The sequence below is a fragment of the Hylobates moloch genome, unplaced genomic scaffold (genome assembly GCF_009828535.3).
Source record: "Hylobates moloch isolate HMO894 unplaced genomic scaffold, HMol_V3 SCAFFOLD_2, whole genome shotgun sequence".
Taxonomy (NCBI): Eukaryota; Metazoa; Chordata; class Mammalia; order Primates; family Hylobatidae; genus Hylobates; species Hylobates moloch.
Genome location: NW_026652277.1, coordinates 47,896,546 through 48,040,724, shown reverse-complemented (window position 1 = coordinate 48,040,724; position 144,179 = coordinate 47,896,546). Strand labels below are relative to the sequence as shown.

The following is a 144,179-nucleotide window of genomic DNA, read 5'->3' as shown; positions in this document are numbered from 1 at the left end:
AACTCAAAACCACACAACTACATGGAAATCGAACAACTTGCTCCTGAACAACACCTAGGTAAATAATTAAATTAAGGCAGAAATTAAGAAGTTATTTGAAACTAATGAGAACAAAGACAATGTGCCAGAGTCTCTGGAATGCAGCTAAATCAGTGTTAAGAGGAAAATTTATAGCACTAAATGCCCACATCAAAAAGCTAGAAAGATCTCAAGTTAACAACCTAATATCATAATGAAAAGAACAAAAGAACCAAGAGAAAACAAACCCCAAAGCTAGCAGAAGACAAGAAATAACCAAGATCAGAGCTGAACTGAAGGAGACAGAGACACAAAAACCCCTACAAAAAAATCAGCGAATCCAGGAACTGGGTTTTTTTGTTTGTTTTTTTTTTCAAAAATTAATAAAATAGAGCAGTAGGCTACATAATGAGAAAAGAGAGAAGAATCAAATAAACACAATCAGAAATGATAAGGAGGATATTATTACCACTGACCCCACAGAAATACAAACAACCATCAGAGAATACTGTAAACATCTCTATGCACATGAACTAGGAAATCTAGAAGAAATGGATAAATTCCTGGACACATACGTCCTCCTGAGACTGAACCAGGAAGAAACAGAATCCTTGAATAGGCCAATAATGAGTTCTGGAAATGAGGTAGCCTACCAGTCAAAAAAAAACCCAGGACCAGAGGTATTCACAGCTGACTTCTACCAGCGTTACAGAGAAGAACTGGTACCGTTTCTACTGAAACTATGCCAAACAATATTGAAAAGAAGAGACTCTTGCCTAACTGATTATGTGAAGCCAGCATCATCCTGATACCAAAACTTGGCAGAGATACAACAAAAAAAGAAAACTTCAAGCCAATATTCTTGATGAACATCAATGTAAAAATCCTCAGTAAATACTGGATAGTTAAGTCCAGCAGTATATCAAAAAGCTTATCCACCATTATCAAATTGGCTTCACCCCTCAGATTCAAGTTTGGTTCAACATACACAAATCAATAAATATAATTCATATTCATAACATAAACAGAACTAAACACAAAAACCCCATGATTATCTCAACAGATGCAGAAAAGGTCTTCAATAAAATTCAACATCCCTTCATGTTAAAAAATCTCAATAAACTAAGTGTTGAAGGAACATACCTCAAAATAGTAAGAGCATGACAAACCCACAGCCAATATCTTACTGAATGGATAATAGCTAGAAGACTTCCCCTTGAAAAACACCACAAGACAGGGATGCCCTCTCTCACCACTCCTATTCAGCATAGTATTGGATGTTCTGGCCAGAGCAATCAGGCAAGAGAAAGAAAGAAATAAACGGCGTTCAAATAGGAAAAGAGGAAGCCGAATTATCTTTGTTTTCAGGTGGATGTGGTGACTCATGCCTGTAATCCCAGCACTTTGGGAGGCCGAGGTGGGTGGATCACCTGAGATCAGGAGTTTAAGACCAGCCTGCCCAACATGGCAAAACTCCATCTCTACTAAAATATAAAAATTAGCCAGGCATGGTGGTGCATGCCTATAGTCCCAGCTACTTGGGATGCTGAGGCAAGAGAATCACTTGAGCCTGGAGGCAAATGTTGCAGTGAGCCAAGCTCATGCCACTGCACTCCAGCCTGGACAACAGAGTGAGACTCTATCTGAAAAAAATATATGTATCATTGTTTGCAGATGACCTGATCCTATATCTAGAAAACCCCATCATCTCAGCCCAAAAAGCTTCTTAAACTGATAACCTGAGCAAAGTCTCAGGATATAAAATCAACGTGCAAAAATCACTAGCATTTCCATACAACAACAACCAGCAAGCAGAGAACCAAATCAGGAATGAATTCTCATTCACAGTTGTTATTAAGAGAATAAAATATGTAGGAATACAGCTAACAAGGGACGTGAGGGACCTCTTCAAGGATAACTACAAACCTCTGCTCAAAGAAATCAGGGAGAACACAAACAAATGGAAAAACATTCCATCCTCATGGATAGGAAGAATAAATATTGTGAAAATGGCCACATTGCCTGAGGTAATTTATAGATTTTATGCTATTCACATTAAACTACCATTGATATTCTTCACAGTATTAGAAAAAACTATTCTAAATTCATATGAACCAAAAAAAGAGCCCATATAGCCAAGGAAATCCTAAGCAAAAAGAACAAAGCTGGAGGCACCACACTACCTGGCTTTAAACTATACAAGGCTATAGTAACCAAAACAGCGTAATAGTGGTACAAGAGCAGACACATAGACCAATGGAACAGAATAGAAATCGCAGAAATAAGACTACACACCTACAACCATCTGATCTTCTACAAACCTGACAAAAACAAGCAACAGGAAAAGGATTCCCTAATTAATAAATGGTACTGGGAGAGCTGGCTAGCCATATGCACAAAACTGAAACTAAACCCCTACCTTACACCTTATATAAAAATTAACTCAAGATGGATTAAAGACTGAAAGTTAAAACCCAAAACCATAAAAACCCTAGAAGAAAATCTAGGCAATACCATTCAAGACATAGGCACAGGCAAAGATTTCATAAAGAAAACACCAAAAGCAATTGCAACAATAGCAAAAATTGACAAAGGGGATCTAATTAAGCTAAAAAGCTTCTGCACAGCAAAAGAAACTATCATCAGAGTGGACAGACAACCTATGGAATGGGAGAAACATTTTCCAATCTATCCATCTGACAAAGGTCTAATATCCAGAATCTATAAGAAACTCAAAGAAATTTACAAGAAAAAAAACAACTCCATCAAAAAGTGGGCAAAGGACATGAACAGACACTTCTCAAAAGAAGACATACATGCGGCCAACAAATATATGAAAAAAAGCTCAACTTCACTGATCATTAGAGAAATGAAAATCAAAACTGCAATAAGATGCCATCTCGGCTGGGCGCGGCGGCTCACGCTTGTAATCCCCCACTTTGGGAGGCCGAGGCGGGCGGATCATGAGGTCAGGAGATCGAGACCACGGTGAAACCCCGTCTCTACTAAAAAATACAAAAAAAAAATTAGCCGGGCGTGGTGGCGGGCACCTGTAGTCCCAGCTACTCGGAGAGGCTGAGGCAGGAGAATGGCGTGAACCCGGGAGGCGGAGCTTGCAGTGAGCCGAGATTACGCCACTGCACTCCAACCTGGGCGACAGAGCAAGACTCCGTCTCAAAAAAAAAAGATGCCATCTCACAGGCTGGGTGCAGTGGCTCAATCCTGTAATCCTAGCACTTTGGGAGGCCAAGGCAGGTGGATCACCTGTGGTCAGGAGTTCAAGACTAGCTTGGCCAACATAGTGAAACCCCATCTCTACTAAAAATACAAAAACTAGCTGGGCGTGGTGGTGCATGCCTGTAATCCAACTACCTGGGAGGCTGAGGCAGGAGAGTCGCTGAAACCCAGGAGGCAAAGGCTGCAGTGAGCCAAGGTCATGCCACTACACTCCAGCCTGCATGACAGAGAGAGACTGTCTAAAAAAAAAAAGGTAACATCTCACAGCAGTCAGAATGGCTATAAAAAGGCAAAAAAGAACAGATACTGGTGAGGTTACAGAGAAAAAGGAACACTTTTACACTGTTGGTGGTAGTGTAAATCAGTTCAATCATTGTGAAAGACAGTGTGGTGATTCCTCAAAGACCTAAAAACAGAACTGCCATTCCACCCAGCAATCCCATTACTGGGTATATATCCAAAGAAATATAAATCTTTCTATTATAAAGAAACATTCACACATATGTTCATTGCAGCACTATTCACAATAGCAAAGACATGGAATCAACCTAAATGCCCATCAATGATTGACTGGATAAAGAAAATATGGTGCAGTCATAAAAAGGAATGAGAACATGTCCTTTGCAGGGACATGGATGGAATTGGAAGCCATTATCCTCAGCAAAACCAAGTATCACATGTTCTCACTTATAAGTGGGAGCTAAATGATGGAACACATGGACACAGGGAGGAGAACAACACACACTGGGGCCTGTTGGAGGGGGGTGTGGGGAAAGGGAGAGAATCAGGAAGAACAGCTAATGGATGCTGGGCTTAATACCTACATGATGGGATGATCTGTGCAGCAAACCATGATGGCTCACATTTACCTATGTAACAAACCTGCATATCCTGCACATGTACCACTGAACCTAAAATAAAAGTTGAAGAAAAAAATTAAAAATTTCTGTCTCCTCTCTCTCCCTCCCTCTCTCTCTCTCTCACAGACACACACACACACACACACACATGCACACACACACACACACACACATACCCAATTTGTTCTGTTTCTCTGGATAACTCTGACTAATACAAACAGTAAGGGGTTTGCAGGTTATAACCTGGAAATAGCAGTGTGGTAAAGGGTAAGGGTAAAGAAAGAGCCTTCAAATGGGGAAATGTCTGGCTAAGCAGCTGATGCATCTGCCATGGATTAGACACCCGCACAGACATCACATCAGTTCAGGCACCCTCCAGCTGAGACACAGGTTCTTACATCCAGGCTAAACCACTCATCTGCCATACAGCCAGAACACAGTAATAAGGGGAACACTGGGTGACTCAGCCCTGCTCACATCTAAAGCTTGATCTCTCCCAACTTGTTCCTGCTTTGTTTCTTGAATTTGTGTGTGTCAGCCTCTGATTTTATACCCATCCCTAGAAGCTCCTCAACATCACCATCATCTCTACAACCTGATGAAGATTTAGTTTCTTCAGTTTAACACTTGGTGGTCCTCCATGTATGTGTTTTGCCATGTGTCCTCCAGCTTTACCAACTCTTGGCATTTGTTCAAACAGGTCTGGATCTCTAGCCCCTTCCCTAGAATGCCAACGATTCATTAAGGAGAGACCAATCTCACCTCATCTTGGCAACAGGGTCTTCACTACAGGCTTGTGAGGTCCTCTCAGTTCAGGGTTCTCATCTTCTCTTTAATAATACCTGTAGAGGCTTCATAAAGGAAACAAAAGTATTATTTGTAAAGAGCAGAACCTACGAAAGGGTGTTAATAAAATAAAATTTCCTAGACAGCTAACTAAAGTATAAATACATATAAAACTAACAGCATAAAACATTAAAATATGGCTACACCCATTTTACTGATGAGAAAAACAAGGCTTGGAATGTTCTCCAAGAGATGCCCAAAGCACCACAGCTGGGTTCTATATCCATATTGGTTATCAGATTCCAGAGCACACAGTATTTTAAAATTTTTTTCTTTTTCTTTTCTTTTATTGTAAGCTGTGGGACACATGTGCAGGATGTGCAGGTTTGTTACATAGGTAAACATGTGCCATGGTGGTTTGCTGCACCTATCAACCCATCGCCTAGGTATTATCCTGATGCTCTCCCTCCCCCGCCCCCACAGCAATAGGCCCCAGTGTGTGTCGTTCCCCTCCCTGTGTCCATGTGTTCTCATTATTCAGCTCCCACTTATAAGTGAGAACATGCAGTGTTTTGTTTTCTGTTCCTGCATTAGTTTGCTGAGGATAATGGCTTTGAGCTCCATCCATCCCTGCAAAAGACATTATCTCATGTGCACGTTCTGCATATGTATCCCAGAACTTAAATTATAATTTAAAAAAAAGGGCTAAAGACCTTAACAGACACCTCCCAAAGAAGAGCTATAGATGGCAAATAAGCATATGAAAAGATGTTCCACATCATATGTAATCATTAAATTAAATGAAATTAAACAACAATGAGATAGCCCTATACACTTATTAGAATGGTCAAAATCCAGAACACTAACGCTGGGGATGACTGATTGAAAATAAGGGCAGTGAGAGAGAAGGAGATGTCAAGGTAAAGAGACAAAGAGCTGGTCATCTCAGTTGGAGAACAGAATCTAGCAGTCTACATAAACATAATGAAAATTGAGTGCCAATTACATGTGAAACATTTTCTGAAATCTCTTACAACCTTGGAAAGTAGGTATTATTATCTCTATTTTTAAGAGAGTATGCTGAGGCTCAAAAAGATTCTGCACTGTCTACTATGGTAGCCACTGGCCATATGTGACAATTTATTTTTAAATTTTATTTAAATTAAATAAGACCAAGAATGAAGTTCATCGTTAACACTAGCCCCACTGCAAGGGCTCAGTAGCCACATAGGGTTAGTGGCTGCCATATTGGACAGTGCTGTTCTAGAACATTTCCATTACAGCAAAAGTGCTATTGGACAGCCTGGTGTAAATAACTTAGCCTAATCCTGTGGCTGGTAAGTCAGGGAGCTGTGGTTTGAGAGAAGGTTTGACTGCAAAGCCCACTCTTTCCACCAGCAGGAGAATGAGCCCAAAGGTGTAGCTTCATTCTGAGCTAAAGATGTTCTACACGAGGACTCACTAAGATGGCCTGATCTGGCCAGAACCAATCTGAGAATGCACATGAATGAGTTTAAGCCTTTAGGGGTCAAGCAGGTAGCTCTGGTTGAAATGGGAGCTGATGTTGTAGGAAATAAACAATTACTAACTTGTTGACTTGGTCTACCCACAGTGAGCATATGAGTTATAGCCCACTTTTGAGTGTAAAAGGGAGTACCATTCATAATTACACCACAAAACAGGCATAAACCAGGACTGCACTAAGAACATGTGTTCACTCCCCAATTAGGTACCACGCACGTCGCAAATATACGAAAGTCATTTTAAATTTACCTTCATTTTTTCCAATTCTTATGTAACTATTCTTTCGGAATAAAGACTAAAAAATTAAAAACCCAAATTTTTCATTGCTCAATGAATAATTTTACTAATTAAAAGTATAACAAGGACGGGAGCCATGGCTCACACCTGTAATCCCAGAGCTTTGGGAGGCCAAGGTGGGCAGATTACAAGGTCAGGAGTTCAAGACCAGCCTGGCCAATATGGTGAAACCCTGTCTCTACTAAAAATACAAAAATTAGCCAGGCATGGTGGCAGGTGCCTATAGTCCCAGCTACTTGGGAGGCTGAGGCAGGAGAATCTCTAGAACCCAGGAGGCGGAGGTTGCAATGAGCCGAGATTGTGCCACTGTACTCCAGCCTGAGGGACACAGTGAGACTCGGTCTCAAAAAAAAAAAAAAAAAAAAAAGTAGTGTAAAAAGCATCTTTTTTATATCATTAACCCCACCCCCATGAAAAAGTCTTCAAAAAGTGACCAAGAAAATGTGCCACTGATAAATGATGTTAAAATGAAAAGAAAATACATTATGATCTTTGCCCAGCAATACCACTTGTTAGCTGAATGATCTTGGACAACTCACTCAACTTTTTCATAGCTCAGTTTTCTCACTTGTAAAATTAATTTCCTATTGATGCATAACAAATGTGCATGGTGGCTCATGCTTATAATCACAGCACTTTGGGAAGCTGAGGCAGGAGGATTGCTACAGCTATGAGTTTGAGACCAGCCAGGGCAATGTAGGACGATTTTGTCTCTACAAAATATAAAAATAAATAGGCTTACTTAGGAGGTGGGAGGATGGCTTGAGCCTGGGAGGCAGAGGTTACAGTGAGCCAAGATCACACACTGCACTCCAGCCTGGGCGACAAAGCCAGACGCTGTGTCAGTAAATAAATAAATAAATAAATAAATAAATAAATAAATAAGCCAGAAGTGGTGGCTTGTGCCTGTGCCCCCACTTACTTGGAAGGCTAAGGTGGAAGGATCGCTTGAGCCCAGGAGGGAGGTATCATCATGCTACTGCACTCCAGCCTGGCCAACAGAGTGAGACACTCTCAAAAACACAAAAAAAAAAACCTCACAAATTATCCCAGGATTTAGGTGCAGTTTAACTGGGCAGATCTGGCTCAGGGTCTCTAATCAGGAGGTGTTTGAGTGATGGTGTGAATCCCTCATGAATGTCTTGGTGCATGGCTCAGTAGCAAGTTAGCTCTTGCTGTCTCGAGAATGGGTTAGTTCCCAAGAAGGTGGTTAATAAAAAGAGTCTGGCTTCTTTGGTTTTGTTCTCTTGCCTCCTTTCTCTCATATCACTTCTTTGTACACACCTACTTCTTCCACTTTCTGCCAGGAGTGGAAGCAGTCTGGGGCTCTCACAAGATGCAGCTGCCTAATCCTGGATTTCCAGTCACCAGAACTATAAGCCAAATAAACAATTTTTCTTTATAAATTACCCCATCTTAGGTATTCTGTTACAGCAACACAAAATGGACTAAGTCAGGGATATAAGAATGAAAGAAAAAAGGTAAAGAGATATACTTTACACTATTTGAACACATTTCATTTAGTTGAAAAGTTAACTGAAAACAATGCCCCAAAAAGAGATTCAATGAAGCCTAGGCATGTCTCCTTTTGAAGTGCTCCCTTTTGAATGAGCATACCTGCTTTGCGGCAGAAGCAAAAGGAGAGCATGGCCTTCTAATTCCCATTCCAGGGTTCATATACCTCGTACCAGCAGGGCAAATGTGACCCACTTACTTAATCCCTGGCTGCCTCAGTGTCCTTATCTACAAAATACAAACAATATTAATGCTTACCTTGTTAAGGCTGTTGTGAGGATTAAATCAGACAAGGAGTTTAAGTTAACATTCAAAAAAATTTTCTTCTTATTATATTATCCATCACTGCAAACATGAAAAGAACTAATGGGGTCTTTTCTTAGCTAGGAAATGTGTGGTCTGTCTTATTTCTAAGCCTGATATCAGTTCCACTGTAGGGACAGATGAGCAAAGATCTTACCTGGGTCACTCACATGGAGTGGGACTTTAAGAAGAGGGTTAAGGCCAAGACAAGAAAACAAGTCCAATTCAAGTCTTCAATCTAAAGGAATCTAAGAAAACCAGGAGGCATCTTGGAAGACAAAGAGAGGATAAGCAGATTCAAGTAGACAAAAAGGAGGTTGATTTGTATTCATTCCTGAGATGAAGGCACCACTCTCTGAGATGGTTTTTTTACATATTTCCCATGTATCCTTTTGTGGAAATGTTTTAAATTTTTAAATTTCATTATATTTGCATTCTTTTTGTTTGGACATAAATAATGGATGTAATGTACAATATACTGATTTTAACTTTGAGTCGAAATTTTAAAAAGTGATTTGCAGTTCTAACTATACAACATCCTGGAAGAGACAAAACTATAGAAACAGTGAAAGATCAGTGACTATCAGGAGTTGTGGGGAGGGAGGCATGAATAGGCAGAAGGATTTTAAGGACAGTTAAACTGTTGCATATGATACTAAATGGTGAATACTTGTCATTATACATTTGCCATAATCCATACAACAAAGAACTCCAAGAGTGAGCCCCAATTTAAATTACTGAGTTTCATCGATAATTATGTACCCAATGCCGGTTCATCAGTTGTGACAAATGTACCAATCGGGTGCAGGATGTTAACAGTGGAGGAGGGTGTGCATGTGTGGGGGCAGTGGGTGTGTGGGAATTCTGTACCTCCTGCTCAGTTTTGCAGTGTACCTAAAATTGCTCTAAATAGTAAAATCCATTTTTAAAAGTGACTTCTCTTTTCAAACTTTTATTATGAAATGTTTCAAAATTACAAAAGAAGAAAGAATAAAATGAACCCATTAAGCCCATTTCAATAATTATCAACATGTGGTCAATCTTGTTTAATCTATACACCCACTCATTTCCCTCCACTGGGTTATTTAGAAGCAAATCTGTCTTATCAAACCATTTCATCAAATCAGGTTCATTTCAAGGAACTGAGAAAGACTAGAACTAAGTGTCAGCCAGGGACTCACTGTAACAGCTCTCCAAAGCCCTCTCCATTTTCCTTATTATGCAATAATAGCCAAAAATGAAATGTTGTAATAATTTCAGTCCATAATTAGTCACCTAAACTAATCATGTGAATTAGTTCAACATGAATTGTTTTATTATATTTTGCCTTTAGATTTCTTCCTCTTCTGAGTAAATATTTTTGGATCATTTTTCCCTAAATCCATAATATCTCCATCTTTCCCAACCACCAAATTTAATTTCATACATGCCCTCTAAGCAAAATGTCTTTGTAAAAAATGAGAAATATCATGACCTCTGTACTGAGAAAGTCAATAACTTACAAAAGCTCTAGAAGAGACAAACTGAAACACCACAAAAGTAATATCTATGATGTTTACAAGCTTTAAGAAGTAAGTAAAGCCCTTGCCTTCATGTTTTCTTCAGAACCAGGACATCCTTTATGGGCAGGGTTCTTACTGACTACTCAAGTGAGTTATTATGAGACACAGTTGGCCAACAGTCCTGGAATGCTGAATTTCTGGATCTACTGAGATAATCATGTGGTTTTTGTCATTGCTTCTGTTTATGTGATGGATTACATTTATTGATTTGCATACGTTGAACCAGCCTTATATCCCAGGGATGAAGTTGACTTGATCATGGTAGATAAGCTTTTGTATGTGCTGCTGGATTCAGTTTGCCAGTATTTTATTGAGGATTTTTGCATCGATGTTCATCTGGGATATTGGCCTGAAATTTTCTTTTTTTGTTGTGTCTCTGCCAGGTTTTGGTATCAGGATGATACTGGCCTCATAAAATGAGTTAAGGAAGAGTCCCTCTTTTTCTGTTGTTTTGGATCATTTCAGAGGAATGGTACCAGGTCCTCTTTGTACCTCTGGTAGAATTCGGCTATGAATCCGTCTGGTCCTGGGCTTTTTTTGGTTGGTAGGCTATTAATTACAGTCTCAATTTCAAAACTTGTTATTGGTCTATTCAAGGTTTCCACTTCTTCCTGGTTTAGTCTTGGGAGGGTGTATGTGTCCAGGCATTTATCCATTTCTTCTAGATTTTCTAGTTTATTCGCATAGAGGTGTTTATAGTATTCTCGGATTGTAGTTTGTATTTCTGTGGGATCAGTGGTGATATTTCCTTTATCATTTTTTATTGTGTCTATTTGATTCTTCTCTCTTTTCTTCTTTATTAGTCTGGCTAATGGTCTATGTATTTTGTTGATTTTTTCCAAAAACCAGCTTCTGGATTCATTGATTTTTTTGAAGGGTTTTTCTGTCTCTATCTCCTTCAGTTCTGCTCTGATCTTAGTTATTTCTTGTCTTCTGCTAGCTTTTGAATGTGTTTGCTCTTGCTTCTGTAGTTCTTTTCAATGTGATATTAGGATATTGATTTTAGATCTTTCCCACTTTCCCATGTGGGCATTTAGTGCTATAAATTTCCCTCTAAACACTGCTTTAGCTGTGTCACAGAGATTCTAGTATGTTGTGTCTTTGTTCTCATTGGTTTCAAGGAACTTATTTATTTCTGCCTTAATTTTGTTACTTATCCAGTACTTATTCAGGAGCAGGTTGTTCAGTTTCCATGTAGTTGTGTGGTTTTCAGTGAGTTTCTTAATCCTGAGTTCTAATTTGAATGCACTGTGGTCCGAGAAACTATTTGTTATGATTTCCATTCTTTTGCATTTGCTGAGGAGTGTTTTACTTCCAATTATATGGCCAATTTTAGAATAAGTGCCATGTGGTGCTGAGAAGAATGTATATTCTGTTGATTTGGGGCAGAGAGTTCTGTAGATGTCTATTAGGTCTGCTTGGTCCAGAGCTGAGCTCAAGTCCTGATTATCCTTGTTAATTTTCAGTATCATTGATCTGTCTAATATTGACAATGGGTTAATAAGTCTCCCACTATTATTGTGTGGGAGTCTAAGTCTCTGTAGGTCTCTAAGAACTTGCTTTATGAATCTGGGTGCGCCTGTTTTGGGTGCCTATATATTTAGGGTAGTTAGCTCTTCTTGTTGCAATGATCCCTTTACCATTAGGTGTTGCCCTTCTTTGTCTTTTTTGATCTTTGTTAATTTAAATTCTATTTTATCAGAGACTAGGATTGCAACTCCTGATTCTTTTTGCTTTCCATTTGCTTGGTAAATATTCCTCCATCCCTTTATTTTGAGCATATGTGTGTCTTTGCACATGAGATGGGTCTCCTGAATACAGCACACTGATGGGTCTTGATTCTATTCAATTTCCCAGTCTGTGTCTTTTAACTGGGGCATTTAGCCCATTTACATTAAAGGGTAATATTGTTATGTGTGAATTTGATCCTGTCATCATGATGTTAGCTAGTTATTTTGCACATTAGTCAATACAGTTTCTTCATAGTGTCGTTGGTTTTTATATCTTTGTATGTTTTTGCAGTGGCTGGTACTGGTTTTTCCTTCCATATTTAGTGCTTCCTTCAGGAGCTCTTATAAGGTAGCCCTGGTGGTGACAAATCCCTCAGCATTTGCCTGACTATAAAGGATTCTCCTTCACTTATGAAGCTTAGTTTGGCTGGATATAAAATTCTGGCTTGAAATTCTTTTCTTTTCTTTTTTTTTTTTGAGACGGAGTCTCGCTCTGTCGCCCAGGTTGGAGTGCAGTGGCACAATCTCGGCTCACTGCAAGCTCCGCCTCCTGGGTTCATGCCATTCTCCTGCCTCAGCCTCTCCGAGTAGCTGGGACTACAGGCGCCCGCCACCATGCCCAGCTAATTTTTTTTTGTATTTTTAGTAGAGACGGGGTTTCACTGTGGTCTTGATCTCCTGACCTCATGATCCGCCTGCCTTAGCCTTCCAAAGTGCTGGGATTACAAGCGTGAGCCACTGTGCCCGGCCGAAAATTCTTTTCTTTAAAAATGTTGAATATTAACTCCCACTCTCTTCTGTCTTGTAGGGGTTCTGCAGAGAGATCTGCTGTTAGTCTGATGGGCTTCCCTTTGTAGCTAAGCTGACCTTTCTCTTTGGCTGCCCTTAACATTTTTTTCCTTCATCTCAACCTTGGTGAATCTGATGATTATGTGTCTTGGGGTTACTCTTCTCAAGGCATATCTTTATGGTGTTCTCTGTATTTCCTGAATTTGAATGTTGGCCTTTCTTGCTAGGTTGGGGCAGTTCTCCTGGATAATATCCTGAAGAGTGTTTTCTAAATTGGTTCCATTCTCCCCGTCACTTTCAGGTACACCAATCAATTGTGGGTTTGGTCTTTTCACATAGTCCCATATTTCTTGGAGGCTTTGTTCATTCCTTTTCATTCTTTTTTCTCTTATCTTGTCTTCACACTTCATTAAGTTGATCTTCATTCTGATATCCTTTCTTCTGCTTGATCGATTCAGCTATTGATACTTGAGTATGCTTCATGAAGTTCTTGTGCTGTGTTTTTCAGCTCCATCAGGTCATTTATGTTCTTCTTTAAACTGGTTATTTTAGTTATCAGTTTTTGTAACGTTTTATCAAGGTTCTTAGCCTCCTTGTGTTGGGTTACAACATACTCCTTTAGCTCAGGGGAGTTTGTTATTACCTACCTTCTGAAGCGTACTTCTGTCAATTCATCAAACTCATTCCCCATCCAGTTTTATTCCCTTGCTGGCAAGGGGTTGTGATTCTTTGGAGAAGAAAAGGCATTCTGGTTTTTTGAAATTTCAGCCTTTTTGCACTGGTTTTTCCTCATCTTCATGGATTTATCTACCTTTGATCTTTGATGCTGATGACCTTTGGGTAGGGTTTTTGTGTGGACATCTTACTTGTTGATGATGATGACTACTGCTTTCTGTTTGTTAGTCTTCCTTGTAACAGTCAGGCCTCTCTGCTGCAGGTCTGCTGGAGTTTGCTGGAGGTCCACTCCAGACGCTGTTTGCCTGAGTATCACCAGTGGAGGCTGCAGAACAGCAAATACTGCTCCTGTTCCTTCCTCTGGAAGCTTTGTCCCAGAGGGACATCCGCCAGATGCCAACAAGAGCTCTCCTGTAAGAGGTGTCTGTTGACCCCTGCTGGGAGGTGTCCCCCAGTCAGGAATCATGGAAGTCAAGGATCCACTTGAGGAGGCAGTCTGTCCCTTAGCAGAGCTTGAGCGCTATCCTGGGAGATCTGCTGCTCTCTTCAGGGCCAGCAGGCAGGAACGTTTCAGTCTGCTGAAGCTGCACCCACAGCCACCCCTTCCCCCAGGTGCTCCGTCTCAAGGAGATGGCAGTTTTATCTATAAGCCCCTGACTGGGTCTGCTGCCTTTCTTTTAGACATGCCCTGCCCAGAGAGGAGGAATCTAGAGAGGCAGTCTGGTTACAGTGGTTTTGCTGAGCTGCAGTGGGTTCCACCCAGTTCGAACTCCTCAGCGGCTTTTTTTACACAAGGGGAAAACCACCTACTCAAGCCTCAGTAATGGTGAACACCTCTCCCCCTACCAAACTTGAGCATCCCAGGTCAACTTCAGGCTGCTGAGCTGGCAGCGAGAATTTCAAGCCAGTGGATCTTAGCTTCCTGGGCTCCATGGGGGTGAAAGCCACTGAACAAGACCATTTGGTTTCCTGGCTTCAGCCCCCTTTCTAGGGGAGTGAACGGTTCTGTCTCGCTGACATTCCAGGTGCCACTGGGATACGAAAAAACTCCTGCAGCTAGCTCAGTGTCTGCCCAAATAGCTGCCCAGTTTTGTGCTTGAAACCCAGGGCCCTGGTGGTGTAGGCACCCGAGGGAACCTGCTGGTCTGCGGGTTGCAAAGACCATGGGCAAAGTGTAGTATCTGGGTCGTATAGCACAGTTCCTCAGGGCACAGTCCCTCATAGCTTCCCTTGGCTAGTGGAGGGAAGTCCCCAGCCCCTTGCACTTCCTGGGTGAGGCAGTGCCCTACCCTGCTTTTGCTCGCCCTCTGTGGGCTCCATCCATTGTCTAACCAGTCCCAATGAGATGAACAGGATACCTCAGTTGGAAATGCAGAAATTACCTGCCTTCTACATTGGTCTTGCTGGGAGCTGCAGACTGCAGCTGTTCCTATTCAGCCATCTTGAAACTCCCGTTTTTAAAACCATCAGATCTCATAAGACTTATTCACTATCATGAGAACAGTATGAGAAAGACTTGCCCCCATGATTCAATTATCTCCTACTGGATCCCTCCCAGAACATGTAGAAATTCAAAATGAGATTTTGGTGGGAATACAGCCAAACCGTATCAGCAATACCATTCTGGTCATAGGAATGGGCAAAGATTTCATGACAAAGTTGCCAAAAGCAATTGCAACAAAGCAAAAATTGGCAAATGGGATCTAATTAAACTAAAGAGCTTCTGCATAGCAAAATAAACTATCAACAGAGTAAACAGACAACCTACAAATGGAAGAAAAATTTTGCAATCTATTTTTCTGACAAAAGTTTAATACACAGCATCTATAAAGAACTTCAACAAATTTATAAGAAAAAAGAATGAATCCCATTAAAAAGTGGGCAAAGGACATGAACAGAAAGTTTTCAAAAGATGACATACATGCAGCAGCCAACAAGCATATGAAAAAAAGCTCAACATCATTATTATTACGGAAATAAAAATGAAAACCACAATGAGATACCATCTCACACCAGTCAGAATGGCTGTTATTAAAAAGTCAAAAAATAACAAGTGCTAGCAAGGTTGCAGAAAAAAAGGAATGCTTTCACTGTTGGTGGGAGTGCAAATTAGTTTAACCATTGTGGAAGACAGTACGGTGATTCCTCAAAGACCTAAAAACAGAACTATCATTGGACCCAGCAATCCCATTGCTGGGTATATACTCAAAGGGATAGAAATCATTGTTATTATAAAGACACATGCACATCTATGTTCACTGCAGCACTATTCACAATAGCAAAGACATGGAATCAACCTAAATGCCCATCAATGACAGACTGGATAAAGAAAATGTGGTACATATACACCATGTAATACTATGCAGCCATAAAAAAGAAGAAGACCATGTCTTCTGCAGGAATATGGATGGAACTGGAATTCATTATCCTTAGCAAACTAATAGAGGAACAGAAGACCAAATATTGCATGTTCTCCTGTATAAGTGTGAGCTAAATGATGAGAACACATGGACACATAGAGGGGAAACAACAGACACTGGGGCCTACTGTAGGGTGGAGGGTGGGAGGAGGGAGAGGATCAGGGAAAATAACTAATAAGTACTAGGCTTAATACCTGGGTGATAAAATAATCTACAACAAACCCTCATGACACAAGTTTACCTATGTAACAAACCTGCGCTTGTACCCCTGAACTTAAAATAAAAGTTAGAAAAAAAGAGAAAAGAAAAACAGCACTGCTAAAGAGAAGGAAACTATTCTTATATACTTTGTGTGTGGCGGGGGGGTTGCTTGTTTTTTGTTTCTTTAAATATTTTTAGTTCATAAAATAAAGAAAAAATATATCTATATATTGGGACTCAGATTGTCATAGTGGAAAGAACAAAGCGTAAGACAGACCTTGTTCAAACCCTGATTTTGTTGGTTACTAGTTAAGTCTTTGGTGATTCTCTTATCTTTACCTTCTCAGAAACTCAGCTTAGCCACAAATAAAATAATGACAATATATGTTGCTATTGTAAAGCTTAAAAGAAAATGTAAGTAAATCTCTGAGTATAGTGTCTGTGCCTATAATAGCCTCTCAATAAGTGCTACTCCGTGTAGTATCTAATATGCCCCTCCTCTGACCATGCAGATGAAAAACCCCAAACTCTCCTTTGGTTTGCATTGTCTGGTGTTTGAGGGAAATGGAGGAAGACTGGAACAGGTGATGGGACTGTCTACTTTGCATTAAGGCAGAATTAAGATAATTGGCAATTACCCTCTGGGCTGTGGGACCTTAGCATGATGAAAAAAATGAACTTGGCTGGCATTCCTTTCCTCCTTCTCTCATCTCCAAGAAGGTTTCACAAATGTACTGTACACCCTAACCAGCGGTGGGGCAGGAGCCATTTGGTAAACAAGGACTGAATGGCTAAACTATCCAGGCTTCAGATTGTGTGAGGCTGTGTCCATTTAGGATGGGCCATGTGGATGAGCTGGGAAACCAGCAACAAGCAGGTGGATCACACTGACACCATGAGACTCCACACAGCACAGTCACAGATGTGACATTGTCACATCAAGCCAGATGCTTGAGGGAATGGTTCACACCAGTATAACTGGAAGGAAAACAAATCATGCATGTAATCCAGTTCTTAAAAAGTTGTACTTGGGACTGTTGTGCTTGTAATCCCAGCACTCGGGGAGACTAAGGTGGGAGGATTGCTTGAGCCAGGAGTTTGAGATCAGCACAGGTAAAATAGGGAGACCCGGTCTCTACAAAAAATTTTTTAAAAATTAGCGGGGCATGGTGGTACTTGCCTGTAGTCCCATCTATAGAAGGCTGAGGTGGGAGAATCACTTGAGCTGGGAAGGTCAAGGCTGCAGTGAGCCGTGATCACACAACTGCACTCTGGCCTGGGCTACAGAAAGCGAACCTGCCAAAAAAAATTAAAAAGGAAGGAAGAAAGAAAGAGAACCCGTCTTGAAAAAAAAAAATGTTGTGCTTGGGAAAATGCTTATGATATACTATTAAGTAAAAGGGGGAAAAAGCTTAAAATGCAGTGTATGCATACAGTGTATTCACGCATATATTTTTTAAATTGTATGTAACCCATAAATATTTATATTTAGGATATAATATATACACATTTGATATATATTAATATTATATATTATATAACATGTTATACATTATATAGTACATAATGTATATATTCATATGAAATAATATGTAATATACATTTGTGATATAATACAACATGTATTATAAAAGACAAGAAGGAAGTATGCCAGAAGATCAGCAATGGTAAACTTGAGGTTGTGAGATCTTGGAGTGATCTAATTTTTTTATGCTTTTCTATATTTTCCAAAACTTTCCCAATCATTATGTATCATTTTTATGTCAATATTTCATATCTTTCACTTTTCTATGTAAGAGTTTCCCAAGATCTCATGGAAATCCAAATGCTGGAAAAAGAATATAACCATCCCAAAGGCTAACAACTAATAAACAAACCAACCAAAACCCCATGAAATTCAGTTTTGGCCAGGAAAAAAAAATTAAAGTAATTATTCTGATAACCATTAAATAAATAACCCCTAGGCTGCCATTGTTCCTTTCATCTCCCTACTCACAAGACACATTGATTTATGGGCTTTGGGTTTGGGTTTAGATACAGATCTTTAAGATTGTTTCTGGATGAGTCTGAAGATCAAGTCGACAGAGTAATGATAGACGGAACTCCAACTTATTTTTGTTATGCAGGTAGCTGATACTTTAAGTTTAGTCTTTTATTTTGAATGCAAGTCTCAAGAAGAAGAAAGCAAAGAAAACTTTCCTAATAAACATTTTGAAATGAGTTTAGAGAAGGTAGGCTCTTATTATCTGCTTTTAACTTCCTCCTTGAAAGAAATCCTGTTTGTACTTAAGGATTTTGGGAGGGGCACCAAATTATTTATGGCTTTGTCGGCAGCCTGTGAAAACAGGAATAATGTGTTTAAGTGATACCATCCTACTAGATACAATTAAAATAACATATTTGCTTCTCTCGCCAGGCATCCTCGTGGAAGTGACATCATCTTTAAACCCTGCATGGCAATCCCTGACGCACTGCCGTGATGCCCAGGGAAGACAGGGTGACCTGGAAGTCCAACTACTTCCTTAAGATCATCCAACTATTGGATGATTATCCGAAATGTTTCATCGTGGGAGCAGACAATGTGGGCTCCAAGCAGATGCAGCAGATCCGCATGTCCCTTCGCGGGAAGGCCGTGGTGCTGATGGGCAAGAACACCATGAAGCGCAAGGCCATCCGAGGGCACCTGGAAAACAACCCAGCTCTGGAGAAACTGCTGCCTCATATCTGGGGGAATGTGGGCTTTGCGTCCACCAAGGAGGACCTCACTGAGATCAGGGACATGCTGCTGGCCAATAAAGTGCCAGCTGCTGCCCGTGCTGGTGCCATTGCCCCATGTGAAGTCACTGTGCCAGCCCAGAACACTGGTCTCGGGCCCTAGAAGACCTCCTTTTTCCAGGCTTTAGGTGTCACCACTAAAATCTCCAGGGACACCACTGAAATCCTGAGTGATGTGCAGCTGATCAAGACTGGAGACAGAGTGGGAGCCAGCGAAGCCACGCTGCTGAACATTCTCAACATCTCCCCCTTCTCCTTTGGGCTGGTCATCCAGCAGGTGTTCGACAATGGCAGCATCTACATCCCCGAAGTGCTTGACATCACAGAGGAAATTCTGCATTCTTGCTTTCTGGAGGGTGTCCGCAACGTTGCCAGTGTCTGTCTGCAGATTGGCTACCCAACCGTTGCATCAGTACCCCATTCTATCATCAGTGGGTACAAACGAGTCCTGGCCTTGTCTGTGGAGATGGATTACACCTTCCCACTTGCTGAAAAGGTCAAGGCCTTCTTGGCTGATCCATCTGCCTTTGTGGCTGCTGCACCTGTGGCCGCTGCCACCACAGCTGCTCCTGCTGCTGCTGCAGCCCCAGCTAAGGTTGAAGCCAAGGAAGAGTCGGAGGAGTCGGACAAGGATATGGGATTTGGTCTCTTTGACTAATCACCAAAAAGCAACCAAGTTAGCCAGCTTTATTTGCAACACAAGGAAATAAAAGCTTACTTCTTTAAAAATAAAATAAAATAAAATAAAATAACATATTTTCTTTCCTGCTCAATTGAGCCAGCCAGTGGTATTCAATAACTATAATACCTGAATGAAATTGTTAATTGGAATGATAACAAGTCTTAAATACTGGTGTAAATAGAAATTATTTGTTATATTACAAACTTCAGACCAACTCTATGAAGACTACAGTACTATTCCTTCAACTTTACAGACAAAAAACCAAGTTTATAGAGATTAAATCGCTTGCTTAAAACCCATAGCAAGGAAGTAAAACAGCTGGAAGTAAAACAGCCAGAAGTAAAACAGACGGCCAGGGCTGTCTGCCTGGGAAGCCCATGCCCCTAACCACTGGATTACATAGCTTTACCATTGTCAGCTGCTAGAAGCCAATTATCCAAAATGGCTTAAGTTGTCAGGTCAACCTTCCCACCTCTGGGTTTTTCCTCCCTTCCTCTACCATCTTCACTACTGCCCTCCTACGCATGGCGATGATGACCAGGGAAAGTCTAGAATTATTGGAAAGTTTGACTCTCCTTAGGTCAGATGGATTGAGGTCAAAAAATAAACATCTTCTTTCAAGTATGTGTGTTCAGGACAAGATTTTAAATAAGCCAGGGGAAACTTGCTCTTTAAGATAATACTATAAATAAATCATTCATTTATAGGGCAATGGGTGTGGGTGTGTATGTGTGTGTATGTGTGTGTGTGTTTTAATCTGGGCAAACTTGGATTTCTTGATATTTATTTTGGATAGGTACATAGAATACACTTCTACAAAGAGCATGCCAGAATTGAGGAGTCAGAAAGTAGAGAATTAAGATTTTAAAAACATATTGGGTTTATTATAAAATTCAGAATATTTTAAAAGAAGAAGTGGAGGGAGAGAAAACTCAAATACTACCTACGAATAAAAAATTAGGAAAGATCCTTTAAAAGTCTTTATACAAAATGTGCAAGGAAATTTGAAAAATATGATTATTCTGAAAGGCATGAAGTGAATTATTCTATGTAGACAAATAAACAAGATAGTTATGGTGCACGGCACATCAAGACAGATATCTAGCCCACTAGTTCAATGACTTCGGGGTAAGAAAGATCGATGGGTTTCTGAGAAGTGGAGATCTGAATTCTAAGAATTCTTAGCATGGAAAACAGGCTGAATGGGTGATACTCAGTCATGGTTTACTAAATTATGTTAATCTTTTAATTCATAAGTATTTATGAAATGTTTCCTCATAGATGTCACATTAATAAGAATAGTTTCATATAAGGCTCAGATTGATTTGTATTTTAATGTCTTTCTGGATTTTTGTCCATATTTAACAAATATGCATAATCAAACATAAGCACTTTAGACTAGACCATAATTACTGAATATTTTACTAATATCTGTGATTTTTAAAATATTACTCCCCCATAATAAGATGAAAAACTAACGGGTGCAAATACATATTCGCATGCTTTGAAAGTCAGTAGGTATATTTACCTTGAATTAATCAGTCTTGGGTTTTGCACATCGCATGTTTTATTAAAGGAAATAGCACCTGAGAGTACTGTAAGCTACCTAAGGGCAAGGACCATGCCTGTTTTGTTCACCTAGAAGCTGTGAATTTTAAGAGAATGGGCTTTAACACTAAACTGCCTGTGTCCTGCTGACGTTTTCTGAGAAAGTGCCCTTGGGCAAGTTATTCAGCCTCTCCTTGCTTTGATTCCTCATCTGTAAAATAGATGATGATTACTGAAGTACCCATGCATAAAAGTGTTGTGAGGGTTCAATGACTGACATGGAAAGCTCTGGGAAAAGGATGGCACAAGTAAAGACTAGCTGTTCTTCTTCATGGCTGTATCCACCAGGCTCAGAGTAAATATTTGTTGTCTAAATAAATAAATGACAAAGAATCAATTCCTTTTATTTCTCTTTTGGATTTGTTAATGGGTATGAACTATAAGGCAATTCCATTGCCTATTCCATATTATACCTGATATAATAGGTACTCTTAACTGTCAAAAAGTATAAAAACATTACATCTATCAGAGCAAAAGAAGCCACATTAGGAAAGTCACATACCAGTATACATATTCTATCCATCACAATTGCAATCGTGTTTGTTTCTAATCAGATATCTTTAATAGCTTTTATACATAAGAAAAGGGGTCTGAGCTGGGTGTAGTGGCTCACACCTCTAATCCCAGCACTTTGGGAGGCCAAGGTGGGGCAGATTAGTTGAGCTCAGGAGTTCGAGACCAGCCTAGTCAACATTGTGAAACCCTGTCTCTACTAAAAATAGAAAAATTAGCCAGGTATGGGGGCACATGCCTGTAATCTCAGCTACTCAGGAGGCTGAAGCAGTAGAATCGCTTGAATCCAGGAGGCAGAGGTTGCAGTGAGCCAAGATCACACCACTGCACTCCAGCCTGGGCTACAGAGCCAGATCCTGTCTCAAAAAGAAAAGGGGGAGGGGGTCTGAAATTAGTAGAGTACTACAGAAAATGAAAAAGTGAGTAACAATAGAAAATTATGTCAAGACTAAACCAGATATTTAAAACTAAAAAGGAGAGGACTTGCGGGGGGACTTTGAATAGCTATTTGCCTGATTTAAATAAATACAAAAATCACAGAATTGACCCTCATTTTTAATTAGATAGATATAGTCAGTGAATACTCAAATTCACTGTGAAACCAGATAGTCATGAGCCACCCAGACTCAAATTATAACACTGTCTTAGTCTACTTGATCTGTTATAAGAAAATACCATAAACTAAGTAGCTTATAATAGAAATTCATTGCCTTAGTTCTGGAGACTGGGAAGTTCAAGATCAAAGCAGATTCTACATCTGGTGAGGAACTGTGTTCTGGCTCTAGGTGGCACCTTCTTGCTCTGTCCTCACATACTGGAAGGGACAAAGGGTATCCCTTGAGCCTCTTTTATATGAGCACAAATCTCATTATTAAGGGCTCCATCCCCAAAACTTAGTCACCTCCCAACGGTCCCATCTCCTAATATCATCACCTTGGGGGTAAGGATTTCAATATATGAGTTTGGGGGGACATAAACATTCGGACCACAGCAAACGTGAATATAATTTTGTTGAGTGTTAGATACATCTGTGTGTCCCATTCTCTGGAAAATGTGGGCATCCTGTCTCCTGCTGCTCATAGTATCAGAATATTCAGAAAGTACAGTTTATAAATATCTCCAGGAGAGTTCAAATGGACCAAAATTCCAGAGACAACATTTTGTACCATTTCTCATTTTGTGCCATGAATTGCTAGCTTGAATTAATTAAAATACCAAATAGAGAAAAGCTGATGTGAATTCACAGTCTGGTAGAGTTGCCAGATAAAATACAAGACATCCAGTGAAATTTTGAAATGGCTCCGTTGTCTGGGTTAAATACCCGTAGTTCGTTGTCTCGCGCCAGGAAAATTTAGGACATGGACACACACGAGGAGTGGGTTTAGGAGTGGAAAGTTTAATAGACAAAGAAGAGGAGAAAGAGAGAAAGTTTCCTCATGTTGAGAAAGCGGTCACCCAAAACAGTTTCCAGGTTGGGGTGAGATTTGACCGATTTTATACAGAGGCTTGAGGAGGCGCTGATTGATTTACATAAGGCCCAGGGGATTGGTTTGACCAGGTGTGCCATTTACATAGCCTGCAGAAGACTGGCCCTCCCATTGTGATCTTTTATTAAGCAAATGTGGCTTCTACCTGGCTGTCACCATGACATCTGCATATGTGGCTTTATCTGGCCAGTGCCATGATACCCACACACGTGGTGACAAAGAAAAGGGAGCAGCGATCGCCATATTGAATACACCTGGCTTCCAGGTACACCTGCCGACAGGCTAGAAGCTTGCATATCTATGCTTTCAACTTGACTTTTCAGGCTGCTTTCTGTTAGAAAAGAAATGGTTTGGGGCTGCTTTTTATTAAAGGGAAATTTCACCGAGAACTCTTTTACCCTCTGTGACTGCCTAAGATAATTTCTTAATAACTCCTGTATTAATTTCAGCTTCAAATAAACAGTGAATATTTATTTTTAATATAAGTATGTTCCAAATACTACATGGGACATACTTATGCTAAACAAATTATTTGTGGTTTTACTGAAATTCAATTTCAACTGGGCATCCTGTATTTTTATCTGCTACACCTGGCAAGCCTACATTCTGGTTATAATAAACACATAAACTTTCATTTTAACCATTGCTCCCCTAACCATTCATAGGTGGCATTTCTCACCTAAGAAGCAGTGAGAAATATTTAATATTTGTCCTGGCTTTCATCAGAGAGAAAAGAAATGAGAAAGGACAAAAGAAAATTTTACCCACATGATTAACATTTTTGCCACATTAGGGCAGTCAGCGATTTTCCACTTATAATTAAAATCTGCTCAACTGAGACTACTGGGCCCTTCAGAAACTCCAAGTTCTTTTCTATGGTTGAGAAGAAAAAGTTGGGGATGGCAGGCGATCATGAAATGGATATGATTTTCTCAGAGACTAAGACTGCAAGGTGTACACAGAGCAGAGAGATAAAGTATAAGAGACATCTAACAGAGGTTAAGATAGTGGCTTTCAGATCCAGCAATTCCACTACTAGGTGTATATAAAAAGGAAATGAAATCAGTTTGTTGAAGAGACATCTGCACTATGTTTATTGCAGTACTATTCACAATAGCCAAAATATGGAATCAGTGGATGAATGGATAAAGGAAATGTGATATATGTACATAATGGAATACTGTTTAGCCTTAATACAGAGGGAAAGTCTAGCATTTGCAACAACATGGATGAAACAGGGACATTATGTTAAATGACTGAACCGCACACAGGAAGACAAATACTGCATGATCTCACTTATATGTGAATCTAAAAAAAAACAAGGTCAGGTGCAGTGGCTCATGCCTGTAATCCCAACACTTTGAGAGGTTGAGGCGGGCAGATCACTTGAGGCCAGGAGTTTCAGACTAGCCTGAGCAACATAGCAAAACCCCATCTCTAGTAAAAATACAAAAAAAAAAAAAAAAAAAAATTAGCTGGACGTGGTGGTGAATGCCTGTAATCCCAGCTACTGGGGAGACTGAGGCACAACAATGGCTTGAACCCAAGAGACAGAGGTTGCAGTGAGTCAAGATCGTACCACTGCACTCAAGCCTGGGCAACATAGAGAGACTGTCACAAAACCAACAACAACAAAAACAATGAACTCATAAAAGCAGAGAGTAGAATGATGGTTACCAGCAGCTGAGGTCATGGAGAATAGTGGTTGGGGAGATGCTGATCAAAAGATAGAAAATTTCAGTTAGATACAAGGAATAAGTTAAAGAGATCTACTGTAGGAAACAAAAAGACTGGATGTTTTTTAACTGCTAAAATGGAAAGATGGCTTTTTCCCCCTCTTAAACATTTTTTTTGTATAAATTCTGGAACAAACTGACAGGGTTCTAATTCCAATTCCATTATTTCACAACTGTGTGGTCTTGGGTAAGTCATGTAACACCTCCTTACACCTTGGTTTGGGGACAGTAGATCTGAAAATTGTGTCAGAATTCAGTAAGTATAAAAAGGCACTTAACAGAGCCTGGGACACAATAAAGATTATATAACTATCAGCCATTGTATCTAAACTTCGGCTTCTCAAATGCATCCTATAGAGTACTTACAGGCCGTGGTCCTACGGTCCACCTGATCTTGATATGATTACTTGCTGTATGACTCTAGACAAATTAACTAACCTCGATAAACTATGTCCATCAGTGAGGACAGGTGAAATAACAGTATTTTGATCATATGGTTTTTGAGAATTTTAACTGAAATAATGCATGCAACTATTAAAGGCTTATAAATGTTAGCCACTGTTGTTGAACATTGAACATTTTTCGTCTTTGGCTTCCATAATGCTATAACATTCAGATTCTCTTCTTACCTCTCCATCTTTTTTTTTTTTTTGCTTATTACCATTCCTGGATTCCCACACTTCTCCCTGCCCCACTCAGTCAGCCGTTTGCACCCTCATTCTTTGAAGAATACTTTCCAGTTGCTGCTTCAGCCACCACCTCTATGCTGGCAATTCCTAAGTCTTCTATCTGCAGTCTTCATTTCTCCACTTGTACCATAGTCTCACACAACTCCCACGACCTGAATGTGTTTACTTCAGTGTTGCACGTCCAAAAAACGTTCTCAGCTCCCACAGCTGCTAATTCCTTTGGGGGTTGGGAGGAATGAGCAACTCTTTTCAATTTCCCTGCTGTTGGCAAACACAGTCATTCTCTAGTAGTCCCCGAGACCAAAGCCTTGGAGTCATCTTTGCCACATCTATTTCTATCATCCTTCATGTCCCATCAATCACCAAAATACTAGACCACCTACCACACACCAGGGAAAGAGAAGTAAAAAGAAAATCGTTGAAAACAAAAACAAAACAAACATCTTTTCAAAGACACATCTGACAGGAAAACACAATTTGTATTATTTAAAATTATTCCCTTTCCCATACAAACACCCTATCTGCCCTTCTCAAGAGGGTGGATGTTGGTTGGTAATTGAGGTATCTTTGCTTGCTGAGAATAGTCAACTTCAGGATAAAGGCTTTTGCATATTTGAAATAGTAAGAGTAGGAAGCACAATTGAGACAGCTGGGATGCGCTAAATTGTACCACGGAAAAAGGAAGAGAAATGGGGTCAAGTGGGTGGAGGATGGGAGGTGGAGATACTGCAAGGCAAGGCTGAGGAGAACATGGCAGCAACAGGTAGCTGAAGATAAACTGTGGGAGAAAACAAAAGTACTCCCCACAAACTGTTGCAGTAACAACGGGACCTGGCTAAATCCTGGCTGTACCATTTAGCCCCCGCAAGACAGCAAGCAAATCTTTCAACTTAATGCCTCAGTTTCCTTGTTTGTAAAATGGGGAAAATAATAGTGTCTACGTCAAAGAGTTCTTCTGATGATTATATGAGCTCAAGTAAAGAACCTGGCACGGTGCCTGGTCTATAATAAGTGCATATATTAATACTAAATCATTTATTATTAAAAATTCTTTGAGGAGTAGATTTGTCTGTAGGATATGTGACAAAGTGCTGAATTACAGAGTTTCGTTCTGGTTGATAGGGGACTTTTTTAAAAAAATAGAGGTTTCATTTGAATAAGAATGATGTCAAGTTACAAACATTTTAAAAGAGAATGACTCGGTTGGGTGCGGTGGCTCATGCCTGTAATCCCAGCACTTTGGGATGCCGAGGTGGACGGATCACCCGAGGTCCAGAGTTTGAGACCAGCCTGACCAACATGGCGAAACCCTATCTCTGTTAAAAATGCAAAATTAGCCGAGCGTGGTGGCACATACCTGTAATCCTAGCTACTCGGGAGGCTGAGGCAGGAGAATCGCTTGAACCTGGGAGGTGGAAATTGCGGTGAGCAGATATCATGCCATTGTACTCTAGCCTGGGCAACAAAAGTGAGACTCCATCTCAAAAAAAAAAAAAAGAGAGAGAATGACTCAGCAAATTTCACTCCCAGGTATATGTGTAAGAAAACTGAGTGCAAGTCCACCAGAAGACACTTCTATGAATGCTTACAGTAGCTTTATGAATAATATCCCCAAACTGGAAACAATGCCAATGTTCATTTACACGAGGATGAATAAGTAAGTAAACTTTGGTTTATTTATACAATTTATACCATAAATCATTGAAAAATATAAAATATATAAAAGGAACTATTGCTACACACATCACATGGATGAAACTCATAGATAAGACGATTAAATCAGATGTAAATGAGCACATACTGTATGATTCTGTTTATATAAAGTCCAAGAAGTAAAGAAATCTTTGGTGACAGAAGTTAGGATAGTAGCTACATCTGCAGAAAGAGGGGAACCAGTATAGACCGGCAAGGGCACTGAGGGAGCTTTCCTGGGCAATGGAAATATTTTAGACCTTGATCTGGGATGCTGGTTTCATGGATGTATGCATATGTAAAAATTCAAGTTTTGCCCTTAAGATATGTGACCTTTACTATATGTATATAATGCCACAGTTGAAATTAAAAAGGGGGAGGCTCAGAATCCACACATCCCTTGGAAGTTTTCAACAAGTATATGAGCACATTATTCTTTGTAGGGCCCACTGCAGCTGCAGCTGTGTAGATACAGGTGTCCCCTGCCTCTCCTAAGCCCATGTGAGGAGCACAGAGATTTCACAGCCAGACCCTACTTTCTAGATACAAAGACTTAATTTCATAGTCTATACTTCTTAACAACCACATGCTCACAGGTAGACTCACAGTTAAGACCGCACAAACTTAGGTCCCACTGCCCCTATAGTCTTCTCCATCTCTCTAAGAGGCATCCCATCCTTCCAGTTGTTCAAACCAAAAACCTTGGTGTCTTTCTGTCACATCCTGCCTCCAAGCCAAAAGAAAATCCTGTTGACTCTACCTTCAAATCATAAAGAATTTGATGCTTTCTCACGATCTCCTTAATTAACAAGCTGGCACAAGCCACCATCATCTCAGAAGCCTCCCAACTGGTTTTCTGATTCTATCTTAACTCCTACAGTCCATGCTCCACATGGCACCAGGACAATCCTTTCACAACTTAGGTGATCATGTCATCCCTCTTCTTAAAATCTTCCATTAGGCCAGACGCAGTGGCTCACACCTGTAATCATAGCACTTTGGGAGGCCAAGGTGGATCACTTGAGGCCAGGAATTTGAGACCCGGATGGGCAACAGAGTGAGACCCTGTCTCTACAAAAAATAAAACAAACCAAAATCTTCTGATGGCTTCCTATCTCTGGGTGATTATCTCATTCAGAGTGTAAGTCCTTAATCAGTTCTACAAGGGCTTACATGATCCAGCGACACACATTCCAAGTCAGGCTGGCCCCGATCATCTTCTTTTCACTCATTCAGCTCTGGCTACACTGACCTCCTTGTAGATTCCAGAAGATGTTTAGCAAACTCATGCCTCAGAGCCTTTGCACTTGTTCTCTCTACCTTGATTGTTATTTACCTGGATTATTCATGTGATTCACTACTTCACTTCCTTCAGTGTGGGGCTCAAATTGCACCTGAGAATTGAGGTCTCCTCTAACCACTCTAAATAAAATCGAATACCCCTGCCCTCCCAGATTTTACCCTGCCACCCCATCATAATCCCCTACCCTCCCATCTAGCAGTTTTATATTTCTCCATAGAACTTACCAGCTCACATTTTATATATTCATTTGCTTCTTGTCTGTCTTTCCTCTCTCCACCTTTCCAAGAATATAAGCTCCAAGGGGTAAGTGATTTTTGTCTGTCAGATTAACTGTCATAGATCAACACCTAGAATAGTATGTGGCACAGAACAGAAATTCAATGAATAGTTGTGAAATAAATAAATACCCCAGGTTCCACGTTACGATACTTGGTTATTCAAATATGATGCATTTAAATAATATGCATGAAATAGTTCCTAAAATGTGAAAGAGATGAAACTATTAAAATTATGAATAAAAACAATATTTAATAATAATTATGAGAGTTGCAAAAATAAATATTGAAATACCTATCTTTACATCTCTGAATAAGTGAAGCTACTGTGTTCAGAAAACAGTTGGGAATTCACAGGTAATCCCACATTTCTAGCTACTTTTTATAAAACACTCAGTGCAGCCATCCGGTAGGAAATTATCTATTAGCTCATTGCTCAAATTCGAATTGCTACTTATAACTGATCAAAGTGCTTCATAGAATGGGGAAAACATCCTGATGCTTCTGATATGAGATAGGATATGATTGAGGCCCCTACATTTTGGCTTATTATGAAGAAATTATCTTACTTTCTTATTCTAACCCCTTCTTCTGTAACTGTCTTTATGCTAATGGTTTGCAAGTAAATATCTACAGCTCTTAAAACTAGCAAGTCTGGCTTTCTGCTGCCACCTGCCTGAGATGTGTCACAGGCTCCTCGAACCATCTATGTGTGAGATGGACATAGAGCTAGCCAGTGGGTGGAGCAGAGAGGGTAGGGTCTGGGCGGCAGATGTAACTTCTCTACTGATTCTTGTTTGAACTTGGGCAAGTGATTCTCTCCTTGTCCTCATCTAAATGATCAGTAGATTAACCTTACATGTTTGTGGTAGGGATTAAGCATATCATATGTAAAATGACCAACAGTGCCTAATACTTACTAGGCACCTCATTTTTTCTCTTCCGTCTTCCTTCAACTCTATTTCTCCTCCTGTAGTCCCAGTCTCCAGGAATGACACCACCAGACACCTGGCCACCCAAGTCAAAAACGTGCCTATGGTTCTTAATTCCTCACCCCCACTTTCCCACATGCAGCTGCTCAGCAATATATGTTGATTCCATTTCGTGTTGCCTCTTAAATATTCTGTTCTGTAATGAGAAGTAATTGTAGTTACATGTGGTCATAAGGGTAAGGCCATGATCTGATAGGATTAATGTCCTTATAAGAAAAGTCACTGGATAGCTCTCCTTTTCTCTCCACCATGTGAGGACATAGCAAGAAGGCAACCGTCTGCAAGCCAGGAAGAGGGCCCTCAACAGAAACCAGTCAGGCTGGTACTGTGATCTTGACTTTCAGCCTTCAGAACTGTGAGAAAATAAGTTTCTGTTGTTTATGCCATCAGTCTATGGTATTTCGTGATGGCAGCCCAAGCTAATTAATACAGATTTTGGTATACAGAATAGGGTGTGTTGCAAACTATACTTGAAAATGTGGAAGAGGCTTTAAAACTGGGTACCAGGTAGAGGTCAGAAGAGTTTTGAGGTGCATGTTAGAAAAAAACCTAGACAGTCATGAAGGGACTGTTAGCAGAAATATAGGTGTTAAAGCCCATTGTGAGGAGATCTCAGATGGAAAGAGGAACATAAATTATTGGAAACTGGAGGAAAGGTGATTCTTGTCATAAAATAACAAAGAAATTGTCTTGAGTTGTGTCCTAGTGTTTTGTGAAAGGCAGAACTTGCAAGCGATGAAACTAGATATTTAGCTATGCAGATTTCTAAGCCAAGTGCTACAGGAGTGTCTTGGTTCCTCTTGCTTAGTAAAATGCAAGAAGTGAGAAATGAATTGAAGAGGAAATTGTTATGCAAAAAGGAACCAGAGCTTAAAGATTTGGAAAATTTTCAGCCTGTCCATATTGCAAAATATGTGAAGGCATGTTTGGAAGAGGACACCAAGAGTGTGGCTAGACTATCACTTGATAAAAAAGCTTATAGAATTACATTAGCAGAAATACTGCCAGTTTGAACTGAAGAAGATGGAGACAGGACAAAATGAAGAAAGGCTGTTGGATTTAAATTCTATGGGACAGTTACAATAGAGTGATTTGACTGCAGACAGGAACTATTCTTCAAGAAAAGGAAAGAATGACTTCAAAGGTGATTCATCAGGGCTGCATCCTTGGTTTCAAAGTTTGGGGCCACAACTGTCTATCACTCTTCCTCCACATCAACAGGGGTATGTGCTGTCAGACTCATGTCTGGAGAAAAAATTCTAAAACAAAGTACTATGGACTCAATGTGTCACCTCCAAATTCACATCTTGAAACCCTAAAATTCCCAGTGTGATGATATTTGGAGATGGGGCCTTTGGGAGGAAACTAGTTTATTAGAGTGGAGTCCTCATGATAGGATGAGTGCCCTTAGAAGAACAGACATGAGAGTGCTCTCTTTCTCGTTCTCGCTCTCTCTCTTTCTGCCTCTCTATTTCTCTGTTCTCTACCCTGTAAGGGTACAGCGAGAAGGCAGCTATCTGCAAACCAGGAAGAGGGCCCTCACCAGACACTAGATCTGCCAGAATATTGATCTCAGATTTCCCAGCCTCCAGAACTGTGAGAAATAAAAACACGTTGTTTAAGCCACCCAGTTTATGGTACTTTGTTACCGCACCCTGAATGGACGAAGACACAAAGTAAAACCCAGCCTGCCTGAGATGGCTCCTGGTAAGTAATGGAGCTGGGAGAGGAGAAGGATCTGATGTAACTTGGATCTTCATGTGATAGCAGAGTAGGCGGGTGAGGGGAAATGAAAGAAAACTGCGAAAACTGCAATTTCCTGCATTTGGCCTCAGCTTTCTCAAATTGAAGTTCTAAAATAAGCAATTCTCGCAGTTGGTGTTAGAATTAAAGAAAGGATAAGTCCACACACCAGTTAGACAAGTTAGTGGCACAACCTATTCTATATATTCTAACATATTTCTATCTCCACCCCAACATCATCCTCAGAGGTATTACAATAGGAATCTGAGTTAATCAACATATAACAATTGGTACAGCCATCTGGGAGGGAAATCTTGTAGAATTTATCAAAGTATTGAATGCACGTATTCTTTGATCTATTGCTCCATGTCTAGGTATCTATAGAATTGCACGTTTCATAAATATATGTTCAAGGATGTTTATTGCAGTGTTATTTTAATAACTACAAAATCGGGGAAATCCCTAAATGTCTGTTGTACAAATGGCTAAGTAAAATATGGTACAGTCACACCATGCATATATATAATGATTTTAAAGAATTAGAATGTACTTATAAACACAAAAAGTGCTTTAAGGCATAATATTAAATAAAAAATTATGTCACAGAACATTATGTAGAATATATACATGTGCATATATACTTACATAAGAAACAGATCTGCAAGAAACTCTGGCAAACAGTTAACAACAGTGGTTATTTCTAGGAAAGAAGTGTTTCCAGAAAGATGGAAAATCACCTTTATGTTGTTATATGCTCTAGATAATACTGTATTGTTTAACTTTTTAAATCTAGTGTGTATTTATGTATCATTTGTGTATATATACATATATATATCTGCTATATAGTGCCTAGCACTGTGTTCTGACATTGTAGGTACTCAATAAATATTTGTTACATATGTAGATGAATATTTATCGAAAACAAACATGCATTATTACTATAGATGAAGTATCATTTCCAAAAGTGCAAAAATCACAAATGTTATACAAATATAAAATGAACACATATCAAAGATTTAATGCATTTACAAATGAGAGAACTAGAGATACATTAAAATTAGTTCAAATGGGTTTGTGACTTAAAATGATTTATATTCTCTATCAGACAAAATTCACTTACATTGCCATGAACAAGAACATGGTTATCAGTTTTCCACAAAGCACTTTTTTTATTCCGACAGAGTTGCAAAATAGCCTATTTGATCAAAGACAATCAAAGGTGCATCCCCAGCTGGGCATGGTGGTGCACACCTGTGGTCCAGCTATTCCAGAAGCTGAGGTGGGAAGATCACTTGAGTCCAAGAGGAGTTCAAGGTTGTAGTGCACTATGATTGAACCTGTGAATAGCTACTGCACCACAGCTTGAACAACATAGTGAGACCCCATCTTAAAAAAAAAAATGGCGCACCCCCCTATGAAATCAAACAGTGTCTAGCAAGCCCCCTAGGCATGCTTAAGGTCCACTGTAAGAATAGCCAGAAATTTCTTTTGCTCATTTCCAAATCAATTTTTCCCAACAGTGGTATGTTAACAATCAGGAGGATCACTTGAGATCAGGAGTTCAAGACCAGCCTGAGCAACATAGCAAGACTCTGTCTATAAATAAATAAATAAATAAATAAATAAATAAATAGGTTAGCCTGGCCTGGTGGTACCTGCCTGTAGTACTAGCTACTAGGGAGGCTTAGGCAGAAGGATCCCTTGATCTCAGGAGTTTGAGGTTGCAGTGAGCTATGATTGCACCACTGCACTCCAGCCTGGGTGACAGAGTGAGACTGTCTCTAAAAAAAAAGAAAAAAACAATAAAAATAAATAAATATTTGTCAAGGATTCCACAGTTCTGAAAAATTTGTTTAATCTACATATATACAGATTAATACTGTTCACTTATTCTCTTAACAAGATCACCAAATTTGTCTAAATTTGCTTTGCAAGTAAGGTAATGCAAAGCTTTGCCTTATGAAATCTCAAAGTGTCCTTGAATAAGATGTTCTGGAAATAACTTGGCAAAACCTAATCGAAGTAAATCGTGGCATTTGTTCTCTAAAAGCAATAGTACAGAACTTACACTCTGCATGGTATATTGCTGAAGCCCAGTTTGTTAACAGAAACACAAAACAAAAGAACACCACTGCTGTATTAGGTCTTTCTTAAGTATCTTAGGTTAACAACCAGTCCTGGTCCAACCAAAGACACTCTAATAGATTTCCTGTTTTAGGATTTTCCCAACTGTCTGGAGGCCACAGTCTTTACCACTCCCATTCACCAACTCCTCCCAGTTAAATGCATAAAAATGCATCAAATGCTAAATGGTAAAATGCATAAATTACTGTTGTTAAGGGGAAATTAATCTCCATAACAATTTGGGATATTAGTATAATTTGGGGGGCAAATCAATGACATTTCTGAAAATATGATAAAAATATTTTTTAGTAAATCAAACTATGAGAAAAGAGACAATTGCAATAAACAATAGGTATTACCAAAAATATGTAAACTTTAAGTCTTTTGTAATTTTTAGGAATAAAATATATTCACTAGTGAAATAATTTTTAAAATATATTATTGATTGTATTCTTCAAACAAAAAATGAGGCCTCATATAGTCTAGGGAATTTTTTTTTGCTATGAGAATATATAGATGTGAAAAAGTTTTCAAAATAAAAAAATGTATATAGTTACATATTTAATAAATACTCTTCACGGAAAGAAAAAAGTACATATAATTGGGACTATCTGGAAAAATCCAAGATGTGTGATCTTCCTAACAATAATCTTTAGAGTGTTGTACTTCATAGACTCAATTAAATCATTTTTTAAATGCACCATATTTTATGTACTGTGAAGAAAAATAAAATGGCCAATAAAACTATTTCTTATTGCATCAATTGTAAGACACACTGTGATTTTAGAGGAGTTAAAACGTAAATAAGTAGGATGTCTTAGAAGAGAAGTATGGTGTTTACATCTTGTAAAAGATATAAACTGAAGCTTTTATTTATCTGATTAGCAAGGCTCTTTTCACAGAAATCTTAGGCTATTATTGCATTTTACAAGAATATGATTCCTCCTATTAAACTATTATTAATAATAAAAAAAGAGTTTGTGAAGGAAAAAAACTAAGTAAGAAAGGATTAGCAATTGCAACTGTGGCACCCAGTGACTGGTGCCTACCTCAGTGACAGGGCAAGCTGTCATGTCCTGTTCCAGTGGATCTAGCAATGGTGGCCTCAATTGAGGTTTTAGGAATAATTTTGACTGTAATCCTAACTGTTGCTTGAAATTCTTTGTTTCTTCCAGTTTTCTATGCTGGGTTCTTCAGTTCTTCCAAGAGTTCTGTGAACTTCTTAACATCCTTTCAATAAGTTCCTTGTCTGCCCAACTCAACCAGAATTAGTGTTTTTTGCCGCATACTTTAACTGATACCTCCGGATTTCTGCAATTTGTTGAAGAGGGATAACTGACATAATTTGAAGCAAATCAGTGATGCGGCCCTTCTAAAGACAGTTACCAATCTCTTCCACTTCTCCAAATGATATCCTCTAAATACATATATATATACCCATATTCAACAATAACAAAATACTTGAACCATGCAGTATAAAAAGCTCACATATACCCATTTTTAAAAGCACAATTTATAAAATTATAGAAATATGTTGCCTACTTTACAAAGAAATTAAATCAACAAAATTTAATTTGCTTAGAGCTACTAGGAATCAGTGAAGAACCTAGAAATTGAAGGAATTCCACAGTCGTCATATTATAAACAAGGTAGAAGAGTAGTAACTGATTTCAGTTAATAATGGGGAATGCCAAATTCATTAATTGTACTACCTCAGAAGGATAAGGCACAAATTAACTAATTGGGTAGGCTGAATTCTTTGTACTTGTTTGCAAAGTCTCTCTACCCCATTTCATAATTTCTACCTACCTCACCAAAGCAATATCAGCATATCCTTATTTCTTCACAGTCCTCTGGGGTGCTGCAGTTTAGTGAATTTAGAAGTCAAATATTGTTCTCCTGAAGAAATGTAGCTTTCAATAATATGAATGATAATAATAAGTAACACTTGTGTGGTGCTTCACAACGGCCAGACACTATTCTAAGTATTTTACATATATTAACCAATTTAGTCTTCATAAGAATCCTAGGAGGAAAATATTACCTTATCCTCATTTCGCACATGAGGACACTGAAGCTAATTGCCTAATGCCAGTAGGTGGCAGAGCTGGGAGTTGAACTCAGGCTAGCTTCAGAATTTATGTGCCTGGTATAACAAACTATCCCCCACCCCCAACTTTACAAGTTGCTTGTTTCTGCTGCTATATATTTGTACTACATCATGGACCAGGCAGGTTTTGAAGCATAAAAACTTAGCTTTCAATCCCAAATTTCCTTTCTAACCCTTTACATCTGAGCCTCAGGTTTTTTTCCTTATAAAACAGGAGTGATATTTGTTATGCCTAGCTTGTAGTTTGTTGAGTAGAACAAATGAAATAATGTATGCGAAAGTGCTTTGTAAAGTGTTTTGTAAAGAATTATTACTTAAGTTTTGAATGAACATGTCATTTAGGATATAGCTTCAGCTGTGTTTGATGAAAATATTGCTGAAAGCAAATTAGGTCACAGCTAGATTCAAACTATGATTCAAGCTAGGTTCAAGCTATGATTCAAACCCAGGGTTCTTGGTATAGAAACTCCATACTTCTAACTACACCATAGCACTCTCTCCTCTGATATTCTCTCACTACAATACTTGATAGTACACCATTGTTTTCCTGTGCAATTCCATTAAAAATAAAAATGTAAATACAAGTTGTTTTTCAAGATTTTCCCATAAAATGTTTCTCTGGTGGCCTAAATCAGAAATTCCTACCTCCAACTTATAAACAAAGCTGACAGAGGGCAACAGAGAAAGATAGGTCAAGCGACAAAAGCTGTAACTTGGGTATCTAAGCAACTGGAAACGCTTGGCTGAGGAAGATTTCTTCTGCCGCTGGCAAGCTGGGGACATTCCAGCAGGGCACCTTTGAGCCTCTGATGTGAAAAGCAGCTCAGATTCACATTCCCACCCCAGAGGGGAATGTTTATCAGTCTGGGAACATTCTGAGGGTATTCAGGGAAGAGTGGTAACAAACTGCTTCATCTACTCTCACTACTTCAGGCAACATCTCTGCATCTTATGCTCTTATTACTTCCAGCAAAAGAGAAGGTAAACAGTAATCTAAAATAAAAACCATATAAGCAATAATGTTAGCACTTTCTCTCTTATCTCTCTAGCAAATTCCTCATTAGGAGTTAGAAGGTGAAAAATTTTTATTTTTATTTTTTTTGAGACAGGGTCTCACTCTGTCACCCAGGCTAGAGTAAGGTAGAGTGAACAGGGGTCACAGCAGCCTTGAACTCCCAGGCCCAAGCAATCCACCCGCCTCAGCTTCCCAAGTAGCTGGGACTACAGGCACACACCACCATGCCCAGCTAATTTTTAAATTTTTGTGTAGAGATGGGGTCTCCATTTGCCCAGGCTGGTCTTGAACTTCTGGGCTCAAGAGATATTCATGCATCGGCCTCCCAAAGTGCTGGGATTGCAGATGTGAGCCACCACGCCCGGCTGGAAAATCTTAAAATCAATCCAAGAAGTGCTGGCTGGGTTGTACTACATGATTAGGCCCATGCATATGCTTAGGGTTTCCATGAAGCCCTTCAGCAGGATAAATTCAAGAAAAATTAACAGGTAAAGCCTTAGAAACCATTGCACGCCAGATTTTGTGTCACCAAACACAAATACAATAAATTTAGAGAACATAAGTTCCCTGAATGAAAATGAAAGATAAAAATAAAAAAGAAAGAAAAAGGAAAAATAAGAAAAAAGATATTGAAAAAGTCTGAGAACACAGAGTTCTGTAAGCAGTTGTGGTTGAGCATATTGTACTATATCTTAAATAAAATAAAGTCATTACTACAACCCCTTTTAATAAGTATTAACATCAACTTCTCTCTGATATAAAGTGAAAATGAAGAAAAGTGAGTATCTATGTAAGTCTAAAATAGACTTTAAATGAAGAAACCATAAATACTATACATTCATGGGTTGCATAACAATGTTTCGGTCAACAATGGACCACATATACCACTGTAGCCTATAAGATTATAATATCACATTTTTATAGTACCTTTTCTATGTTTGGATACACAAATACTTACCGTTCTGTTAGAGTTGTCTAAGTAATAGGCTATACCATGTAGCCTGGATGTGCAGTAGGCTATGCCATCTAGGTTTAGTATACCCTGTGATGTTGCACAATGATGCATTTCTAAGAATGTATCCCCACTGTTAAACAACATATGACTGTATATATTTCCCTTGTTATGCCGTACCTTTGCCATCCCATCATTTCTTCATTCACTTCTTCAGCAAACATTGTTACCTATAGAAGGGTGGTTTTTGGCACTGTGGAAAGAGCTAGACCTGTAAAGATGAATAAGCCGGTTCCTGCTGTCTGGGCTCAGTCTATTCACTCAACTAGTGGTAATAACTATAATGACGAAGATTGAAAGAAATTGCTCTCTTAGCTAAAACACAAGAAGGAGCAGAGCTTAAGAGAGGTGAGGTAAGTAGAACCTCACATTCTATTTTGGCAGTCTTTGCATTGGTCCCACTTTTCCTGGGTTGGGGAATACTGTTTCTTCTGTCACGCACTACTGTCCTCTGTTGCTCCCCTCTGTCACTCCTCTCACTCTCTTTTTTCCTCCTGCAGCAAAGGGAAAAAGTCAAAGAGGCCATGAGTGGACTAGGGAAAGGGGAAACAGGAAGTTGTTCAGGTACCTTGTGTAGTAGGTCTCCTTTTCTTGGGCCATGGGGAAAAGCAAAGGCTGGATTCTGATTGTCTGAGAGCGAAAAGGGACCACAGAGGCCATCCTTACTATCTGTTTATAGCTGAGGACACTGAGGCTTAATAACTTACCAAGGCCATGCAATTAGTGGCATTGGCAGCACTAGAACTCAGGCTTCTTGACTTCCAGAGAGTTAGAATGGAGCACTTCTAATTCTTTATGCAGGGTAGGGTGGTAGCCAGAGATGGAAACCCTACTACTGGCTTCACTAGCTTCTTCAGCCATTATTCTGATTATCTTCTTCACTATCAAGCAGTCCTTCATTTCTGATCCTCCAAACAACTGGACAATTTATTAATGTAGTCACCCCATAGTTCTCTGTTCAGTAGGGACTTACTTTCAAATCTTCTCTGTCATTTCCGTTATCCTCCCCATAAAGAACAAATTATGGTTTCTCGACATTCTTTTGAAAACGTGCAACCCAAACCGCAAAGCTTCAAAGATCTGTTTGGTGAGGTAAAATGATGTCTTTGTGTTCTGCTTTTCAACGCATCCTACTTTGACTTTTGGTTTTGCTCATTTGTTAGTAAATTTTCAACACTTTACTTACTTTTACGGTGTCAGTAAAGACCTTGAGGAACTTATATAGTTGATCTATTTCTATAAGGGTGCTCTCCTGAACCTTGTCCTGTGTGAAGGCCTGCCTTTTTTCTTTTTTCTCTTTCTTTCTTTTTTTTTTTTTTCCATTTGTTAGCTTGTCAGTAATGACCGGGTAGCGGATACATGTCAAGAAAACTAATCACCTTCTAACAGGATTAGGACTAGAATTAATGCAGATCTTGTGCCCTTCCTGTTCCCGCTTTGGTAACCCAAGCTCCACCACTGCTCAGAGACTAGCTGGAGGGCAACGGCGCCCCACAGCATCTCACACTGTGTTGGGATCCTAGGTGGTGACCTTTGTGAGATTCAGTACTGAGTTTCTGGGAGACGGCGCTGCGGTTGTGATTGGAACTGTTGGCCGACGCACCTCTGGACGCCCAGTGAGGCAAAAGCATCTCCTGTTTTCAAGGTGATGACACTGGGCTGGAATGCCGCGGGGCCAACCAGTCCGTCCTGCCAGACAAGTTTCTGGTCCAGTGAGCCTCCGACCCGCCGCGCGTCTCAAGCTGACAAGGCCGGGGAGGCGTTTAAAGGAGCAGTGTTGAGCGCTGTCAACATTTAGCGGGCGTCTTTGAGTAGTTCCTCCAGCCCTAGCAGCGGCCCAGGGACTAGCCTCAAGTTCTCAACGCTCACTTCCAGCCCGCGCTGGCCCCGCCTCCGCCTCCCAGGTCCTCAGCCTCCTCCCGCCCAGCCGCTCCCACCTTTTCTCAGGGCCCCACCTGCCAGCAGGCAGAGGCGGGGGCGGGGTCGCGGGCCGGGCTCCTGACGTCACCTCGCGGGGAGGCGGGACTGTGGGAACCGCAGTGCAGCGCAGAGGGGCGGGGCCTGCGGCGCGAGACCCGGTGCGGGAGGCCCGGGAAGGGAGAAGTGTGCGGGGCCGGGACCAGCCTGTTTCAAGTCCGGCTCCGGGGGGCGGGGCGGGGCGGGAGGGGCCGGCGTGGCGGCGGGAGCCCAGCGCCGCGCTAAAGCGGGTCAAGAGTCCTCCTTTTCTACCCGCCCCTTCTCCTCCTCCCACCTGGGCCTCTGCGTGGAGACGCGCACCTGGCAACCGGAGGCCGCGTCTCCGCCTTCTCTGCTAGCGCCAGGCGCCCCGAGCCTGCCCGGGACCTCCGCCGGAGCCGCGCTCGCTGCAGGCGGCCTCGAGCGCTCTCTCGTTGATGCCGTTTTGGAGGTGACCGGCGCGGCGGCCGCTCTATGGTGGGGCCGCTTTAGTGGCTGCGGCTCCGCGGGACTCCAGGGCGCGGCTGCGAGGTGGCGGGGCGCCCCGCCTGCAGAACCCTGCTTGCAGCTCAGGTTTCGGGGTGCTTGAGGAGGCCGCCACGGCAGCGCGGGAGCGGAAGATGTTGGAGCTGAGGCACCGGGGAAGCTGCCCCGGCCCCGGGGAAGCGGTGTCGCCGCCACCCCGCGAGGGAGAGGCGGCCGGCGGCGACCACGAAACCGAGAGCACTAGCGACAAAGTAAGTGGAGCTGAGAGAGGCGGACGCCGCGCCCTGGCTGGGTCCTGGTTGGAAGCGGGACATCTGAGAGCAAGGGTGGGGCTCGTCCAGCGTCAGGTGAGGCTGCAGGCTGCCGGTGCACCTTCCTCCCTGCCTGGCACTGCTTCCTCCTTCCCCAGAGGGGGTCGGGACCCGGGATCCCAGTGGCGGTGCGGTTCCCAGGGTGACCGCGGCCGCTGCCCGGGAGAAATGGGCTACTCAACCCGGCTTACAGTTTAGGTTCGTCTTCCGGTCCCTTTTTCAGGATCTGGGGCCGACGCTGGAATCAGGAGGGAACCTGCCCTCCTAGGGGCTGCAGTGCAGTTAGTAGCTGCCACCTCACCTCTCTTCTCAGTAGAGAGAACAAAGTTAGTAAGGACTAGAGACGTGCCACCGTCGGCTCTTATCATTTCATTGGATCCTGACGCGGGAGGCTTGGCTTCTCGCGCTGCCCCATCTGCACTTTCATTTTCTCCATCATTTTTCAGTATGATAGATTTTGGAGGTTTGAGAGTATCATGCACGTGACATAATAGTAATCTTCCAGCTTCTTTTGAGTACACGGCAGACAGTGCAATTCTTCTGTCTACCAGTAGATTTCATATAACCCGACGTTAATTCATGAAGACTTTTCACTTCCTTTTCTATAGATTACTCTTCTTTCACATTTAAGAATAAGTAGATGTGATATTACTTAAAGCTAGAAAAGGAATTCGGGCGTGTGTTTGGTAATACAGTGGTGCAAGTAAGAACTTGTGAAGAAATGCAGTTTTATGACCTTATGGACTGGATGGTTTGGGAAATTGGGCCAGAGAATAGATTGTTGTATCAAACCGTCTGTTTAGAAAATTCCATTTTATTTGAGAAACCCAAAACACGTAAACTGTTTCTAGAAGCATACTTTGGAAGCAGGCATTGCAGTTTGAGTTACAGAAGTGAGGTAGATTGCCCAAGGTCAAATTCGTGGCTCTTGAAACTAGAATCTAAGTTTCCTGATTCCTTTTCTTCTGATTTATGTGGTTGCTGAGATTAGCTGGCAGTTCTGATTTGGGGAGGATTCCACCCGAAAGTTGATGTTGATGAATTTGATGTAACCCAAATTACAAAGCCCTAATAGGAACGTATCACATGATACCACGACATAAACATAAACGTGATTCTTAGTACTAAAACCTTAGAATCAATGCAGTGACACTTTTTTCCCCTTACCCTTGATAGTAAGTAGAATAAAATGAGTCTGTAATAGAACAAATGTGTCAAGGAATTACCCAAAATATAACAATTTCCAGCTACTGAAGGTTGAAGTTACAAAACTAGAAACAGTGGGCTGAGAATAGTCTGTGAAAACTGCCTTGGAAACTAGACCCAAAATAGAATTAATTAGGTTGGGATTTGTTTTGTTTTGTTTTTAGCACTGGTATAGTTTCGCATCAAGGAAATACCAGCTTCTCTATGTTGACTTCCTTAACTCGACAAAGCTAACAAGCTTTTGTAAGAGAAAAGATGTTCAGGAAGCCATGCATAAAATACCTTTGGAATTAAGTTTTTTCTTTTTTTAACACCATAATATATTTAAAATGGAAACTACTTCTGTCATGTGATTTGACTCATTAGAACTGTTGTCTCTAGCTATCTGTGACTGGGTTACCTTGCTGCATATTTATTTATTTATCAGTGCAGTACTGTTGGTTTTTATTGACACATGTCCAGCTGGATTTTGTTTTCTGAAAGTAGACTTTGCTATATGTAACCTGTTTTGTCAAGATTTCTTAGACAAGGATGAACATATTCAAACCATATCTAAAATACTGCTCTACTTTTAGAGTTTATCATGAGGAACTTTTGACTTGGCAAGCTTATAGATGTTGAACTCTATCCCTGTCTGTCCTTTCTTATCAGGGTGTGTATTTGAATACACCTATATTTCCAGGTCAAGGGCTATTTTAAAATCAGTTTGCACACTGGAGGCTGGTTAATATTTGGTCAATTCAAACTCATTAAAGGCCTTCTCTGTTCCATTGCAGTAAAGGCAAAACTCTTGGGGAATTAGTGAAAGAAATGAAGGAGGTACATTATATTCTGCTATTATAATACACTCCCATGCATTGCCATTTTGTAGTCTTTTAATAATGGTGTTATTAACATGACACTCCCTTTGTTCCGGACTGGTGACTTATGCTGAGAGAAGGCTCTGTACTCCAGATAATTAGCAAGTGAAAAAAATACTTCTTACCTGCAGGGCAATGTTCCCAAGTGTTAAATGATGGAGTGGTACTTGAAAAATGACAAGGGACCTCTTCAGTAAACCCTGCAGGAGACATATATGAGTTAGATTTATTAGAAGTCTGTACAAGGCTCCTTGTTAGCATAGAGGGCATCCTTGGCCTCTACCTGGAGACTGTAGGAAAAGCTCTAAACAGTGGATGAGGATTGAGCTGGGAATGAAGGGATTCCTGGGACTCACCAGGTTTACAAGGGTTTGGGTAGGGTGTTCTAAGCAAAGGACGTGTTGGGTTTTTTCTTGAATCAGCATTCTAGACACAGGGTTGGACATACAGAGGAAGAGATAATGAAGGTCCTGAGAGCAAAAGGAGGAGGCATTGCTTAGAGCAGTGGTCCCCAAACTTTTTGGCACCAGGGATCAGTTTTGTGGAAGACACTTTTTTCCACAGATGGGTTGGGGGAATGGTTTCAGGATGATTCAGGTACATTACATTTATTGTGCACTTTATTTCTATTATTATTACATTGTAATATATAATGAAATAATTATACAACTCGCCATAATATAAAATCCATGGGAGCCCTGAGCTTGTTGTCCTGCAACTATACAGTCCCACCTGGGGGGTGATGGGAGACAGTGACAGATCATCAGGCATTAGATTCTCATAAGGAGCATGCAGCCTAGATCCCTCGCATGTGCAGTTCACAACAGGGTTCAAGCTCCTGTGAGGATCTAATGCTGCTGTTGATCTGACAGGAGGCAGTGCTCGGCGGTAATGCGAGCGATGGGGTGTGGCTGTAAATACAGAGGCAGCTTCGCTCGCAGGCCACTCACCTCCTGCTCTGCAGCTGGTTCCCAACAGGCCCAGTTCTTAACAGGCCGGTACTGGTCTGTGGCCTCGGGGTTGGGGACCCCTGGCTTAGAGGACATCATCAGACATCATCAGTAGTACTTAGGATTAAGGGCTGAGACAGAACATGGAGTTTAGCAAAAGATCTAAGTAGAAGCAGGTTTAGGTTGAGGAAATTGAGAGGTGAAATGTTGGTAGTTACTGTTACAAAGTGGCAGTGAAAGGAATACAGGATGGCAACTAGAGAGACAGGAGGATTAATGAAGATTTTTCTTTTCAGAGGAGGGGAAATATATATTTGTATGAAAGTCAAATGAGTAAAGATGTTGAAGACAATGGGTAGGCCCTAGGAAAAAGAAAGCAAACATGGGGTAGAGACTATGGATTATTGGGATATCCAAGGAAAGAAAAGAGGGATGCATGTCCCTTCCTTAAGAAAAGAAAGACAGAATGAAGGGCGGATACAGGAACATTTTGAAAAGCAGAAAGGAGAAGATCAAGTGTTGGATGCCTTCAGTTAGTAAAGTAGGAACTCAGAACCAGTGAGCTTCAAGGGATCTTAGAAACAACTTGGTTTAACTCAATTCATAAATATTTATATTTGTATATATTTATATATAATTTGGTATATATACAATTAAATTATAAACAATAAAGTTGTGTTCAGTTGAATCTTCACTGAGTTTGATAATTCTGTATAGTTTTATAATCGTTACCTTTTGGTCATTTCATATCACACTTCCCAAAAATAACAGTTCAAATGTGTTCCAGTCACATTCAGTGTTGTGTGACTGTGTGTTAGGAATATCCCCATTTAATAGCTGAGAAGAAGAAAAGCAATGTGAGTGATTTAGGCCTGGGGAGTGCCAGAGGTCCAGGATGTAGGGAATTAGAGAGTCAGCGAAGCCAAGATTGAAGTGGATGACCACAGATTCAGGTCGGCAGGGAAGTGGGCTGGTGAAGATCTAATGGGTTGAGTGGGAAAGAGCATTGAAACAGAAAGAGCTAAGACATGACATGTAGAGACCAAGGGAGAACTTCCCCTCTGCCCTCTGAAGACTTGCCAGAAAAAACTGACGACAGGTAAATTAATCGGAGAAATGGCATACAAATTAACATGTGGGATGGAAGGAGGGAGACAGAGTGATTACCTGAACCCCAAGAGGCGCAGAAGCTTATATACCATCTTGAGACAAAGGTGGTCCTGTCATGTAGATGAAACCTCATAGGGAGCAGCCCTCAGAGAGAATAGACGGTGAATATTTCTTTCAGAATTTTAAAAGTGTCAGACTCTCAGTTAATCTTTCCTAGATCCAGACAAGAGAGAACCTTCAGAGAAGGCCAAGTTGCATCAATGCAGATTTTCTCTACAGATGCAAATCTCCCTCACAAAAGACAGCTTTGCAGGGCTGTTTGTTTGCAGGCCCTCTGAACAGCCATCTCAAAATATGTCAAAGAAGTATAATTTGGGGTGAAATATTTTGATTTCCTTCACTTGCTAGACCCTGAAGTGGGAGAAAGGAGGGTGCACATTGAGGCTGTGGCCAGTCAAGGGGAGCACACGTGGAATAGTGTGCTTTCAGGTAAGGTCCCTGTGTGTTTGTGCATGGGGCTGCTACTTAGAGATTTTGGTTTGTGAAGTTGAGGGGAAAACAATCCAGAGATCAGTTAACGTCTCTCCTCCATTTGAGATGTGTGCAGGTTCTTTCATAAATACATTTTTTTTTTTTTTTTTGAGACGGAGTCTCGCTCTGTCACCCAGGCTGGAGTGCAGTGTTGCGATCTCAGCTCACTGCAAGCTCCGCCTCCCGGACTCACGCCATTCTCTTGCCTCAGCCTCCCGAGTAGCTGGGACTACAGGCGCCCGCCACCATGCCCAGAGAATTTTTTGTATTTTTAGTAGAAGACGGGGTTTCACCATGTTAGCCAGGATGGTCTCGATCTCCTGACTTTGTGATCCACCCGCCTCGGCCTTCCAAAGTGCTGGGATTACAGGCGTGAGCCACTGTGCCCAGCCAATACATTATTATTTTCAAATAAACTTTTAATTTTGGAACAACTTTGATTTATGTAACCACCCCACAGGTTCTTCTTGCTTGCTGCCCAGATAGAACTGGTTTATCAACACGGGAGAATTGCAATAGAGAAAAAGAGTTTAATGCACACAGAGCCGGCTAAACAGGAGGCCAGGGTTTTATTATTACTCAAATTAACCTCCCTAAAAATTTGGAGGCTAGACTTTTTAAAAGATAGTTTGGTGTGCAGGGGGGTTAGAGAATAGGTGCTGCTGATTGGTTGGGGAGGCAATTACGGGGATATGGAAAATGGTCCTTGTATGCTGAGTCCACTTCTGGATGGTAGGCCATAGGGGTTGCTGGTTTGGGAGGAGTTATCCAGTCATCAGAAATATAAAAATCTGAAAGTAGTCTATCTTTTAAAAGGCCAATCTTAGCTTCTTTAATAGTGATACTATGTATAGAAGTAATTGGAGAAGTTACAAATCTTGTGATCTCCAGAGCAGTGGCTGGTAGTTGTTTACATGTAATCACAGCAAAATTCACTTCCCTCTCATAATCCTAAACTTGTGACCTTTTATTAGTTTCATAAAGGCAGTTTAGTTTAGGGAAGAGCTATTATCATTTAACCTATAAACTAAATTTCTTCCAAAGTTAGCTTGGTCCTCACTTGGGAATGACCATGGGCAGCTTGAAGCTTAAAGGCAAGATAGAGTTGGTTAGGTCAGATTTTTTTTCACTGTTATGATTTTCTCACTGTTACAGTTTTTGTAAAGGTGGTTGGTTTCATTTACAGAAGCATTACAAAGATTTCTGTGTACTTTTCACTGACTTTCCCATAAGGTTTGTATCTTGCATAACCATGGTACGCCGGTCAAAACTTAAGAAATTAACATAGCTATAATATCATCTTAGATGCAGATACTATTCAGAAATTCACTGGTTGTTCCACTGTCTGTTTACTGCCCTGGGATACAATCCGGGATTCAACACTGCATTTTGTCTACTTTATTTTGTTATTGTAAAAGCCTTATTGTGTTTTTGTAAATTACTTCATTTTGGTACACTTCACTACAGGTTGTGCTGATGTCACCTGTAAGTGTAATGAACATTTTCTATAGTTTTTCATCTAGATCTAGGCCATTAATAAAATATTAATGTTTAGATCTAGATTTCTGGACTACTGTTTGGGCTGATACTCCCTAATTGTTGATAAATTATCAGTCAGTATTACTACCTAAATAATTTTCCATGATTCAGCTTTTATCATGCACAGCATATTCATTTCATTTAATAACATTTTTTAAAAATGCTGGCTTCCAAAATATCAGCAACCCAGCCAAGTGGTAAGAGAGAGCTGGGTTTTTAGCTTACTGCAGTGAGGAAAACTTCCACAGAGCCTTGGTAGTATTTCAGAAGGGGAGAGGCAAGGTGTAACTTATTTGAGAATTGGAAGTTTGGTTTAAGGCTGGTCTTTTTTTTTTTTTTTTTTTGAAACAGAGTCTCGCTCTGTTGCCCAGGCTGGAGTGCAGTGGCACGACCTCAGCTCACTGCAAGCTCTGCCTCCCGGGTTCACGCCATTGTTCTGCTTCAGCCTCCCAAGCAGCTGGGACTACAGGCGCTCGCCACCACGCCTGGCTAAGTTTTTTGTATTTTTAGTAGAGACGGGGTTTCACCATGTTAGCCAGGATGATCTCAATCTCCTGACCTTGTGATCTGCCTGCCTTGGCCTCCCAAGGTGCTGGGATTACAGGCATGAGCCACCGCACCCGGCCTAAGGCAGGTCTTTCAGTGTGGGGAATTGATTAGGATTGGGTAAGGGTCACAATGTAACAATTTGGGGTTAGTGGATAAGCCAGATAAGGATTTTGAGGCAAACGTTTTCAGAGAGTCTTAGGACTAAACTGTTCGTTGATGCTTCCTTTCAAAGAGTTGATGTGTCTTTTAGAAATTCTTGTAAATAACATGAACTCTAGCAAGAGTTTCCAGGAATACTCAAGTTATACTAATGAAAGAGTGAATCTGAAGGCATGGTAATGTAAAGTAAGCTATGTGCGGGTTAGGAATGGTAGTTAACTTGAGATTTCTAAAGAATATCTGAGGGTTACCATATGAATTTTCACTTACTGTTTATGATCTTTAAAGAATTCATTTTCTTATTATTTTGAGAGATACTACCATAGAATGTCATCAACTACATCAGGCTTTGGATGTGTACCACAGTGGGTTTTTTTGATGCTGTCATCCTAAGGAAGAAGCGGAGGCATAACATAGAATTTAAAGACAATACTTGAGCCAAATTTAAAGACTTTACTTGAGCCAAAGTGAGTACACTGCCTGGGACATACTTCCAAGTTGCCCGGGGGAGTGCCTTGGTTGGCCTTTGTTATAAGCAAGTTTTTAAAGGCAAAAAGGAACAAGGAATGGGCTGGTACAAAGTTGTTTGACAGGAATTCTCATTGCCTTACAGAGATAATATTGATGAATGATTGGCTATTCAGCTTTAAAATGTAAGGTATGAGTTACAGTGTCTTTATGGCTACCTGGTATCAGTCCAGAGCCAACATAGCAAGTGGCTGGAAGAGGTAATTGTTTAGCTCAAACGGTGAGAGACATGACTGCTGACACATTTTAAATGCCTCTCGGGGCCTGATAATTTAATGAGACTCATATTCTTCAAAATAAAAATTTCTTTTCCTTTTTAACACAAACAATATTTTGTTTGTCAAAATATACTGGGGAAAAGTGGGATAATTTAATGTCCTCTGGAAAATTATGAAGAAAAATTAAGATATATGTACATGTAGTATGAGTATTCTTTATGTGTTTATGAATTTCATTTTTGTAAAATAGACTCTCACATTTCTTCCCAGATAACACAGATAAATACAGGGGTCTGGCGTGTTTGTTTTCCTTTAACCATTCTATATTTGGGGATGTCTTTTCCAAAAATACAGATTTTAGTTCAGTGTAAAGAACATGGGTCATTTAGGAAATTATAAACATATTTCTTGAGGCTTGGTTTGGTTCTGTGCATTCAGTAAATGCTTGTTGAGTGCCTATTATAAGCAAGACACTGCTTGAATGTTACTTTTTTGTGGCTTTTTTATACTCTTTGAGAAAAGAGGTGGTGTCAGGATTTGTTTGTTGCTCAACAACTGATTGTAAAATATATTAATCTCTTGAATTATGGACTTTTACTGCATGGAATAATGATATAAACTAATTTTTTAGTGCAAAATAATTTATAATTTGCAAAATACTTGCTTATACTTAATATCAATTTTAGTCTTTTAATGATTATATAGGCAAGGGAGATAGGTTTAGTTTACATTATGAGAAAATTGGAATTTGACAGCCTAAATGCCCTGCTCAGAATCATGGTATTTAGAGCCAGGATTTACCTTAAATTTTCTAATTAAAAAATGTAAAGGAGAAATCAGATGTGTGGTCCTAAATGTATAAAATCAATTTAAAACATTAAGAAAATTTTTACTTTGTTATTACCTAGTGTGATTTTGGACTAATTTGGTCTTTTTGAATCTATGAAATGTTGGCATTGGATTAGAAATTTTTAGCTGAAAGCCTGTCATTGGGTGATTTCAGGTGCCTAGATTTAAAACAGCACTTCAAGTATTTCATCACTTATGATCAATTATAAGAAATCATTAGCTTTTATTTCATAAAAGCTATAAAGCTATAAAGCTGTTTATACTTTATTTGGTTGAGAAATGTTTCAGAACTTATTTAATGAGAATGACATCACATTTTGAAACAACTCTAGAAATGGAGAGGAAGTAATTTCATTAATGACCAATTTTTTTGGTTTGTTTGTTTCTGTTTTGAGGCAGAGTCTCACTCTGTCACCCAGGCTAGAGTGCAGTGGCACACGATCTTGGGTCACTATAAGCTTCGCCACTGACCCCCCCCCGCCCCATTTCAAGCAGTTCTCCCATCTCAGCCTCCCAAGTAGCTGGGATTACAGGCACGCAGCACAAAAGCCCAGCTAATTTTTGTATTTTTAGTAGCGATGGGGTTTCACCATGTTGGCCGGGTTGGTCTTGAACTCCTGACCTCAAGTAATCCACCTGTCTCGGCCTCCCAAAGTGCTGGGATTACAGGCGTGAGCCACTGTGCCCAGCCAACCAATTGGTTTTTGATCATCCCTGAGATACGCCAAGTTTATTATCTAAGTTTTTACTTATTTTCTTATCCTCAAAATGAGGTGAAAGATATTTTTCAGGTTATGTCATTGAATGTTTGTTTGCTTAACATTTTCTCAGAACTGTCAAAATTTTAAACTTTTAAAATATGAAATTGAAAGGCACAGGATGGGAGAAAAAAGAGTCCAGTCCAGAGTGGACTCTCATCTACGGAAATTTATAGCTGCTTTTTGCAAACATCGCAGCTAAGAAAGCAGTGTTGCTTTTCTGCTTCCTGGCTATGGTTTCAGTTCCCTTTATTTGCTGGAACCCATGGCCAGCTATTTAAGAGCTTTCTGCAAGGCTGATGTAGCCAATCTGACTTCATCACCTGGGTGACCCAGGTGGGATCAGACACCTTGACAGTTAAGTTTTGGCTGACTGCTACCATCCAGTCCCAAGCAGGTCATTTCACAAACAATGTGGGGCTGTCTGTGGGTCAATGAATATTTATTAAGCCCATCTGGAAGTTCACATTTTATCTCAATATATAAAAATCCAGATTCGGAAAACCAAATTAGACTCGTCTTTCAAGGTTGTGCTTTTTATTTTTTCATCTACTTACTATGCTTGTACTTGAACTGTCTCAGAGTTGAGGCTTCGAATAATTCTGTGGGGCACTATTCACGTAGAGTTCAATGTAGATAGTGCCCCCTGGAATTCTGCTTGTAGTAGTCCCATTTATAATAATGTATACTGCTTTTAATAAATATGAGGTTGATACAAAAAGGTGTACAAAGTATACAAGAAGATAAGGATACTAGCTAGTGATCTGGGTGACTTATCCTCTCAGAGGTATTCCTTCTTTGTCTTGATAGGTTTACAACATATGTTTGCATCCTCTGTCACCTTAAATAATGAATTTCAAATGTATGATTATTTGAGCTCAAAGCTTGAGGATGGCCACTCTGGAGCTTAGATTCAAGTTGCGCTGAGTATACACTCTGATTAGCAGCAGTTACAAGGTTTGTGGTTTTTTTTTTCTCCTTTAGATAGAGTCTTGCTCTGTCACTCAAGCTGGAGTGCAGTGGCGCAATCTTGGTTCACTGCAACCTCTGTCTCCCAGATTCAAGCGATTCTCCTGCCTCAGCCTCCTGAGTAGCTGGTATTACAGGCGCACTCTACTGCACCTGACTAGTTTTTGTATTTTCGTAGAGACGGGGTTTCACAATGTTGGCCAGGCTGGTCTCAAACTCCTGACCTCAAGTGATCCACCCGCCTCGGCCTCCCAAAGTGCTGGGATTACAGGCATGAGCCACCGTGCTGGCCTACAAGTGGGTTTTTAAGGAAAAAAGAAAAGGCAGTTCCTAAATTGTTTAACAAGGATTTAGATTAAAATAAACTATTGATTGGCTACACATTGTTCTTTGCATCATAAATTCCAGGAAGATAAGGGGTGAGGCAGCCAGTCTGAAACAAAATGCCTTTAAGTAATTGCTCCCAGGCACAGGTGTGGAGGTGTGACTGAAGTCCCATACTTTGGGGCCTGATAAATTTTACATACCTCACATAGCTGGGTCAGCTCAGAGCTATTTTTCTTTTTTCACCCCAATCAATATATTATTTAGTGTAGGAGAGTGAAAACCCTTCTAGGTTTCTTGGCTGGGCTACAAATTAAATTGACATAAGACAAGAGAAAAACCATTTTTCTCTTGTTTAATTATATATGTGCAAAACAAAACAGGAAAGAAGGATCAGATTTTTGAAGTTTATATAGCACCCTGAGATACTGAAAGGAACCTATTCAGCTTCTAAGGGGTGCTGGCCACGCAAGTTCTGGGAGGGTAACGGGAGGAAATGCATGGTGAATAAAGGCTGTCTTGTTATGCGGATAGTCTCTCAGGTAATAAAAGTCTCAGAGCAGCTGTCTTCCTTATACAAATACTTTACTAATTTGTATACTAAAGTATACAAATACTTACTAATTTAAAACAATATTCCTTTATAGATATAAATTTTTTTACGAAATAACTGCATTTCAGAGCCACTAATGTGTCTGCAGTTTCTCAGAATTATAATCTTGAAATATACCAAAGAAGTATATTTTGAGGTGGCATATTCTAGTTCTCTATAGTCATATTTTAGGGTAATATGTCCTGAGTCTCAATATTAGTTTTGAAGTTTTCCCTACCTTTTTATTGTAACTTTTTAATAATATCGAAATGTTAAAAGGTTAGTACAATGATCATCAGCATACCTAGGACTTAACAGTTATTAAGAGATTGCTAAATTTGCTTTATCTTGCCATATATACACAGTTGGCTCTCCTTATCTATGGGTCATGGCTCACTGCAGGCTCAACTTCCCAAGCTCAGGTGATCCTCCCACCTCAGCCTGCCAAGTACCTGGGACCACAGGCATGCACCACCATGCCCAGCTAATTTTTACATTGTTTTTGTAGAAATGGGGTCTCCCTATGTTGTCCAGGCTGGTCTCAAACTCCTTGGCTCAAGCAGTCCTTCTGCCTCGGGCTCCCAAAGTGCTCCTAAAGGTGAAGCACAGGACATGAAAACCCTCAGTGCACATCATCCAAGAAATGGCCAAAATCGGTCTGGTGATGGTCAGTTTTTAGGAAAGGGATGCATTGTGAAACTGGCAAGCTGTCATATCAAAGCTGCAAAGAAGGAGAGTCCAGTAGCAGCCTCAGATGACTAGCTAAAGGTGTTAAAAGAAGGGGCACTCTGTTGTTTTCTAGAGCTGGTTTCTGCTTACTCCTTAGGAAAGAATTCTGGCTAAAAGTTAATAAGGAAGGGGCATAATGAGGCATGTCCAACCTCCTGTCCCATCGTGGCTGGAACTCAGTTTCTGAAGTTTCTCTAGTGTCCCTTTGGCCAAGAAGGGGTTTGTTCAGTCAGCCGGGGGGCTTGGGCTTTTATTTTTATTTCTCAATTATTTATAATACCTCATACAATATAAATTCTACATAAATAGTTGCATACTGTAGTTGTACAATATAGTATGCTGTATTGTTTAGAGAATAATGACAAGAAAAAAGTCTACGTGTTTAGTACAGATTCAGTCACCTTTTTTTTCCCTTTGAATATTTTTCATCTGAGGCTGGTTAAATTCACGAATATGGAACCCACAAATATGAGGGGGCCAACCATACTTGTTTTTCGCTCTAAATGAGGGCAAGGCAGAAAAGCTAGAGGCATTATTTATCTTAGCCCTCAAAAAGTGATGTACCTGTGAGGACCAATCATTAATAAGATCTCAGGTAAAAAACAAGTTTGGGATGGCAGTAATAATTCAGATTTTGAGTGAAACTCCTTCATTTTCTCTGTTCTTTTGTGTAATTCCATGGAGTTCTTTTCTTCTAGTGATCTTTATTCTTAATTTGGAATTTAAGACTTACATACATGAAACCATACAAAATAGTATGATCTTAATTTATAATAGAATGAGATATCACTGGAGGAAGATCAGAAGGAGCCAAACATCTAGGAAAGTCTTAAAATGGGCCTTAAAATTAAGTAAGATTTGAATATTGTAGATAGCATCTTAGGAATGGCAGAAAACAGAGCAGCAATCTTGTAGCCTGGAAGACTTGGCCCGATTCCATTTGAGGATAGAGAGATGACAGTCAAAATTCCCTCAGCACAAAGTCACCAAGCTTCTGGTTGCAGGAATGGCCATGGTGGGTGAGACTGCTGGGTGAACAGGCAATCAAAACATGTCATACAAATGTTGGCATGCAAAGAGCTGCACAAAATGGGCTGAGGAGCTCCCCTAGCTTCTGATTGCTGCAAAACAAATCACTAAAAACTTAGTGTCTTAAAACAATATAAGCTTACCTTACAGTTCTGGAGGTCAGGAGTCCAAAATGGGTCTCCCTAGGCTAAAGTGAAGATGTCCCGGTAGGACCATGTTCCTTCTGCAGGCTGTAGGGGAAAATCTGTTTCCTTGCCTTTTCTAGCTTCTAGAGACTAACGGCATGCCTTGGCTGGTGGCCCCTTACACCTTGCTCAAAACCAGCATCACTGTACCTCTGCTTCTGTCATCTCTGACTCTGATCCTCCAGTCTTCCACTTATAAGGACCCTTGTGATTATATTAGACTCACCTGTATAATCCAGGATAAGCTCACCACGTCAAGATCAGTTGACTAGCAAACTTAATCCTGCCCACTTCCTTAATTCTCCCTTGAATTGTACCAACATCTTCACATGTTCTGGGATTAAGACATGAATATCTTGGTGGGGGAAGTGGGGAGGGAAGCATTATTTTACCCTTGACAGGCTCCCTGAAGAAGAGTTTTCTAGAAATTACATCTAGGCTGATACCTTAAAGATAAATAGGCACCAGTCAGGCAAAGCCAGGCTCAAAGAGGAAGAGCGTAAGTTATAAATAGAAGAATACTGTAGCACAATATTGAGAGGCTACGACTCTTCACGCTGTGGGGAGCGCAGAAGCTTTAGTTCTGCCGAGCCTGGAGTGGCTGGGTGGGTGTGGCCAAAGCCCTGGCTGGAGAGTAAGAGGAGGCTGGGTTTATACCCTGTGATGAGGAGGTAGGTGGATGATGTAATCAGATTTGCCTTTTACTCAGGCATTTTATGTTATGTTGAGACACATTTGGTTTTCTCTTATCCAAGCATTGGGATCCACCACAAAGTGTAACTCCTGATTGGATTGGTAAAGTAGTACACTGGACCAACCAGTCACCTCCTTCCTTCAGTGGGGAATAGAACAGGGCTGCGGAGAAAGATTTGGGGACCAGTCTTTCCCTTTGCAGTTCAAATTAAAAAAAAATAAGGAGGCTTTATCAATTATAATTAATTAGTGTAGGATAGGACCACAGAGCCGATGCGTGAGGTAAGCAGATTTCTGTCTATAAAATACAGTGTTGTGGGAGCAGTGGCTCACAACTGTAATCCCAGTACTTTGGGAGGCCAAGGTGGGAGGATCGCTTGAGTCCAGGAGTTTGAGACCAGCCTGGGCAACATAGGGAGACCCTGTCCCTACAAAAAATAACAAAAAATTAGCCAGGTGTGGTGGCTCCACCTGTAGTCCCAGCTACTTGAGTGGCTGAGGTGGGAGGATCGCTTGAGCCTGGGACGGTGAGGCTGTAGTGAGTCATGATAGTGCACTGCAATTGCACTATCAAGTGCTCACTATCAAGTGAGCAATTACTTAAAGGCATTTTGTTTCAGACTGGCTGCCTCACCCCTTATCTTCCTGGAATTTATGATGCAAAGAACAATGTGTAGCCAATCAATAGTTTATTGACCCTGCCTCAAAAGAAACGAAGCAATGTTACTAAGTCCCTTGACCATTCTCTATCATTATAGAGGTCTTGAGCTTCCTCACTCTTCGTTCACCAAACTGCTGACTCATTAGGAATTAAATCAGTTTAGTCCTTCTCCCCAGCACAGATAGAAAGCAGTTCCTTCTCTTCACTTCCACTCCTGGGAGAAAGAGAAGGAATCCATGCCTATATGAAAACCATGAAGAAGGCTGGGCGCGGTGGCTCATGCCTGTAATCCAAGCACTTTGGGAGGCCGAGGCGGGCGGATCACGAGGTCAGGAGATCAGGACCATCCTGGCTAACACGGTGAAACCCCATCTCTACTAAAAATACAAAAACAAAATTAGCCGGGCGTGGTGGCGGGCGCTGTGGGGAAAAGAAAGAGAGATCAGATTGTTACTGTGTCTGTGTAGAAAGAAGTAGACATAGGAGACTCCATTTTGTTCTGTACTAAGAAAAATTCTTCTGCCTTGAGATGCTGTTAATCTATAACCTTACCCCCAACCCCTTGCTCTCTGAAACATGTGCTGTGTCAAATTCAGGGTTAAATGGATTAAGGGCTGTGCAAAATGTGCTTTGTTAAACAGATGCTTGAAGGCAGCATGCTCTTTAAGAGTCATCACCACTCCCTAATCTCAAGTACCCAGAGACACAAAAACTGTGGAAGGCCGCAGGGACCTCTGCCTAGGAAAGCCAGGTATTGTCCAAGGTTTCTCCTCATGTGATAGTCTGAAATATGGCCTCGTGGGACGGGAAAGACCTGACCGTCCCCCAGCCCGACACCTGTAAAGGGTCTGTGTTGAGGAGGATTAGTACAAGAGGAAGGAATGCCTCTTTGCAGTTGAGGCAAGAGGAAGGCATCTGTCTCCTGCAATGGCATGTCTCGGTATAAAACCCGATTGTATGTTCCATCTACTGAGATAGGAGAAAACCGCCTTAGGGCTGGAGGTGGGACATGCGGGCAGCAATACTGCCCTGTAAGGCATTGAGATGTTTATGTGTATGCATATCTAAAGCACAGCACTTGGTTCTTTACCTTGTCTATGATGCAGAGACCTTTGTTCACGTGTTTATCTGCTGACCTTCTCTCCACTATTATCCTATGACCCTGACACATCCCCCTCTCCGAGAAACACCCAAGAATGATCAATAAATACTAAGGGAACTCAGAGGCTGGCCGAATCCTCCATATGCTGAATGCTGGTCCCCTGGGCCCCCTTATTTCTTTCTCTATACTTTGTCTCTGTCTTTTTCTTTTCCAAGTCTCTCGTCCCACCTAACGAGAAACACCCACAGGTGTGGAGGGGCAACCCACCCCTTCAGGGTGCCTGTAGTCTCAGCTACTCGGGAGGCTGAGGGGGGAGAATGGCGTGAACCCGGGAGGCAGAGATTGCAGTGAGCCGAGATCGCGCCACTGCACTCCAGCCTGGGTGACAGAGCGAGACTCCATCTCCAAAAAAGAAAAAGAAAAAAGAAACCATGAAGAAACAGACAGAAAATGCTGAAATCAGGAACACAGCCTCATGTTCTTTCAAGTAAAACTATTTAGTTTCAAGATTTTTAAAAGGCTGCCTCCTTTCAGGTGTGGAGCTCTGTGTCTCTGTGGGTTTCCTTTGGCTTAATTGCAAATCTTAATGCTGAACTGAGCTACAGGGATCAGTGTCCACATCAAGGGACTCTTGACAGAAGAGCTGACCCTGGTTTTCTAACTCACTTTTTAAGGGGACAGTTGTAAAAGAGATGAAAAGTGTGAGTGATTTAATATATTATCCTTTGTTGCATTTTTAAGCACTACTTTACCTTCATTTGTTTAGAGACTTCCTTTTGGAGCCATCATCTGTTTTTAAAATTTTGATTCTTATTTTAATTCATTTATTTTGAGGTGGGATCTTGCTACGTTGCCCAGGGTGGTTTCTAACTTCTGGGCTCAAGAGGCCCTCCTATCTCAGCTTCCTGAATAGCTGGAAATAGCTGCTTGCCACTGCACCCAGCTATTTTTTACTTTAACTGACATAATAGTTGTATATGTTTATGGAGTACAGTGTCATATTTTGAAACCTGTGTACAGTGTGTAATGATGGAATCATCCTCTTGATAAACTGTATCCTTTGTTCCCTGAGCACCATGTTCTTGTTCTTGTCCTTTCTGTCCTCAGTATTGGGAAGCACCTCAGTTTTCTTTCCTGGACTGCTCTTTAAGAGTCCCCATGAACTATAAATGATATTCACTAAATTGAACACACTTAAAGTGCTATCTTAGCTCAAGATATTTTAACGAAAATACTATAGCCTAAACAACAGGAATTTATTTCTTATAAATCTGGAGGACGTTCAAGATCAACATGCTGGCCAATTTGGTTCCTGCTGAGAGCCCTTTGCAAACAGACGCCTTGCTGTGTCCTCCCATGGTAGAGAGATTGTCTCTTGTGCCTCTTTATAAGGGCGCTAAACCCATGCATGAGTCTCCACCCTAATTACCTAATTGACTTCATTATCTTACAAAGGTTACCTCCAGATAACATTACATTGGAAAATTGCACTTCATTGTATAATTTGTTCTTTGGCAGGGGCAGAAACATTCATTCCATAGCAAATATAATTTGGCAAATTTTGACACATATATATTTATATATGTATATATATTTATATATTTATATATGTGTATATATTTATATATGTATATATTTATATATATATTTATTATATTTATATATTTATATATATTTTTATATATTTTTATATACTTATATATATTTTTATATACTTATATATATTTTTACATACTTATATATATTTATATATATTTATATATGTCTATGAAGCCATCATTATAATCAAGATAATGAGCTAATCTGTCACCACTAAAAGTTTGCCCCTTTTTGTAGTTCTTCCCTCATCCCTAGACACCTACTAATCTGCTTTCTGGCCCTATAGATGAGTTTGCATTTTCTGGAATTTTATATAAATGGAATAATATAACATGTGTATATATATACATATACATGTACATACACATGTATATATATATACACATATGTATATTATATGTACATTTTGTCTGGCTCCTTTTACTCAGCATAATTAGAGATTTATCCATGTATCAATTGTTCACTTATTTTTATCACAAGAGAATATTCCACTGTATGGAAGTAACATAATTTGTCCATTTCCCTGTTGGCTATTTGAGTTGTCCCTAGTTTGGAGCTATTGCAAGTAAAGCTACCATGAACATTTGTGCACAAGTCTTTGCTTGTATCTACACTTTAGTTTATCTTGGGTAAATACCTAGGAGTCAAATGGCTGGGTCAGTTGTTGGTTGTATATGTAATTTTTTTTAAAAACTGTGATACTGTTTTCCAAAGTGGTTGTACTATTTTACATTCTCACCAGCAGTGTGCAAGCCTTTCAGTTCGTCCACATTTTCTCCAACACTTGGTTGTTCAGTTTTAAATTTTACCCATTCTAATAGATGTATAGTAGAATCACATTGTGATTTTGACTTGCATTCCCTTAATGACTAATAATGTTGAACATATTTTCATATATTTATTTACCATCTGTGTATTGCCCCTGAAATGTCTGCCCAAATATTTTGTTCATTTATTGTTTCCTTGTTGAATTTTGAGAGTTCTTTATGTATTCCAGATTATAAGTCCTTTATTAGATATGTGATTTGAAAATAACTTTCGTTCTGTGACTTGTCTTCTCATTCTCTTAACAGTATCTTTTGAAAAAAGAAAATTCTTATTTTGATGAAGTTATATTTATCGTTTTTTTGGTGGATAATAATTTTGTTATCATATTAAGAAATTTTTGCCTAACCAAGGTCCCAGAGAGTTTACGGAAGATGTATAGCTTTATATAAATGTCTATGATCTGTTTTGATTTAATTTTTATCTGTGGTGTGAGGTATGGATCAAGGTTCTTTGTTAAAATTGTGCCAGTACCATATGTTGAATTACCTTTGCAACTTTGTTGTTAATATGTTGACCATATGTATGTAGGTTAGTTCTGGACTATTCTTTTTTTTTTTTGAGACGGAGTCTCGCTGTGTCCCCCAGGCTGGAGTGCAATGGCGGTATCTCCGCTCACTGCAAGCTCCACCCCCTGGGTTCACGCCATTCTCCTGCCTCAGCCTCCCAAGTAGCTGGGACTACAGGCGCCCGCCACAACGCCCTGCTAATTTTTTGTATATTTAGCAGAGACGGGGTTTCACCGTGTTAGCCAGGATGGTCTCGATCTCCTGACCTCGTGATCCACCTGCCTCAGCCTCCCAAAGTGCTAGGATTACAGGCTTGAGCCACCGTGCCCAGCCTGGACTGTTCTTTTCCATTGATCATTTTGTCTGTTTAGTCAATGCCACATTGTCTTGATTACAGTAGCTTTATAAGAACTCTTGAAAACAGGTAATATAAGTCCTTCAACTTTATTCTTTTTCCAAACTTGTTTGGCTCTTCTATGTTCTTTGCATTTTCATAGAAATTTTAGAAAAATTTCTACATAAAAGCCTTCTGGGATGTTTACAGAAGAAGGTGATGCTCAGCAAGGCTTGAAGCAGTGAATGAGAATGGAAATGGAGGGAGGCTTGGCACAGTGGCTCACACCTGTAATCCCAGCACTTTGGGAGGCCAAGGCATGTGGATTGCTTGAGCCCAGGAGTTCAAGACCAGCCTGGGAAACATGGTGATACACCATTTCTATGAAAAATGCCAAAAAAGATTAGCCAGGTTTGGTGGTGCATGCCTGTAGTCCTAGCTACTCAGGAGGCTGAGGTGGGAGGATGGCTTGAGCCCAGGAGTCTGAGGTTGCCATGAGCCAAAATCACGCCACTGCACTCCAGCCTGGGTGACAGAGTAAGACCCTGTCTCAAAAATAAATAAATAAATAAATAAAAATTTAAAAAAAAAAAGAAAAAGAAATGGAGGGAAAGAGAAATGACAGACTTGGTGCCGACTGAATGTGTTGGTTAAAGGAAGCAGATGTCAAGTGTTAAGGTGATGCCTAAGTTTCTGACCTGAGTAATTGGTTAACTGGATTGGTGGTAGTATCTTCTCCAAAGAAGGAATTACAGAAGGAGGCAGCATTTTGATGTGAAAGAGAGAGAAGTCCATGGCTTCTGTTGAATTTCAAATGATGTCAGTGGAAAACCACCTGGAGATGACATGTTGGAAGCTGGAGACATAAGTTTACGGGGAGTCATCGGTATATGGGGTCCATGAGATCACGTGGTGGTGGGAGAACACAGGCCCAGGATAGAAAGTTGAGGATCATTATCTTTAAATTATGAGCTTGAGAATAAGCAGCTACGAATTTTTAGGTTCTTGTAAACATTTTAAATACCTTCATTCAGGTACGGTGGCTCACCCCTGTAATCCCAGCACTTTGGGAGGTCGAAGCAGGCAGATCACCTGAGGTCAGGAGTTCAAGACTAACCTGGCCAACATGGCGAAACCCCATCTCTACTAAAAATACAAAAATTGGCCGGGCCTGGTGGGGCATACCTGTAATCCCAGCTACACGGGAGGCTGAGGCGGGAGAATCACTGGAACCTGGGAGGCAGAGGCTGCAATGAGCTGAGATTACACCACTGCACTCCAGCCTGGGTGGCAGAGTGAGACTTCATCTCAAATAAATACATACATACCTACATACATACATACATACATACATACATACATACATACATACCTTCATTCAACGTGCACAATGTTGCATGGCTCTATTTGATCATTAAAAGTATTATAGTACTTCCTTCTTCTCCCTGATCTCCATTCACACTCTTATTTTCCTTTTCAAGTCTAGCATCTTTGTAACGGAGTCTACACATTAAATACAGTAAAACAAGGGCCCCTGCTATTCATTCTCATAGTTGAGTAACATTGCTCCAAAATGCCACTATTTAGAAATTATCTTGTATTCTTTAATTACTAGAATGAAATAGACTTCTAGTTCAATTTACGTTTTTATTTTGTGTTTCTCTAAACAGTATAAAATAGAAATCAGAAGCTTAAATAATGTAAATAAAAGCAGGACAGCCTTGTTGAGGGTGGAGAGGGGAGGGTTGCAGCACATCACCATTATTGCAAAGTGGACTTTGAAGTGGCTTGCAAAGAATTTTAGTATTTTGAGGAGCACAATTTGAATGCTAGTCTGATGGTTTTAGTATTTTATAAATAAGAAAACCAAGGCCTGAGTTTCCTTCAGATTAAGTGATTTGCCATTTGTCTCACTGCTAGTTAGGGTAGAGGTGGAATTAGGGCTGGTAACTCCTGATTCCTAGTCTTATGCACTTTTTGTAGGATGGTGATACTGCCCTAGAGAACCACTTCCGTTAGTCACCATCCCCACTACCCCTCACACCACCCCTGTTAATACTCTGGGTTATTAAAGAGGAAAATAAAATGGCAGGGAAAAGAAAAAAAAAAACTGATGTGTTTCCCTTGTTCCAGATGTCCAAGCTCTGTGGCTTATGAGACTGACAGCAGGTGCCCTGCCATTTTCTGAGGGGATGTTCTGTCTGGTTGTTTATTAATTACCATCTCTCTCTATTTAAGCAGCTTCAGGGCCAACTGACTCTTGGTGTCACAGTGGGAATTTGACATTTCTATTTCTCATTTGTCATTTAGAGTACATTGATACTTTTAATTTCGTAATTGCATACTTAAAAAGTCAGTAAACTAAAGTATATTAGTGCTTTATGAAAACTGAAAATACTCCCGAAGGCTAACATTATATTTGGTGAGCCTCCCAATGAGGAATTAGAAGACTTGATTCAATCATAATATTATCTTGCTGCTTATTTGAATTTACTAAGTCCTTGGCACTATACTAAATGCTTCATTTTAGGGATGAAGAAACAGTTCAAATGGGTGATGACATTTGCTGATGTTTTGGAGCTAATAAGGGCTGAGTTTGGATTGAGAATACTCAGCATTCTGAATTGTTGGGTGCTTTTTTTCCTAGGATTATTTCAGGCTCGATATCCTGCTCAATGCTTTCTATTTGTATTTGCCTCCAGGGAATATTCTCTTTCCTCTATCCCAGTTCAACACCCTCACTCCAGTTTCCTCCTCTGTAAGCCATTCTCCCAAGGTTTCTGTGTGTTTACCACTCATAACTGAAAGCTGCCAGGGTAGGATGGAAAGGGTAGGGCCTGAGCGGGGAGAGGTTGTGGAAGAGGAAAGAACATGGCAGTGGAGACTTGTAGCAGAATGAACAACTTTAAAACTGAGCATTAGATGACATTTCTGTTTTGAAAATTGCATTGACCACCCTATCCCTGGAAATTCTGCAGTGACCACCTTTGTTTAAAGGCCTAGAGCTCCCTGCCATCTCCAGCATACTCACGCAGCTCCTGTACATGCACTCGGATGTCAGTTTGTGTTTTAAATAACTTCTTTAAAAATCTCATCACCAAATGCTGTTGATCATAGTTTACCTACCAGTAAAATAGAGATGAGGTCCATTTGACTTGCTACAATTGGGATTCTCTCTCGAGGATCTAATAAAAATGACGGAAGTTGAAATGTTTACAAATATATGTGAAATACTATGCTCATGTAAGATATTACTCTTATTGTTGATGCTTTAATCGAAATCAAATTTAAAAAGGGACTCTTAACAGCTGACCAGAATCTACATGGAACTAACACCGTGATCTCCCAGTTAAGTGGCAAAGCAGTACATATCTGATTTTAGCGGTATATTTCTGATTTAGAAAATATGGGAGCTTCTTTTGTGTCTTTTGTTTAAAGTTATCCTTTGTATTATTAATAGTAGATTTTAGCAAAGATAGTCAAATCTTCCTAACAAAGAAGTATAGCAGTGCTAAGATATTCAAGATAAATAGTAGTTCCTTTGTTTCAGATTATGTAACTGAGATTTGACACACTGAGCAATAAATGAAATGTATTGGCCAGCATGTGCTTTTTTAAATGTGATTTTGCAAAGTAATTTGTCTTTTTAATTTTAGGAAACAGATATTGATGATAGATATGGAGATTTGGATTCCAGAACAGATTCTGATATTCCTGAAATTCCACCATCCTCAGATAGAACCCCTGAGATTCTCAAGAAAGCTCTATCTGGTTTATCTTCAAGGTATGATTGGATGAAGATGAGTATATCTTAGTGCACAAGATAGGATTTGAGGTTATCCTTGTCCATATAATAAATTCGGCTTTTTGTAAGTTTTCCAGCTATGGTATTAGGTGGTCAAAAGGGCCACCTAATATCCGAGGTATAGTTCTGTGTATTTATTGTGTATCCACCCTTAAAACCTTGTGAAGTACAAGAAAACCAAGGCTGAGAGATTAATTGTTGAAGGCTACAGAGCTAGTAAGATACAGACCTGGGATTCTTGTCTTGGGCTGTCAGATTCTGAAGTCTGTGATCTATTTACCGCGTCACGTTGCTTTTTCTGGTATTAGAACACCTAATAAAGAAAACTCCATAGTCTCTGTTCCCTATTTTTCAAATGCCAGACAGAAATAGTTATTTTTTTCTTTTTTCTTTTCTTTCATTTTTAAATAAGACGGGGTTTCACCACATTGCCCAGGCTGGTCTTGAACTCCTGGGCTCAAGCAGTCTGCCCACTTTGGCCTCCCAAAGTGCTGGGATTACAGGCGTGAGCCATGACACCAGGCCAGTGTTTTTTTTTTCTTTTAACTGAGTTTAAGATTATTGTCTAAAACTCCACAACTCATTACCATTTTATATTTGTGCAACATGTAAAAATGTGTAATGACCATGAGATTTCAGCTAGTTATATTACCCTTCATTGTATACTTTAGTAATATGAATTATAAAATTTATAAAAGCAAAATAAACCTAAGCTTTTGTCCAGATTAATGTATGAAATGTTACGTATTGGTATAGAAAGAACAATGTTTTCCCAACTTTTTGACACTATGACACAGTAAGAAATACATTGTATACCACATTCCAAGACACACAAATGTATATTTTAACTGCTGCAAAAATGTTATGAAACAATTCTTCCCATTACTATGTAATACTCTCTGATTTATTTTCTATTTGATGCTGTTCTATGTTATTGAACAAAAAATGCTACATGTAACTTACTCAGTAGATTTTACTACTCTTGGGTCATAGCCTGCAGTCTGAAAACCACTAGTTTAGTCGTAGACTTGTAATACGAATTTTTCTTTTTTTTTTACTTTGTAAGGGATAACCATATTAGAATATATTGGTTAAAAGCAACATTTTCATATTTTTTAACCAATAGAACATATCTTTGATCTGCTGTGAAAAGCATGATTATTTTAATAGTTCTTGTTCCCAGTTGTTTTCATGACCTAATTCACAGGTGTAACTTTGCATTAAAATCTTATTAAGTCTGTCTCAGACCTGAAATTTTGTGTAGTTGATGTTCTATAAGAATGATGCCAGATTTGTGTGTGTCATTCATAATAAGATCTTCCTTAATCATGAGGTTGTTTTTTCCTGATATAAAGTAACAGTAGCAAATATAGCAGCTAATATTTATTTAGCGTTTACTATGTACCAGCATTGTTTCAGGCACTTTATATGTATTGACTAATATTCTCATGGCAGCCTCGTAACACAGGTATACAAATATGGAAACGTAGGCAGATATTATATATCAAGGGTCATGTAGCTAGTAAGTTCTGGAAACACATTCTGAACCTAGGTACTGTGGCTTCAATGCCTGTATTCTTATCTATGCTATTTATGAGTGAATTGATTTTAGAAAATGAACAATAGATAGTATAATGGTTTCAATCTTCTCAAGAAACTTTTCTACAAAGATTACATGAATGTTTTACATGTAATCTGTTTTATACATTTTTATCCTGTTTTTAGTCTAATATTGAAAACAGACTGTCTTGCAAAGACTTAGAATTTGTAGATACATAGGATTAAAAATAGTAATTACATAAGAAATGTACATTACTTGCAGAAAAAAAAATCCTATAATCCTCCTACCAAGACATTAATATTTAGAATACTTTGGTGTTTACTCTTTGAGGCTTTTTTCTTGTGCAGTGTGTGTGTGTGTGTGTGTGTGTGTGTATGGATGTGTGTAAAGCAAAAATGAGATTGTACTGTTTTCTACCTTACTGTTTTCATTTTCATTCCATGGTATTATTAGGAACAGCATTTCATGCAGGATCCCAAATATATTTCAGAAACATTTTTAATGTCTGTATGATATATTTCGCTGCATAGCTATAGTCTAGTTTATCCAACTGACCACCTATTGTTGGGCATTTAGTATATTACTAAGTGTTCACAATTAAAAATACTTCTACATTAAACATTTTTCTTTGTAGCTAACTTTATTTTGACATCCATTAATTATTTCCTTAGGACAAAGTCCTAAAAGGGAAATCGCTTGGTCAAGTTTTATGCCCTCCCCTTACTTTTTTTTTTAAACAGGGTTTCACTCTGTTGCCTAGACTGGAGTGCAGTGGTGCAGTCTCAACTCACTGCAACCTCTCTACCTCTCAGGCTCAAGCAATCCTCCCACCTCAGCCACCCGGGTAACTGGGACTACAGGCATGAGCCACCATGCCTGGCTAATTTTTGTATTTTTTATAGAGACAGGATTTTGCCTTGGCTTGTGGTCCTTTATTTACCTCTGACTAGATTTGTGACCTAGCCCAGTTTCCTAATCCATCCATTAATCCGCAAACAGTTATATCTGTACAACTACATGGAGCCTTTCAGCCATAGCATTTTTGACTCTACACTCATTTTTAGTTCTGCCCGATGCTCATGCTTTCATGAGAAGTTTATGTCTACATAGTTTGTTAAACAATAGAGGGAAATAAAGTTGAATGAATGCAATTTGACTACCTTATGAAGAAACTTGGAAGCTGGAAAAAAATGCTTGTTATTGATATGTTGGTATTTTAGATCCTGTATGCAAAAATGACATGATAAAAGGAATATTTGAAAAGAGTATTTGTTGGAAGTATTTAAACTATATTGGAGAGTGATTGAAAGCAAGGAATGTAATCCTTTTTTTTTTTTTTTTTTTTTAAGAGACAGTATCTTGCTCTGCCACTGAGGCTGGAGTGCAGTAGCACAACCATGGCTCACTGCAGCCTTGACCTCCTGGGCTCAAGTGATCCTCCCACCTCAGCCCCCGACATGCCCTGCCTCCTCTCCCCCCACTCCCCCTGCCCCTCAGTAGCTGGGACCACAGGCGAGTACCACCATGCCCAGCTAATCTTTGCATTTTTTGTAGAGCTGGGTTTTTACCATGTTGCCCAGGCTGGTCTCAAACTCCTGGGCTGAAGCAATTCTGTATCTTATGAAGGCAGCTAATATTTCTGTTCTAAGAAGGGAATGAGGGCTGGGCATGGTGGCTCACACCTGAAATCCCAGAACTTTGGGAGGCCAAGGCAGGAGGATCACTTGAGCCCAGGAGTTAGAGACCAGCCTGGGCAAGATAGTAACACCCTGTCTCTATTTTTTTAAAAAAAGGAGTGAGGACTTGTGCTTAGAATACACTGCATATATGTTACTAGACTTTAAGTTGAATCAAAATCTCTTGTAACATAATTTAAATGCTACCAGTTGAATTAATAAAAATCAGAAAAGTCCTAAAGAAAAACAGCGACAATTCTAAATACAGAAGTCATCAGTTGTATATAGGAGCATTCAGAAATTCTGGATTTTTCATACAGAGCTGCCAACAGTTTATATGACGTGGTAACACAAGGAGTGATTATTTGTATGGCATACTGGGGATGAAGTGTGAGGCTTGTGGTGGTGGTGGGGTGCGGTCAGGCATGCCAGGCCCTTACAGCGAGGGTTGAGGGAGGCCAGTTCTCAGCATGGCAGGGACCAGCCGGTGTACCAGCAGGAAAGCTCTGCTCTGAGGAGCAAAGAAAGGCCCAAGGATAAGGAAATACTTCGTTTTTTTGGAGACGGAGTCTCGCTCAGTCGCCCAGGCTGGAGTGCAGTGGTGCGATCTCGGCTCCCTGTAAGCTCTGCCTCCGGGGTTCACACCATTCTCCTGCCTCAGCCTCCCGAGTAGCTGGGACTACAGGCACCCACCACTACGCCCGGCTAATTATTTTGTATTTTTAGTAGAGGCGGGGTTTCACCGTGTTAGCCAGGATGGTCTCGATTTCCTGACCTCGTGATCTGCCCGCCTCGGCCTCCCAAAGTGCCGGGATTACAGGTGTGAGCCACCGTGCCGGGCCAAGGAAATACTTTTACTAAAGGCTTTGTCCCTAATCAAAGAAAGCAGTCAATACACTTTGAACAATAGAAGTGTCCTTTCATCTGTCTTTATCCTCAGTAGCTGACCTCTTAGGTAACTGGCACCTCACTCCTTCATTTCACTGAAATCACTGTTCTTTCAGTTTTAGTTTGGTATTATTTTTCATTATTTATTCTTATTGGCAGTCCATGCTGTCTATATCATATTCTTAAGATCATGACTGTATTCATCTGCCATCCTAATTGGGCATCATCTCTTTTGAGGGCTTTTGTACCTGGCTCGTTCTTCCCCTCCATGTGGTCCCTGGTGGGATACCTGACTTTCATATCCACCCCGACCACCTAACTCCCTAACCTCACGATTTATTCCCCACTCACATTTAACAAAAATTATTTTCTTTCTGGCCAGGCATGGTGGCTCACACCTGTAATCCCAGCACTTTGGGAGGCCAAGGCAGGCAGATCACGAGGTCGGGAGATCGAGACCATCCTGGCTAATACAGTGAAATCTTGTCTCTACTAAAAATACAAAAAAATTAGCCGAGTGTGGTGGCGGGCGCCTCTAGTCCCAGCTACTCCGGAGGCTGAGGCAGGAGAATGGCATGAACCCGGGAGGTGGAGCTTGCAGTGAGCCGAGATGGCGCCGCTGCACTCCAGCCTGGGCGACAGAGTGAGACTCTGTCTCAAAAAAAAAAAAAAAAAATTATTTTCTTTCTTGGCTAACATAACTTTAAAAGTTAATTTATCTCCCAGTGTGTGAATGAATGCTGTTTGTTTTTTGTTTTTGTTGTTTGTTATCATATAAAGTGAAGTAGTGGAATCTTAAAGTATAGTTAAGGAAAATTCATAAATCTGGCAAATCAATACTGAAACCATACAAAAAACCTTAAGAATACGTTAAATACTAACTCTACGTTTTCTTTGTAGGTGGAAAAACTGGTGGATACGTGGAATTCTCACTCTAACTATGATCTCATTGTTTTTCCTGATCATCTATATGGGATCCTTCATGCTGATGCTTCTTGTAAGTTTTTGACTTTTCCCTGAGTGTCTCTTGCTTTGTTTTTCAACATTTATATAGGATTGAAGTAATTTGAGCATATCATAAAAAAGAAGCTAATTCAACACCCAGTCATAGCATATTTAGTTCCTCTAAGTGTCTTTTATTTCATGATGTGATCTGACTTAATCTTTTCTGTTTGCAAAATGACTATTCAGTGTGTTCATTCAGCAGAGACCAAGTTTGTGTAACAGGTACATGTCTATGTGTCTGACATTGTGCCAAGCATATTTTATAAAAGATATGACATGAGCCTGGGCAAAAAAATATGAGCCTGAGACCTTGTCTCTACAGAAAATTTTAAAAAATAAGCTGGGGGTGGTGATTCACACCTATAGTCCCAGCTACTGGGGAGGCTGAGGTGGGAGGATCACTTGAGCCCAGGAGGTTGAGGCTGCTGTGAGCTGTGATTGTGCTACTGCACTCCAGCCTGGGCAACACAGTGAGACCATCTCAAAAAAAAAAAAAAAAAAAAATGACAGAAATATGCACTTACATAACATCAACATATGACTATTAGCTAGATTCCTGATTTCAAGGAACTCAGTGTAATGGCAAAAACATACAAGTAATCATATGAATAAATAGTATGATAAATAAGCGAGATAAGTTCTATGGTAGAACATGTTAGGAGTGCACAGTAGAAAAGCACCTAATCCAGTCTGAGGGAGAGATTAGGAGGGGCTTCCAGAAGAGACAGTGCCGAAGCCGAGTCCTGAATACTGGACAGGGGAAGGAATTCCAAAATGGAGACATCATGAGTGGGGCGTGGAGGTAGTGAGAGGATGTGGTCCATTGGAAGATCTGCAAGTTGCACGTGTAGAGGGTGTCTGTATAGGGCACTGGAGAGGCAAGGAAAAACCATTCTGGGAGTTTCGGATTTTGGTGTGTGTGGGAAGCTCAACAAGTCAGGAAGCCAAACAAGTATTTAAACCCTTCATTCATTCGTGTAACAAACGCTTCCAAGATGTCTGCTATATGCCAGGCATTACATTAGTTCTAGGGATGATACAGTGGTACTGAGAAAAATGTACTTGTCTCTGCCCTCATGGAGCATACTATCTGCACTTTAAAGAGCTGATTATGTATTTACAGTCAGATGCCACCTGATGACATTTTGGTCAGTGATAGAGAACTATACGACGGAGGTCCTATAAGATTATAATGGAGCCAAAAAATTCCTATTGCCTCATGATTTTATTCCAATTGCCAAAAGTATTCAGTAAAGTAACATGTTGTACAAATTTATAGCCTAGGACCAATAGGCTATACCATATAGACTAGATGTATAAGAGGCCATACCATCTAGGTTTTGTAAGTATACTCTATGATGTTGGCACAACAACGAAATTGCCTAATGATGCATTTCTCAGAACATACCCCATTGTTAAGCAACACATGACTATATATAATTACAAACTACAATAAGCATTTGAAAAAAAGAATAATACTAAGAGAGCAAAGATGGAGCTGGGAGACTTTCCAGAGGCACAGTGCCAAGCACGTGGGCTGCAATCTGAAGGTTGAGTGGAAATCAACAAGGTAAAGGATGGAGTCTTGGGGAGGACCATCACAGGCAGAGGATTTCTGTGTGCAGAAGTCCAGATATTTAAAGCATGAAACATTTGAAGCCCACAGGTATTGAAACCGAGGAGAAATGCATTTGTCCAATGCATTCATCAAGCACTTAGGCAGTGCTGAGCATGGTTTGACAGCACACAGTGAGAGCCTGCTCTCCGGGGTGCCCTGTGGCCTCCTTTATTAGTATTATAATTGTTATTACTTTTTCTCATTCCTTCTCAGTTAATCCAGGTTCTTCTTATGTACTCATCTCCTTCATCTCTGATTTCTCTTTACCCACTTAGAAATGTGTTTATCCATTTTGCCAATCTCCCTCCATATTCAATTCTATTCATAGCTCATAAGCTTATGAGCTATATGATATGGTTTTCCTTTTATTTTTATAAAAGAATAAGTTTTGATGTGAAATTAGACATGATGAAAAAAATTCCATCAGCTCTTGAAGCCACTTAAAGTGGCTTTTATAAGCACCTCAAAGCCTCTTTCACTTCTCTTTTTGTCATCTCATTAATTTTTCACTTCCTTGGGGAAATCAAGTAATGAAAATGAATAAGAAGCTAATTTATTTTTCTGCTAATTTGCTAAGATCTTAAAGTCCTTTTTCTCACAAAGGAAAAATGGATAATAAATAGGATAGACTTAATGTGAGGGCAGAGGAAGCCGAGCTTGAAAGCCAAGTGGGCAGGCATGGGCAATTGTCTGGGTTTGATTCCAGGAAGAGGCCCCCCAGCTCCCAGTCTTCTGTCGCTGAACATGCCAAGGGCTAAAATGATCACCATTGGCCCTGGGACTTGGGCATTTAAGAAGCAAGTGTGTGCAGAGCACTTTTCAGTGCCAGGTGGTGAGTGGGCAGGCTTGAGGAAGAAGGGACCAAGTGAGAGCAAGGAGCCCCACAAGTCTTTGTGGGTGAAGGGACCTTTGAGTATGATCTTGAGCAGTGTATCAGGGTGGAGGCAGCACTGTGAGCAAAGGTCCAAGTGGCTAGAAGTGTGCCACTTGGACCTTTGCTCACAGTGCTCCCTGGGTGGCAGAAAAGGTGCTTTTTCCTTGAGCACAGGGCTGAAAAATAATTAGAGATCAGATTCTGGAGGGCCTTGCTATGTGAAGAAGTTTGGGTTTTATTTGGGAAGCAGTAAGGAGAAGTATTTTGGGAGAATTTATTTGGAATTAAGAATTAAGAAGAATTTATTTGGGAGAGGTAAGGAGTAAGAAGAAAATGTTGATCTAAGATATCAGAAACCACCAGTATCCTAGATACAGTGACTTAGGCAGATTTGGTGGGTTCCCCTGTGATTTACATTTTTCTCCAAACTGAACTGTTGAGTATAATAACTAGGGCAAGAATTTGTGGATAAAAACTATTTTCTAACCGCTCTTTAAGACAAAATTCAAGAGAGTTTTAAAGACATGCATGCATACATTTGGATTCTGATTTCTTAAGAGAACCATAAGTGTGCCTACAGTACTTGAGTTTTTTTGTTTATTTTTTTCTACTATGAAAGGAAAATATGATCTTATTACAAGTTATTTGCTTCAACTGGCAAGTTTAATTAAAGGAGAAAATAAGAATGTTAAAGATCTGGCCAGGTGTGGTGGCTCATGCCTGTAATCTCAGCACTTTGGGAGGCCAAGACAGGTGGATCATTTGAGGTCAGGAGTTCGAGACCAGCCTGGCCAAAATGGTGAAACCCCATCTCTATTAAAAATGTAAAAATTAGCCAAGTGGTAGTGGCATGTGCCTGTAATCTGAGCTACTTGGGAGGCTGAGGCAGGAGAATCGCTTGATCCTGGGAGGTGGAGGTTGCAGTGAGCTGAGATCACACCACTGCACTCCAGTCTGGGTGACAGAGTGAGATCCTGTCTCAAAAAAAAAGAATATTAAAGATCTAAGTAAAGTAGGTTTGAACTGTTACTGGTTATTTAAGTTTATTACATACACATACATGCATAGATATATATATTATGTTTATATGATATTTATGTTAGGAATATGGATGATTCACACATATAGTTGGTACTCAATTGATACTACTTTATGTGTTTTAAAACCTTATTTCTATTCCTATTCTTAACTAGATCATTTATATTTTGAGAAGGACACGTTGTATCTAGCTTGCAGTTGCCTTATAATGTCAGCACTCAAAAATGACAAATTCAAAAAAAAAAGTTTGGCGGCTAGCAGGTCCGCAGTGGAAGCAGGCTGGGCGCCGCGATGTTCGACGGGACACACCGGCGGAGAGCGACCTCGGGGTTAAGGGGTGGGGCTGACGTCAGGAGCCAAGATGGCGGCGGTGGTCGCGCCGGTTACCGGCCACAACCCTTGGCGGAGCCTGCCTGCAGGCCTCCTGAGGAGCCCAGACAGCTGCAGCCGCAGCTCCCCGTATCAAGAAATTTGCCATCTGTCGATGGGACCCAGACAAGGCTGGAGACAAACCTCATATGCAGACTTATGAAGTTGACCTTAATAAACGTGGCCCCATGGTATTGGATGCTTTAATCAAGATTAAGAATGAAGTTGACTCTACTTTGACCTTCCGAAGATCATGCAGAGAAGGCATCTGTGGCTCTTGTGCAATGAACATCAATGGAGGCAACACTCTAGTTTGCACCCGAAGGATTGACACCAACCTCAATAAGGTCTCAAAAATCTACCCTCTTCCACACATGTATGTGATAAAGGATCTTGTTCCCGATTTGAGCAACTTCTATGCACAGTACAAATCCATTGAGCCTTATTTGAAGAAGAAGGATGAATCTCAGGAAGGCAAGCAGCAGTATCTGCAGTCCATAGAAGAGCGTGAGAAACTGGACGGGCTCTACGAGTGCATTCTCTGTGCCTGCTGTAGCACCAGCTGCCCCAGCTACTGATGGAACAGAGACAAATATCTGGGGCCTGCAGTTCTTATGCAGGCCTATCGCTGGATGATTGACTCCAGAGACGACTTCACAGAGGAGTGCCTGGCCAAGCTGCAGGACCCATTCTCGCTATACTGCTGCCACACCATCATGAACTGCACAAGGACCTGTCCTAAGGGTCTGAATCCAGGGAAAGCTATTGCGGAGATCAAGAAAATGATGGCAACCTATGAGGAGAAGAAAGCTTCAGTTTAACTGTTTCCATGCTAAACATGATTTATAACCAGCTCAGAGCCGAACATAATTTATATCTAATTTGAGTTCCTTTAAAGATCTTGGTTTTCCATGAATACAGCATGTATAATAAAAATTTTAAGAAATAAATGTTATTCTACTTTATTAACAACATCAACAAAAAGTTTTATTAAAAACTTCTAAGAGGTCGGGTGCGGTGGCTCACGCCTGTAATCTCAGCACTTTGGGAGGGCGAGGCGGGCAGATTGCTTGAGGTCAGAAGTTCGAGACCAGCCTGGCCAACATGGTGAAACCCTGTCGCTACTCAAAATACAAAAAATTAGCTGGATGTGGTGGCGCACACCTGTAGTCCTAGCTACTCAGGTGGCTGAGGCAAAAGAATTACTTGAACCCAAGAGGCAGAGGTTTCAGTGAGCCGAGATTGCACCACTGCACTCCAGCCTAGGCAACAGAGTGAGACTTTGTCTCAGAAAACAAACAAAGGAAACTTCTAGGAAATTACAGCTACTATTTTAATATGGAATGCATATCCATGTTCCTTAAAAGGCCTTCTATTTGTAGTTTTTAAATTGTATTCACAGCTTAGAATCAAACTTTCTAAGTGATGGAGTTACTAAAGCATGTTTTGATTTAAAGGCAGATGTGAACACATAGAAGATATTGAAAGAGGTTCCCCCCGCACCCCGCCTTCTTGGAAACTGTTGTCATTAAGTTTTAATTCATGCTGTGTAATTTACTTTTAAATCGTGTGTTTACTTTTTCCCATTATGAGAGTTGTGTGTATTCAAATTACTTTGGAAAATAGATAATTAAAAATAATCATTCCAACCCTATTGTTAACTACCAAAATGCAATTAGTAGTGTTATTTGATATATTTTATTTCATCACTTTTTGCTTAATTTATGTTTTTAAAACCATAGTCATAATAATAATGTGACTAACATTGTGCATCCTGGTTTTTAAGCTAAATATCACATCAAAAATTTTGTGGTCAGGTGCGGTGGCACACACCTGTAGTCTCAGCTATTCGAGAGACTGAGGCAGGAGGATCACTTGAGCCCTGAAATTCCAGTCTGAGTCCAGCCTGGATAATATGGCACAACCCTGTCTCTAAAAAAACCAAACTTATTAAAAAAAGTTTTGTGTTGTTCTGTAGTCTTTATAATCATTAGCTTTACTAGATTGTCTGCTTGATGGAATGTAGTTCATCACGCAGTTATTCACTTAAAGTGAATGAATATCTGAATTCATTAGTGCATCATTTAAAGTTATTCAAATCATGTGTTATTTTTAGATATTCAGGTTATGTTCTGTTTTTTTTTTTTTTTTTTTTATTGTGAATAACACTATCCTGAACATACTAGAACATAAATATGCTCTAACTTTATATGCGGGAGTATTTTCTTAGAAAAAATTTGCAAAGTGAAAATAGACACTTATTTGGATAACCCATAGGTACTCAGTATAGTTCATACTCAGAGTGTCCAGATCTGAACTTCTAGTCCATACCTCAGCCATCCAGAGTAAATCTGTTGTCAAAGTTAAATAACAATACACAGACAAATCTCTATGCAAAGGATTTTATTTGGTAATGTATATATATTTTTAAAAAAAAAACAGAATTGCACTTCAGAGCATATACCCAGACCAGGGTGGTCTTTGATGTGTCTAAAGAACAAAGAGAAGGTTGGGAGTTTTATTAATGAGAGAAGTTTGGGAGTTTTATTAAAGAGAGAAATGCTACGTATTGTTTTGAAAGAAAGCCCATTGGCACTAGTGAACTTTGGGGAGTTGGCAGGCTCTGATTGGTGAGTGACGGTGGTGGCAGGTAAAATTAGTCTTAGAGTCATGGCACATTGTTGTTTCAGCAGCCACTAAGTAAACCTGGTCTGAGGGTATGGCCAGCTGTTTCAGCAGCTGGGCTTTGGATAATTCGTGGAGCAGGTGCTGTGTGCCCTGAGTGCTTTTTCCGCTTGGCCCCTCATCTCTGATTTTAGTTGAATGTGACAATTGACCCAATTTGTATAATCCTTTCATACTGTCTATTTTCCCAAGCCTTCCTTGGTGTTATTTTGTGTTCCCTTTTCTCCCTTAGCCCCTCAATTTCCTCACCCACCAAGTCTAGTCAGTTCTACCCCCTATACTTCTCTCCTGTCTTCTTCTCTACTCCGCTACCACTTCAGCTGGATAGTGAAGTGGCATCTTGCCTGCCTGACTGTCTTTACTCTTGTCACCTCCCCAGTCCACTGTTTCCACCTTATTCTCCCGAACTCTCATGTCCAGTCGTGTCCTTTCAACTCCTCGGTGCAGTGCTTCCTGCTGTTTCCTAGGATTCCAGGACCAGGCTCATCTCTCTCTCCTTCTTACCCCCACCTTTGTCTTCCAGCAACTCCACCCTCCTAGTAGTTCCCTTAATACGCCCCATTCCCTCTACAGGCGGTGACTTTGCAGATCCCCCTCCTCTGGCTCTGCCGTTGCCCACCCCCTGCCCCTGCCACAGGTGTGTCTGCCTCTACACACGTTCATTTGCCCGTTTCACATGGGTTGTAGTCGTGTTTCCTCCCTGAGAGACTGTACTTCTCTATGAACAGACGCCCTGTGTTATTTCTGTAAGTCCTCAGTAACTAGTAAAGAGTAGACACTTAACTACTGACTGTTGTTTTTAAGGTTCTTGAAACATTAATTGGGCCAACAGAGTCCTATGAGTGTACATTGCTACCAGTGTTGATGGTATGGAGTGTTAATTTCTGTGTAATCCTCCAGTCCTGGAAGATACACATATAGTTTAAGGATTTCAACACTACTATTTGGAACCTTTTGTTTTCTGTTTTCCTAGAAGTTCTATATTAATTGTCCCTGCAAGCTATAGTTGATGATCATATAAATATAATGTGTTATTAAAAATACTTTTGTTCTCCCCTCTCAGTAAAAGAAATACAATTTATAGTGCCAGTGGATGTTCCCTACCAAATATGTTCATAGAAATTACATCAGTATGATATTTTAAAAGCCCTTTGGATCTGACTAACTTTGCTTTACTGTTTTATCTTAATACTAAACATTGTCTCTGTTCTGTATTTTTGTTAGAAATGACTTGATATTATATACAAATGTTATTTGAAGAAGGACACTTAGATTTCCTCCTGTCTTTATAACACATTTATGACTTTTCCCTAAAAGTACTGTTTATAGTTTGACGTACTTTATCATGTGGCTGAAAAGACACATTCACTTTTTAAAGTATGTGATTGGACATGTAATCAGTATAATGGGAAAAAATAGCTTAAGAATACCCTGAACGGTAGGTTTTGGAAAACTAACTTGTGGAAATCTTAAAAAGAAATCCCAAAATATATCCTCTGACAGAATTTGGTAAGCTTTTTCTGTTAAAGGACCAGATGGTAATATTTTAGGCTCATGGCCGGGCGCCGTGGCTCACGCTTGTAATCCCAGCACTTTGGGTGGCTGAGGCGGGTGGGTCACGAGGTCAGGAGATCGAGACCACGGTGAAACCCCGTCTCTACTAAAAAAATACAAAAAAAAAATTAGCCTGGCGTGGTGGTGGGCGCCTGTAGTCCCAGCTACTCGGAGAGGCTGAGGCAGGAGAATGGCGTGAACCCAGGAGGCGGAGCTTGCAGTGAGCCGAGATTGCGCCACTGCACTCCAGCCTGGGCGACAGAGCAAGACTCCGTCTCAAAAAAAAAATTAAAAAAAATTAAAAAAAAGTAATATTTTAGGCTTTAAGGAGCTGCATATGTTTCGGTCACATAATATTTGATTTTTAAATAACTCCTTAAAAAATATAAAAATCCATTCTTAGCTCAAGGACAGTATAAAAACAAGCCCTTGGGGTGTATTCACTAGACATTGAAAAGCTAGTCTGCCATATTCACAAAGATTTTTACCTCTTAATTCATGATAATAAGTGTTCGACTTGCCATTTGCTCTTTGAGTCTTGGAATCGACAGGTCAAGCACTGGGTGTGATGCTACATCTTGAGAAATTACCTTCACCCAGGTTGCTGAATGCAGCAGTTTGAAGGACTACAAAATAGAACATCAAAAAGGGATTTATAAATCTAAGCCCATGTAATAGGTGTGCAATCAGGATACTGTGTAAACAGAAATGCATAAACTCAGTTGACTGGCCAAAGTGGCTGCAAATGTGGAAGGTTGCTTATACTTTGCTAAGGTAGCCCAGCTTAGATTGAGCAGCCAGTAGCTGGCTATGGGAGAGTTGCACAGCTGGGAGGATGAAAAGGCCATTCCAGGGTGACTGGGTAGAAAGTGTTCTAACTATTTGTCCTGACAGTATCTTTATTATTTGCAAGTGTAACAATGCATGGTTACAAATAAATATATGCAAGCAAACTTTCATATATGATTTTCTTAGGGTATCTCAAGAAACATAATGGACAGGTTGGACAAAAAGATTCTCCATCTTGACAAGGACAATCTCAAGAATGAAGTAGTGATGAGGGATAAATCCTAGTCAACTGCGGCCAACCAGACTATATCCCTCAAACTTTAAATTCCAGTGCCATTCCCCACCCCGGGAAGGATCTTCCAAGCCTTTTTGAGTAAAACATTATTTTGCCTACCCCTTTGAGGCATCACTTGATTTTAGAGACATGGAATATTGCATTTTTTACTGACATTTAGAATAATTAAACATTGGTAGATTAATATTTTTAAAATACATATGACAAACTGCTTTATTGAATGATTAAACACAAATGTAAACATTGCGAAATGTATGTTAATGTTTTCTCTTGGTTTCAGGTTCTGGGCATCCAAGTGAAATGCTTCCATGAAATTATCACTATAGGTTATAGAGTCTATCATTCTTATGATCTACCATGGTTTAGAACACTAAGTTGGTAAGTAAGCTTGAAACTATTTCAGATATGAAAAGTTAATTTCTGAAGTTTGTAAAGGAAGCGTCTTGATCAGTCAGTATCCACTCAGTTTACCCTATAGATTGATTCTACAGTAAGATAAATAAAAATAATGTAATTGAATTTTGAAAAGAAGATCACCTTTGTCTTTCCTACTCCAATACAACTTTTTTCAGATCTCATATTTTAGTCTTTGTAGAGATATGTAATATGTGAATATATACACCATTCTTGTCCTTTTTTTAATAAAAAACTAAACATTGTATTGGAAACATTTTTGTATCCTTTACAATACTAATTTTAGCAAAATATTTACATATAATCTTTTCCTTCATTTTCCTTCATTTCTGCTCAGTTGACATGATAACATACAACATATTGTATATATACAAATGCATGTAAAGTTAGTAACAAAATCACCATAATGATATTAACATTTAAAATTTTATATCTTTTAAAACTTTTCATATATAAATCATTGCTATCAGAACCTTGACTAGGAAACATGATAACGTTATAGTTCATATTTAACCCAAGTGGCCATCCTTTTTAATATAGTTGATTAATATCAACCAGGGAGTCAGTGTCTTATTAAAACAGATGGGGTTTAGAATAGTCAAAAAGAAGTGTCTTGATTTCGGTGATAGCTGATTTTTCCATCTAGCAGGTTTCTTCATGAGTGGCAAAGTATATAGGAAATGTTAGATAGATAAAGTAATTGGAGAATAATTAAATGCAAAACCATGCAGTATTGATTCTAAGTATTAAAAAAAAGAGAAGATAAATAAGGATGGGCTCCAGTGATTGTAGAAGGTGTCAAACAAGAGGTAAAAGATAAACTGTTATTTGAAATGAAGACAAGTTTTGGATAAAGAAGAGTTTTCTGGTTGGGACATAGCACCCATCAGTTTCTAGATGTGGGACAGATGTACTTATACTACCGTTGATGAGATATTCCTGGCCCTTCTGAGCAGATGGTGTTGATTAGTGGACAGTGGGTACATAGTTGGATTGGTAGAACAGGTTAGGCCTTGACTGCCTTACAGAGTAAGAATCCCTGCTCGTCTGGAGTCCACTAGGAGCATTAGAAGGGGGGAGATGCCAGTGTGTGCAGGGCAGTGGGGAGACAGGTTGAATTGCCTCTTTTTTCTTTCCCTCTTAATATTCCTGAGGACAGGTGGGGATTTGTCTTAGGACTTCTGCATTAAAAAGCATTAGAGCTGTGAGTAGTTAGGAGTTAATTTTCATCGTGAACTTAATACCTTAATATATACACCCACACATTATACATACATACAAAGTATTAAAATCATACACACACACAAACATACACACATTATACATACACACAAAGTATTAAATTTATACACACAGACACACACACTGCTCCCACCTCAAGGGTGAGGGATTGTGTGTGTGTAGTATTTTCTACATTGTTTCCTAATTATCTCTGGCATTAGATTTTCAGCTAAATAAAGGTATGAACTATATTCGGTAAATTTTTGCTAGTCAATAAATTTGAAATTAAGTTTAAAACAGGAAAATAGCATTTTGGTAAAATATATCTTGAATTGGTCTTCTGAACTTGGTTTTGATCTTTGTGTCATCAGAATGTAGAAAATAATTTTGTTGAGTTTGAGGGGAAGGAAAGCTTCAAATATAGAAAAGCTAATTGTTTTTGAATTATAGGTACTTTCTATTGTGTGTAAACTACTTTTTCTATGGAGAGACTGTAGCTGATTATTTTGCTACATTTGTTCAAAGAGAAGAACAACTTCAGTTCCTCATTCGCTACCATAGATTTATATCATTTGCCCTCTATCTGGCAGGTAAGTTAAGGAATATTCTGTATTGATATGTAGCTAACATATTTTCCATGTTTATTTTTATTTCTGTTATTTAAATTAGTAATTTTTTGGTTAAATTTTATTCCAGCCTCTCTTTTTCATTGTTTCTTGTGTATAAAGCTATTTCTTTCATCATGTTCTTAAATAGCAATTACTCCCTTATAGTGGGTTTAAAAAGTGCTTGTGAAGAATCACTCCAGGCCGGGCGCAGTGGCTCACGCCTGTAATCCCAGCACTTTGGAAGGCTGAGGCAGGCGGAACACCTGAGGTCGGGAGTTTGAGAGAAGCCTGACCAACATGAAGAAACCCCATCTCTACTAAAAACACAGAATTAGGCGGGCATGGTGGCGCATGCCTATAATTTCAGCTACTTGGGAGGCTGAGGCAGGAGAATTGCTTGAACCTGGAAGGCAGAGGTTGCGGGGAGCCGAGATCGCGCCATTGCACTCCAGCCTGGGCAACGAGCAAAACTCTATCTCAAAAAAAAAAAAAAAAAAAAGAAAGGAATCGCTCCATGTGTTTGAAAATTTTCTTTGCAAATTGTAGTAAAAACACTTTTAAGTACATAAAATTATTAACCAAATTTAATTTATGAAGAAACTTTCACATATATATTGCTTTATTTGTCCCTAGGAAATAGAGCTTTTTCATGTAGAATTAATCAGGGTAATTAGTTTTTTAGACATAGTTTATAATACATGCAACTTTTTATATTATGCTGTGCCACATGTTTTTGTAATTTTTAAATTAAAAATTAGATTCTTAAGATAAAGTTAGAATTTACAGGTATCTTTTCCATAAAATTTTACAGATCACAAAAATAACCCCTAAGAAACTGATTTTTTTAAATGTGCTTTTTAAAAGCCAGATTGCTCATGTGAATTCTGGACCTACCAATTACTGGTTAACAGTGAGATATTTGGGCTGGGCGCGGTGGCTCATGCCTGTAATCCCAACACTTTGGGAGGCTGAGGTGCACGGATCACCTGAGGTTGGGAGTTCGAGACCAGCCTGATCAACATGGAGAAACCCCATCTCTACTAAAAATACAGAATTAGCCGGGCGTGGTGGCGCATGCTTGTAATCCCAGCTACCGGTAAGCTGAGATCGCACCACTGCACTCCAGCCTGGGCAACAAGAGGGAAACTCCATCTCAAAAAACAAACAAACAAACAAAAATGAGATATTTAATTAATTTCTCTGTGCTTCAGTTTCTTTGTAAAGCGCTTAGTACCTGGCACTACTTAAATTTTTATTATTGTTATTTTCACTTTAAAAGAAGGAAATGAAATTTATTTGTGAGTTTTCACGTTAGCTGTTAATAGTTACTGTTTTAGCTCCTAGGAGTTTCCCAATAAATGAATTTTTCTCCTGGTACAGTCTTAGAAACTGGGTAATTCTTTTCCATTTCTCTTTAAAAATATACAGAATATGTGGGGAAGCATGTCCAGTCCTGTAGAAGTATGCTATTTCATTAAATAGTTATGATGTTCTTTATGGTGCTCCTCAGCTCCTTCAGTTCCTAGGCCTTCTAATTCTAAAAAGCCAGAAAGTGAAATACAATCTGAAATGATAATGGGAATTTTCAGATAATTTGTTTTGATGTAATTAGGAGGAATACATTTTTGAAGAATTTTCCACCTTTTACATTCAGGTTTTTTGTTACTTTTTAAAATTTTAAGTTTCATTTTATTTTCCCAGAGATTGGGTCTCCCCATGTGGCCCAGGCAGGTCTCGAACTCCTGGGCTCAAGGGATCCTTCTGCCTTGGCTTCCCAAAGTGCTGGGATTACAGGCACGAGCCACTGCACCCAGCCTTTCGTTCAGGTTTATTGTTCAGTTCCGCTTTCCAAATCTGTTCCTTCATTTAAAAAAACTTTTCACTGCTGTATCTATAGAAAGTACATTCATAGAAATAGGTATTGAAAAATTTCTACTCTTTTAAGGGTATTCATATGATGATAGTTGGTCCATTTTAAATTCTGACCAATTGGAAGGATTATGATCATGGAGAGATTATGATTGTTATCAGCTAAGAAGATCATACTAAAATTTTGGAGAGTAAAACACTTGACTCTGATTCTGTGTTTATCAAAGCACATTTGTGCGTTTTCTTGGTATTCTTTGTAGAAACTTTGAGTATTTTCTCTCGTTTACCAAACCAATAAGCTTGATTTATTTTGTTAAAGGTAAGGTCGATTCTGGAATGGATTCTTTTGTATTACAGGAGAGAAGAATGTAGTACCTTCTCAGTTTATATTTAAAGTAACAAGACTTCTGGCATTTTGAGTTTTGATGATAATAGTAACAGTCAAAGTGTCTGTGGTATCTTCTGTTATTGAACCCAACACTTTATTTCATGTGATTATTCTTATAATTATTTAAAAACAGCCGGGCGCGGTGGCTCACGCTTGTAATCCCAGCACTTTGGGTGAGTCAGGAGATCGAGACACGGTGAAACCCTCTCTACTAAAAAAACCAAAAAATTACCGGGCTGGTGGCGGGGCCTGTAGCCCACTACGAAAAAAAACAACTGCGGGCCGGGTGTGGTGGCTCACACCTGTAATCCCAGCACTTTGGGAGGCTGAGGCAGGCAGATCACTTGAGGTCAGGAGTTTGAGACCAGCCTGGCCAACATGGCGAAACCCCATCTCTACTAAAAATACAAAAAAAAATTAGCTGGGCATGGTGGCAGGTGCCTGTAATCCCAGCTATTTGGGAGGCTGAGGCAAGAGAATCGCTGTAACCTGGGAGGCAGAGGCTGCAGTGACCTGAAATCATGCTGCTGCATTCTAGCCTGGGTGACAGAGCGAGACTCCATCTCAAAAAAATAATAATAAAAAAAGAACAATTGTGGTTAATTAAAACATACATCATTTCTATCATTAATATCTGCACATTAGTTTTCAAACTGAATTTCAAAAGAATTCTGATGTAAACAGCAACCCTGCACCCCACCGCTTTGAGAGTTTTTCCTTTTCTCTAAGTAATAGGCCGATTTCTTAGTTTACTTTAGGTATTATCTATTGACTTCCTGTTATAACCTACTTCACTTCTTCATACTCAGTTTTTTTATAGTAATAGTTAGCATTAAGTAGGTACCTAAAATATCACTTCCTGTAGACCCAAATAATATCTATAATTACATTTCCTTCTTTTACAACTTTTTGTTTTTCCCGAACTGAGAAACTGCCTCACCTTCTCTTTCCCATATTTGCTAATTTCAGTATAGAAATCCTTAATTTTTCCTTCAGGTTTGCCCCATGTCTGTTGGTAGTATTTTCAGATGTTTACACAAGTCAGATAGTATATCAATTGCCTTTTTTCCTGGAGACTTCTGTGCCAGAGACCTCTGCATTCCTGTTCCTGTGTGAGCTGGCTGCATATGGGCCCACTGCGGAGCTGTCCTCGTGATTTGAGCCGGTTTCTTTATCCCAGGTCTTCCATCTCTTGGTTAACACCCTCACTTTGCTGAAGCATGGCCTGCTGTAGTTTCTTATGAAATGATGTGTAGAAGGAGATGTCTTATGTTTGTGCATTTCTAAAGATATCTTTAGTCTATTCTCAAAGCTGATTGCTTTGGCTAGGGCTCACACTTACTGTTAGACTTTTCCTTAATAATCCAGGTCAGAAGCCTAGGCCTCAGTCTTGCCTTCCACTGGGCCTTTTCTCCTTAGTTTCTCTAGAAAATACGTTTAGGCTCCTGTAATTTCTCAGGCCTACTAACAGTTTTCTATCTTCCAAATTTTGTAGACATGTTTCTTCTTTTCTCCTTCACATTTCTTCAGTTTTCTCTGTTCTTGTGGGGCTTCCCCTTAATTTATTTTAATGTTATTTTGCAGGGATACCAGGATGGAATACAAACTATCAATTAAAAACAAAAAGCCTTAACTAGTTTTATTTTTCCCTTGGCTTAGAACAATTTGTTATTTTTGCTCACAGTCCTGCGGATTGGCGGGCTTAACTGAGCAGTTCTAACCCCAGGCCTCTCACGTGGTTGCCGTGAGACAGAGGCCGGTGCTCATGTCTTGAGTGGGCTGGACATCAAAGATGGCTCCTTTTCATGACTGCAGTTCGTGCCGCTTGCTGACTTGGGCACTGACCTGTGGCCCCTCCATGTGGCTTGGATGGGACAGGCAGCCTGGGTTCTGAATGGGGAGCATGCCAGGAGCCAGGTGTTTCAAGAGGCCTAAACTAGTTTTTTTTTTGCTGGGCGCTGTGGCTCACACCTGTAATCCCAGCACTTTGGGAGGCTGAGTCAGGCGGATCACAAGGTCAGGAGATTGAGACCATCCTGGCTAACACTGTGAAACCCCGTCTCTACTAAAAATACAAAAAAAAAAAATTAGCCGGGCGTGGTGGTGGGCACCTGTAGTCCCAGCTACTTGGGAGGCTGAGGCGGGAGAATGGCGTGAACCCGGGAGGCGGAGCTTGCAGTAAGTGGAGATTGTGCCACTGCACTCCAGCCTGGGTGACAGAGCAAGACTCCGTCTCAAAAACAAAAAAAAAAAACTAGTTTTTTTTTTTTTTTTAAATGAAAATATATGCCCATGATAAAAATTTAGACTAGAAAGGAGTATTCCATGAAATCTTCCTCCACCTCAGAGCCTTACTTACGATATCTGGAGGCTTACTACTGTTATTCCAGAAATTGTCTGAGTATTCAAGCTTTTATGTTTATATCCCCCCTCCCTTTTTCTTACACAAGTAAGAGTATCTCTTCTGTACCATTATTCCACTTCATATATTAATAGCTTATAGATAGATATTGGCACATCTACATCTATCATTGTATCCATATCTGCAGTTACATCTGTTTTGATATACAGCAATAGCTGAGAGATAGAATGTCAGCATATAAGGTGACTACTGTTTTCCCCTTTGGTTTTGCTATAATTTATGCTTGAGAATAACATCTCAATTGAGTGTGGACCGATAGTGTGGTTCATTTTCTTTGTTGTTTCTTTTTATATATTTTGTCTTTGATAGCCTCCTAACCAGCCCCTTTTTAGTAATTCTTTGTTCCGTGTATGACTTTTGGACTCTACTATAAAACACAATCAATGTTGCGTCTTTTTTTTTTGAAACAGAGTCTCACTCTGTTGCCCAGGCTGGAGTGCAGTGGCACGATCTCGGCTCATGGCAACTTCTGCCTCCTGGGTTCAGGTGATTCTCATGCCTGAGCCTCCCAAGTAGCTGGGACTACAGGCATGCGCTACTGCACCTGGCTAATTTTTGTATTTTTAGTAGAGATGGAGTTTCACTATGTTGCTCAGGCTGGTGTCTAACTCCTGGGATCGTGATCCTCCTACCTTGATCTCCCAAAGTGCTGGGATTATGGGCATGAGCCACCATGTCTGGCCTGGTGTTTCTTCATTTTTCTAACAGTATACTTATTTCTGCCATAGACGTATTTTACCATTTCTTATTTTACACTCTTAGAATCACAGAAACTTACTGAAAGTCATCAAAGTCATTCTTAGAGCAAACATTTCAGTGTTTTCCAAATGCTAGGTACTGTGAATGATGTTGAGGATATAAAGGGAAATGAAGCGATTGTGTGCCTTCCAGGGTCTAGAAGTTGGTGAGATGTGAGTCTTCTAGTTCATTGCTGAAATGTGAACAAGTCCTGGCAGGAGCATGAAGAAGAGGAAGGAAGGCCATGGAAGGCCTTTGAGAAGAGATGACAGATTTCATGAAAAGGAAAGAGCAAGCAGGCAGTTGCCAGGTATCGGATAGTAAAAAAGTCCATTCCAGGCTGTGCAGGCATGAGAATGAGAAAGGATTGCATGTTTTGGGAGGCATTGAAGATAGGGAAGGTAGGCAGGAGCCACATCTTGAGAAAATGTGTATGTCATGGGAAAGGTTTGGACTTTATATCTGGGAAAACATTGGAGGATTTTAAGCTAAGAAATGATATAACCAGATTTGTAATTAAATGAAGTAGGCTGGGAGACATTATCAGGCAGACTAGATAGGAAGCTGCTGCTGTAATCCACACTAAATGTAATAAGGACCTAAACTCTTCCGGTTTGTAGTTAATACTAAATGAGTAATAAGTTAGAAAATAAAAATACCACAGGCTGATCATAGAACCCAACTGCTATTTTATGACAGTCTATGAAAAGTTGTTTATATATCACAAGTTATTGGCTTAAAATGCACTTCTTTGTTGAGGTAATTGCATATTCACATGCAGTTGTAAGAAATAATAGATCCTTTTACACTTTGCTCAGTTATCACCAATGATAGTATTTTGCAAAACTGTAGTACATCACACCAGGATATTGACATCATTACAGTCACGCAAATGTACTTTTTGTTTGTTATTTTGAGATAGGATCTCACTGCTTTCCCAGGCTGGTCTTGAATTCCTGGACTCAACTTACCCTTCTGCCTCAGACTCCTTGGTAGCTGGGATTACAGGTGTGTATTACCACGCCCACCTCTACAGATATACTTTAAAAATGCAACCTCATAGTAAGCTAGGAGCTACTCAGTTAAATGATGTAACTTCCAGTATAAAACAGGCATAGAATACTGTATGTCTATTATCATTTTAAGGGTGGCCTAAAAATGGCTCGGTTAGACCAAAAGCACCCATGGTGTACCTCTCTTGTTTGTTTAATTCCCAGAGCGCAGTGCGGGTCTGGCATTGAGGGTCCGACTATGTATTTGTTGGATAAACGATTAAAAGGCTGAGAACATGCACATCCACACACAGTGCTTCTTAATGATATTTTCTTAGTATCAGTGTTTTGTTTGCTGAGTCTTGAGGCCTTAGTGGCTACTCTTGAAGTGCTTAGCAACATTTGTGAGCTTAGTCCAATAAATGGAGTTAGACTTTGAAACAGGATTATGGAAACAGAGAATGTGCTAACATTGAGATATTTGTACCTTTCTTTCAAATTATGCTGTGGAAATCTTTGGAAGTCTTTTTGTTAAACAATATTCCAAGGGCCCTGTGAAAATTTTAGTTCTGTTATAGTGGTCAAATGACTTCAGAAAATGTTTGTTTTACCAGATTTAAAAAGCAGAGACAGTTTGAACTACTTCTTTGACATTGAATTTTATTTAAATAAAATGTAGGTGTCTCCAATTCTGACCCCCTCATCGAGGTCCATGAAATTAAATGACTTGTTTAATATTATATAGATGTCTCACTGACTAGGACCTAGAAGTCATATTGACATTTAGATAATTTTGTTGCAAAATGAGTTTGACTGATAGCAGAGAAAATGAGGGAGACTGAAAATAATAAGACGAACATTTTCTCTAGAGTCTAGATACATATTAAAAAGAACTCATCAACTTGGTGATTTGGAATTGGGGTTCTTTAGAAACCAGAGCAGTCATGCAATTATATGGTTAGCAGTGACATGTAAACAGACTTAAGGTGTTTGACCCTTAATATTATCACCTTACATTTCTTTATCCAACTATAGTGATGTGCATATTATGTTTAATAATTTTTTGCTTGTATTTGTGCATGCATAGCTATTTTGATTTCTTTAAAATTCTTATGGAGATAATATGACTTGAATGTAATGCTTTCAGTTCAAGAAAATTGATGGACATATAAAACTAAGTTATAGCCAAAATTAATGCATAATTAAGATGTTTTCCCCAAACATCCTGAGTATCTTTTATAACAGAGGATATTAATGAAATCTTTAGAAAAGTATCACAAATAATTCACAAAGGACTGTATCTCCAAAACTACTTAAAATTTCTGAATTAAAGACCACTAAACTCTATGCACATGCTAGTATTGGTTCTAAACCTTAGGCTGAACATTCAGATTAATAGAAAACTTTTAAAAATGTTAACTAATATGATGATTGGTTTGTATGGTAATCTCTACAATGCATATTCATTTAAAACTTTTTCAGAACAACTCGGTTGTAGCCTGGTGTCTGAATAAAGGCACACAATGCAGGGTGCTTTTGAATTTATTTAATTTGATGCTAGAAAGTTTTGATGGTTTAGGCAAGTATAATGAAGAATATAACCAAGCGGAAGAATGGGGGATGAGTCAGAAGCTCTAGTATTCAATCTTGGGCCCATCCTACTGTCTGTTTTTTGAATTAAGGGCTGTATGTATTTACTAAATTTTGACTAATCAATGGTAAATTTAAAAAACAACGTTATTTTTTCTTTGTTTTCGGTGTCTTCAACAAAAGCAAGAGCTCCTGAATGGCAGTGCCTATCTTATTCATTTTTGTATCTTGTTTCTGGCCTATCAAAGGTGCTTGATAAATATTTTTTATCTGCTTTTCTGAAATTCCCTCTGTCTCATCTATTGGGCTTTTCAGTGTCTTGTGTTTTTTCTTTTACTTTTCCTGATCCCCTTAAAAATCTTCATCCTCTTCTTCTTCCTTTTTAAAGAAATTTTTAAAGAGATGGTGACTTGCTTTGTGGTCCAGGCTGGAGAATAGTAGTTGATCATGGCTCACTGCAGCCTCAAACTCCTGGGCTCAAGTGATTCTCCAGCCTCAGCCTTTCAAGTAGCTGGGACTGCAGGTGTGTGCCATCCTGCCCAGCTAATTTTTACTTTTATTTCATAGAGACAGGATCCTGCTGTGTTGCGCAGGCTGGTCTTGAACTCATGGCTTCAGGCAGTCCTCCTTCCTTCGCCTCCCAAGGTATTGGGATTACAGGCATAGGACACTGCACCTGGATTCTCTTGTTCTTTTTGAATATACCTCTCTTTAGTTTGTTGGGTAACTGGTTCTGCCTAATCACTGGAGAACTCTTTGATGCTGGGCAACAAGATGTACGTATCTTTGTACTGAGAACACCAGGCACAATACTATGTAGATAAATGATGATAAGTATAACTTTTATATAAAGAACTATATATTAGGAGGCCTTTTCAGTACTTTTATTTATAGTACTACAACACATTCTGTGATTTTAATTTAGAAATAGTCATAAAAACATTCTTTGTTAATCAGGGAAAAAAAAAACTATGGATCCAATTGTACAAAAAGTGATCCTTTCCACAGATTTATTAAAATATAAATGTACTTTTAAGTATTTAAACATAAAATGTTAATATGTCCTTATAGTTGTGAATGAGAAAGATTAAGTTCATATGTTTCTTTTTTACAATGTTTTTCTTTAAAAAATAATACACAGTTGGCCCTCCTATATCCGTGGGTTTTGCATCCCTGGAGTCAACCAACTGTGGATTGAAAATGTTCTGGGAAAAAAAAAAACACAATGGATGATTGTGTCCTTATTGAACATGTATAGGCTTGTTTCTTGTCATTATCCCCTGAAAAATACAGTCTAACAACTGTTTATATAGAATTTACATTGTATTAGGAATTAGTAATCTAGAAATGATTTAAGATATACAGGAGGATGTAAGTAGGTTATATGCAAATACTATACCATTTTATATAAGGGACTTGAGCATCCATGGATTTTTGTCCTTTGGGGATCCTGCAACCAATCACCCAGGGATACTGAGAGATGACTATATTTAGCCTCAGCTATGCTAGGAAAACACTTTATACCTCCCCCTTCCTCCAAGTCAGAGAACTGTATTATCTTACTGTGTCTAGGAGTCAGACAATTATATCCCATAGGTGAAATTGGATTAGATAAACGTGAGTTGCCAAGGTTGTCCTGGATAAAATGTCCATTAGGAAAATGTTAAATGATTCTACTGGTAATTGTGTTTGAAGAAATGTAAGTAAGAGTGAATGGTGTTATTTCAAGAAAGAGAAAATCATGTATTTTGGAGTAGTATTTGTGAGTAGATAATTCATAGTTAATGATATTGAGAAGTTCCCAAGGCTGTGCTTGGAGAGTCAAGGGGTCTGTTTGGACAGAAAACATGGTTTCTGTCTTGTGTCTCTGCTTTGCCCCTACCCATTGGCCTTTGAACCGAGTCCAGTCCCCGTTCACCTTTAACCATGGATCAGTGGCACAAAAACAGCATAGAAATTATGTTATTACTTGAGCTTCAAGATAAATCTACCTGCTGTAGAAGAAAAACTCAAAAGCAGGAATTTTTAAAGGAATCTTTTATACAATTGGCAATTTTGATGCCATTAATTTCATGTTTTAGTATCTCTCTCTCTCTCATTCTTTCTCTCTTTCCTTCTTTCTCTCAGTAAAGTGACATAATGGCTTTCATTTGTGCCTCCACTCAGAAAATGTTTCCCTTTTGCTTGTGCAGGCCAATTATTTGGATTACCTCATAGATGACAAATAGGAGGTGAGATAGGATTGGGGTCAGTATTCATTCTCTTCATTTTGTCATGGTCCTTTATGCTTTGACATTTCAAATTGATCATCAAAAGTAGCGAAAGGCAGCTGCTGTTTGATTCTTTGCTTGGTGAGAGTAGTAATACCCTTGTTTACTGTACTGGTAGAATTGCCTTGGTAAGTATAACTTGGATGTACAAAGTCTAGTATTTATTTTATATAGAATTGATCAACTGAAAATTCAGTTTCTCTCTTGGAGAACTCACTCTTTAAAGATACTGCAGAGGCTGGGTACAGTGGCTCACACCTGTAATCTTGATACTTTGGAAGACCAAGGTGGGAGGATCGCTTGAGGCCAGGAGTTCAAGGCTGCAGTGAGCTGTGATTGTGCCACTGCACTCCAGGCTGGGCCACAGAGAGATACTTGACTCAAAAAAGAAAAAAAAAAAGATGTTGCAGAATAGAATGCATACATAGCCGTTTATCTGAAATTAAATTTGGTTTATATATTTTCAATATCTACCTCTGTAAAATAAACCTATCTTTAGACGTTTACTGGTATTTTTGGCAAGAAGTGATTCATATTGCCTCCCATTATTTTAGTATGTGATTATTAGATTTCACTTAATTGGTTAGAATTTAATAAATTTTCATTGTAACAAATTTGTAAAATGTAAACATAAATACAAATACTGTTCGTAAATCTTTACATTATTAAGAATATTACATTTTACTATAATTATTGTATGCTTTTGAGAAATTACAAATTGCTCTTAACCTGAATTTTGCTGATCTTAGTTCATGGAACCACGTGACTCTTAAGGGTCAATAGGATTTGAGTGTTTATTTTTTAGCCCTGTGATCCTCAGTAAATTAATAAAGCCCTTTGTGCATTTTTCCTCATCTGTAAAATGGAGCTAATAATGAGTACCTACATTATAGGAATTTTGAAAGGATTAAATGAGTTGGTAATAAAGGATTAATTATCATTAATGATAAAATGCTTAGATAAGAGCCTAGAAAGAGTAAGCATTCAATAGACTTTAGCTGCTATAATAGTTATTATTAATTTTTCTATTATGTAGAGATTGAAAACATTCTGTACATACACTCGATGCATTGTTATAGCAAATAAATACTATTTAATTTAAACTTAAGATCTGTTTTCCATGCCCACATATTAGCAAGGGACTAATTAATTGAACTAATGCAGGGGATGTTTATTGAATTTGTGTCATGGAATGTATTAGGCACTTTGGAGAGTACAAGATTGTTTCCCTCAAGAAACTTACTTTAAATACTTAATACAAGATAGTAGGAGAGATGGCATCTGAGTAAGTAGCTAAAATATGCCTAGCCATGATACAGGAAATTGGTTTATTTGGGCTCAGGGAATCTGAACCCTTTGTACCAAATTGTACAACGAGCACATGTTTTTTGTTCTTGAACAGGTTTCTGCATGTTTGTACTGAGTTTGGTGAAGAAACATTATCGTCTGCAGTTTTATATGGTGTGTATTAACTATTATTCCTTAGTCATTATCTGTGATAAAAACCCTTAACTTTTTTTTTCTGTAGTGAGAAGATACAGTCGAATCTGCTAGCTGTTGTTTTGCATGAATGTGAGGGATATTTGGATTTCAGATGACCATTAGATATAAGCTATTAAAGTTGAGAAGTTTGTGAGGATTTTAAAATTTTAATTGTTTTCAAAGTTTACTAAAAACTTTTTTTTGAATATTTTCAAACGGTGTAAAATTAAAGTTTTTGGGTTCCTTAAATTTGTAGAAATTTGAAGAATTTTCTTAGTCTCCTGGACAGTTACTATGTCTGAGAAACATCTACCATATTGTTCTATGAAAGTAACTATGTTTACTTGCACTTGGCGTGAGCATAAAGCAGCAGGGCATGTATTATCTTGGTGGTTATGGTTAGTCATAGAATTGTGTAATTCTTTTTGGCATAAGATATTTTGTTCAATGTACCAAAGCCTGTCTTAAGAAATGTATCACTTTACATATGAACTTTTTTTATTTTCTTAAACTGTAGCTAGTACGACTGTGCAATGCAATGTAGTATTCAGATCTGTAAATTCATGTGATAGTGAGGCTTATTTTGGACTTGGAATATATTTTCTGTTCTTTATGCTTAGCTTTTCTCCATTAAGACATTCTGCTGAACATAATTGCTGGGAAATTGTTGTGTTTCTTATATTTCTAATTTCAGGGAATCTGAGCATAAGGAGTAAAATTCTTAGAACTTTATATAGAAACAAGACAAGTAAAAACAGTAGAATATCCAGTGAAAATGTAAATGGCATCTATTGAAAAAAATTTAATTATGCATTTTTAAGCAATCAGGGTAAAAGAGAATTGGATCTTTTTTAAGCAGATAAAAATAGAATAAAATAAAGCAACCAATATAATATCGTTGCTTAAGTGGGAAACAGGTTTGTTAAGAATAAATCAAAAGGCCAAGTGCTGATGGCTCATGCCTGTAATCGCAACACTTTGGGAGGCCAAGGCAGGCGGATACCTTGAGCCCAGGAGTTTGAGACCAGTCTGGGCAACATGGCAATACCCCATTTCTACAAAAAATATGAAAATTAGCTGGGCATGGTGGTGCACACCTGTAGTCCCAGCTACTGGGGAGGCTGAGGCAGGAGGATCACTTGAACCCGGGAAGTCAAGGCTGCAGTGAGCTGTGATCACACCACTGCACTCCAGCCTGGGTGACAGAGTGAGAGACCCTGTGTCAAGGGTGGGGGTCCAGGGAGAATAAATCAAAATCTTAAGAATTTGTAAAAGTAATTTTATGAATTTCAATCAAAATTATAAGACTCGTACATGGAAACCATACTGATTATGTTAAAAGTGGCCATCTCTCAGGCTAGATAGAATTGGCAAAACACAAAGGTCTTTAAAAATTTGAAATTGAATACTGTCATTGAACAGACCTGTCATGATCACCCTTCAAGTATGAAAGATAGAGTTTAAGGGCAATTGAACCCTGCTGGTTTGAATCATTTGAAGTTGGAAATAACTCTTTATGGGAAAAAGTTACCATAATAAACTCTGAAAGAAAAGGAATTTTTTGGCATTTTTTTTATAACTGCAGAATGCAGCCAGAGTAAAATGTTCCCCTTTAAATGCTAAACCAACAACAGAAATCTCTCATTATCACTTAAATCTAATGATTCAAGATAATGGTTTATTTTTTATATGTTTTAAAAGTTAGTAGTATATCTATTATTAGAATTCTATTTGTATATAAATTAAGGTTACATTGTTAAATGTTTCCATTATTTTAAGGTTCCAGTAGGCAACAGAATGAACATAATTTACTAACAGTGTTTTTATTTTATATGACTCTAACTTGTGCATTTTGACCAAAAGTCATGGTAGAAATTTGGGTTTCAAATCGCTGTTGCTGCTTCAGCTGCACTGATCAGTTGTGTTCACTAATTTTTGTATTGTTGGGCTATTAACAGTTCGCATGGACTCATGTCACTTTACTGATAACTGTCACTCAGTCACACCTTGTCATCCAAAATCTGTTTGAAGGCATGATATGGTAAGGCAACAGAATTATGCTGCTTTATAAGTATGTCATAGCACTTTTATAGCTCTTTAACACTGGACAGTGTCTTACAGATTTCTACTAAAATGTACTGTTTGTTGTTCTTATATTCCATTAAACTATCTTACTGAGTTTTGCTTACTATTTGACAACTAAAGACAAAAATGCTTCATTAACAACTGGAAGCCATTCTTATTCAAGTTCCAAATATAGGAAGTTCCCATAAAAGACCCAAACAGTTAATTACATTTTCAGGTGTTAATAAATCCTAATGTGACTTTTCACAAAAGATAGACTTTAAATATAATATATATTAAGATATTATTTACACAGAATGCAAAAAAATATAAAACTTTGCCTATTAGTAACTACTGTGAAGAAATGCATGTTTTTCTTCTTCTTTTTTTTTTTTTTTTGAAATGCATGTTTTTCTAGGTGGAAGTTGGGTAGGTTTTCTACTTTGCTCCTGTGTAGGAGTGGGTTTCCAGATTGTGGAAGTTAATTGCTCTATGGCAGTGGCTTGTATATTCAGAAAGCATTTTTGTTAGGTAAAAATATAAAACTTATTACTTAAAAATTAGTTGGAATGGAGAAAAAGCTTAAGATTAAAAAATCTGACCGTATTTTTCCCACACTCATTTTAAACTCATTATTAATTAAAATCTTTTACAGTTGATGGGTTTTGTCAAGATAAATTGTATTCCCTTGACAGCTTTATGTCTTTTTACCAAGGGTGTGGGTGTGTCTTTGTGTGTGTGTGTCTCTGTGTGTATGTGTGTGTGTAAAGTGATTGGAATCATTTTAAGATTGTCTTTCATGTATTGTACAGACTTCATTGATGGGGCAGTTACTGAAGTAAGTAGGTTCTGTGCATTCAGTAGGGTTTACTGAAATCATAAGCTAAGATAGAATTAAAATTAATAATTGAGAATATATATTAAGAGCTCGATATAAATTTATCAGATTATGTTCTGTCTAAAGAAATGACTCATTTTCATATTAAAAGGCTGGTTTTCTTAAGATTAGCTTTCAGTCTGCCTTTTTTTTTTTATTGTAACATGTTCCTCAGAAAACTAAAATGAAAACATCCATAACTGTAGAAATCAATAATTTAATATTTTCCTTAGCAGTATTTTCCTAGCGTGTTAGTTTATTTTTAGATTTTGCTCTGTTTAAATTGGTAAGTGGGAAAATTTGGTTGATATTTATCATTTCTACTGTTTTGGCAAGTGTTATGTTCTGGGTAGGGTGCAGTGCAATCCAAAGGGTTATTCTGATGGTTCATTATGAATCATAATCTTTCCAAGTATCTGCCACTTACTCACGTGAACTTTTTTCTGCTGACTTTTTTTTTTTTTTTTTAAACAGGTTCCTTGTTCCAATATCAAGTGTTATCTGCAATGACATAACTGCTTACCTTTTTGGATTTTTTTTTGGGAGAACTCCATTAATTAAGGTAGGAAAAATTTTATAAGCAAGCCACTATGTAACCTTAATGATTAGCCACTGGAGAGCATTTCCAACAACCTGTGCTGTTGTGCATTTTTTATTTTTGAGGTGCTTTGATTTTCCTTAGCTGCATGGTGCAGAAGCAGCAAACCATATTTCTCAGTACTTCCATCTGGGTTCTTCATCAGCTCTTCTGTTAGCTTCTCAGGAAGGGCATGACTCCATCAGTCTGCCTGCCTGCCTGCCCGCCCGCCCGCCCGCCCACCCACCTTCCTGCCTTCCCGCCTTCCCTCCCTCCCTTTTCATCTTCATTTTATCTTTATGTGGTTTCTTTTCTTTCCTCTTTTTTTTTTTTTTTTTTTTTTTTTTTGGAGATGGGGTCTTGCTTTGCCACCCAGGCTGGAGTACAGTGGTGCTATCATGGCTCACTGCAGCTTCCACCTCCCAGGCTCTAGCAATCTTCCCACCTCAGCCTCCCGAGTAGCTGGGGCTTCAGGTGCATGCCACCACACCCAGCTAATTTTTGTATTTTTGGTAGAGACAGAGTCTTGCCATGTTGTTCAGGCTTGTCCCAAACTCCTGGGCTCAAGCAGTCTGCCCATTTCAGCCTCCCAAAGTACTGGGATTAAAGGTGTGAGCCACCGCCCCTGGGCTCAGTGGTTTTTTTCTCTTGGCCATTGGTGCAGTTCTTCTTTATCCTCCTTTCCAGCAAGCCTATACACAAGCCTTTTCCTTGACTCTCCTCTCCCTTCAACTGTCGCCTTACCTGTCCCCTCCTTTACCAAACTTTCTCAAAGAAGAGATTATATAATACTACCTTCACATCCTCATATCCATTTGTGTGACTTTTTATATCCAAACTCATATCAAAAGAAGATTTTGGGGCCCTACAATAAAATACTAATAAAATACAAGTGATAATGAAAGGGAAAGGAAAATACACATGAGTAGACCATGTTGTTTTGCTATAGAATTGGTTCTATTTATGGGCAATGGAGGTAAAGAAAGAAATGAACTAAATTATATAGTTCTCATTTGGGAGAAGAAATAAACTAATTCTTCATGGAAATCAAATCATTTTCTAGAAGTGATTTCTTCTAAAAGAGCTCTTCTTTATTTTTATTTAGTTTTTATTTGTTTTTGGAGACAAAGTCTCGCCCTGTCACCCAGTCCATAGTGCAGTGGTGCAATCTGAGTTCACTGCAACCTCCGCCTCCTGGGTTCAAGTGATTCTCCTGTCTCAGCCTCCCAAGTATCTGGGATTACAGGCAGCTGCCACCATACCTGGCTAATTTTAGTATTTTTAGTAGAGACAGTGTTTCACCATGTTGGCCAGGCTGGTCTAGAACTCCTGACCTTGAGTGATCTGCCTATCTCAGCCTTCCGAAGTGCTGGGATTAGAGGCGTGAGCCACCACACCCGGCCTAAAAGAGTTTTTCATGTTGGAGTTTCAGATAAGAATCACACATTTCACATTATTGGGCAAAGTTTTTAATAATGTTCTCACAGACATGTTATTACCTGGCTGTTTTGATATTGTTATATGAATGCAGTTTTGGAAGGACTGAGACAATTGTTCAGATATAAAGCCTTCTGTTTGTTCAGAGTGGTATGAGGGTAGTTTAGTATTACCAGAGGAATTTGTGGACTGCCTGTTCTTCCAAAAACCTCTGTAAACTCTTCCCCTCTCGGGGAGGAACTCACAGAGAGCACCTGCTGAAAGCATCAGCACACAGAGAGCGTTGGGCTGAGCTGTATAAGGATAATGGTAAGCAAGCTGTATATTTTTAAAGCGTTTCTAAAGCGCTCCAGAGCACATGATTTACATATTCAAGAGTTCTACCCAGACTGAGAAGTTTTCGGCTTGGGAAGCTGTATTAGTTCATTCTCACACTGCTATAAAGAGATGCCAGAGCTTTAATTGGCTCATGGTTCTGCAAGCTGTACAGGAAGCATGGCTGGGAGGGCTCAGGAAACTTACGATCTTGGCGGAAGGGGAAGCAGGCACATCTTACATGGTCAGAGCAGGAGGAAGAGGGAGAGTGGGGAGGTGCCACACACTTCAACAACCAGATATCATGAGAACTCATGGGACAGCATAGGGGGATGGTGCTTAACCATTAGAAACTGCCTCCCTGACCCAGTCACCTCCCACCAGGCCCCACCACCGACACTGAGGATTACAAGTCGACATGACATTTGGGTGGAGACACAGATCCAAACCATATCAGAAGCCTTCAAAAGGCTGTTATACCTGTGGAAGAATCTTAGCAACTGATTTTGAGCACAGCCTTCTAGTGAATTTATCAGGCTGGATTAGTTGTATAATATACTTAGATAATTGAACAGTTAACCCCTAAATCGATATGATGATATGCATCAATTTAATTTGATAAGCTATCTTTACAATAATCAGCAGGCACTTTTGAACTTGAGTCTGCTCGTACTTCATGGCAGTGATAGTGAATTACCCTAGGAGAAGGTGTGTCTGTCCCTTCTCTGTGGCAGAATTGTTAACAGATTTGTCAAGAAACCATTTCTGCCAACTGTTTTGGTTTGGGGCTTTATGAATATCAGGACAAGAAGTCTATGAAGAGCTCCTATAGGTTAACCCATAACCCATTTTAATCTTCAGAGACTTCATTCTGATATTTGGTTTCTGTCCCTCATTAATGACCTGATGACCAAATCCCCCCACACATCACAGTCTTTATCTCCCCTGGGCAACAACTTTCACTTTCTACTCCGGAGTCTTTTCCTCCTGCCCTGACACCACTAACTTCTAGATTTTTTTCCAGATTTCTCTCCATGAATGGTCCATTGACTGGGCAGCAATAGCCTGAATCCAACACAAACAATATCTCTTCTTTGAAGTACAACATGTTCCTTTCTTCTTGGAGATGGACATAGATTGTGAAAAAAGAGAGAAGGATATGTCAATACTTGAGCAAATACAGTATCTGGGGCTCTGGAGTATTTTGTCATATCAGAAGGAAGTCTGTGTGTATATAGCATATTAGGAATATGTGAAAATTATATGTGCTAAAATGTCCATGTTTTGTTGTGCTGATTCTGTTTTTGGCCAATAGCAGGTCAATACTGACTGTGTGTACTTGGAATGAATATGTCTCATTCTTATTCCAATAACTTACACCAACTATTATCGGGTTTTATATTAGCATAAGAGTCATGGGACAGTTATTTTAGTATAGAGTTTATACTCTTTTGAGAGACAGAACAAATTTAGACCATTTAACATGAACAAACACATGTTCACAGCATGTCAAATATTTGAGGGCCTACTATGTGTTTAAATATTACTAGAGAGATTTTCACTAGTAAATCAAGATCAGAGAAAAGGAAAAAGGGTTTTGAACTATTCCAATAAGAGAAAAAGTAAGGAGAGGTGTACAAATTATTGAGGAAAGAGTTTATATATATATATATATATTGTGAGTTTTGTGAGTGCAGTAAAGCTTTTTAATTTTATTTGCCCTTTTTTAGTTGTCTCCTAAAAAGACTTGGGAAGGATTCATTGGTGGTTTCTTTTCCACAGTTGTGTTTGGATTCATTGTGAGTATTACTAAGATTCTTATTTGATATACATTTCGAAATATGATACCAAGCTTACTGGTCTAATTTTAAACCTAGAAAAATTAAACCACAAAATGCTAATAATGTATTTATTGAAACCTACTGAAAAGAACCAGTTCTGTACCTCAGCAGCCCTTATCCTGGCTACATATAGAATCACCTGAGAAGCTTAAACAAAATCTGTGTCTCAGCCTTATCCCAGGCCAATGAACACCCCCAGGTAATTCTAATGGCCATCCATGCTGTCTTGCTGACTTGCTGACTTGCTGTTGTGCTGTTGTGTTTGGTAGTTTCTAACAGCTATTCTGCCTTAGGTGGGGCACAAGTACTGGGACAGGTGGTGGCCTTGTGTAATAGCAGAGGATGCAAATACTATTGAAAAGCTCTGCCTTCTTAAACACATGGTGGCCACTTGGCTCAGTGGGTGGTTACTGTTGTGGGCCCAACTTGCAGAAACAGTCTGTTAACTATAAATTTTTAATGTTTGCTTTTAGCATGTTAAATAGCTATTGTTCATGTTTTACAAATTAGTTTACAGTTATAGGATTTAGATTTTTATTAAAAGGTGTCTAGTGGGAATGAGAGTATAGTACCATAGCTGGATATAAGATAAATATACAAAAAAGTACTGTCAGGAAGCTTTACTTTTCCTAGTTTCTGACAGTCGTGGTTACATTCTGTATCCAAATCTAGAGTACCTAGTAACAACATGAAGCCTGGAGAGAGTGAATATACAAATAAATGGAAATATGCCATGATCCTGGATGGGGAAACCACCAGAATTCCTCCATTTAATTTATACATTTAGTTCATTTGCAATGAAAATTTTAATAAAATGTGATAAAATTATTCCAATGTTTTTGTGGTAGAATATTGATGAGATAATAATGGACAGATAGAAGAATGCAAAAGGATCCAATCTCATCCAATGTTTTTACATTACAAAGCGAGAATAATTAAACGTTATGAAGTTAAATAGTGTAAGAATTTGTTATTATCAAAGACTAACTTGAAAATACCACAGGAATAGCCATATCATTGGAAGAAAAGTAGGAGCTACCCCATAAGCATGTAATGCATGACGAAATAATGAGGAAGGAAATTTCACATCTATATGAAATTATATACATAATGTATATAATAATATGTAATATATATAATATATATTTTATGTATATAAAATAAACTGGTTGTTTGGAAGCAAAATCAGTTTATATTCATTCCTAGTGTCTTGAATTTCTATTAATCATTCTCAAGCAGAATAATAGAGTGAATGGCTGCAAGCAAAGGACAATAAGCTGTTGTCTAGCAATTTAAATTTATAACAGGATATTTTATTTTATGTATCTTACTTCCAAGGCTGTGGACAGCTAGTTTTAAAAATTGCAGTGATGTGGCCAGGGAAAGAATAATTTAGTCAAAGTTTTCTGGGTTGGCTAAGAACAATGGTGTTTTTCACCTGTACTATTTTGTACTATTTTCATTGTAATTTTGAATTACTGGTTAATTATTAACTGATGAAATTAATAGAAGCTTGTGTGCAGTATACTTCAGTTCTTTATTCTCCTGTACCGTATAATTGTGATTATGCAGAGATTACAGTCTTTTTTTTTCTAAAGGTCTTTTAAGTCTTTTACTAGGATAATTATGACCATTTAACTTTGAAAATACGTAGCAAAATATTAAGACAAAGAAATTCTGGCATTCTATCTCTGGCCTTTCTGATGTATAACTTAAAAGATATATATTTAGTCAATGTGTCATGAACTTTTGCTTTGTTTTTTTTTATTTGTTTTGTTTTGTTTTGTTTTTAACACCAGGCTGCCTATGTGTTATCCAAATACCAGTACTTTGTCTGCCCAGTGGAATACCGAAGTGATGTAAACTCCTTCGTGACGGAATGTGAGCCCTCAGAACTTTTCCAGCTTCACACTTACTCACTTCCACCCTTTCTAAAGGCAGTGTTGAGACAGGTAGAGTAAAAGTTCAAGATAAACATGGTTAGAGATCTTCCACTCTGAAGATTAAGCTTCCTTTATTACTTATTTAACTTATTTATTGTTTTGAGACAGTTTCCCTCTGCTGCCCAGGCTGGAGTGTAGTGGCGTAATCTCAACTTACTGCAACCTTTGCCCAAGTGATTCTTATGCCTCAGCCTCCTGAGTAGCTGGGATTACAGGCGCTCGCCACCACATCTGGCTAAATTTTGTATTTTAAGTAGAGACGGGTGTTGCCATGTTGGCCAATCTGGTCTCAAACTCCTGGTCTCAAGTGATCTGCCTGCTTCGGCCTCCCAAGGTGCTGGGATTACAAGCATGAGCCATTGTGCCCGGCCTGAAGATTAATTAAGCTTTCTTTAAAAGTGGGATTCAGATTTGTACAAGAAACTGATTTCTGTAGAATTTTTAATTCTTTGATATAGCAGTGGTTTTAGTGTTAGCTTAAATCAAATGGATGAGAACGGGTTACAAATCAAATGGATCAAATGGTTTAGAATGTGTTTCTCATATCACTGACATCAATTGACGCAACTTAAAACTTAAAATTCACCAGTTTACCGAATCCTTGATTTTTAGAGGACATTTATTATGGACAGAAAGTTGCTGCTTCTACAAATCAGTTTTCCTTCCAAACACAGTGCCTTCCTTGAAAGGTATCTTGGAGGCCTTACACTAGAGGATGTTGACGTGCCCTCCAGTAGAACCCTCCTGATCTGTGTCATCAGGCCTGGTGAATGGCTGGTTAAAGTGAAGAATCAAATAATAGCATGTGTGTCTGTATCTTTGTGTGCACACATGTACACGTTTGTATCTGAAACATTTTATGTAAAATCCATAATTTTTGAGAAGTAGCTTAACAAATTATTTCTCTCTCTAAGTGCTCAGTACATGGTTTCCAAGAACTTTTTCAATGTCCAAGCCATCTGTTACCTGCTATAAAACTTTTTATACTGCTAGTGTGTGATTAGGAGCAAGGCTATTTATTGCTTTGAGAACAGGTCAAAAAATTGATGTCTCAGCTGGGTACATTGGCTTAACGCCTGTAATCCCAACACTTTGGCAGGCCGAGGCAGGTGGATCACCTGATGTCAGGAGTTCCAGACCAGCCTGACCAAAAGGTGAAACCCGTCTCTACTAAACATAAAAAACTAGCCAGGTGTGGTGGCATACACCTGTAATTCCAGCTACTTGGGAAGCTGAGGCAGGAGAATCACTTGAACCTGGGAGACGGAGGTTGCAGTGAGCCGAGATTGCACCATTGCACTCTAGCCTGGGCAACAAGAGCCAAACTCCGCCTTAAAAAAAAAAAAAAAAAAAATTGATGTCTCAAACATCTTTCTTCAACCAAAATGGGTGCGTTTTGCATTGTCTATAAGTTGTAGTTTCAGATTATTTAAAAAGGAGCAAGAACTACAAATTTGCAAAATAATTTGACTACAAAATTCTTCTCAGTTTTTATGATTGTCTCCCCAAATCTTTAGGGATTGTCTCACTGATGCTCATTTTGATAATAATCTTTAAGCAACTTATTTTTGTGTTTTTCCACAGCATTCATTGTAATTTTAGAGAAAAGTCCAACTTTTCCCTTATTTTATCATATAAAATTAAAGTGAAATAAAATACAATATTAAATTATATAATTACAGAAACAAAGCATTACTAGTTTAAAAAAATTTGGAAAATAACGCAGCTGATTCTTTGTAAGAGGTAAAGTTCCTAGACAACCTGGAAGGTAGACTACCACGCTGCAAGATTTCAGTGTGCCAGTTGCCTGTCATTATGCTTACAGAGAGAAGGGAAAGTGCTGGCTAAGTAGAGGATGGTACAGAAGGCTTAAATAGACTTTTCTTCCTTGATCCTTAAAGTTTGAAAAATTAACAAAAATGTGGTACTTGCTTTGACTTACTATTTATACAATGGTTCTTAGATCAGGTGGTATGCTCAAATACAATTTCAATGAAATTAGCCCCTCTCCTCCCCTTCTTTTTCCTCTTTAGGAAAGAGTGAGCTTGTACCCTTTCCAGATCCACAGCATTGCTCTGTCAACCTTTGCATCTTTAATTGGCCCATTTGGAGGCTTCTTTGCCAGTGGATTCAAAAGAGCCTTCAAAATCAAGGTGTGTGTTTAGATTCTTTGTTATATTATTAGAGAATATAATTAGAGAATGTAACCTAGTTGGAATTTGGTCCGCTCATGATCTACATTAAGCCCCTAGGCCACAACTTTTGTATCCTATTTGTTTCGACCTCACAGAAATGCTGCCACATTGATCTGAATGTATTCTTTCTTTTTAGGTTTGTCATACCATGTTAATACATTTTAAGTGTCATGTCAGCTTCCTTTGTAGACATGGCATGTGTCCTTTAGTGCTGGAATAGACCCAGAATCTTGGTCTTTCAAGTGCTCATCCAAGAATCCAGTCTTGAATCATCTGAAGTTCAGTGTTTTACTACAGTCTCACTTGAAGGGACACGCAGAAGAACCTTTGGCTATGTAGCTGTCCATTCTTCTAAGTCAGGTGTCATCACACTCTTTCTGTAAAGGGCAAACAATACGTTTATTAGGATGTGCAGACCATATATTCTATCACAGCTTCTCAACCCTGAACCCTGCTGTTGCAGTGAGAAAGCCCCCCGTGGACAATATGTCAATGAATGGGCATGGCTGATTTAATAAAACTTTATTTATAAAAATAGGTTGTGGCCTGGATCTGATCTGTGGGACATACTTTTCTGACCCCTGTTCCAGAGACCTAAAATTATCCCTGTGTATTAGGTTAGATCATCATAAAGTGACATGTTATCTCAGCAATTTTATCTCAGCTTCCCTCGCATGGCTGAGGCACCATCTGGGGTTAGAAAGTGGCTATGGAAGGTGGGGTGGTCAGGGAAAGCCTTTCTGAGGAGGTGACACTTAAGCAGAGATTTGAGAAAAGTCCTCCAGAGAAAACGAAGAGTTCCAGAGTGTACAGAGGAGTGGAAGAGGTTAGCTTGTTTGAAGGTGAGCAAGAACAGTGTGGCTGTGGTTGAGAGTAGGAGATGAGACCGCAGAGTTTGGTGGGACCAGATCACACGCGGCCTACAGGTCAGGGAATAAGTGAACTCAGCGAGCATTTGCCAGTGGGAAGCTACTATGTAAGGTGCAATGCAGTATACAAAAATATACAAGATGTTGTTCCTGTTCTAAAGATGCTCACCACCTACTAGGGCAGACAATACACATTCCCAGAGAACTACAGCAACAGCTGTGCAGGATGAGTATCTTGCAATGGCTGTAATAGCAGAGTGGCATTGAATTATGTGGCTCTCTTATGCTTTGACTAGTAAGGAAGAGAAGGAGAGAAATGGGTTGGCAAAAATTAACCAAAGACTTTTTCAGTAATTGTTTTAAAAAGAAAAATGTTATATTTAGAATAGTATTTTCTTTAATGGTCTCCAATCCAAGGTTTTTTGTTAAATGGTGAGTTTTTTTTCCATGTTGGAAACCAAACAGCTATTGCTGTTGTAGTTTAGATATTTTTAGGGTACCTGAGTGAACTAGAAGAGCAGTTAGTCATGTCCATTTCCTGGGCACCCAGACATGTGAATCTACCTGTAAAGGGTCAGTTTTCAGAGGCTTACTATCATTCCCTCAGTGTGGCCATTTAATGGACTAATGTGTCCCAGATGGGCTCACTGTAATTTTATTTTTTACTCTAACACTTAAAAAAAGAAGAAGAAATATTTATCATAGTAGTAAAATGTTTATTTCAGAGTAACAACTATTAGGATAAACAAGTTAGAACCAGTTGTACATCTTTTAACAGCACTAAAATAGCTCCCCAAACAGCTTGTGGTTAAAAAGAAAGCTAGGCTGTAACAAAATTAGATTAGTAATAGCTAATAGAATTTTTATTTAGAAAAAGTTTTATTAACGAAAAAAAGTAAGTGCTAGATTTAATTAACGTTTGATGAATGAATGCTGTGGGTCAATTCGGAATTCATTCTAAAAGAAGCATGTATTTGGAAGATGTGGTTTTAATCTGCTGGATGTGTTCTAATAAGTTTTTATTTAGTGAAAAAAATCCAATAGTAATGTATTTTCATTAGAGTGAGTCCATGACGCCAAAGAGACACGGATAGGAATTTTGTAGCAGGTGATTTTTTGAAAATTTGCTAATATATTTGTTTGTTTCTAAAGGATTTTGCAAATACCATTCCTGGACATGGTGGGATAATGGACAGATTTGATTGTCAGTATTTGATGGCAACTTTTGTACATGTGTACATCACAAGTTTTATAAGGTACTTTTACATTTAAGACATTTTTTAGATGATTTCTTTGAGTTCTCATTTCCATCAACATTAGTCTGAGTAAGTTAACTTTTTCTGTCAATGGTAATCTACAATATTAAAGTGAATGGTGGCCGCTGGAATTAGAGTCTTGAGCAGGATAGTTAACTTACAATTGTTTTACCTACATTTGAACAACTTAAAAAAAGATAGTATTTGTCATGGTCCTGGACCACATTAAAGACCCAATTAATGTAGATAGTATAGGATTTGAAACTTGAGGAGATTTGATTTCTCAACTGTGGGCATTGCAATGATCATGAATACTAAGAGTTAAAAAGGAAGATAATGAAATGCATCCAGTCTACCAATTATTACTTGAGTGCCTGCCATATTGTAGAATGTTCTAGGGACAAATATGGCAGAGAACAAAACAAACCAAATCTCTGCCCCCATAGCTTCTTGTTTGGAGGTCGAAGGAAGAATGATGAGAAAGAGACAATAAACAAATAAATACAGTTTGTTAGATAGTTCTAAGTGTCACACAGAAAAATAAAGCAGGCCTAGGGGATCATGCCTATGTGTGTAGGGGCTGGCTCGTGGGTGGGTGGATGAATATTGCCATTTTATAAAGGTGGTTTATTCTTGTTATTAAACCTTAATGTTTTGGATCTGCCTTGAAACACCAGTGTGAGTGTGAAGGCTTAACATCAACTGCATGTTAACTTTATTTTCTGTGGTCTCTACTGGGGGCCCAGAAGGCAGAACACTTATTCGTAGTGCCTGAGCCGTAGAAAACATGGATTTCCTTCATAGTACTTGGAAGGAAATTCATATTTAGCAATCCCTAAATACACATTTTAAATATATACCACACTAGTGTGAGAATTTTTATATTAACTATTTTTGAGAGACAGTCTTGATAGCGAGTTTATCAATTTCATTAATCTTTTCAAAAATATCAACTCCAGGCTTTGTTAATTTTCTCTACTGTAAATTTTTTACCTCATTGATTTCTCCTCTCATCTTTGATTTCTTTGCCTTTTTTAAATGTTTAATTTGCTGTTCTTTTTTTAATTCTGGAGATAAGCTTAGATTATCGATTTTTAGCCTTCTTACCTAATTTATCCACTGAAGACTATTAAGTATCGCTTTGGCCGGGCGCAGTGGCTCACGCTTGTAATCCCAGCGCTTTGGGAGGCCGAGGCGGGCGGATCACGAGCTCAGGAGATCGAGACCACGGTGAAACCCTGTCTCTACTAAAAATACAAAAAATTAGCCGGGCGTGGTGGTGGGCGCCTGTAGTACCCGCTACTCGGGAGGCTGAGGCAGGAGAATGGCGTGAACCCCGGGGGGCGGAGCCTGCAGTGAGCCGAGATCGCGCCACTGCACTCCAGCCTGGGCGACAGCGAGACTCCATCTCAAAAAAAAAAAAAGTATCGCTTTATCCTCTTCCTACAAGTTATGATATTTGTATTTTCATTATTTACATATGTTTTCTGCTTTCCAGTATTATATCTTCTTTAACACATGGGTTATTTAGAAGCATATTCATTAGTTTTCAAACAAATGAAGATTTTCTCACTTTCCTCCCTTAATTCCACTGTGGTCAGAAAACATACTCTATGATTTGAGTATTTTATAATTTTTGAGATCTACTTTGTGGTGCAGCATGTTATCTATTCTAGTACATGCTCCATGTGCAAAGGTGTATTCTGTAGTTTTGGGTTGTAGTTTTGTCTGTGTCAATTAGGTGAGGTTTAATTAAATCTTCTGTACTGATTTTTGTTTATTTGTTTTTGTGTTTGTTTGGTCCGCTTGTTCTGTCAGTTACTAAGAGAGCTTTGTTAAAGTCTCTCATTGTGATTGTAAATTTATCTATTTTTATTTGTAGTTCTACCAATTTTTGCTTTATATATTTTGAGGTTGTATTAGGTATATACCAATTTAGGATTGTCATATCTCTCCGTTGAATTGATCCTTTTGTCGTTATATAATATCTGTCTTTACTGCTTGCCTTAAAGCCTACTGTGTTGAATATTAGAATGGCAATATCAGCTTTCTTTTGGTCAGTGTTTGCATGTTATTTCTTTGTCTCTCGTTTTATTTTTAACATTCCCTTTTCCTTATATTTAATATGTGTTTCTTTTTTCTAGTAAGCATATAGCTGATTTTTTTCCCTGTTTTATTTATAAGACAGTTGATAATCTTTATCCTTTCAATGGGACTATTTAACTTATTTGCATATTATTTATTGATCTATTTGGGTATTAGTAATTAGTGGTTAAATCCTTAGAACTTTGTTTTCAGAATATGGCAGCTTTTTAGGGCATTAACTCATATGCTTTCTTTAAAAAAAAAAAAAAATGCTGTTCTCTCAGTAGGGAGATGTCATGCTGAGCCATGTTGTCCACCATTTGAAAGCAGCTATTTAGACTGTTAGAAGACAGTGAGAGTGCCAGGATGCAACTAGCTGGGAGCACCTGCTGACACAATTTTGCATTTAGCTGAACTTGCTAAAGCAGCCTTCCTTTTCTCTGTTGGTCTCTACTTGGGGTTTATGCTGTGAAGTTGCTGACTCTTTTAAAGAAATGAAATAAGATGAACAGTGTCCTGACCTGAGTGTGAAAGGCATATGGCCACAGTTTTTTGGCAGATGAGTTGAGCCACATGCATGAAGATGACCCTTGGTGGGATGGCTCATCTGGGCTCTTGTGCAATTTGTTAAGTCAGAGACTTTCAGAGTAAATAGTTCCTCTGCTCATCCTCATTGTGGTAACACTAAATAGCAGACATTTCTTTGTTGCTGGGATTTCTACTTCCTATAATTCAATGTGAACAATCTTTATTGTAAGTCATACATTATTTACCCACATAAATGTCTTTCTTAGAATTCTGTGCGATCCCTATACATTACTTGTATGTTGCTTTTTCCCACTGGATTTTAAAGCAGATCTGTTTTTATTTTGTTTTTTATATTGGAGTTTACCTAGGACTGTCTTTGAACAAAGACCATGGCACCTGTATCACTGGTAAGGGGCTTCAGTGCTAGGCTCAGGACTTCTGTGTTCTGACTCTGAATATTCATAACTCCCTGGAGATATTTTTCAACAAAATACCTTTCATCATCTGAAGTTTCTTGGAAGTTAAAAATTTCAATTATATTTTCATGCCCTCTTTTTGGTTTGTCCTATGTTCACCAGGCTCCTTTCCTTACAGAATAGTTTTTGTGTCTCGTTCAATCTCAAGATTTGCCATTTATCCCCACCTTTAACTTTGGTTGCCCTTTCAAGAACTTTTGTAGAACTTAGATCTGTACCCCTTCAATTGACTTCTATTGCTCTTGTGTTTTGTGTTTGTGCATTCTTTCTCCCTCTCTGCTGTATGCTTCTCAAAGCAGAATAGTTCTGGCTCTTTATCCCCTTGACACTAACATTGCACATTAAAGTGAGCTGTTATCAAGAGCTGTTTTAATTCTGTAAAGATTGCTACTCTACACTTAAAGGAATGGTTTGTTTTAAATTGGGGGTATATGCTTCACTTATCCCTATTAAAATAACACGAACTTATCTTCTTTGCCTTATCATTAGGGGCCCAAATCCCAGCAAAGTGCTACAGCAGTTGTTGGTGCTTCAACCAGAACAGCAGTTAAATATATATAAAACCCTGAAGACTCATCTCATTGAGAAAGGAATCCTACAACCCGCCTTGAAGGTATAACTGGATCCAGAGAGGGAAGGACTGACAAGAAGGAATTATTCAGAAAAACACTGACAGATGTTTTATAAATTGTACAGAAAAATAGTTAAAAATGCAGTAGGTTGAAGTTTTGGAGATATGTTTCTCTCTGAAATTACTGTGAATATTTAACAAACACTTACTTGATCTATGTTATGAAATAAGTAGCAAATCGCCAGCAAAATGTCTTGTACCTTTTCTAAAGTGTATTTTCTGATGTGAACTTCCTTCCCCTTACTTGCTAGGTTTTATAATTTAAAAGACTGGTATTTAAAAGAGTCAAACACTATAAAATGAGTAAGTTGAGGATGTTTTAAGATTGCATCTGGCAGTGTGCCTTTTTGCACAAATATTTACTTTTGCACTTGGAGCTGCTCTTATTTTTAGCAAAATGTTTTATGCAAGGCACAATAGGAAGTCAGTTCTCCTGCACTTCCTCCTCATGTAGTCTGGAGTACTTTCTAAAGGGCTTAGTTGGATTAAAAAAAAAAAAAAAGATTGTCTACTTTTCAAAGAAGTAACCATTTGCCAGGGGAAAACATTCTGCTTTTAGGTAGTTTCAAAATTCAGGGGAGGGAGCCTGAAATTTTTGCCATGATTGGTTTGTTAGAAAGAGCAGGCATCAAACTACTTCTGATAAAATTGTTTGGAAGATCACGACCTCGCAAAAACTTTTCAAGAGCGACAAGGAAGAATTCTGCTGTGAAGAACACAGTGTATGGATCCTCCGCAGATTATCTCAACACAGGACAGTAGCTCAGGAGGCAGCGTCAAACAGTGACCTGTGGCCTGGGCCGTCTCTTGGTCATGTGCTTCACTTTTCCCTGTTTCCCTGTGAACTGGCTTCCATGGTTCTGTAGGGTAGTGAGTCGGGGTTGTGGCTGCAGCAGAGCAGGAGATGCTTGCCTGAGTGGGAGCGACCCGCCCCCGTGTCCCCGATGCCTCACTCCTGGCTTCTAGTGCAGCCCTTTGTAGACTCACCTTGCAAGAAGGAAGATCTGCCTGGAGACCTGATCCCAGTCCAGCTTTTTGGCCATAGGTCATCTTTGTCCCATTGCTCTTTTGCATCATGTCATAAAATTTGAGGATATCAGCTGATTATTTTTTCTTCCAAGAATGAAAATCAAGCAGAATTGATTCCTACACGAAAAAAAGCACACGAATGCCAAACCTTTCCTTTGGTGGACTGGACACTAACCAGATGAGAGTAAATTTCTTATCCGTGGACGTATATAAGCTACTGCTGCTTTGTGCTCTTCACAGCCATATTTATTGTATTAAACAATCAGCACTAAACCTTCAAAAATTGCCCAGTGCTCCTAGTTAAATGTTCAGAGGGGAGAAATAGATATATTTTAAATAATGTTTTGCTAATGAAAAGAGTAAATATTTTTGTTTAAATCAGCAAAAACTTTCCATTATTTTATATTTCCGTCTACTATACCTAAAACAAAAGATTGCTGCTATACCTGGGTTCCGCTGATGCAGTCAGCCAGCACCTCCTCACATGCACACATGATTAGACATAGGTGCACCTGGTACCAAGAGTCCATTTTATGGTCCAGCATATACTCCATTGATTCATCATCACTGCATGTGTTCAGCCAGTGTATCTCACACTATCTATACAAATCTAAAATTGACACTGGAAATGTTATTATAGGAGGCAGTGATCACATTTAAAATCAGGCCACCTACAAGTTTAATTTTCAGCATCTCATGTTTTATTTGTCCCATTACAGCTTCAAATGTTGGTCATAAAAAAAATTTAGGCTACCAAAGTTTAAAGAATAAAATGAAAATTTTGTGATAAGAACTTACATTAAAAACTCAGTAGTTTGCATGAGTAAGAACTCCTTGAGATACACAGATCCCACCACATTTGTATTTAAAATAATTGGTGAGGCATTGAAATCCAGAATTATAAGAAAGTATTACTGAATATGTGTGTTATAAAATCAATATTATAAACAAAATAGGAAGCTAGAAATATTTGGGATCACAGTAATAGCTTTTCTCAAATATACTTTTAGAGTTGAATGTACATTATCCTATATGTAAAAAAGCAAATTATTAATTTTAATGGAGCTCTCAATTGACCTTTTTAGCATACTTTTATAGCATGTGTATTAAAAGAATATATTTTAGCAAAAGATTGCCATAAAACCCTGACTTGGCTCATTTTGATATTTGCACTGTGAAGAGGGCTTAAATTCCAATGTAGCAATGTGGTGGTAGACAAATGAAAAACTAGGAAGTTCTTTCACAGTAATGCCTAATTTTTCCAAATTTGCTATATTTTGGAGGTAGTATCAGTTACTTCCTGCTTGACTCTCTGACCTGTGGGATGCACATTCTTCCTCAGCGCTTTTTCCTTGTGGTGGTGACGTACATTCACTATCTGAGAGTAAAAGACCACACACGCCCCTCTTTTTAAAATTATAGTATCTCTTACTTTTCACTTTGGTTTGAGCAAAGATAGTGTCACCTTGTTCCGTGAAAAAGAAAAAGCATAAACAGTGTATATTTAGGGTATATGGGTGATAGCTTATGATATGTGTCAATCAGTTCTCTGAATCTTTTACTGAAACTGAGACAGGAAAATAAAACTGAAACAAATCATATTTCGACTTTGTTGTGCCATTTTCTCATTGGAGAAGAAATATTCAACCAGTGTTTACAAAATAATGATGGGTATATGTAAGTATTATATCGTGTCTATTCCATCACCAGCACCTACAGTGAAATCTTCAGGGCTGGGGATAAAATAAGTTCTGGTGATTACCAAACATCTGTATTTGTTGAGAGGCAATGTCCTCTTAATACAAAGAGTACTGAACTTTTGTGTTATTAGCACAGTTTGTAATTACCTGTGCATTTTTGTGAATCTCTGAGTAATGTGTGCCCCTTACTAGAGCTTTAAGCTATACAGAGGCCAGATGAAGTCTGTTTGGGTTGGCCATTGCATACCCAGTGTCTGGCATGATGTAGACTCTCCAGCTTCTGAAATGCACAAGCTTGGAGCTTGGTCTAAAGACCCAGCTGTACACATTGCCTCTTGTCTCTAGGACATCTCCTATCCCCTTCCCCAGACCTTTTATTTCGCAGAGTTCTAAGGTGGGCCTCATTATTCCTAGCTAATAGGGTTGTTTTAAGGATTCAGTGAAAACTCATATTGTCCAGCATTGAATAGCTGATTAGTAATTCTTAAGTTTCCTTCCCTCCTTCCTGTCTGCTCCTCTTCCATTGCCTGTCCGCAGTGGGAAACGACAGGTTATAGGACTGAGCAGAAAAGTAACCACTGCTTTGGCCATGTCTGTTTCAGGTGATGGGTAACGGAAGTGTTCCATGAATGATAGACAAACCATTGATCCACTTCAGCAAACCCGAAATGTCTACCTGACCCAGCACCGTGCTTTGTTCTCGCATGAACAAAACCTTAGAACTAGTAGTTTTCTGCCTAGTCACAGAGACAGACAGGTACAGAAGTAATGTCTTTTGAAGTGGATATTGATCAGAGTGATGACAGATATATAAACCAGGTGTGTGGGAACACAGGTGACCACCGTCTGACCTCCGTAAGACCTATCTTTCCTGACCACAGTCCCTAGCCAGATCTTTCTGCCCCCCTCTTGAAACTTATAAAGTTTAAAATTCATTCCTTGAAGAGGGGCTGTAAATTCATCCCTTGAAGAGGGGAATCTTTAGTAGCTGCAAAGAAAAATCAGGTCTAGATAATTTAACCAAAATCAGAAGCCATTCCTACCTTAATCTCATCATTTTCCTGTACAGAAACGGAGAACTTTCTTAAATCATCAGATATGCATCAATAATCATTTAGTAAAAGTTGATGAATGGAACATTTCCTGATGATGGCAAAGTGAGTTTCCAGAAGGAATGGAGAGAATCCAGCCTGTTCTCTACCGTGTACAAAAGATAGGGCTGGTGAAGCAAGAGCCTTGTCACTCAAGAGAGCGAAAGATTATTGAGGGAGAGTGCACCCTAAGGATCGCATTGTCCTCTAGTGGAAGTGAAATTTCAAACTGCTGTCTCTCAACTTCTAACATGAACAGGGTATAAGACTTGGAGTTTAACTCTCAGACCTTCTGCTGTGCATCTGACTTGAGTTTAATGTGTCCGGATGATTTTCTTTTTTCTTTTCTTTTTCTTTCTTTTCTTTCTTGAGACAGGGTCTCGCTCTGTTGCCCCAGGCTGGCGTGCGGTGGAATGATCACGGCTCATTGCAGTCTCAACCTCCCAGGCTCAAGCGATCATCCCACCTTTTAGCCTCCTGAGTAGCTGGGACTACGGGCACATGTCACCATGCTTGGCTAATTTTTTTTTTTTTTTTTTGGTAGAGATGGGGTTTCACCATATGGCCCAGGCTGGTCTCCAATTTTTGACCGCAAATGAGCCGCCTGCCTCTGTCTCCCAAAGTGCTGGGATTACAAGCATGACCTGGCCTGGATGATTTTCTGTTCGACAATTCAAGCTTCAGATGAGGCCTAAGCAAGTGAGGAGTTTGGGAACATTCTTGAGTAATCTATTAAATATATTTTTCATTGGTTTTAGTAAATCTCAAAAAGTTTTGTGAAGAAAAGGAAACAGAGGCTTCAGCTAGTCCAGGTAAGACAGATACATATGAATTGCCAGAAACTCCATTTGTTTCTTCCCCCAACAGCTTTACTGAGATATAATTTACATACCATAAGATTGTGCCACCACCACCAAATCCAGTTTGAGAGCACTTCCATGATCTTCCAAAAAGTTTCCTGGTGCCCATTTGCAGTTAATCCCCACTCCAAGCCTCAGCCTTTGGCAACCACTGATCTGCTTCCTGTCTGTGTGATATTTCACATAAATTGAATTATACAGTATGTTTTACACCTGGCATGTTTTTGCATGTATTAGCACTTCTCCTGTTTAATACGTTTTGCTAACTCATCAGTTGATGAACATTTGGGTTATTTCCAGTTTGAGGCCCTTATGAATAATGTTACTATGAATGCGTGTAGACATACATGCCTTTGTGCAGAAATTTCTTCAATTCTCTCCGGTAGATGGCTAGGGGAGGAATTGCTGGATTGTATGGTAAGTTTCTTTTAAAGAAATAACTTGCCGGGCACAGTGGCTCAGGCCTGTAATCCCAGCACTTTGGGAGGCCGAGGCAGGTGGATCACCTGGGGTAAGGAGTTCAAGACCAGCCTGGCTAACATGGCGAGACCCCGTCGCTACTAAAAATACAAAAATTATCTGGGCATGGTGGCGTGCTCCTGTAATCCCAGCTACTTGGGAGTCTGAGGCAGGAGAATCGCTGGAACCTGGGAGGCAGAAGTTGCAATGAGCCAAGATTGCGCCATTGCACCCCAGCCTGGGTGACAGAGCAAGACTGTGGCTCAAAAAAAAAAAAAAAAAAGAAAGAAAAACAAACAGTTTTCTAAAGTAGCTATACAATCTTACATTCTTGCTTGTGATATGCAACGGTTGTAGTTTATCTGCATATTTACCCAAACTTGCCATCATCTGTCTTTTAAATTATAGACATTTTAGCTGATGCATAGAGGTATTTCATTGTGATTTTCATTTGCATTTCTCTAATGGCTCGTGGTGGTGTGTCTTTTCATGTGCTTTAGTTCTCTTCTGTATATCTTCTTTGATAAAAATATTCATATCTTTTTGCCCATTTTTAATTAATTTGAGACAGGGTCTTGCTCTGTCACCAAAGCTGGAGTGCAGTGGCGTGATCTGTGCTCACTGCAACTTCTGCCTCCCAGGCTGAAGAGATCCTCTTACTTCAGCCTCCTGAGTAGCTAGGATTACAGGTGCCTGCCACTATGCCCAGCTAATTTTTGTATTTTTTTGTAGAGATGGGGTTTTGCCATGTTGGCCAGGGTGGTCTCAAACTCCTGGGCTCAAGTGATCCACCTGCTTTGATCTCCCAAAGTGCTGGGATTACAGGCATGAGCCACTGCATCCAGCCTCTTTTGCCCATTTTTAAATGGCATTATTCTCCTTCTTATTGGGTTGTAAGAAACCTTATCAGATATATAACTTGCAAATATTTTCTCTCAGGCTTTGGCTTGTCTTTTATTTTCTTAATGGTGTCTTTTGAAGTTTAACATCTTTTAAATTTGATGATGTCCAATTAATCAACTTTGTCTCTTGAGGCTATGTCCAGCCTCAGGGGCAGCCAGTAGTGGAAGTGTTGCCCAGGTCTCCTCCGCACCCACATGCGTCCTCATCTAGGAAAGCGCTTGGCCCAACCACACAGTTCCCAGCTTGTGGTACCATTAGCCCTCCCATCTCATCCTCTGAGATTGTCACTTCCACTGACTTCTCTGGGTATGGGTATTGTCCACTGTTGCAAATTGAGCAAGTCCCATTGGACTGTCGGAGTCCTCAGAGTCTGTCCTGCCCTGGCTAAAGCTCTAACCCAGCTGAGCTGGTGGGGGCATGTGTGCAGCCCTAGGAAAGGATTCCACAAACACCCACCGTGCCCCAGTTTTTCAAGCATAAACCTTTTTCATAGTGTATACCTTTGTTCAATTTCTAGAGTGCGGAAACGTACATTTTGTCCAGGTTTTAATAGATGTTTTTTGGGGAGAGGATTTGCCACCCCCTACTCAGACATAGCTGGAAGTCCCACCTTGACAATTCTACTTGATAGCAGGAAGAGAAGGAACAGATCTTAATCCAAATCCAAATATGATGACATCACTGCTCCTCAGCTGAGGAGTAGTGACCAAGTGTATACACTAATAGTAAAACATAAAAGTGAGGCCAAAATAACCTATGGAAGTTCTAAGTGAGAGCCCTCACTGAAGGAAGGGGCAGCTTGCTCCCTTGCCCCATTGAGCTCTGGACCCCAGGAAAGCAAAGGCAGGAAGAGAGAGGGCTTCCTACTGATTGTGGCCCCCTCCGTCTTTTTCACAATACATAGCACTTGTCGGCACCCTGAAAAGGTGACTCAGTTCTAAGATCCAGCTTTCAGGAATTTCAAGAGGGTACGTTTTCTTTGAATGTAATATATACTGCTAGAAGTATGAATTACCACCACCCCCAGAACCTCAGTTATTCACTAAATAATGGATATCATATGTCCTCTAAACATGGATATAGAACCATATTTGAATGAGACATCATTTTAGTATTTGAAATAACTAAATATATCCTGTTCCCTCAAAAGAATGTGCAGATTAGCTGGAGAGAAATTGTAGAAGGTGCTGTGATTGTGGTCACCTCAGGAAGGGTTGGAGCTCTAACCTGGGCTGGAGCTAGCGGGGAGTGAGGCAAGGTGGTAGGAACAGTCCAGGCAGGATCAGAGACCCCGGCTCATTCTGAGGCTGCTAGAAGAGGCTGTCACTGTCACTACTTTCTCACCAGATACCTTCTTAAAAGTATATTGGAAAGTGACCTGTCCCCAAATAAGAGTGACTTACATTTTAATAAGCGCTTGAAGGGGGCACAGAGGGTGTACAGTTTGGTTGGTGCTGTTCCCTGAGAATAAAAGCTGATTGGATACATTGCTGGTTTGAATGTAAAATCATGCAATGGCTTTGGAAAACAGTCTGAGAGCTGCTCAAAATGTAGAACGGAGTTACCATATGATCCATATGATATACCCATTTCTTGGTATATACCTAAGAGAAATGTAAACATTCATCCATACGAAAATCTGTACATGAATGTTTACAGCAGCGTGATTCACAATAGTAAAAAAGTGGAAACAACCTAAACACCATGTGCTGAATGGATAAATAAGATGTAGTCTATCCATACAATGGGCTACTACTTGGAAATCAAGAGGCATGAAACGCTGATAATGTTGTGATACAGATGAAGCTCAAAAATGTTAAGTGAAATAAACCATTCACAAAAGACCACATATTGCATGATTCCATTAGATAAAGTGTTCAGATTGGGCAACTCTATAGACAAAGTAGATCAGTGGTTGGCAGAGGCTGGGGGCAGGAGGAGACTAGGGAGTAACTGCTAATGATAAGGGGTTTCTTTTTGGGTGATGAAAATGTTCTGAAATTAGATCGTGACAATGGTGATGTATTAGTCTGTTTTCATGCTGCTGAGAAAGACATACCCGAGACTGTGAAGAAAAAGAGGTTTAATTGGACTTACAGTTCCACCTGGCTGGGGAGGCCTCAGAATCATGGCGGGATGTGAAAGGCACTTCTTACATGGTGGTGGCAAGAGAAAATGAGAGAGAAGCAAAAGTGGAAACCCCAGATAAACCCATCAGATCTCATGAGACAATATCACGAGAATAGCATGGGAAAGAGCAGCCCCCATGATTCAGTTACCTCCCCTGGGTCCCTCCCACAACACATGGGAATTCTGGGAGATACAATTCAGGTTGAGATTTGGGTGGGGAGACAGCCAAACCATATCATTCCACCACTGGCCCCTCCAAATCTCATGTCCTCACGTTACAAAACCAATCATGCCTTCCCAACAGTCCCCAAAGTCTTAACTCATTTCACCATTAACCCAAAAGTCAACAGTCCAAAGTCTCATTTGTGACAAGGCAAGTTCCTTCTCCCTATGAGCTTGTAAAATCAATAGCAAGTTAGTTACTTCCCAGATACAATGGGGGTACAGGTATTGGGTAAATACAGCCATTCCAAATGGAAGAAATTAGCCAAAACAAAGGCGTTACAGGGCCCATGGTCTTGGGCAGCGCTGCCCCTGTGGCTTTGCAGGGTACACCCTCCCTCCTGGCTGCTTTCACAGGCTGGTGTTGAGTGTCTGTGGCTTTTCCAGGTGCATGGTGCAAACTGTTGGTTAGTGGATCTACCATTCTGGAGTCTGCAGGACAGTGTCCCTTTTCTCACAGCTCCACTAGGCAGTGCCCCAGTAGGGACTCTGTGTGGGGGCTCTGATCCCATATTTTCCTTCTGCACTGCCCTAGCAGAGGTTCTCTGTGAGGACCCCGCCCCTGCAACAAACTTTTGCTGGGGTAACCAGGTGTTTCCATACATCTGAAATCTGGGCAGGGGTTCCCAAACTCAATTCTTGACTTCCACGCACCCGCAGGCTCAACACCACATGGAAGCTGCCAAGGCTTGGAGCTTCCACCCTCTGAAGCCACAGCCCGAGGTATACATTGGCCCTTTCAGCCACAGCTGGAGCAGCTTGGACAGAGGGCACCAAGTCCCTGCGCTGCATACAGCATGGGGACCCTGGATCTGGCCCATGAAACCACTTTTTCCTCCTAGGCCTCCAGGCCTGTGATGGGCGGGGTTGCTGTGAAGGTCCCTGACATGGCCTGGAGCCATTTTCCCCATTGTCTTGGGGATTAACATTAGGCTCCTACTTATGCAAATTTCTGTAGCCGGCTTGAATTTCTCCCCAGAAAATGGGTTTTTCTTTTCTATTACATAGTCTGGCTGCAATTTTTCCAAACTTTTATGCTTTGCTTCCCTTATAAAGCTGAATGCCTTTAACAGTACCCAAGTCATGTTTTGAATGCTTTGCTGCCTAGAAATTTCTGCCAGATACCCTAAATCATCTTTCTCAAGTTCAAAGTTTCACAAATCTCTGGGGCAGGGGCAGAATGCTGCCAGTCTCTTTGCTAAAACTTAACAAGAGTCACCTTTACTCCAGTTCCCAACATGTTCCTCATCTCTGTCTGAGAACACCTCAGCCTGGACTTTATTGTCCATATCACTATCAGCATTTTGGGCTAAGCCATTGAACAAGTCTCCAGGAAGTTCCAAACTTTCCCACATTCTCCTGCTTCTTCTGAGCCCTCCAAACTGTTCCAACCTCTGTCTCTTACCTGGTTCCAAAGTTTCCACATTTTGGGTATCTTTTCAGCAATGCCCCACTCTACTGGTACCAAATTACTGTATTAGTCCGTTTTCTGCTGCTGATAAAGGCATACCGGAGAATGAAAAGAAAAAAGAGGTTTAATTGGACTTACAGTTCCACATGGCTGGGGAGGCCTCAGAGTCATGGCAGGAGGTGAAAGGCACTTCTTACATGGTGGCAGCATGAGAAAATGAGAGAGAAGCAAAAGCAGAAACCCCTGATAAACCCATCAGATCTCGTGGGACTTAATCACTCATGAGAAGAGCATGGGAAAGACCCCCCCTGGGTCCCTCCCACAACATGTGGGAATTTTGGGAGATACAATTCAAGTTGAGATTTGGGTGGGAACACAGACAAACCATATCAGGTGGCAAAACTCTGAATATACCAAAACATACTGAATTGTAGACTTGATGATTTTTACAGTAAGTTATCTATCAAAGTTGTGAAAATATCTGATTGGAGAATCTGTAATGATGGGATATGGTGAGCAGGCAGGGATGGGATGGGGGAGTATTCTAGGACTGGGTATGGGACAGGGAAGGGCTGCCCAGCTGACCCCAAATGGGAACCTCACAATAGGTCCAGTAGCCCCTCCTGGATCCGTCTGCTAGGCAGGGTTGAGGGGTGGGGGCTGCCCTGGAATATTTCATCCTCCCCAGTTAGGCTGGATGAGGAAAAGGAGGGGAAGAGGCTTTCTTCTCCGGCATTGCTACGAAGACCCTGTGGCTTCTATCCTGGGGTGCTGGGTGGGTGATTCCATAGGCAGAGGGTGCCTTGCTCAAGGTAACTTCAAGGAATGAGGAACTTTCAATGTTTAAGACCAAACTCTAGGCTGGGTGTGGTGGCTCACACCAGTAATTCCAGCACTTTGGGAGGCCAAGGTGGGAGGATCGCTTGAGTCCAGGAGTTTGAGACCAGCCTGGGAAGTATAATGCGACCTCATCTATTAAAAAAAAAATTAACTGGGCATGGTGAATGTGGTTCCAGCTACTCAGGAGGATGAGGCAGGAGGATGGCTTAAGCCTGAGAGGTCAAGGCTGCAGTGAGCTGTGGATAGCGCCACTGCACTCCAGCCTGGGTGAGAGAGACCCTGTCTCAAAAAATAAAAATAAAGAATAATAAAAACCAAACCCCAGTGAGCATTTCAAGCACGTGTTCAGACATGTGGTATATGAAAGCTCAAATTCAACACAAGAAAGATGATGTAAGATGTTTACAAAAACAGATTGCATTACAGTTGAGGGCAAGCCAAGGGCTGCCTCTAATTCCTTCATTCAACACATTTATTGAGCAGCCACTCTGTCAGATACAGTTTTAGAACTCCATGCAGCAGTGAGTGAAACAGACAAAAGCATCCATGGTCATGTAGCTTACACTTTGCTAGGGAGACACAAATAAATAGTAGCATAGCACATTGTGGAGGGTTTCAGAGAAGGGTGATTATGAGGAAGTCAGAGGGAGGGAAATTGCAGTTGTAAATACTGTAGGTTGGTCAGGGGAGGCCTCACTTAGAAGGCGACATTTGAGGAAAGACTTGGAGAAGGTGAGGGAGGAAGAGGAGCACACCTGGAGTAGGATCCTTGCAGGTAGAGGGCAGAGCCAGGGAATGGCCCTGCGGCGGAGGAGGCCCTAGCCCAGGATGGAGCAGAAGGTGTGAAGGGTAAGAAGGTGAGGAGCCCTGCAGGGCTCGACACAGAATGGGCAACTGAAGCACATGCACAGTGACTGCTGTGTCACAAAACCCAATCACAACACCTAATCCTCAAACTAAGCAGGGAACAATGTTAAGGAGAATTCACTCACAGTACATCACAGCAAACATAAAGGCTGGACAAGAGTCCACATTTAAAAGAGAAAGAGGAAAATCAATGGCATGACACCTATGCAAAAGGCAGGCAGGCAGGAAGGCAGGACAAAAGTTTGCAAAAGACCAGGAATGCAGTGGCGGGTCAGGGGGTGGGGGCAGTGGAGTGAACAAGGGGGAACAGGGGAGAACCTTTAGGAAGGCCTGGTATCATACAACAGTAATTCAAAAAAGGACAAAGATGAGATAACAATGATATAAAAATGTGGAGTGCAGAGCAAAGAAAACATATTGTGGAAGAAAGTATTACTGAATTAGAAACAGTAAGGAATGGAATACACTTGCTGAAAATCTAATTACAGATACCTGCATGAAGGCAAGCCTCTCATTTATAGGCCAGAAGGTTCTTGGAGAGGGTACTTACATCACTTAAAAAAATCATCTTCAAGGCCCAGCTAAGTATGTATTAGCTCAAACACAGATTGCTACCTCAGAAGGAAAAAGACATCCACATTCGCAGATTTGAACTTGAACCATAGCACACTTGATAATATTGCTTTAGGAGAACTTTGTTTCTTTTTTCCTCTTGGCAGAATCGGTCAGCAGCGGACTCAAAGGATCCTCAAGTTTATAACCGAAGACTGCTTAGTTGACCTTTGCTCCATGGTGGATTTCTTGAGAATCAGTTTGCAAAAGAGTGGCTTCCTTTTATGAAGGGAAACTTTATGCAGGGAAATCACATTTTTAGGATATAGCTTTTGTTTGAAGTTTGTAGTAGGGCCTGAGGGCAAGACCCTAAACAAGTTGTTTTTCTTTAACTCTGTCCTCTGCTCTGGAATGCAGCTTGCAACTCTTCTTTGCCTTTGTTGAGCAGGAAGCATGATAGCTGAAGGCCAAGGTTGAAGTTCGGATGCTTTATCTTCTTGATAAAGAAGGGCATAATTATGCACGGATAATATTGAAATAACATCCGGCCGGGCGCGGTGGCTCACGCTTGTAATCCCAGCACTTTGGGAGGCCGAGGCGGGTGGATCACAAGGTCAGGAGATCGAGACCACGGTGAAACCCCGTCGCTACTAAAAATACAAAAAAATTAGCCGGGCGTGGTGGCGGGCGCCTGTAGTCCCAGCTACTCGGAGAGGCTGAGGCAGGAGAATGGCGTGAACCCGGGAGGTGGAGCTTGCAGTGAGCCGAGATCGCGCCACTGCACTCCAGCCTGGGTGACAGAGCAAGACTCCGTCTCAAAAAAAAAAAAAAAAAAAGAAATAACATCCAAAGTACACTTGCATTGTAGTCATCGAAAAGAAAATTGGGAAATACTAACTGGTGAGCTGTTTGTAAAGAGCCTTGGCCTGGGTGTCACAGGCTTAGGAGCAGAGCTGGGAATTCTACTTAAAAAGTCTACTTTGGACTTGATGACTTTGAAGAGCCCTTCCCACTGTAGCATTCTGCCTCCTGTATATCTGACCGAAGGTGAACTCCCTGCCATTGGCGTTCATTTGGCATTCAGATGTTTCAGTGCATCATACACTGGAATGTACTGACAACATATTTGTCAGGCACTACCCTTCCTATATATATTACCACATCGAATCCTTATAACAATTCTCTGGGGGCAGGTATCCTAATACAAATTTTCCATATAAGGAAACTCAGACCTAGAATGGCTAAGTCACTCACCTGAGAGCACACAGTAAGTGGTAGAATGGGAGCTTAGCCCCTAGACTGACTCTCCTGATAGTTTATTATACTAGTTAGAACTGTATCTAATACTAAAAGATTCATATTAGCAGTTTCTTTTACATTATCAAAATATTAGAGTCTTGAATAGAATAATAATGTGATTTTAAAAGTCCTTATTTGAAACCCCAACATGCTTTTGAGCTGTAGAGGTGGTATCCCAGTAGCTGGGGGTAGCCGCCACAACACTTCAGTGTGATAGGGCCTGGTCTTGCTCTCGGGAGGTTTCAATGGGAGCCCAGTTGAAAGCACTGGATTAGTGATTAGGAATATCATTACTGAATGAGATTGCACGCATGTTACCTTACAATTTAGGTAGCCTCATCTCATGTCTTCTTCTTGGACCAGTGGTTCTCAAGGGGTTTCCAGACCCCCAGGAGTCCTGAGACCCTGCAAGGGTCTCTGCAAGGTTTTCATGGTACTACTAAAACACTATTTACCCTTTTCACCGCATTTGTATTTTTATTGAGGTACAAAAGCAGTAGTGGGTAGAACTGCTGGAACCTTAGTATGGTGGCACCAAACCACTAGTAGTAGTGATCACATTCTTCAAACCAAACACTTGCAGTAAAAACACAAGTGCCTCTTTGACTTAAGAATGACCTTGGAGAAGCAATAAAAATTATTACTTGTATTAAATCTTGGCCCTTAATTAGAGTGACACAAGATGAGAAGTACCCATAAAGCACCTGCATACTGAAGTACAACATTTGTCTCAAAGAGAAGCACTTGTGTGACTGAATTGTGAGCTGAACTCTCTTTCTCATGGAATACTATTTTTATTAAAAGAACAACTGACAAGCTACGGTTCTATGGATGGTATGTTCTCAAATATTAACAAAGTGAACCTACCCCTTCAAAGAAAACAGCAGACAGAATTTATTGCCAATGATAAAATTTTAGGTTTTAAGCAAAAATAAGAATTTTTTGGAGAATTTGTGTCTGTCACTATGACTTAAAATTTTCTGATACTGCTGGTGGTATTTTAATGTATATGATAATGTGATTTTTTGATATTATATAATGAAATATGTCGACATTTAGAAGTTCTACATATACTGTTTCTGTCTCTGGTGCTTGAATCAGGATTTAAAAATAATTTTCTAAATGATCAATGCATGATGCTGTAAAATTATGGATGTGTAAAAAAATAAATTCAAAGTGCAAGATAGACCCATGGATTTTAATGTCATAATATGAAAAGTTCATTGGCATCATTTCAGAGTCCGCATAGTAATTAATCTTTAAGAAACTTAAACTATTAAAAAACTTAAAACTATTAAAAAACTTAAAACTATTATCTTAAGAAGCAATGATCTGAAAAAGCAATTACAATATTCCAGCTCGAAAAACTGAAAGCCTTTCCTTTAAGATCTGGAACAAGACAAAGATGCCCACTTTCACTGTTACTCAACATAGTGTCCTAGCTGGAGCAATCAGAAAAGAGAAAGAAAAAGCATCTAAATTGGAACAGAAGTAGTCAAATTATTCTTGTTTGCAGATGGTATGATCTTATATTTAGGAAAACCTAAAGTCTCCACTAAAAAAAATTAGAACTGATAAATTCAGTAAAATTGCAGGATACAAAATCAACATGCAAAAATCAGGAGCATTTCTATATGCCAACAGTGAACAATATGTAAAAGAAATCGAGAAAGTAATCCCATTTACAATAGCTACAAATAAAGTAATATACCTAGGAATAAACTTAACCAAAGAAACGAAAGATCTCTACAATGAAAACTGCAAAAGACTGATGAAAGAAACTAAAGAGGACACACAAAAAATGGAAATATATTCCATGTTCATAGAATGAAAGAATCAATGTTGTTAAAATGTCCATACTACCCAAAGCAATCTACAGATTCAATGCAATTCCTATCAAAATATCAATGACATTCTTCACAGAAATAGAAAAAATAATCCTAAAATTTATGTGGAATCACAAAGTACCCAGAATAGCCAAAGCCACTGTGAACAAAAGGAACAAAACTGGAGGAATCACATTACCTGACTTCAAATTACAACTACAGAGCTATGGTAACCCAAACAGCCTTGTACTGGCATAAAAATAGACACATAGATCAGTGGAACAGAATAAAGAATACAGAAATAAAACCATACATCTACAGTGAACTCATTTTTGACAAAAGTGCCAAGAACATACATTGAGGAAAGGACAGTCCATTCAATAAATCTAGAAACTAGATATCCATATGCGGAAGAATGAAACTAGACTCCCTATCTGTCACTATATACAAACATCAAATCAAAATGGATTAAAGATTTAATTCTAAGACCTAAAACTATGAAGCTGCTAGAAGAAACCATTGGGGAAACTCTCCAGGACTTTGGTCAGGGCAAAGATTTTTTGGCTAAGACCTCAAAAGCACAGATAACCAAAGCAAAAATGGACAAATGGGATCACATCAAGTTAAGAAGCTTCTGTACAGCAAAGGAAATGATCAACAAGTGAAGAGGCGACCCACAGAATAGAAGAAAATATTTGCAAACCACCCATCTGACAAGGGTGGTTTAATAACCAGAATATATAAGAAGCTCAAACAACTCGATAGGAAAAAAAAATCTAATAATCCTATTAAAAAATGGGCAAATGATCTGAATAGGCATTTCTCAAACAAAGACATACAAATGTCAAACAGGTATATGAAAAAATGCTCAACATCACTAATCATCAGAGAAATGCAAACCAAAACCACAAGGAGATATCCTCTCACCCCAGTTAGAATGGCTGTTATCCAAGAGACAGGCAAGAACAAATGCTGGTGAGGATAGAGAAAGGGGAACCCTCCTACACTGTTGGTGGGACTGTAAATTAGTACAACCACTATGGCCAACAGTATGGAGGTTCCTAAAAAAACTAAAAATAGAACTGCCATATGACCCAGCAATCCCACTACTAGGAATATATACAAAAGAGAGGAAGTCAGTATATCAAAGAGGTATCTGCCCTCCCATGTTTACTGCAGTACTATTCGCAATAGCCAAGATTTGAACTCAACCTGAGTCTATCAACAGACGAATGGATACAGAAAATGTGGCACATACACACAGTGGAATACTATTCAGCCATAAAAAATGAAATACTGTCAGTTGCAACAATATCGATGGAATTAGAGGACATTGTGTTAAGTGAAATAAGCCAGGCAAATTAAAAAAAAGACATTTTGCATGTGCTCACTCATTTGTGGGAGCTAAAGATTAAAACAAGCGAACTCATGGAGACAGAGAGTAGAATGATGGTTATGAGAGGCTAGAAAGAGTAGCAGGGAGGAGGGTGGAAAGTGGAGATGTTTAGTGGGTATAAAAATATAGTCACATAGAATGAATAAGATCTAGTATTTGATAGCACAACAGGGTAACTCCAGTCAACAATTTACTGCATATTTAAAAATATCCAAAAGGGTGGAATTGGAATGTTCCTAACACAAAGGGACGATAAATGCTTGAGGTGGTAAATACTCTATTTACTTTGATGTAACTATTATACATTGTATGCCTGTATTAAAATATAACATGTACCTCATAAATATGTACACTTATGAGCCCATAAAAATTAAAAATATTCACCCCCTTTTCAACCAATACATTTGTGAGGCTGGATTTTCTTCATGCTTCAACCAAAACAAAGTATATTCCTGATGTGACTATAGTAAGGGTGCGATAGACATACTTTTCACAAAATGATAGCTGGAGAACAAAGCTCAGGAAATGAGCCAAAACCATGCAGATTTGTCTTTTTCCACAAATCCAGTCAAAACAAAGTATCACAACAGATGGAATACAGAAGCAGACTTGAGAATCCACCTGTCTTCTATTGAGCCGGACATAGAGATTTGCAAAAAGTTGTAAATTTGCCAAAAAAACCCCTTTTTTTTTGTTTGGAAAAGTTTTTTTTTTTTTGGACACGGAGTCTCACTCTGTCTCCCAGGCTGGAGTGCAGTGGTGTGATCTCGGCTCACTGCAACCTCCACCTCCCGGGTTCAAGTCATTCTCCTGCCTCGGCCTCCCAGGTAGCTGGGATTACAGGCATGCGCCACCATGCCTGGCTAATTTTTTAGTAGAGACGGGGTTTCGCCACGTTGGCCAGACTGGTCTTGAACTCCTGACCTCAGGTGATTCGCCCGCCTCAGCCTCCCAAAGTGCTGGGATTACAGGTGTGAGCCACTGCACTTGGCTGTAAAAGACTTTTTATAGAAATATGTAATTTATGTTAATACATCATGGTCTTATCATTATTTTTAAATGAGTCGACATATATATTTTAAATCTCAGTTTTAATTTCTAATACATTGACTACTGATAGATATAAACCAAATAAGCAAAAGCTGTTCGGTGTCCTTGAAAATTTTTAAGGATCAAAGAGTTCTCAGACCAAAACGTTTAAAGAAGCAGTATCTTAGACCATTCCCATCCTCACAGGCAGCTACTGATATAGGAAAACTCTATGGAGAGAGCGAGCGCTAAAACAACAGGCTTTCTAAATTCCCAAGCTGGTTAAAACTGAAGCCTCAGTGGTAATTCCTAATCAGGGATCGCCAAAACACCATGCTATTGTGGTAGCTTGGCTTGGTGCTGTCTCTAGCAAAAGTAAAAGAAAAAAAAGAGCTTTATAATAGGTGGGAGGAAATGAGAATATTCATAAAGCAAAGAGACTAACCAAGTGCTGGGCCAAGTCCATCAAATGGTCAAAAGTGAGGCGTGGAGGGAAAATTGCGTTGAAGATGAGAAGCAAATGGCAGACAAGGGACTCACTGGAAATCATTTGCATGTTTGTTCTTTTAAACTCTGAATTTCTGCATCTGAGAATTCTGCAGTGTCCATCCTTGACTGCAACCCGTCACTAGAACTGTAAGTAATAAAGCATTAATAACATGGGAGCTGCTCTAAGCTTTCTCTTTTACCATTTTTTTTTAATTTTTAAAGAAATTGCTATTGTTTTAGTTCTTGGCATTCCTTCATCTTCTGCCACTCAAGTGGAGTTGCACTGAGGTAAAATTTGTAATAGGCAAAACATACTCAAATTTGGGGCTCTGCTGTTCAAGCTTAAAATGAATTTAGTATATTTAGAAAGAGGAAAAGTAAAATCATCAAAACAGCCTAAATAAACTTAAAAACTCTTTACAGAAAGGCTATTTTAAAATCAAACAAGCTGATAACAAGAACAATGGATTGTGAGTTCTAACTCTCAGATTGAAGGCTGAACTGGAAAGACGAGCTGCTAACAGCGGCTGCTGTAGTTCCAGGTAAGGGGCAGGACACTGGAATATTCCTTAGGTGACTACAGTATGGGTGCTAAGAGACACACATATATATACACACTGTTGCTTACTTTTCACAGTATTTTGGCTGGAGAATAAAGCTCAGGAAAAAAGAGCCAAAACCATGCAGACAAGTCTTTTTCTACAGGTCCAGTCAAATTTGAGGGTCACATCTCCCAGAAGGGGCTTGCTTCTCCTTACTGCCATCCACATACACTCATTAGCCCTGGGAATCCAGCACAATTGAGAAGCTCAGACTGCAGAAAGCCTGATTTTTAAGGATGAGTCAAACTAGAACTGGAACTGGAACCTTAACAGCCAATACTTCTGCAATCTTATGCAGGTACTTCTGAAAGTATTTACAACTAGAAAAGAACTACATAAAGTTAGGGAGTTACTAGATCTGTTTTTCCTTCCCTGAATAACTGACTTAACAACTTTTCTTTTTCTTTCTTTTGGTGGTAAATAGTAGATATTTATTTGAAATGAAAAAAAAATTACTTAAGTACCTGGACTATTGCATTTAATCATGTATTGTAATTGTGTTACTCTACCTTTTTGCATCAGAGACAAATATACAATGAACATTCAGATATCACAGATTGCACACTAGATAGTAATTCTTCAGGTCTTTTACATAACCACCAAGAAACAGATATTGGTTTCTGCAATATAGTATAAAAGTCCACAATCAATCCAGTCTTAGCCAGTATCTTCAATTTACTTCTGTTGCTGTACAAATAATTGGCCATTACTAGGGCTTACAAGTTAATAACAGGACAAAAAATATACATTGCACTGACACAAAAAGTCAGCTGTGTTAATAGTCATGCAACAAGTAACCAAACTTGCTGAAATTAAAAATACTTTCTAAAAACAGTTTTAACGGCATAAATATTTTATACACAGTTCATTTACCAAAACAAAATGTATTTAAATGATACAAAGCAAAAATAAGTTTCTACCAACTTTATACATAAGAAAGTGCAAAATAACTTATCTAGAGTGTTTTGCTATTATCCAGACGGATGGCTGCTATGGGCAGCTATTCTCTTCTTCAAAAGCATGACATTACAGTTGCACACTACACACAAATGTTAGAATACATGGATGAACAAATGAACAGGTGGATGGATGAATGAACAAACTACAAAGATCAGGCAGGAGCCCTGTGAGGTACTCTCAGAAAAAGAATGCAGACCACACTAAGGTAGATGTACATGTTGACAACAGATGTTGGTAAAGAAATTTACATGGAACACAGAAAGATATCCAGAGAAATAGTTTATGTATGTGAGTGTACTTGTATGTGTGAGTGATTCTGTTGATTTCTGCATTAGAGGCAAAAAGAAAAGAAACCCGATTGAACAAAACAGTTGCCCACAGCACCAGCTGCCAGAGGAAATACTACCACGAGGGTTTTGGTTTCCACCTTCTAGTTATGGAAGTTCTGTTAGAAAGTTAGTAATGAAGTTGTGTCGGAAAGTTTAAAAGTGTTCATCCCATATAGTTTCCTATTACAAAGAGGAATAACCTTTAAGTAACTACACACACACATTCATATATTCAAGTCTTTAAAGAACACCTCTGCCACTGGGTATGGGGTAAACATGATTCATGGACAAAAGGAGGACGCTTCTTTTAAAAAGTGTAGAATAACACTGCTACAATTCATCTAGAGGGCCAGACAGGGGCAAGGCCCACAGTTACGTAACAGCACAATTTCTGCAACTATTGAACATCAGCATTATTTATTAGAATTGAAGATGGTGATGGGGGAGGGAGAGTGTGGGGGGAGTAAGACACAGAAAGGAAAACAGAACACAACTTTTCTTTAAGTTAAAGTATTAATGCCGATAATCCTTTTATTAATAAGTATATTTGACCTTTTAGAAATGGAAGTGTTTTAATCAATTTTGATATGTAATCATAAATAGACTGTAGGCTCAAACCCAGGTAAATAAAGATTTAAATTTAGTAAGCGTAAGGCACTAAAGCAGCCTTTGTATTTTCTCTTGGAGACCTAGTTATCATATCAGGAAGAACAAATTTGTTCTTAAGCTGGTTTCAGCCCATCAGGTACAGGATCACCATTGTACCAAATGCCTATTTTTGAATGCATGTGCATATATGTGCATTTTAGTGCATAAGTGTGCCTCTCACCAGGGCCTAAAGACGGAAAATTGGAAAAGCCAAAGCTGCTGTCCTTTGCATGATGCCTCTGTGAGGGTGTGAAGGCCTTTCCTTTCCCACCTGTGAAGGTGTGAAGGCCTATCTTGGGCCATTAATGATTCTACATTTTTCAAATCACAGGGCTTTTAGAATTGTTCATAATATTATCACTAAGTTTCTGAAAATGTTAAAATCTAGATTGTTTCATTTTTTAATATATATTATATATATATATATGTACATAACACACATTTAAAAAAATCCCACCACCAAGCCTTTTCTCTGTAAACTAATCTCTTAGCCCCTTCCAGCTTTAATCCCCCTGGATTTGTGTGTTCTGTATCCAACTAGTAGAACAAATTAAATAACTAAATATTAAAATACTGTAATTATATTCATAGCAAAAACAAAAAAATAGACATTGATACAGTATAAATCTCACTGTTTTCAGGTAGATGACATTAAATGGTAAAGGTTAATTTTAAGCAGTTCTGACATGATTCAGTTTTACAACAAAGTTTATATGTTAATTCTGTACACTTTTTTCTTTCCTTTTTTTACCCCTTGTTTGAAAATAAGCTATAGTAGAACATCAGTGTCACCAAAGACACATACTTATTATGTTCTATGCAAGATAAGCTAATTTTGGGTTACATGCAAATATATTTCCATTAGTTGAGACAGGGCTGTTTCCTGCACTACATTGGTCATCTGACCACCGTTCTGCAATGCTAAGAAGGTATTCTTTGACCAAACAGCAGTCCACATACAAGTTTAAAAGGGGCCCTGTTTATGTAGGAACAACACTGAGGTGGTGCGTAGCCAGGTACAAGACGCCCAAATATCTCCAGTTTATCTTACAGCTGGACTCCTATTCTCCCACACTGTTTCCTAAAGAAGGTCCACATTATTTTGGTTACTAGCCTAGTTTAAGTGGAGATACTGTGGGCAACTTGAAAGAAATGACATCAGGCACACAGGCTGAGCTTGAAAGGAAAAAAAGACCACAGATAATGTCTTTGGGGATTTAAAAAAACATATTTATAATTAATTGGTAAGTGAGGGATGTCAGACAAACCATAAGTAGTTCATTGAGTTAGTGGTTTAGTTTGAAGTTTCATGTTACAGGCAGTTAAGTCCTTATTTAGAAAAAAGGCCTTTTATATCTATTTACAATATACATAGTTACTTGCAAAGAAGTCAGATTTACAACCATTTTCTAAAAGCCTTTCTTGTTGTTGGTTTTTCCAAATAAGGATGAGTAGCTCTATAAAAATGAGATGCAAGAAAACAGAGTTAATAAGTGAGGATTTTTCTCTTGGAGACAGCTACTGTCATCAGGGAGAACTGGAGATCGAAAGTGTTGCTCCTAGGAACCACCTCATATTCTTCTTGTGCTGTTCACCTGAATCGCGTCTGCCCCATTCCTGTACTCTACACCCGTTTTATTCAATGATCCCTTTGAATTTTAACACTTCAAACACGTGGTATGAAGAGATGTGTAAACGGAGACTGTTTTCAATGCCTTCCAAGCTGGCACAGGAGAATCGAGAAGGGGTCTACAGACCGTGGTCTCCACTCAGCTTGTTGAATCTTCAACAATTTCGAGGTCCATCTTCTGAACCTCTCTCATGCTGTAAGTTATAATAACAGTTCTGACAAACACGCACCGGGGATGAGATTTTCAAGCGTTTGATTTCAGATTGAAATCGACTGCACCTAAAGGAAAGGAAAAGTCAATTAATTATAGGTCTTCTCCCTGCTTGATCATGGGCACCGGAAACATTAATAATCGAATGGAAAGCTTGCAGTAAAATGCCAAAGGCCATACTGGTTCGTGTTGTGTGGCTGAACAAGGACTAAAAGGAAAGCTGTATTATTTGTTTCAGTCTATGAAGAAAAGCAGTATTAAACCAGGGAAGCTATTTCTTTGACTGATGAGAATTAAAAAAACGAAAACAAAAAAACAGCGTTAAGATTTTCCTATACAATGAGGCCAACGTGTCTGAACAGCGATGTGAGGCCATTCTACCTGTGTAGACTAATTCTCATGACCTATAAGCTTGGGAGGTATGTCAATGTCTTTACTTGGAGCTTGACATATTTCTCTTGGAAATTAGAAAAACTCACTAGTGGAAATTAGAAGACTCACTAATGAGTATCTATTTTCAAGAGAATTACTAATAACTCATTAGTGAGTCTTCTAATTTCCAAGAGAAATATGAGTTTGATCACTATCAAGTTCCATTGTGCTTTTAAACATTTTGATTGATCCACTCTTTAATCATTTCTTAAGCAGTTAGACTGGCTTTCCTTTTCCAGTCCCAACACCCTCATTTCCTATTTATCTTGCTAGAACTGTTTGAAGGAGACTATTCTTAACAGATGTTCAAATTCTTTAAGAAGTATTCAGAGTTCTTATTCCCGGAATAAAGCCAGGTGTGACTCAGGATGTGGTATTAAATCACTTTAGGCTTAGATTTTCAGAAGATTGAAATGGAAATGAAAAAAAATTTTTTTTTTTTTTTTTTGAGACGGAGTCTTGCTCTGTCGCCCAGGCTGGAGTGCAGTGGCGCGATCTCGGCTCACTGCAAGCTCCGCCTCCCGGGTTTCCGCCATTCTCCTGCCTCAGCCTCTCCGAGTAGCTGGGACTACAGGCGCCCGCTACCACGCCCGGCTAATTTTTTTTTTTTGTATTTTTAGTAGAGACGGGGTTTCACTGTGGTCTCAATCTCCTGACCTCGTGATCCACCCGCCTCGGCCTCCCAAAGTGCTGGGATTACAAGCGTGAGCCACCGTGCCTGGCCTTTTTTTTTTTTTTAGAGATGGGGTCTCACTACATTGTCCAGGCTGTCCTCAAACTCCTGGCCTCAAGTGATCTTCCTGCCTTGACCTCCCAAAGTGCTGAGACTACAGACGTGAGCCACTGTGCCTGACCTTGAAGTGGAGATTTATGTTTAGTCCATTAATCTACCAGTAAAAATGTCCACAGAGTAAATTAAGTACTATAAGCTTATGGGTTTAAAGGACTGTCACTGGACCTCTCAGAACCCTCAGGAGTGTCAACTGCTCTCAGCCATAGAGATCACAGGCTGTGCGTTCTGGAAAGCACTTCTTTCTGTGCCTGCTTCATCGGAACTTATCACTGTTTGGTCAGTTTCCAATAAAGCTTCCATCCAACATTTAACAGCAATGGATAATTTAAAGAATTACCTACATTTAACAATATTTTGAAAATTAAACACTACAAAGAACAGATGTGTGCCAGCATACATACGGGAGTGCTAGTACAAATCACTAGATTAATATGATTGGTGTGGAGGCTGAAAACTGTAATCCCAGCACTTTAGGAGGCTGAGGCGGGGGTACTGCTTGAGCCTGCGGCTTTGAGACCAGCCTGGGGAACATAGTGAGACTCTATCTGTACAAAAAATACAAAAATTAGCCAGGTGTAGTGGCTCTTGCCTGTAGTCTCAGCTACTTGGAAGGCTGAGGTGGGAGGACTGCTTGAGCCTGGGAGATGAAAGCTGCAGTGAGCTGTGATCGTGCCACTGCACTCCAGCCTGGGTGATAGAGGAAGACCCCATCTCAAGAAATATATATATATAGGCTGGGTGCGGAGGCTTATGACTGTAATCCTAGCACTTTGGGAGGCTGAGGTGGGCAGACCACAAGGTCAGGAGTTCGAGACAAGCCTGGCCAATATGGTGAAACCCCGTCTCTACTAAGAATACAAAAATTAGCCGGGCGTGGTGGTGCACGCCTGTAGTCCCAGCTACTCAGGAAGCTGAGGTAGAAGAATCGCTTGAGCCCAGGAGGCGGCGGCTGCAGTGAGCCGAGATTGCGCCACTGCACTCCAGCCTGGGTGACAGAGTGAGACTCTGTCTCAAAAAAAAAGAAAAAAAAAAAAAGAAAGACTACACACACACACACACACACACACACACACACACACACACATACACACACCCCTAGTGGCTCTGTGCTTACCCTTATGGTTTTTAATTTTTATTTTTTTTTTTTTTTTTGATGTTCTTGCGCCAGGTGCATGAGTGGATTCGAAAGTGCTGGGATTACAAGCGTGAGCCACCGCGCCCGGCCTATTATCTATTTTTTTGAGATGGAGTCTCGCTCTGTTGCCCAGGCTGGATGGAGTGCAGTGGCATGATCTCGGGTCACTGCAACCTCTGTCTCCTGGGTTCAAGTGATTCTCTCGCCTCAACCTCCTGAGTAGCTCACCACCACACCTGGCTAATTTTTGTATTTTTAGTACAGACAGGGTTTTGCCATGTTGGCCAGGCTGGTCTCGAACTCCTGACCTCAGGTGATCAACCTCCCAAAGTGCTGGCATTACAGGTATGAGCTACCATGCCTGGTCCCATTATAGGTTTCATAGAGCAGGCCTTTCAAAGCACAGAGCCACTAGACAGAATCCTCTGCCAGCCTCACAAAAATTCCCACAGGAAATGGCTGGCTGCAACTTTTTGGGTCCCTCACCTTGAACCACACTGCCCAGCAGAAAAGGTTTAAGGAATCAAATTATGGAACACCTGTTTTGCCAGACTCTGAACTTGGTGCTTTACAACACTCATATATGTGATCTCATTTAATTCTCTCAACCGCTCTAAGAGGACTGGTCTTCTTACCCACATTTACAGATGAAGAAACCAAAGCTCAGAGAGGCTCGGTAACTTGCTGGCATTACGGCAACAGAAAGTAGCACAATGAGCATTTGGTCAGTGTAAACCCAAAGACTATGCCCATACCAGTAAGCCAATGCTGCCTACAAAACCTCAGGAATGGACTCATAATTACACAAGTTGAGAATAATATGCTTTCTATGAAAGAATCTCTGGAGTAAGGCAATATAAGTCTTAAAGTGTACTGTCCATGGAATCCTTTCTGTTGTCTGGCAGAAAAAGTAACGACTGTGGATGTGTATCTGGGACCCGGGTGTAGGACAGAGATATCAACCAAATCTACAGCCATGGGACCACTGACCTTTCATAAGGGGGAAAAATAGATCCTCGCCTCATGTCATACCCCAAAATAAATTACAAATGAATTAAAGACCTAAATGTGAAAAATAAAACTTTGAAACCTTTAAAAGAAAATAAACAAGATTATCTTTGTGATCCTAGGACAGGGAAAGAATTCTTCAGGCACAAAAACGCAAAAATCATAAAGAGTAATACATGTGACTACAACCAGTTTAAAAACTTGTAGATGACAGAAAAAACATATATAAAGTTGAAATGCAAGCCACAGACTGGCAGAACGTATCTGCAAGATATATAAAAGACAAAGGTGTACAGCACAGTATAAAAGAACTTCTCGAGGAAAAAAAAAAAGGGCAAAGTACCCAAAAGGAAACCCAAATAGCCAACAAACATGAAAGATGTTGTCTCACTAGCATTGCAAGTTAAAACAACAAAGCACTATTTTTTAGCTATCAGATTGGCAAAAGTGGAAAAAGTCTGGCAGTACCCAGCATGACTAAGAATTTGGAGAACTTTCATGTCCTGTTGGAGGTAGTATTAACTAGCACTACTGTTTTGAAGAGTAATTTGGCAATATCTAATTAAGATCAAGAATAAGTCTGTGTTCTACCAATTTCATTCCATCTCTAGAGGAATTCCAGCTTGTGTACTAGAAGGGCATTTATAGGGATGTGCATTGTAGCATTATTTATAGTACTGATAAAAACAGAAAAAAAAAAAAAAAAAAACCCTGAGAGGGCATCAAAAGGGAAATAAATGGTGATAAATTCATATAATTAAAATAACTGACGGTAGTTAAAATGAATATATTAGAATAAGATATCTATATAAATGGATTTCAAAAACAATGCTGAGTAAGAAAGTTACAGAAGGGCAAAAACAGTATACTATGTAAAGCTGGAAAGTGAAGCTGAAAACACCAAAATAGTATGATGTAATGTTTACAGAGGCAATACATGTTTCTGAAAGTATAAAAACATGGAGAATGGGGTGATTGGTGAAGGGTGCAAAGAGGATACTTACAATGTATCTATAGTTTTTATAGAATCATTTCACATACAGGCCTCTAAATTAAATACGATGAAATATTAGCATATGTGCATTCTGTGTCATGGATGACAAGGTGTTTGTGACTTCTATGACAGAAAAATTTCCTAACTGTAGTAATAAAGAAGAACAGAAAAAGTGAAGACTGGTTCATACCAACAAGGCATACTGTAGTGGGGACGCCAGGGCAAATCAGAACCTGTGTGCAGGGCATAATTAACAACCTTAGAGCTTAATCAATGTAAATTCAAAAAGCAGATATCTTATCTTACTTCTGGCAGAAGAGCTGACCACAGTTCCTGCAATGGTGTCGTCTTTCTGTGAGTGAAAACCTCACCGAGCAGCCCGAGCAGCTGTCACCGCCTTCATCCTTCACCCAGTGATCAGCAGCAGAACGGCCTGGCTGGTCACTCACAGACCAGCTGAAAACTCGGCCTCGACTGTCACCAACGAGGATCCTACTGTGATCCCTGCAGGAGACACGACAGAGGAGGTCACTGCACGGAAGGCTTCTGTGATCTCCTTCTTGAGGCTCTCTGGATTTTGGTGGATGTGTGTTTTGGGGTCGGGGCTGGTAAAGGTCCTGGAGAGACCCCTTGATTCACTCAGAGATGTATGTGTAAACAGACAAAAACTGAACTGAGCCCAAATTTACACTTCCATTTCAGTTTTCTTTGGATCACCCTTGCTGTATCTTTGAAGAATAGAAAAAGCAGTTTTTCACTTTTTTAAAAAATTCAGAATTTAAATCCAGTGTATGGGCATGGTGGCTCACACCTGTAATCCCGGCACTTTGGGAGGCCGAGATGGGCAGATCACTTGAACCCTGAGACCAGCCTGGGCAACACGGTGAAACCCCGTCTCTACAAAAAATACAAAAATTAGCTGGGTGTGATGGTGCACGCCTATAGTCCCAGTTATTTGAGGGGCAGAGGTGGGAGAACTGCTTGAGCCTGGGAGGTTGAGGCTGCAGTGAGCTGTGATTGTGCCCCTGACTCTATCCTAAGTGAGAGAGCAAGACCCTGTCTCAAAAAAAAAAAAAAAAAAAAAAGAAAAAGAAAAGAAAAATATCCATACACTGACAGGGCTCTTCTTCAAATTTATCTCTTTGAGCTACGTATGATAATACAAATAAAATCTCTTTTCCCCAAAGACTGGGCTGGAGTATGTGGCCCTTGGCTAACCAAATGACTCAGATGGGAAGCGGAGCCGGAAAAAGCCTGACACTTACTTGGAGACGCCCAAGGCAGTGACCTCAGCTGGGTGTGCATTGTCCTTTCGATCAAAGGCTGTGTGCATAGTCAGCTTACTTCTGAACACCAGCTGCCGTTCCCATCGGTACCCTGGAGTGGAGAAGTGGAGGACACGACATAACTCAACTGAGGGAAGCCAATACTGGGGAGAAATACTCTAAGATAGTGGCCTTAAACTTGGGGTACCTCAACATACAGCTACAGCAGCTTTTCCAGTTCTCGGCAGCTGCTGCCTTGGTTGAAAGTAAAGCTACGTAGCTTGACATTAACATGGGCCAGGCTGGAGAAACATCTCACTGAAGGAGACAAACTAATGAGAAGGAGAAATTTTCAATGCAAGCAGATGCATCCAATTTCTCCAATTGAGGACCTTGCCTCTACCTCTATTCTGGGCAAAGTTACCTGCAAATGCAGTTTTATTTATTCATTTTTAATTAGCTTCTGTGATTTAATGAGTTGTGAATAAATGCAGTTTTTGGTTTGAGGTATTTTTCTTTAAAAGATGCCCAGCATATTGCAAACACCATTGTAGGATCGAATTTTTAACTCCACTTTACACTAGAAGAAACTGAGGAGGCCATCTGTGTAAAGAGGCATTCTGTGTTGAGTGGCCCAGGTCACAGGGCACATCCAGAGTGGGGCCCAGGGAGAGCTAGACCCCACCGCCTCAATCCACCAACCCTCACACCACATAGAAGGAGTGAGAAATAGATACCAGACTTCAAGTTACCAGGTTTCAATCTGCTGTAATTCCGCACCTCAATGGGATTGGGGTGGGGGTGGCTAAGGGGGCCCTGCAGATGGGCTCTGGTCTGGCCCTCTGAATAGTTCACAAATATGAAGCCGTCTTTCTCATCTAGACTGAGCTGGTCGGACCAGCGTCTGGAGTCGTCAGAGCCACTGTCAGTACACCAGGCGGCTGTTGCGCGGCAGGAGGCTGCCCGGGGCCTGTGGCTGGTGCTGCTGGGTTGGCTTGGAGTGTCCTTAGGGTCCTGGCTGATGCTCTGCTCATCTGCTTCTGAATCACTGCTGTCCTCATCTTGGGCTTCCTGCCCTGGGTGAAGCATTGAGAGAATTGGAACATACAGAACCATCAAAGTTACACCCAGCTTTGTTCTGCTAGTATTTTTTTTCTCCCAGTTATAAGCCTCTATAGACATAATATTTTAAGCTAAGTGTAACAAAAAAGAAAGTAAGTGCCAGGATTTTTGGCTAGAGTACAGACAGCAAAGAAATAAAAAAGTCGAATTTCTGAAAGAGTTTATTAAAAACTTTGGCCAAAATCCTTAGCTTGGAATTCAATCTCTCACAATCTGGCCAGAATCTGCCTTTGCCGCATACTCCCTGCTGTGCTGCAGCTAGATGGTGTCACTCCAGCTCTCTCCCTGCAGACCTGCTCCTCCAAAGGTGAGCTTCTTCACATGCTGCTGGTGCCGCCTAGACCCATCTTTCCAATCTCTGTGTGTTCCGATGTCACCTAGCTTTCAAGGCACCGCTTAAACATTCCTGTCTCTAAATCACCCAATTCCTTCAGCTCAAAGTATTCTCCCCCTTTTCTGGACTCCTTTAACAGCTCTGTGCCTCCTGAGTTCTTGAAATTGTCATTCTAAATGATTACTTTTAGATATTCTTTATATAGATATATATATGTATATATACACATATATATGTATATATATATACGTATATATACACATATATACGTATATGTATATATACATGTACGTATTTAAATATACATATATACGTATTTAAATATACATATATATATATATATATATATTTTTTTTTTTTTTTTGAGACAGAATCTTGCTGTGTCGTCCAGGCTGGAGTGCAGTGGCACGATTTTGGCTCACTGCAACCTTTGCCTCCTGCGTTCAAGCGATTCTCCTGCCTCAGCCTCGGAAGTAGCTAGGACTACAGGCACCTGCCACCACACCAGGCTAATTTTTGTATTTTTAGTAGAGACAGGGTTTCACTATGTTGGCCAGGCTGGTCCTGAACTCCTGACCTCATGATCCACCCGCCTCAGCATCCGAAGGTGCTGGGATTACAGGCGTGAGCCACCACGCCCGGCTACTTTTGGATATTCTTTCTACAAGATGGTAGAGAAAAGGGCCATTGCATATAGTGGTTAATGACTCAAAGATTAGTGAATTATCTTATTTTTAATTTTTATTTACGTATTTATTTTTACAGACATGGATCTTGCTCTGTCACACAGGCTGGAGTGCAGTAGAGCGATCATAGCTCAATGCAGCCTCAACCTCCTGAGCCCAGGGAATCTGCCTGCCTCAGATCTTCTGAGTAGCTGGGACCACACGTGCATGCCACAACATCTGGCTAAAGATTAGTGAATTATTCTATGAAAGCCTTACTTTGGAATTTTGTTCTTCTTCCTCTTTTCACTGTTATTTTGCATTTCTTCACATCAACTCTCTACTCTCTTGCAATAAAGTCTACTGGAGGGAAAATGTATAAGAAACAAGTATACCTGGCCCTCCATTTCTGTGAGTTCCACATCCATGGATTCAATTAATCTCAGATGGAAAATATTTGGGGAAATAAACTGTGTCTGTTATTGAGCATGTGCAGAATTTTTTTTCCTTGTCATTAGTCCCTAAACAATACAATATCGCAACTATTTACACAGCATTTACATTGTATTGCTAGTAATCTGGAGATGATTTGAGGTATACAGGAGGGTGTTAGCAGGTTTTATGCAAATACTACATACACCATTTTATATCAGGGACTTGAGCATTCTCAGATTTTGGTATCAAAAGGAGGTCTTAGAACCAACTCCTGAGGATACTGAGCCCACCAAAGTTATTTTCTTAGTAAGACAAATACTTTATTTGCCTGCATCCTACTCAGTAGGGGGCTATTGGACTAATGTGAATGAAGTTTTCACCCCAACGGCTTATGATCGTGAGCTCTGAGGTCTGCAAACAAGCAGCTTTGGAAGCGGCTTTAATTTCCAGTGAACCACTAGCTTGTTTCCATTTCACCCCAGCAAGTGCCCACAAATCTCACCACTTCTACATTGTCCAATCCTTCCTGTGGGCTGTTCTCCCTCTCTACCACTTCTGCCAGACTGCCCACAACAAAGACATACAAGTATCTTTCCACCCTGAATTTGACCCCTTCTATCTCACTCATTCATCTCCTCTTCCACTGTTATTTACTTAAAAGCTTTTTAAGGGAAAGGAAAATGACCCACTTCTCATTGGTTCCCTTAATTCAATATCTGACATATTAACAGGTAACCCCCAAACACTTATTGAATTAAACTGAATTTTTATGTCCCCAAACACCCAGATGACCTTTTTGGTGGGGCTGTAATTAGAAATTTACATGTACTAATATAACACCAACATTAAAATGTCCTGCCCAAGGGCTCTTTTTTCTTCTCTGGCATGGAAAGTAAAAGCTACTTTCAGCTTATGTAGAGAAATGACTTGTGTCCTTCTGCTAAGTTTCCTTTATTAACTCTCTCACATCATCAAAGTCACACCGAATTCTCAGTGCACAAAAGCCAATCATGGAGAAACAATCTGAAGGTCAAACTTAAAACCTTGTTCTTTTCCAGGAAGTTCCTTGTACCCAGTGTTCTACATCAAACGGGGTGGCTTCTTCAGTGACTGCAATGCAAAGCAGATCTCAGCCTGGCGTTATGGCATTGCTTTCAGTTATTCTGAGTAGAAATCAATTATCTCTATATTTCACTGGAAAATTTTAAATTGCTTCACAAATAATGGACTATAGGTAACCAGGCTTCAGTGTGAAATTAATGCCCTAACGTAAGCAAGTCTGACTGTGGACTCTGGTCTGCCTCTGTTAATTGTTTACAAACACGATTGTATCTGTCGTCCACACTGAGCCAGCCCCATGGTGGGCAGAACAAATGTGGGGCTGGGGTGCAGCAGGGCTTGTCTGACTTACACAACAGCACGCCCTCTAGGTCTGTTGTGTGTTTTCAGAAGTGAAAGCCAAAGCCTTTGGTACTCTAGGAAGTAAGTGCTATATTTAGTATGGAATGTGGAAGTTAACCACAAGACACCACCACACTGAATGTTGCCCAGTGAAGTAGGGAAAACCTTGCATGTCTGCTCAAAGGAATCACACAACAGGCAGCAACCATGCTTCTCCAAGCAGTGCCCAACCTTGGGCTCCTCTTTATGTTGTTTGGTATAAGTTTATCCATGGTGACTTAAAAGAAATATGAAAACGATTGAGTCATTTTTAGAAGTATTAAATACCTATTTGTGCTTCTGGACAGTCTTCCTGAATTTCTAGGACTTCAGCAGGCTCAGGAGCTGGTGTTTCAGGAACTTGCAAAAATTCCATTCTCCAAAACTAAATTTAAATAAGTACAAAAATTAAAAAGTTAAGAAACAGATTAAGGAACCAATTTACATTACTCAATGAAGACAGACTGTCAGGGTTAACAGATAACTTAATTTCCATCATGTTATACAGTTATATTTCCCATATCTTGGAAGATATGGCAGGGGGCTGCCTGCACACAACGGCTGTTTCAAAGTACAGGGAAAAAGATTATAGTCATATCAGTTTAAAAACATGGTTCAGGCCAGGCGCAGAGGCTCATGCCTATAATCCCAGCACTTTGGGAAGCCAAGGTGGGCGGATCATTTGAGGTCAGGAGTTTGAGACCAGCCGGGTCAACATGGTGAAACCCTGTCTCTACTAGAAGTACAAAAATTAGCCAGGCATAGCAGTGCATGCTTCTAATTCCAGCTACTTGGGAGGCTGAGGCAGGAGAATTGCTTGAACCTGGGAGGCAGAGGTTTCAGTAAGCTGAGATTGCACCACTACACTCCAGCCTGGGCGACAGAGCAACTCACTCCATCTCAAAAACAAAACAAAAACATAGTTCAACTAAGTAAGCTTTTTTGTTTCCTACAAAAACCTCCCAGAGTCTTGCATATGCTAATACACATTATAGATCTCCAAGAGGGCACACAGTGAACAGAATCCCCAGGTGCCTGGCTAGGGAGCTATTTTATGAGCAGTGTGAAATACCACTGTCGAGGAAGCGGACTGCAGGGTGTGTGTGTTTGTGAGTTTTGTGTGTGCACAGATGTGTATTGTGTGAGGTACAGGGTGTGGTATTGGAGTGGACTGATGGCCTCACTGTCTTTCAACATGTGACTCTGACTGAAGAGGGTGGCAATCAGCTGCTCTCTGCTTTTACAAAGAGCACAATTCAAGAAAAACAAGCATAAAGAAAAATCTCCTGAGACAGAAAAACTCAAGTACCTCAACAGACCATAAAAGTGAATACTCCATTGCCTCTATTTTCTGTAGAGGCCCAGCACATAGCAACCTAAGAAAAGGATAAACTACATCTAGGCTTCCGGTGCAGTCATCTGGGATCCTAGCTGGGGACCCTGGAAGTGTTTTCCAGCACTGTGATTCTCTGTAGGGAAGAGACTTATCCCTGCTCACTATGTTTTCCCTACAAAGCCATTTGACAGGCTGAAAACCCAGTACTTCTGCAGTTCGCATTTTGAGCAATCCCAGTGTGACATAGGAATCATGTTTAAGTGACCTCATTGTGTCAAGCTGTCAAATGGCCAGTAGCACTACCAGATCTACTTAATAGGGAGAAAAGAGGCCAAGACACCGGTGTTCCTCATGTCTGATAATGCAGAGGCCAAGGCCTGTCTGAGCTGGAGCGAGAGTTCACTAAACATTACAACTTGTTCAGGTGTTCTTAACCTGTAATTAGCTACAAGTTTCAGGTAAACTAGGATGACAAATATCCTAATGAGTTTTTCTCTCAGTTCACTTACCCGAACCACTCCATCTGAGTGTCCTGTCACTATGACGTTCTGCGTGTCCCATTCGTTCATCTCCGACATGCAGCAGCAGATGATCTGCTGGCTCCTACCTGTGAACGTGTTGACACTCACGATAGGGTTCCCATTGATGCTCCACACATGGATATATGTGCCAGCGCAGGACACAATGTCCCCCTGAGAAGAGAGAGAAAAACGTCATTCTCTTTGCCCCCTTCCAATTACCTTCTGGTTTCTGAAGCAAATTGAATCCCTGGCCTAGTTCTCAAAGAGCCTTTCAGTCCTAAGACTAGTGGCTAATTTCTTGGGTAACCTGAAATTCAGTACTTGCTGACTTAAAAAAAATACCCTGAACAGAGGCTTCTTTAAGAATTCATAGTTGAGTGGATGCAGTGGCCAAAGGGACCACGGATGGAGACAAAGGGCAGGTTCACGTCCCTGGCACACTGCTGAGCAAGGTCTGGCGACACAAGAAAGCTCCCTGTCATCTGAGGAGATGAAGAACTACTCTTCTTCCTCCCATTGTTAACAAAATCTATTACGCCTTTCATCTAGAGGCAGGAATCCACCTCCACTTTTACAAAATGAATCCAACCACTAAAACCATAGGGTAGAAGAGGCATTTTTTAGTCCAGATATAGTTGTGTTTCTTCAATAAATCAAAAGGCACAATCTTGGTAATGCTGTCATATCCTATTTTAAAATCTGTATTCAAAATAGGGGTGGGGGAATGTGGGGGGAGAAAAGGAAACTGGTAAATGGGTCACTTCTTGGCAAACTTAGTAAAAACCAAGACTCCCTGAGCTGATAACTTATGTTTTTATGAGTTCCAAAGATAGAAAAGAACAACCTATTTTCTTAAATTCCACCAGGCTGGGCTCTACCTAACCTGGTGAGAACACAACACACTATAGTTAAAGAAAGGAGGATGCTTTCTGAAGCATCTCCTGTGTGCCAGTCACTGGGGTGGAGACTTCAGATGTTCTAATTAACACAGCAACCTTGTGAGATTATCACTAGCCCTGCTGTAAAGGATGAAAGTGAGGGGCAAAGAACTTAAGTAACTTATTTATCATCAGAGATTTGAAGCCAGCTTTCTATAGCCCCAAAGCTTATATACCATACCGTGCTGCCTCTCTCATTCCTAAGATAGTCTGTTTGTCACAATGCTGGGTATTACCTTTAGAAAAGACCTGGTAAAGTTCAGTACCCTCAGGAGATACATAAGAACCTACATAAGTCTGAAGATGGTCAGCAAAAACAGAGGAGAACTAGAAGCTGCAAAGCAGCATCAACACATAAGAAGGTAAGGTGGAGGAGGCTGGGGTAGGGTGAGGAGGAGGACTGGGCCTGTTCCATCCACAGTCTGTGCTGCATCGTCTGTGCTGGTCTTGCTACTGCTCCTCCTTGCTCCTCCCACCCCCCCAGCTCTTCTGCTACCAAAATGGCAAGAGATAAACCAAAACCCAAACCAAAACAATACTTAGCAAAGCATTGCTGTGTCTACTTCTGTATCAGTTACTGAACCATCTCTGACTATGAGTGTCAGCAGTTGAGTTTTATTTAGTGGCTTTAGTCTCTGCAAGAGAAAATTGCTCCATTCTGCACTGGGCAAGACCTTCTTCAGTTACTCTGAGGCCTTAATTAGAGTTTATTAGAGTAAATCCTGTCCTTATGAGGGCAGAGACATAAGAAGAATTAAAGGCAAAGTAGCTCTGGCCTGAAGTATAACTGAAGTAAAGC

At 39.7% G+C, this 144,179-nt stretch overlaps 4 protein-coding genes across 12 annotated transcripts in view; 3 read left to right on the top strand and 1 right to left on the bottom strand.

The window, feature by feature from the left end:
- The first annotated feature begins 18,342 nt into the window (after positions 1-18,342).
- Positions 18,343-19,350, top strand: LOC116464139 (large ribosomal subunit protein uL10-like). The gene is given in 1 exon segment (XM_032753843.2): positions 18,343-19,350. A coding segment is annotated over 1 exon segment (954 nt). The 5' UTR covers positions 18,343-18,396.
- A 20,409-nt stretch (positions 19,351-39,759) lies between these two features.
- Positions 39,760-111,659, top strand: CDS1 (CDP-diacylglycerol synthase 1). 2 transcript variants are annotated; one of them, XM_058433211.1, is made up of 14 exons: positions 39,760-40,366; positions 62,891-63,018; positions 68,065-68,161; positions 77,672-77,769; positions 79,477-79,616; positions 85,970-86,059; positions 91,306-91,364; positions 93,344-93,426; positions 94,801-94,888; positions 98,386-98,454; positions 100,296-100,448; positions 102,473-102,592; positions 104,656-104,759; positions 108,338-111,659. In XM_058433211.1, exons 1-14 carry the CDS (start codon positions 40,250-40,252, stop codon positions 108,465-108,467), a joined length of 1,476 nt encoding a protein of 491 aa, XP_058289194.1. In that variant the 5' UTR covers positions 39,760-40,249; the 3' UTR covers positions 108,468-111,659. The 2 variants fall into 2 exon arrangements, with proteins under 2 accessions (XP_058289194.1, XP_032003049.1); XM_032147158.2 differs by lacking the exon at positions 85,970-86,059 and having other exon boundaries at positions 108,338-111,657.
- On the top strand, positions 72,061-73,018 carry LOC116464049 (succinate dehydrogenase [ubiquinone] iron-sulfur subunit, mitochondrial). The gene is given in 2 exon segments (XM_032147356.3): positions 72,061-72,074; positions 72,076-73,018. Coding segments are annotated over 2 exon segments (828 nt in total). The 3' UTR covers positions 72,890-73,018.
- Positions 111,660-127,834: 16,175 nt separating the features above from the next.
- WDFY3 (WD repeat and FYVE domain containing 3) overlaps positions 127,835-144,179 on the bottom strand; it is a 303,349-nt gene continuing 287,004 nt past the window's right edge. For all 8 annotated transcript variants that reach the window (XM_058433183.1, XM_032146792.2, XM_058433198.1 and 5 more), the window contains 6 exons: positions 142,431-142,613; positions 140,874-140,970; positions 137,342-137,665; positions 136,590-136,701; positions 135,631-135,828; positions 127,835-131,030 (listed from right to left, as the gene is read on the bottom strand). In XM_058433183.1, coding sequence (XP_058289166.1) covers positions 130,907-131,030; positions 135,631-135,828; positions 136,590-136,701; positions 137,342-137,665; positions 140,874-140,970; positions 142,431-142,613 — 1,038 coding nt within the window. In that variant the 3' untranslated portion in view covers positions 127,835-130,906. The remainder of the gene's footprint in view (positions 131,031-135,630; positions 135,829-136,589; positions 136,702-137,341; positions 137,666-140,873; positions 140,971-142,430; positions 142,614-144,179) is intronic.

What these genes read in the sequence shown, in the direction of transcription:
- CDS1 (XM_058433211.1), top strand. Translation starts at nt 40,250, where the DNA reads ATGTTGGAGCTGAGGCACCGGGGAAGCTGCCCCGGCCCCGGGGAAGCG. An exon ending in CCTTCATGCTGATGCTTCTT is followed by an intron (nt 68,162 to 77,671) that starts GTAAGTTTTTGA and finishes TCTTGGTTTCAG; the next exon opens with GTTCTGGGCATCCAAGTGAA. An exon ending in TAAAGGCAGTGTTGAGACAG is followed by an intron (nt 100,449 to 102,472) that starts GTAGAGTAAAAG and finishes TTTCCTCTTTAG; the next exon opens with GAAAGAGTGAGCTTGTACCC.